The following is a 108,729-nucleotide window of genomic DNA, read 5'->3' as shown; positions in this document are numbered from 1 at the left end:
ATGTGATAGCTGCTCCAATCTTCGCGACCCCGATAGTCAACGAAGGATGCTGAGTGCTGAGTGTCCACTACACAATAGTTGATGCTCTGTTTCTGTCTTCAGATTATCATTGTCTTAGATATCATTCCCATAGGCCTATAATGGATCGAAGAATGTCTAGGCTATTATATGGAGCATCATCTGTTCAAACCTTATCTTGGAACCCTCTAAACTCAGGTTTAGGGCCGGTTTCCGAGCTGAGGATTTAGGTAAGTTCTAGACTTTGAACAGCTGGAGTCAGAAAATTGGCTTTCCAAAACGTAGCGTAGTCGCAGCTAAATAAATATTTTTTTTTCTTATTTCTATAATTGGAAACGTTTTTCCTTGACGAAATGGAACATTCCTAAATAATTCAAAATAGCTGAAACTTCACACTATTATTTATCTTTATTTTATTTCGTGTTTAATTTTCTAGTTTTTCGGAATTAAATTTAAACGTGGACTGCGACTACGTCGACGGGACGACCACGGTATATTTCTCATCTGAATACAGTGGGGACGACTACGTCCCGATTCGGAAAGACAATTTTCTGACTCCAGCTGTTTAGAGTCTAGAGCTTAGCTAAATTCCGAGCTCGGAAACCGGCACTTAGAGTCTGAACCAACACTACCAATGATTAGTTTGGTGTACAGTAACTATATCCTATAGACTACTATTAAACGATCGAGCAACTTCTGTTTATATGTTCAGATGTTTAGATGTTGGAAGTTTAGATGTTTATATTTCTGTATTTCACCGGATATCGAAAACGGCTCTAACGATTCTCACGAAATTCAGAACATAGTAGGTTTATAATATAAAGATTAGATTATACTAGGTCTCATCCCTGGTAAAACTCGCTCAAGGACATTGAAAGGATAATTATTATTCATCTTTGGAAAAACAGCTGATAATAATTATTTCGTCGTCTGTTGGTGATGGAAGTGAGTGAGCGAGTTCATGTGTGTGGGACTGTGTCAAAATTATGACTCAGCTGTTGAACTTTTGTAATCATTCAATCAGGTACTTAGAGCCGGTTGCAAAAAAGCCGGGTTATTTTCAATCCTGATTAATTCCAGTAGATCCATCTTTTTGAAATGGTCTTCTCTTATTTGGTTCACGAGAAGTTAATCAAAATTGAAATTTAACAGGCTTTTGTGCAACTGGGCCTTTGTGGGGGAAATTTTAGCATTCCTCTAGGAATTAATCTCAATTTACTGTGATTGAATAGAACATTTCTGTATGAATGTTATTACAATTTCTTCTTTCATAATAATTTTTTTTATGCTTTTGTACTCCAGAGCGAAGCTCAGTCCCCGATATTTACCCAATATATGGGTAATATACTTACTGTATAGTTTGGTGGTGTAGAGTGTTTTTTTGAAATGACTTTTATAACCTATATACTGTGTCTTGTTAATATATTTAACCTATAAAGGGAAAGTAGTTTTGGGCTTTAGCCTGTTGATTCTTTCCACTGTAGTCATCTGCACGAAAATAGTCCGATGGAAATTGAATCAGATGAGTGTAACGTTGCCAAATAAGAGTTGATCAACTTTGTTTACAGCTCATTATAAATGACAATAGATTAATATTTCTATAATATACCTAAAGAATTAGCAACTTGGCAACGACTATAGGGTGCGGGAGGTGTGGGGGGACTCTGTTCCAACCCTCCCTTCATACCTGGTTTCCAGATGTAAAATTTCAATATTTTAGGAAGCTGCAATACATGCAAGAATGAATTATTATCCATCGAATTTTATTTATGTTCATGGTTTTAAACCACTTCGACGAGCTAACATGAATTACAGTAACTACAGTAACTATAGTTACTGTATCATGAATGAGCTATGGTACGAGAGGATCTATTATTTTGAAAGCTATGAGTGTTTTAGGAACCTTAAACTTGTGCGAAATCATATCCCAAGGACAAGTAAGTTGATGATTTGGGTGTTTTCGAAAGTAAGAAAATTTATCATCGAGTGTAACTTGACCAGAGAAATTATTATTATCATCTCAAAATCTATTTGAGAGAAAAAAGTCTAAATAATTGATCTCAGGTTGTAGAGGAAACAATCACGATCAGACGGATTTTGAATTATATTTTCATGGTGACAATCCGAAGCTATTATTGTTTGAAAACAACAAAATTCAATTTATTCTAAAATTTGACTCATTTTCGAAAATGTATAACTAATAATTACAAAATTATTTTGAAGAGATTGGTCAGCTATCATCCAGAGGCCAATGGAAGATAATAAATGAAGTATCTGGACTGCCCTCAGTTAGGAAAGCTATAGAGCGTATATTAGGAAGAGTGAAACTGTTATTGAAGATATAGAATCCATAGAAGATCATAGTAATAGTATATTAATTTCGCACCTAGATTAGAAAATTAGATTTTTCCGGCTCGGAATCGGTTTTCAAGTCCGAGGCCGTAGGCCGAGGACTAGAAAAGATTGAGAGCCGGAAAAACATTTTTGCCCGTGATGCGAACGCTATTTTTCGCCACGCACAAAAATAAGCAATATATACAGGTATATATATGAGAATAGTTGTTTACTAAGCACTTCCGAAAGCAGAAGTGGAAGGTGATAGCTCTAGCAAATCTGAGGTAATCTGAATATCAGGAAATGTCCAAGTATTTTTATTTTTTATTCTGATTTGTCTAAATAACCTAAAAGATAATGTTTAATTATGTGGGAGGTTGAGTTTATACTTTTTTATTCTTTCAAATGACAATAAGATGATATTATTATTAATGTTTTAATTATTGAATAATGAACACAAATAATGAAAAGTTTTGTGATCAGCTGTTTTTTGATCACCTTTCTTAGTTCCATGTTAGCGGCTGGAAAGAAACCTGTTCTGACGTCAGACGAGAGTCGTCTGCAAACAATGCCTTTCAGATCTACGTAGGGACTGGAAAACAGCTGCTTTCTGTGCAGTGTGGCGAAAATATATTTAATGAATATTTCTTCAATGTTCTGAAAGAAGTAATAAATTCTATTAGTGTGCCCAATAATGAGTCAAAACAGTCCTATACTAGACATTTCAAAAATGTTACTTCCCGCTCTACAGCTTTTTTGAACCCATTTATTACCATGAAGTCTATTCTTTAGTAAATTCTTTAGAAAATGACAAGTCTCCTGGAATGGATGGAATATCGTCACGCCTAATAAAAGAAATTGCAATGCCTATTGTTCCGGTTCTGGTAGATATATTCAATACTAGTATTTTCAATGGTGAGTTTTCCTCTCTGTTGAAATTTGCCAATGTGGTTCCTATTATCAAAGGAGGAGATGAGAGTGAGGTGGGGAGTTATAGACCGGTCTCTCTCTTTTCAATATTTTCTAAACTGTTTTAAAAATTAATAAAAAAGCGTCTTCTAAAATTTTTGCACAGGAATAAATTCATTAATTCTTGTCAGTTTGGATTTCAGGAGGGGTTGAGTACTGGAATGGCACTATAGTGAGGTCCATGTTATAATGGCAGTGGATAAAGATAGAAGAAAAGCGATGCCGATTCTCTTCATTAATTAATTATATTTCTACACTGTCAAAAACATAATTGGCATCGCTGCGGACCTAGAAAAAGGATAGTACCACCGGCTTTGTCAAATGATAAACAAGGATAGCAAAACCAAAGTTGATCAAATAATGTCATTATAACGTGGACCTCACTATAGACCACTTCATGTCTCAATTCTATTCAGGACTGAAAACTCTGAAGGATTGAGAGTGTCAGGGCTTTTTCTGGAGATAAGAAAGGCTTTCGACACTGTTGATCATTCAATTTTATTGGATAAGTTGAACAAGGCCAGCATCAGGGGAAATCTTCTTCAGTGGTTTGGGTCATATCTGAGTGACAGGAGGCAGTGCGTTTTGCTGAAGGGTGTGCTAGGCAAAACTTTGCTTCTGCTATGCTGTGGTGTCCCACAGGGTCTGTCTTGGGTCCAGTTTTATTTTTAATATATATTAATGATCTTTTCACTCATAAATTTCACAACTCAATCACTTCATTCGCTGATGACACAGCCTTGGCGTATGTTGCTAAGGACGCTGAACAGTTACATTCTATGATGCAGAGCGATTTGAATGACTTAAGTTTGTGGTTTGGAGTAAATAGGCTGGCATTGAACTCTAACAAAACAAAGTTTATCTGTTTCTCATTGTCTTCTTCATTTGATCTTCCTGACCTTCTTAGATATCATAGTTTAAATTGTTTATTCCAAGAGAGTGAGGACTGTAACTGTGATATAGTCTCCAAAACCATCTCTATAAAGTATTTGGGATTGACTGTAGATGAGCTTCTAACTTGGAATTTGCATATCAGGAAACTAAAAAGATCTTGCTCCCTTCTCCCAAGAGAGTTTTATTACATCAGGAATGTTTCTCCAAATAGAATTATCCGGACATGTATTTTGCATTTGTACAGTCTAGGCTGAGTTATGGTATTTCTTGTTGGGCATCCACTTATTTAGCACATTTTATGCCAATTATCATATTGCAGAAGGCTTTTATTCGGGTTATCTGTGGTGAAAGTATACATGCTCACTCTTACCCCCTTTCCAGAGAATCATCTACATTGCCTCTGCATCATTTTTTGTATTCAAAAGTTCTTTCCATGTTCTTTAGGCTAAGTGGCAATCAAGGTGCGGATGTTGCTTATAATACAAGAGTTAACACTAGAGGGTTAATAATTCCACCCAGATCATATCGCAGTCTCTTTCAAAAGGGCTTAATTTTCTTGGGTCCTGAATTTTTCAATAGTCTGCCCGTCGAGATTAGATATTCAAATAATCTTAAATCTTACAAATCTAAATTACACCTATGGTCGATGGATCATTCTCCGGTTGAGATAAATGAGCTTTTTATCATTCTTAGATGAATCAGACTAGATATTATCTAACCTTCTTCTAAGTGCGTGCAGCCATGAAGCTGAATTCTTTCTCACACATCAGTATCAGAGAACAAGTCATGTATAGTCCGGTATCAGTGAATGTGCTTGCAATCCAGAGAAGCTCAGAGAAGAAAAATATGAAACAGGAAGATTTATTGGAATTTATAGATATTTTCAATGATCTTTCTCTGTGTTCGTTGTAGAATAATAGAATACACTGCATGTATCACTGTCATAGTGAGGTCCACGTTATAATGGCAATGGAGAAAGATAGGAGAACAATGTTGCCGAACCTCAGCCTTGTCAATGCCTTCTATAGAAAGTAGCTGATACAGGTTTATTGATGTACTATAAACTTTTAATTCTCCTTTAAAATAATCAATTATATTTTATTGAAATTATATCTTTCAATAATTTCATAATGAATTTTTATAATTAAGATGAAATATTTTGCTAACTGATTATCAATTCTACATTGTTGAGAGACGATCTGGCAACAAAGCGAGAAAGAGATAGCGCTATCCGCTTTGTTGAATGATAGACAAGGATAGCATTACCATTGCTAATCAACCACTGCCATTATAACGTGGACCTCACTAAAGTAGTCAGTTATTCTCACTGAACGGAACTGCCCGCACTGTCCAGTAGCAGTTATCACTCAGAACGTAACTGCTTTAATGAAAACGTTACTGACACTTGCGTATTATGATGCAGTTTTCTCTAGAGAGATATAAGGATTTGTTTTGGATATTGATAATATTTCCTCGTTCCTCCACAAGATGGATGTTGATTCTTTACTCTTTACTGCATCAACTCCTAGATGTTTACTTCTTTCCAAATATTGTCTTTTCAAATTCATGTACCTTTTAAATAATTTGATTGTATGGTAAGATATGTTGTGGTATTTCTCCATAATTTGAAGAATAAAAAGGGTGGCTACCAACAGATTGCAAAAAATTTAGGCCTACCTTTTTTTACCTTTGAACGTAAAAACGTAAGGATAAATTAATAATACACCTCACATTTTTATACATTGGTCGCGTTTAACGCCACTGATCGGTGAGTGAACGTGGCACTGAACGAAGCCATGGGGTTTGGTCTAACTGATAAGAGAAAAAAAATTATATATGTCGGGTTCATTCACTGATCAGCTCATTGTAATTGTCTACCAAAAATACTTTCTGAACTTAAACAGACGGCTGAATACGAGGTGGTTTACAAAATTAATGGACGCCATTATGATGTGTCCGTTCTGGACTTGGTAGGCCTACCCTCCATAATAATTTATTTTAATTTGAGAGCAGAGAAATGCATGATTTCATAAATTGTTCGCGGAGACATAATATGAAAATGACTTAAAATCGTCAAAATTGTATAAAGGAATTTTTCGTTTTTAGGAGGTCTGTCTCTTCTAATATTGAAATACAGATTTGGCTGTTATAAAGACACAGCCAGGTCCAATACAGCGGGACTAACATTTGAAATAAGAGAATCCAAACCTATTATTAACATTATCTTCCAAAGCATCTAAAACAACTCCAATCACTCGATGATTTTCCATTTTTAATTTATTATGAGCTTACAAATGAAGAAGGTTAGATTCTAGTTTTGTTTACTAATATCAGCAGCAGAGGAAATATTAGCTGTCAGTCATGAGTAACCGTTCTGCACCACATTTCTGTTCTGTGATCACTGATGACTGATCTGTGATCAGGTTTTTTACTGAGCATAAAAAAGCACAATGAAATTGATCAGTGGCAAATGCACCCATTTATATTTTTCCCAAACTATTATTCACTAATAAAAAATGAAATATGAGTTTTACTAGCAAACGACAATATCATGGTAGTTATAATATTGGGAGCTTCCTTGAATCAGAAAGAACAGAAGTAGTATGCCTATCTACTGACGAGAGAGGAGACATTTCAGGCTGTCATAATATAGTTCTACCTTTTGCTAACAGTCTATCTTGAATCCCTTTCCACTACCAACAGATGAATAATACATGCACTTGATGCATACCCTATAGCTATATGATTTTACAGTGTTGTCATATTGACTCACAGTCAAAGCATGAACGGCTGACCGTTCCAGCTCTTCACTTGGACAGTCACTCTCCCACAGGTCTCACATGCTCAGAAAAAAGTATTGACTTCTTCATTATTATAATGATATCAGATATATAAAAAAGTTGAGTAACATTAAGTTTCTCCAAAGGAAACTCTTAGAACTTTGCTCCAACTTGGTAAGTCTTTTGAAGCTCAAATTTATAAAATTTACTCTTGTATATTGAAATGCTAGGCTAGGTACCATACATTTGAGATGAGCAAAATATGGAAAATCAAAATGAAGCTTCTAAATTTATCATTTTGAAGAAACAGCTGTGATGGGGGAGAATAGTAATTATAACTTTCATTTTCAATTGCATACAATCAAACATTTTAATGATTGGAGTGTCTAATTGTTTAGCCTATTGTAAGATAGATTATTGTACCAGAATGTTTTATTGTAGCCTAGCCTATACAATCTTTGTAGATAATGCTCATAACAAAAGTAGGGTCTAACTGCCCCACCAAGGAGGAATGTAAAGTCTATTCTTGCAAATGCTTTGATATACAAAAACAACATTATCTGAAAAATATGGATAGAGCAGGTTATCTAGCATAGATTTTGATACACAAATATATCTCCACCAACATTCTTGTGTCAGCAATATGTTGCTTTCAAAACATTGAAAAACATAAATAGGCTATTAATATATCAAATATTCAATTTTTTTCCAATCACTACCGTTGAACCAATCTAACCAAACCTGCCAATTATGAGGTAGGCTACTGCAGGTTTGTCAAACATGTTTGTACAAGCATTTTGTGCCTTCCCAGTGATGTTTATTTCCCAATGATGTCTACCAGTATATGATGTTTTTATTCTCTTTGCTTTTCCATTTCAGGTTAAATTCATCATTACAATTTGTAACTTTCCAGTGATTTTCATTTTTTTGTACTTGTGGTTTATTTTATGTTGGAAACTGCTGTCAAACAGCTGTTTTTCACTTGAAGCCTTTCATGTAAGCTTACCTTCAGTATCATTGGTGGCTGGCCCAACCAAACCAAGCCTAACACCAAGTCTATCCTACCAAACCAAGCCTCACCTTACCTAATCATGCCTGACTGAGTCCAACCAAGCCTAACCTGATAAACCTGAACGATTCTTATTCAAATAGGACCTAATCAAACCAACCTCAATCCAAACTAATTTAACATTATCCAATAGATCAAATCGAATCAGAGACCCAATTCACACAGAAGTGGCTTGTGCAACACACATTTTTTCACCTGTTTATATAAACATATGGTCCAATGCTCTAAGGTCTATCTATGGATTCTCCTATCTACATGAATTAGTCACTCAGTCAGCATCAAAGAGTTTTATTTGCTAAAGCTAAACAAATATAAAATTATTGTGGCTTCAAGTTTTTGTGGGTCGATAGAACTGGCAACATCAAGATGAGTAAAGTTGAGGGCTCTGTGATTCATACTATCAAATCTGATAGCGACCTTGCTAAACTGTCAGTGTCGGTTGCGAACATTGAACCAGGTAATTCCGTCAAGTAGATATGATTACAAATCGACAAACTGTTATTACTATTATTCCATTTTATCTACACTACCATTGCTGCTGTGTTTGATTATTGCTAGTTACTTTTATTGCATCAATAATGGATTGTACTCCTATTGTCTTGTAAAATGTCCTTATTGTATCATTCGTATTTTTGTCTCTCACTCTCTATTGTGCCCTTGTCTGGTCTGAGTTATTAATGAATGGTGGATGATTGTAGTGTTTCAAATTTAATATATCAGAATATGGGAGGGTTGCGTACAAAGTCTCAATCACTTTATCAGTCCGTCTCAGCTGAGTGCTTCAATTTTATCACCTTATCAGAGACATGGCTTAATGATGAGATAAATGATGGGGAGCTGTTTGATGCTCGTTATCAGGTTTTTAGAAGCGATAGAGATAGCTCCGTGTCAGGTAAACATTGGGGGGGAGGGGACTTTTTGCTGCTAATGTTAGATGGCCTACACAGCTTATCTTTAGCAAAGCCGCAGTCAAGTACGAAGCCTTACTGATTAAAACTACTATCACTATCCTTTTTTGTGTTGTTTACTTCTCACCTAATGCTGGAGTGACCGATTATGATAAGTTTTTTGATGATGTGGAAGGGTTTCATAATGTTTGTTCATCTCTTTTAGTTGTTGGTGATTTCAATATCAGCGAAATTTCTGGTACCTAGTACATATGATTTTATAAATGGTTCGATTAAATGTAGAAAATAAGATAATTTCATGTCTTTCTTTGATGTGAAATCGTTTAATAATATTTCAAATTCCAGTTTTAGAACATTAGACCTAGTTCTTGGTAATTTTCCCATCACAGTTTTGCACAATGATGATCCTTTGCTTCCTGAAGACGTTCATCATCCTTGTCTTTCTATAAATTTCATCATGAGAAGTTGTACATCACCTGAGCCTGTTTATAATCCTTACTATAATTTCAAAAAAACCAATTTCCTTCAGCTGTACCAAACACTTTTTAATTCAGATTGGGACAGATTATATAAATTTCAAGACATTGATAATACTGTTGATTATTTCTATGAGATAATATACAATGCTTTCTCTATGCATGTTCCCAAGTGTAAAAGAATTATTAAATCCAAGTACCTACCCTGTCTGGTTTACTAGGGATATCATTCAAATGATCAAACAGAAAAAGAAATGTGCACGAATAATGGCATACTCTAGGTATTATCGTTATCAATCTGAGATCAATTATAAAGTTAAAAATTGCAGAATGTTACAAAGATTATATAGCTGATCTGCAGAATAATTTGAATTCGAACATAAAGCATTTTTGGAATTATATTTCTAGTAAACGAGAATCTAGAGTGATGAATGATTGTTTTGAATTAAATGGTTGTAAATACACTGGCTCAGACGTATCTCAGGCATTTGCAGATTACTTTTCATCGATCTATGCTAGTATAAAAAGGGACAGTGATTTTTCCGGGAATGATCTACCTCACCTTGATACCAATAGACCCACTTATAACATTTATACGCTGATTATCCCTTCCATTTCAGATGATTGGGTCAGCTCTGTGGTTGATAAGCTAAAAGCAACTCCCTCAGCTGGTCCTGACGGTGTCCCTGCCTATATTATTAAGGGTTGTAAGGATATTCTATTGAAACCTTTACAATATATTTTCAATCTCTCTTTAAAAACCAATAAATATCCTACTAGATGGAAAAATGCCTGTATAACGCCCATTCATTAATCTGGCAAACCCAATTTAATATCTAATTTTCGGCCTATTTCTATATTGGATGCTCCTGACAAAGTATTTGAATCTATTTTATATAATATAGTATTCAATCATGTAAAACACGTCATATCACCTTTCCAACATGGTTTCATGCCCCAAAGGTCTACTGTAAGTAATCTGTTAACATTTACTCAATTTGTCTCTTCTAAATTAGATAGTCAGGATCGGGTAGACGTGATTTATCTCGATCTCAGTAAAGCTTTCTATTCAGTTAATTTTGAAGTTTTATTGGAAAAGTTAGTTACATATGGGTTTTCAACTGATTTGATCAAATTTTTCCGCAGCTACCTATTTGATAGATTTTCACACATACATTTCAATAGCTACAAATCTGCTGACTATGCAAATACATCAGGGGTCCCTCAGGGATCGAATCTTGGGCCTCTTTTATTTTTACTCTTAATAAACGATCTTCCCAATTGCATTATTGCATCTAAGATCCTAGTGTTTGCAGATGATGTAAAATTGTATAAATTAATAAGGAGTGTTGAAGATTGTGCTCAGTTACAACAGGATCTTGATAGAGTCCATCTATGGTGTCATAGAAATAAACTCAAATTAAATATCTCAAAAACCAAGTTTATGGTTTACACGAGACAGAGGAATTATGATCGTTACGCTTACTCATTAGCAGGCATCAATCTAGAGTATGTCAATAGCATTCGAGATCTTGGAGTGTTGATGGACTCGACTCTTGATTTTAAAGACCAATTTAATCACGTTTTTAGCAGTGCTAATAGGCTACTTGGTTTTATAATTCATAATTCAAAACCTTTTACTAGTTGTGATGTAAGTATAAAACTGTTTAATGTACTGGTACGGAGTAAACTTGAGTATGCATCTATGGTGTGGGGTCCTGCTAATGTAACTGATAGCTACGAAATTGAGAAGATTCAAAATAGATTTCTAAGACACCTTTTCATCAAGAAATTCCGTATCTTCTGTCCATTCAATTTCCCAACTAGTGAATTGAGATCCTTATTCAATATCCAGTCATTGCAGGTGCAGAGATCATTATTGTTATTATATAGCCCTATTGTTGTTATAGAGCCCTATTGTTGTTATATAATATTTTAAATCATAATTCCATTAACATATTTTATCAGCCTAATTAATTTCAGTGTACCATATGCAAGACCTAGAAGGAAAATATTGTTCAAGATTCCCTTTGCTAGAACAAACCATCATTACAACTCATTTCTTTATAAAACCTTATGTCTGTTTAATAGCTTGAATGAACACATTGATCCGTTTTCAAACTCATTCAATGAATATAAGAAACATTGTGAACTGAATCTATCATAAGACACTCGTTTTTGAGATGAATTGTTTTGTAAACTCTGGCTGGAACTCTCCTAGTTTAAGACTTTTCTTTTTCTGTTTACTTAGCTTTTTTTCTTTTATTAGTTATTATATTCTTCCCTGTAATCTTTAAATTGTTTTTTTTTTTTAATTGTATTTTCCTCTAGAATCTTTGGAAAGGATTGTTTTACCTTCTTTCTTTTCACATTTTTCTTTATAATAATGAAATTATTCGATTTTTCTGAGTAAATGCTTTTTGCTTTCTTTTCACATTTTTCTTTATATGAATGTAATTAATTTGATTATTTCAACTGTGTAAATGCTGTTGCTTTCTTTTCTTTATTTACTATATTTCAAAATGTATATAAGTTAAATTGTGTAAATAAGGCTCTTTATGGATCTTTGTGAGCCTTTGTATGTAAAGAAAATGAATGAATAAAATAAAATAGAATAAAAAATATGCAAACAGAAGTGGCTTGTAATTCTGTGTTCTTATCCAATCGACCCCAACCCAAACTAGCATGTAATAGAATTGGACTCAACACGAGCTTTATTCGACATTAAATATGTGTCTTAGTAACAGAGATAACAGATTATAAATATTACAGCTGTTTTATCATCACAATCTTCCCTTCTTAATATCAATCGGCACTCGTGGGGTATGGGGCTAGCTGGCAAAGTGAGACTGTCGATTCTCTGCCGTCGTTGTGGCGAACAAACGCATATTCAGGGTTACTCTCGATTAATTCAACTTTTTCAACTTGCGATTCTTGTTTTGAGTTTTTTGTCATCTTCTTCAACCATACTGGTCCAGGTGTCAATAGCCAGGTTGGTAATGGTTTTCCATTACTTGAGTTTCTTGCATGTAAAAACATCCGCTCATGTGGTGTGCAGTTGGTGCTTGTGCATAATAGGGAACGAATAGAGTTAAGGGCATCGGGGAGAACTTGTTCCCAGTGACTGTTGTTCAAACCTCTCGATTTTAGGGCTAGCATCACACTTTTCCATATAACTCCATTGTACCGTTCGACTTGCCCATTACCGGCTGGATTATAGGGCGATGTTCTGCTGCTGGCAATTCCTTTTGATAGTAGGAAATTTTTCAAAGCTGATGACATAAACGATGTTCCTCTATCGGAATGTATGTAAGACGGTACACCAAAAAGAGAGAATAGTGATGTAAGGTGTTTTATTACTGTATTAGTAGTCATGTCAGGACAGGGGAAGGCAAATGGGAATCTGGAATATTCGTCTATAAGAACTAAAATATACTAACTTGTTCCTTGAACTTGATTGTAGTGGGCCTTTGAAATCCATATTAAGACGTTCAAATGGTCGAGTTGCTTTGATAAGGCGGCCAATTCCTTTGGCATAGCGTGGTTTCATTTCAGAACATGTAATACATTTGGAACATACTTCTTTTACATCATCTATTGAATATGGTAAGTTCTTTGTTTTGGTCCAATGATGGAGTTGAGTAACTCCTGGATGACACAGGTCCTCATGAATTTTTATCAGTTTCTTTATATCTGTATGGCATCCAACAGTGGCACAGACTCTTGATAGTGTATCTGCTGGTATATTCTCTTTTCCAACTCTATAAATTATATTGAACTTATATTCTGACAATTCAAGGCGCCATCGTTGGATTTTGTCATTCTTAATCTTGCTGGTTTGTTTATTACTAAACATGAATGAAACTGATTTCTGGTCTGTGATAAGTGTAAATTCTCGTCCAAGTAAGTAATGTCGCCATTTCCTGATTGATTCCACAATGGCATAAGCTTCTTTTTCCACTGCAGAGTGCCTAGTTTCAGATGTGGAAAGAGTTCTTGAGAAAAACGCCACTGGTCTCTCATTCTGTGTTAATACTGCTCCAATAGCGTAATCTGAGGCATCAGTTTCCAAAGTGAACGGGACTTTTTCATCAATGTGCACTAGAACTGCAGATCCTATTTCTTTCTTTAATGATTCAAATATATTTCTGCATTCTTCATTCAACGGGAAGTGAGTATTATGCACAAGTGGATGGATCTTTTTTGAAAATTCTTTTATCCATTTGGAGTAGTGTGCAAGCATTCCAAGGACACGCTTCAATTCTTTCTGATTTTTTGGAGCTGGTAAGTCAAGGAGTGGTTTCAATCGATCTGGATTGGGCTTAATCATACCCTGACCAATTTCGAATCCCAGAAAGGTTAAATTCTCCATAGATATTTTACACTTTTCTTCCTTCATTAATCGTGAGGCCATATTTTTCTGTTGCTCTCCAGAAATTTTCTAAATTTTCATCATGTTCTTCTTGGGTCCTTCCGCATACAATAATATCATCTAAATAGGCATAACATGATGTCAAATTTTCTTGTTCTATGATTTGATCAATCACTTTCTGGAAAGCAGCTACTCCATTCGTGACTCCGAATGGAATTCTTTTGAATTGATACAGTTTGTGTCCAACTTCAAATGCGGTGAAATGCCTTTCCTCAGGCAAGATTGGTATCTGGTGATAGGTAGATTTCAGGTCAATAGATGAGAATATTTTATATTGCGCTACCTTATTGACTAATTCTTCCATTAGTGGTAGTGGATAGGCATCCAAATTCGTGAATTTGTTGATGGTCTGTGAATAGTCAATCACCATACGTTTCTTTTGGTTCTCTCTTGAAGTAACAAATGCTTGAGCTCTCCAAGAAGAATGACTATTTTCTATAATATCAGCATCTTTAAGCCGTTTGACTTCATTCATCATAAACAAGTAATCCTCTTCTGAATGTCGTCTCGATTTAGTTATTATAGGCCGACAGTCCGGTTGAAGATCACGAAACAATGAGACAGGTTCTACTGTAGCTTGGGCTAGAGCACACTTATTAATTTCATAAGTAGGCCTTCTTGCGTCATTGTCTTCATTCAGTTGTAGTGCTGCTTTAGATCCACCGAAATCAAAAGTGATGGATGAAAAGTTCTTTAGAAAATCGTGTCCCAAAATTACACTAGCGCAACATTTGTTCAATACGATCAAAGGAAAATCATTATATTCTTTGTTCTGGAAATATATTTCACTCAAAGCGCACTCAGTTGTTTTAGTGTTGCAGGCACTTGAAGCAAATGTAATCAAATTGGAATATGGCATAGTTTTCATCTTCGATTGTACTACTAGTTTCTTATCTATAAAACTTGCTGTGCTCCCAGTGTCTAATAGTGCCAATGTATCAATCCCATTAACACGTATAGGAACAAGACATTTTGAGAGGTCAGTGCTGGTATTTGCTGCTGAAATTACTGTGGCAGATACCATTTGGTTTTTTTTATCGTTTCGTGCTCTGCATACTTTTTAAAAATGGCATATTCGATTACAAGTTAGGCATGGTTGTCCTTTTGCTGGGCATTGGCTATTATCAGTATGATTATTATAGCCACAAAATCTGCATTGAATCTTCTTTTGGTAAGAATTACGGACTAAAGTCGTTTTCTCGGTATTTTTATTCTCGTTTGCTAGGACTGTGTTAACATATTCTGAACTGGTTTCGTATTCTTTAGCAATGTTTTCAGCATTCTCTAACATTCGTGCTTGTGAGATAGCGTCTTGCAATGTTAGCGATTTCATTTCGAAAAGATGTTGTCTGATTTTCGATGATTCTAATCCAGAGATGAACGCGTCTTGGATATATTCACTTTTGTTATCATCAGCCGTGACTGCTTGAAAGTTACATGGTAAACTTAGCCGTTTTAGTTTATTATAGAATTGATCAATTGATTCTCCATGGGTTTGTTTTGCTTTAGATAAGCAGTAACGTGCATGTACTACATTTTGAGGTTTTATAAAGCTTTCTTCAAGAGTTGTTATAGCTTCTTCAAATGATATACAATTGCAAATACTTTCAAAAATACTTGGTGACACATAATTGATCAAAACATTCAATTCATCCTTTTTCGGGATTGAACTGTTTTTTAAGAAGTTTAAAAATGTTACCTTCCAATGTCTCCACGTTTTCGGTGCTTCATCTGAATCTTGGTCAATCGATAAAACTGTTGGTTTCAGTATTTTTCCAAGCATTTGGTTTTGCGAATCGTTTTCTCCTTCACTGACTAAATCTTGACATTTACTCGTTTTTCTTTCCGGACCCATTTATTTTATTTTTAATGTCGAATAAATTGTAATAGAATTGGACTCAACACGAGCTTTATTCGACATTAAATATGTGTCTTAGTAACAGAGATAACAGATTATAAATATTACAGCTGTTTTATCATCACATAGCATAACCAATCTTGAACTAATCTAACATTATCCAATAGATCAAATCGAATTAGAGACCCAATTCACACAGAAGTGGCTTGTGCAACACACATTTTTTTACCCTTGTATATAAACATATGGTCTAATGCAAACAGAACTGGCTTGGTGCCTTTACACTTCTGTTTGCAGTGGCATAGAAGTGATAGAAGTCCACCCCACATCCTTGCCATATACTACTTTTGCGAACTTCACCTTACCTGAGGCTGGCCACCAACAATACGGCAGTCATGTTAAGTGGGCATAACTTTGTATGGGCCTAAGTTTTATGTGTCTCTAGCAAAGGCTGCAAGGAATGAACAGCTATCTTTGAATTGACTAAACAGTTTCTAACATGAATTGAACAGAGTCACCAATAACAACAAATAATTCACTAGAAAAAAAATGATATTATAACAGCAATAATTCAACCCCAGAGCAGTGAAGAAATAAAGTAGTTCACAGACAAAAAACTTGACTTCGAAATCAAGCAGCTATTAATTACCTGTAGCCTTTTCTCAAAGACTCAAGAAACTTGTATGCACATAAGTGTACTTAACATGCCTACTGTATCCTTAGTGGGTAGCCTAACCAGGAACATTAGAAGCAGAAAATAAATTTAAAAAAAACAAGATAATCTAAGCTTGTTCTATTTTCTTTCTAATCCAAGCTTACCAAGCCTAACTCACCCAAACAAACCTAAATTTACCCAATAAAGCTTAACCTCACCTAACAAAGCTTGAGTTTTATTTTCTTGATAGTTGGGAATAACTTCTACAAAGAAGTACCTATTCAGAGTGTGGGGACTCTGCCTGATAGAGTGGTATTGTTTTCTGCACTAAAAACTCCACCTCCAACCTGTCATATTCCAGTGTTGAACTCTCATGCTTGTTTATACACACCATGTGAGAGTCAAAATAAGACTGATTAACTCATGGAAATTATATTTTGACTGCTCCCTGTCACTGTTGTATGCAAATCAAGCTGTATTTTATATCACTCCACACTGGGCAGCACTTATTGACATTTATGCCTAAATCTCATGCCTAACCCATTCCAATGAAGCCTAACCCAATCAATCCAGACCAAACAACATTTGTTCACACCCAATTAAGCCTAACCTAACACCTAACCTAACCTAACTGATAAGATTGGTCCAACCAAGCCTCACCTTACCTGACCAAGCCTAACTTTACCTTACCAAGATTAATTCTACTTAGGGGTGAGATAGTGAACTATTAGATTACTGTAGTCTAAATGATTTGATCTTATGAGAGATTTTGTATTAGATTTGATCTTATCCAACTGAATAATATTGTCAGTATAAGACATTCAGGACATGATGGTATGACTCAAACTTATAAATCCACTATTTTGACACTGATAAACACCGGGGTTCCGCAGGGGTCGAACCTGGGGCCAGTCTTGTTTCCACCATATGTAAATGATTCACCTGAGAATGTCACTACAGGAAATATATGGCTTTTTGTAGACGATATCAGCCACTTTATACAGGACCAAAATAAACACAGTCTCCAATTTAAAGCACAATCCAGTTTAAATGAAGTGAGTAAATGGTGTTATGTATATAAATTATTGCTAGACAAAAGGAAAACCAAAATTCTGCAGTTTTACAATAAGAAAACATATGAAAGTACTCCTTTCCCCAGATTGGAGGGATCTAGTGTGAGTGTAGTGGAGAGTACAAAATACTTGGGCATATCTATATCAGACAACCTGGACTGGTGACTGCACATTGAGAACTTATCAACAGGACTGACAGCTATTCGCTATATGATGCACCATCTTCAACCACTCCTAGATAGAGAAGTACTCATGAATGTTTACTACAGCTGTTTTCACAGTAGGCTATAATAATAAATTACGGTGTACTATTCTGGGGAAACAGTCAACAAAGGGAAAGAATTTTACTTTTACAGAAACGAATTATAAGGACTATCTTCAGGCAACCATACCTTGCCCACTGTACACCCTTGTTTGTGGAGGCTGGCATTCTAACACTATTTGCACTATTTGTTTTGGATGCATGTTTGACAACTAGAAGGAAGCCAGATTTTTCTTTGAGCAATCAGCAATATCACCACTACAACACCAGATGAAGGAACGACACTCATGTGTCAGTGGCACAATTTAGATTGACCCAATATGGACACAAATATAATCTACTTAGGATATACAACTGCTTGCCAAATGAATTGGAAACCTTGGAAAACTTTAGTCAATTTAAAAATAAACTTAAAAAAATTCCTCACAACAAGACCATATTATGGTTTACAAGAATACTGTGAGGAAATAATCTCATCACACCGATACCAGGAACCATAAGGAAATTGAGCTCTACATTATTATGATGAATAATCTGACAACCTTGGCACGAATGCGCTTCCAGTGGAAGAATATCAAGTATCAAGTACAGTAATCAAATCAAGCCCAAACCAAGCTCACTCAACCCAAACAAGTTGAACATGTGCAAGCCCAACCTAAGCCAACTAAACAAACCAATTCCAATATGTCCTAGCCCAAACAAACTAATAAGCTTGATGTAAGAAGTAAGTAAGATAACCTGATCATGACCTGACCTGAATAAACATAACCTAACCCATATGAGCTAAACTCAATTCCAAACAAGCTATTAAGTGCTTTTTTCTTCCAAAAAATTGACTTTTGAATAATTATAATATTCTATACTGTATTCTTTATGTTATTTTTAGTTTTGTACATTTTTAATTTAATACCAATATAGTGTCTGAAAGAGTAAAATGTTATTTTTTGTGTGCCTCTGTTCTATGTACTGCATAGCTAAATCAAGCATTTCTAGGTCTTATAAATTTAAAATTTTCTGGGAGAGGACCCCCGGTTTAGAATCCCCTCCCCCCCTCAATAATCTTGACAAGTCAGCGCCTATGTGCTGACCTTGACACTTGGATGTGTGAAGACCATTAGGGGAAAAGTAGGAGACTTGAGATAGGCTTGTTAGCAGGACTAACATAAAAAATAAGAGAAACCTATTATTAACATTATCTTCCAAAGCATCTAAAACAATTCAATCACTCAATGATTTTCCATTTTAATTTATTATAAGCTTACAAATGAAAAAGGTTAGATTCTAGTTTTGTTTACTTATATCAGCAGCAAAGGAAACATCAGCTGTCAGTCATGAGCAACCGTTCTGCACCACATTTCTGTTCTGTGATCACTGATGACTGATCTGTGATCAGGTTTTTTACTGAGCATAAAAAAGCACAATGAAATTGGTCAGTGGCAAATGCACCCATTTATATTTTTTCCAAACTATTATTCACTAATAAAAAATGAAATATGAGTTTTACTAGCAAACGACAATAATATCATGGTAGTTATAATATTGGGAGCTTCCTTGAATCAGAGAGAAGTAGGTGTTTTGTGCAAATTGTAGGTGTTTTTTGACCAAGGTCAAGGTCAAGGTTGAGAGATGTTATCTCAACCACCACCCCGCCCCGACTGAATTTTCTGTTGGAATGAGCCCTGTATTTATAGACCAGGGAGGAGATGTTTACAGCAAGAATTTCTATGAAACACTGAGGAAAATATTTTTTTTTGAGGGTGGCATGGTTTAATTCAATTCCCTCCCCCACACCCCTAAAAGGTGTGGCCTAATTCAATTTCCCCCTTCCTAAGAGGTGTGGCTTAATACCATTATTATTTCCCACTAGGTATACAACCAAAAGTCAAATTCAAATTCAAGTCAAATTCAAGGTCAAGGTCAAGGTCAAATTCAATGATGATCCCCACTTGGATAAAATATCTACTGCAGTGGTCCCCAAACAGTCGATCGCGAGCTACCGGTAGCTTGTGGGGAAGTTTTTGGTAGCTCACAGAAATGCTTGTGCGAAAGAATGTCGTCCAGTTTGAATATAAACACTTTCCCAGTCTGAAGAAAATCAATGACGAGAAAAATCCTCGACAGCACTGCAGCAATAACCAAGAATATGTTCTTTCAGACTTGAGACAACAGTTCGATCAACGATTTCAAGATTTTAAAAGCATATCAAATATGGTACAACTCATCAACTCTTTTTTGTAGAGATAGATCTATGCAGAAGATTTTGCAGCTTGTGTTGCACAACATTTGGGTAGAGATCAGGCTTCAGTTTAAATGGAATCTATGGATTTTCAAAATGATTTGTCTGTCATATCACTTCCTACAACTGGAAATATTTGGCCTCAAGTCCCCAAAGAAAAATATCAAAATATTATTCAAGTTGCATTGAGGTTGAAAACTATGTTCAGCTCTACTTACTCGTGTGAAGCATCTTTGTCAAGTATGAAATTCATAAAAAATCTATATAGGAACAGACTGACTGATGAACATTTGGACAACCATATCAGAATGGCGGCTACAACGTACAAACAACTCCAAACATCAAGAAAATACTTGATGACCAAAAAGAGTTCCACTGCTCTCATTGAAATGTACATTTCAACTTTTGTTACACTTTTTGCTATGAGATAAGTAGATTTCAACACTAGAAATGTATCTTTAAAGGCAATAAAAGATACTTTCTTCAGTCTAATATTCCTTGGTAGCTCACTAGAAGTTTTATAAATGCTATTCTAGCTCACAAACTCATAAGTTTGGTGACCATTGATCTACTGCAAGTAAAACTAAGGGAGAGAGTAAACGACCGCAGGATATTCTCCAGCAAGAGAAGTTCACATTCTTCCCAATGAAATAAGAGATCTCATACCTACTGGATATTCTCCAGTCAAGAGGAATTAAATCCATCTATTGCAATCAAATCTAGTCTAATGTGAAACCAATCTAAAACTAATAAATTGAGTCTACCTAGTGCAAAGGTAGTGGGAGAATAAACAACTACTGGATATTCTCCAGTCAAGATATGCTATTTCAATCACTACCCCACCCCGACTGAATTCTCTGTTGGAATGAGCCCGGTATTTATAGTAATTTTATCAGCATCAAAATCCAGTTCCTACAGTTTTTTGTATACCGTCTTCCAAACATGTTTGAATAGGTCTAATAATTAAATAATAATAAAAAATAATTGAATAATTATAATACATAAATAATTAAATAATAATTCAATTTATTATTAAATAATTTCAAACAAAAAATAATTATTTAATAATTGAATAATTATAATAGATAAATAATTAAATAATAATTATAATAGATGAATAATATTAAACAATAATTTAATTTATTATTTAATTATATATTTATTATAATTATTCAATTATTTAATAATAATTTCTATTATTATTACTTAATTATTAGACCTGTTCAAACATGTTTGGAAGACGGTATACAAAAAACCGTGGGAACTGGATTTTGATGCTGATAAAATTACTATAAATACCGGGCTCATTCCAACACAAGTTTCAGTCAGGGTGGGGTAGTGGTGGAGATAACATCTCATATCACAAGATTTTCCTACACTAGACTGAATTCTACAATTTATTTCTCATTGTGAGGTGTGACCTAGTTCAATGTAAGTATGAATGACCTTCAGATAATTGATTTACAAAGTTACAAAAAAGTTCTCAACTCAGCGGGATTCGAACCTGAGACTCCAGATTGGTAAGCCACAATGCTATCATCTAAGCCACTAAACAAGATTTGAAATTAATAGATCAAAACGAACTCATAAGTTTGTTATCACAAGAATACAATGAATGATATTATTCACAACTTCACTATTAGTAATAATTATTATTATGTGGTAGATTACCAAGAGCTACTTTGAGTAATGTAGATATTTTTCATGAATCTCCTAAAATACATTGTGAATTTGATATTGTTTTCATAATTTTAAAAACTTTATTCTTGACTTAACTAATTGCTTGTTATTGCATAGCTTGTTATTAAATAATATGTCTATTGTAAGTTCAATCTAATTAATAAATAAAATGATTTAAATTGATGGATTTAGTGATAGCAAACTAATGAGATTGTTTATTACCAAGCAAGTTTCCGCGGTCTGATACATCTGGGGCCCCAGGTTTGAGTCCCCACAGTATGAAAAGATTTTGACTCCTTGAAACAACTTCTGAATTTTGTTGAACAAAACTACTCATCAAAATCCAAACTGAACTCGATTTTCTTGGTAGGAAAGATCTTTATAACGTTAGATTTAATCAGGAAAAATTATTGTTTTATAATTTTCTAAATTAAGCTCGGTACCTTTTAACAGGTTTTTTAATAGTTTGAAAATGAATTTCAACAAATAAATTGTATTCTTGATTGAATTACAAATCTGAGCATTTTTCAGTTCCAGTTTATAATTTATTTTAGAAGGAATGTTGGACATTATATTCGTACCAAAATTTGAATTAATTTTTTTAAGTGGGAGGGAAATCATGAAGTAAATTTGGATCAGTTAAATACATCCATTGTTTCATATTATTAAGATCAACATTCTTTGGTAGATAATAAGAACCGAATTTTTTTGCTAAACTAACAATATTTTGTAATATATTAATTAATTCTTCAGCCTCTTGATTTCTACTTGATTTCTCTTGTTTTCTACTCAAATGACATCCAAATTTATCAATACTCATGTTTTTTATTATACTTCATGTTTGTATATGAATTTTTCATCAAACCATGCTCTAAAGAACCAGGGTTGTGCTGTTTCAGCAGCATACTTTTCATACTTTGATAATAATTGTGGATCTGACATTGCTTTGAATTGTTCATTATCATTAAGATCAATTTCTGGGATATTATGAGCAACTAATGGGATGAATTGTATAATCTTTATAAAATTCTGAATCAAATTTCTAATTTTAACATTAATATTATTATTCTTCTTATTATTATGTAAATATCGACCAAATTTATCAATAGACATTATACTAGAGTATATTTTTCTATAATACTAAATTACCACCAATAATTATTCCAATTTCACGCAACTCTTCTATGATACTCATAATCTCTGCATCATGTCCAGTGTGCCCAGCTATTTTTGAATTTACCAATAGATTCAATCTTTCACATAACTCGTTTGGGTTATCCCAATAAACATATTGCTTTTTCATTTTCTTTTTTGGTACTACAATTTGCATATCTTCTTGCTCTAAACTACTATCACCAGCACCTCTACCTCAAGAAACTCCTTTTTTAGGTGGGAATAATTTCTTAATAATATTAACATTATTTGTAACTGGCATTTCTCTTAACTCGACCCAAACTATCAAGATGAACTGATGTTATTTGAAGTACCTATATTTTTATAGGTTTGCAAATCAGTTCTCTTGTAAATGTTTATCAGGTACTGCTTTGAATAATAATTCCAATAACCCATGTGTAAGCATGAATGATTTGCTGTTATCAATGAGGACTTCTTTATCATAAAATCTTACAACTTTATTACCAATTTGCCACTCATTAATATCAGGATTATAGTGAACTCCATACAGATTTCCTCTTTTTGTTGCTCGCATGAAATTATCTATGTAACTAGAAATGCTAGCTCTATGGGCATTCAATGTTAATCTTTGAATTGTTGAATTGATTATTCCTCTGATTCCACTTTTATCATCATCAGCACCAGTAGTTGTAGATCCTTCTTCTGCTTCATCATCATCATCTTCTTCTTCTTCTTCTGCTTCTTCTTCTTCTTCTTCTTCTTCTTCTTCTTCTTTTTCTTCTTCTTCTTCTTTTTCTTCTTGTTCTTGTTCTTGTTTTTCCCCTCCTTCTTGCTCTTGTTGTTCCTTCTTTTCTATTTTAATTTTTCTTTCATTGGGTTGATGTTGTAATTGCTTCAATGATTCTGTAATTGGTTTGAATTGTTTTTGAAAGTGTTCTTCTTCACTGACTACATTATGTGATAATTCACAATGTTTTCTAAGAATTGAGTCACATAGTTCTTTAATATTTTTTTGTAGCACACTCCACTCTTCCAAATCTTTTTCATGCAATTTGTAATATTACATTTTTTCTCGATTAAAATCGAATCTTCAATTCGAGATCTATAAAACTTGATAGTAAATATCAGAGTAATTGATATGCGGACAACTTTTAACTGAGAATTTATCATAAATAATTGTGTTGCACATTCCATGGTATCACCAAAACAGAGTTAACAGAATTAACAGATAAATAGATCATTATAAATATAGAGGATATATAAATTTAAAATAACAGTTTCGAAATAAAGTTTTATTGAGAACAAATGTAAAATGTAAATTCTAAACTTGTAATTTATAATTTTTTGGAATTTAGTATCGGTGACGTGTTCATAAAGTCGTCACTGGTTTGAGGTGTGGCTTTGCTCTGTACTTTGTGGTTCTTCTCTCTAAAAAATGGTGACTGGCTATGTGTTCTAATTTTGTGTTCTCTGAATATTTTTTTGTTTAAGTAAAATTTTTAATGTTTTAATTTGAGATTTGAACAGTTTTATGGTGTTCTAAGTTTGTATAATTTGATTTGTGTGTCTACAAGCCTATAGCCATTGTTTTCAACTATATAACTGGATAAGTATTTTAGCTTGTAATGATGCTAGATGTTTAAATGTGTAAGGTATTGTTTTGTGGATTTGTGTTGAATATTGCCAAAATTCTTATGAAGATTATAAGTTGATTTGCTCTGAAAACTGGATTTCTCATTCATAAGAAATAGATCCATTCATAATTTATCAAGAATCTACCATTTTGGAGCCGATAACTTTTTTTAGGTTAATAGGTGAGAAATGCTATTCAACCTATTTAGGAGAAATTGGTAGTACGGCAATTTTTATATTATAACAAATCTATCAAAACCAAGCCTGTACCGACCATTTTGTGTGTCACATTCTTTATTAATAACTAGAAATTCATTATTATTATCATTATTTCTCCATGCTTGAGCACATAATGCACTGAATTCACCCTTACTCATATCAGGGTATACATGATCATGATATATATGCTGTAGGTTACGATTATCCAGTTTGAAAGCAACAACTAGATTACAATCATCCCTAATCAATTGTTTGGGAATACTAGAGTAAGTTTGACAAATGTAAAAACAATCAATTTTATTGTGTCTTCCCATACTAAAATAGTTACGAATATTTTGTTGATTCTCCATACAAATATCATCAAATATCATGACTGAATTTTGAGGCATATCATTTGGTTGTTGAATTTCATCATTATCTTTGTACAAGCTAAATTTAATTTCAGGTATCTGTTGCATAATCTTTTTCAAGAGTTGGTACTTATCTAGCTGATGTGATTTAGTGAATATATTCAAGTGTAAGAATTTAATCCCATTCTCTGCAAATAATAAATTGAAAACTGTATTTGTTTTCCCAAATTACTTGAGCCACACACAATACATCTTATAGAGTTTGGTAAGAGTTCACTGTGTCTTTTTGAAATCTTAAGATTCCTGTTATCATTTAAATACTTGATGAAGTTTATTAATGGTAGTTTTGATTTATGCTGTTTGAATTTGAACATATTTTTTATTATATTACATCATATCATGCCCTTCAACCCATGAATTATATTTTGAATCAAAACCAAGCCATTTAACATACATCTTACCATCTTTCTCCTTCAGTACTTTCTCAATTAGATAGACATCAGGATATTTTGTTTTTTGCATTTCATATTCATAGAGTGTACCTTTAATGATTTCATATTACTAATGTCTCTCAGATGATATGTGAAAGGAATGGTAGGGAGTATATTGTGTACAGTGAATATCTCATTTGTCCAGTTTGCTAGATAGCCTTTATCAAATATTCTTTTGTTGTGAATAATTCGTACTTTGGTTTCATCTGTTTGAATGTTTCATGCATGCTAGCTTTCTCTATATTCATCAGCACATATTTCTCATTTTTCCTATTCACCTCAACAGGTTTCATTCTAATTGTTCTGTGGACACTGTTATTGTAATTAGTTATTAGTTTAGGTAGTAGTTCCAGCCATTTATGATTACCCTGTATTGTGAATTCACAGAACATATTCTCTTTGAGAGTTTGATTGAAGTTGTGAAGTTGTGAATTGTAAATCCTTCACAGATAATACGATGTTTCTGATATTTATAAGAGCAGTCTCTAAATTCCCTCTTTTGCGAATAAATTCACAAAAAATTAAGGCCGTCCGGCTCGCAAAATTACTGGGTTCAAACCTCAGCTCTAGCTCAGTGGTAGAAACATGAATTTTATAAATACAAATAATCACCATAAGGTTCAAGGACCGGTGATTGATAATTCTTACCGCTGCTTCTGTGAAGTTCTTGAAGAATACCAGTGAGGAAATTAAAAGAATATTTGATGACTGATTATCAGTAACCATGTACCACTAGAGAATGATAAGGACCAACTATAGTAGTTTCTAGTTGATTCTTAAAACGCTCGTCGTGAATACAAGTATTCACCAATATACCCTTCCAAAATTCCTTAGAACTTACAACGCCAGTTCTTGAAGCTCTCTGGATCCTTATATGATATAACTGGAACCTTATTAATATAATTTCTTAATATACTTGTTCTGGTAGATGAGATGAATATCATCAAAGGATGATAAATATTGAGTGTTCTGAATAAGATTAATATTACTTGATTCAATAATTTTAAGTGCTGCTAAATATTTGTTGGTATTAAAACAGCTCAAACTGTATATCACGAGATGAGTTAGGATATAATAAAAAATTCTATGAGTTTGTATGCTGACATAAAACATAAAATATATTCCCATAAAAAAAAATATGTGCATAAAATATTCGATATATCTATAATCCACTTAAATAATCTATTTCTAAAATCTGAATAATTATCACAGGCTTTGCTAATATTCACAATAGTGAGTTTCAAATTCATAAATATATTATATTTAATACTGATACTTATACTTCCAATCAATACAAAATTCTGCAAACAAAAACCTGTTCGGTCTATAAGTTTGATATGATATACTTTGTTCAATTAACAAAATTATAATTAATAAATTAATATTCAAACATGAGATCTCAGGGATTTATATGAATTCGGGCTGTGCATGGAAGTAAGCTTCCTTCATATATTAAATAAATTTATAAAATGTTCTTATGAACTATGTGATATTATTCAACACGTGGTGACTTTTTATTTAATTCAAGTTAATTTGAATAGCGCTTTTTTATTAATTCCCCCACTGTACGTAGGCCTAAAACGAGCTCGTTTGACTTATCACTCACTGAACTGAAGTTCTTGACGGTCTCGTGGATTGAATTAATTATTTCCAATAATTAATTAGGTAGGCTCCTTTTCGTCACTGCTGGGCTAACGCGTGGTCCAGATTCTTATAAGTTCCTTTCCGAATTAAAGATATATTTACGGGGAATAGTTACAAATTACGAACTCTTTGACAGCACTGAGTTCACAGATAATTGAACATTTAATACAAATACTTTACATTAAAAAAGGGTTTGGCTTAATAGTTTTAAAATTTTAAAAAGAGGAAGAAAGAACCCTAGACTCTATGTGCATCCTCTCAGGTCAAGATCTTAAGCCAGAAGAAGGAGGTTTTCAGAAAAATTTGTCTCTTCCACGAATAATTCTGTAAGCTACTCTCTGATTGGCCTTCAATTTAATAAACTCAATACAATTGGTTGCCTTGGGAATCAGGGCTTCCTCGGCTTTATAATAGAAAAAATTAAATAAAAAAGAGTTTTTATACAAATGTATGGAGTGTTCATCTTAAATTGATTTCATAAATAAATCATAACATGCGATTTTAATACATTTAGTTTTTATATGAGTTTTGTATACTCTTGATTTATCATGCTTTTTTAGATTATAATAAATATTTATACAGAAATAATGGGTGTTCGTATTTCTACACATCGACTTCCTTTAGTATACATAATATATCCTTTATGAGTAAATTTTATATAATTCAACCTGTTATATGGGTTGATCGAATAATCAGCTGATTCGTTCAGTATTGATTCTAATAATTATCGATTTATCCAAGATCGACTAATTCTTTTCAAAATGTAAACAAATAATTCTAACCTCAATGTGCATGCACTTTTATTTTTTATAATCCGCCAATAATAAGTAAGCCGCTTTATAATTTTTTGATCTTACCAATGGGTTCTCATAGTTATTGAATCACAATTATACATGTTTTCTTATCGTTTTTGATAATGCTATTACTCCTAATCGCTAATAATACTTGATTTAAGTTGATTTATCCTTTGAGTAGGTCTAACCTTCTTTCCAATTTTATAGTTCTATTACATTTCATTGGTTCATTTTAAAATATTTGGTGGTTTTAAATTACCACGTGACACAATACGCCCTCTGATTTCTGATTTAAAATGACAATTCGAGAATATAATATAATTTTATGATCCAGTTGGTTTTGGATCAGAAATCATACATGTTACAAAGTCTGTTAATAAATCTACTGAGAATTCTACCTCCTAACAATTCAACAACATATACAACAATAAATAAATTCGATTCAAATACATATGCCTTACGTCGGCCAGTCTCCTTCTACACACAATACACAAATAAAATTTATCTCCTCCTCCATACACAATATAAACCTTTTTTCTAATCCACGCTCCGCCCTCAGGCCAGAAGCACATTTGAACATTAGTGCAAAATCATTGCCAACCTAACAAACTGGTAATTCTCTGACTTGCAGAATATAATATTTTTTCTCTCTCGACATAGAACAGTGACTTGTACATTTTTATTTCATTCTCTTGCAGAATTTGGGCTTTGCTTTCATATAACGAATATTTTTAAAGGATAATCTTTGGTAAGTTTTATTAACAAGAACTTCTTATTCATCTGGTACATTGAAATTTTGGCTTAATGCTTTTGGTGGTAACTATGCGGTTTGATCATTTGGCGGATAATTTTAGTGATTTTCTCAATTAGTTTACACATAAATAATAATAATCTAATATTTTTATAATATCTCTACATACAATTCACATTTATATGACACTTGAGTTTTTTATTCGGGGTATCAACTTAGGCGATTTATCAGGCATTGAATACTCGGGTTCTCGCAGTGAACAGCTGATCCTCAGATGCTTGGGTGGCTTTTATTTATTCAACTGTCGCCATTTTGATGCCTCTTCAAGATACACAACAGTAAGCTGGCTTTTAAATTGGAAGTTATTCATTCACTTGTTTCATTAGTAAGAATGGTGTTAAAGATGGTTTCTAAATTTGTTCTTTCTTTATTTTCAGGTATGCTGGTTGAAATGAATACTCGTCTGCGAAATAAGTGTGTTGCCTGCTGTTCGTTTGGTACGTATTTGTTGACAGGTAGGGTCAGTGAATCCAAATATTATTGTTTACTTTCTTATCGCTTATTGTCTTGATAATACGGCTTGAGATTAGAAATATTTTCCCACCAAGTTAAATTTGGTTTGCTTTCTTCATACAACTGAACTGTATTACGTTCAGTTACGGCTGCAATTTTGTATGGTCCAGTATAAATATGAAAGAATTTTCTGGTAGTTTTTTCCAATGCATTGGATAATCTATGGCTTTTTAGAAGTATTTCATCTCCGACACTGTATTCAAACTGTTTGGATTTATTATCATAATAATGTTTTCGTGAGGTCGCTGACCTTTCTAATCTCTGTTGCACAATGTGACAGATGTCTAGGTTAGGATGAGTTAAAGCAATCTATTAGGTAACTTTTCAATAAAAATTTTATTTCTCTCTCTGAATATAACCTCTACTGGTGTATATCCAGTATTTTCGTTGATACAATTGTTGAAGCATTCTTCAAGGAATGGTGAATATTTAACCCAACTTTGATGTTTTTCAGAGCAGTACACCCTCATTAATCGTGAGATTTCTGCCATACGTCGCTCCACGGGGTTCGAGCTAGGAGAGTATGTGGAAGTTCGAGATACTTATATCAGCCAGGTCAAGTATTCTTTTCCATGGTTTGCTACAAAAGTATGATGCATTATCTGATAGAATGCGCTTAGGTTTTCCTACTTGTGGAGTCCACTTGTTCACTATGCAATTTGCTAGGATTTCTCCTGTTAGCTTACTGATGGGAAAGAACATGGTGTATTTGGAGAATGTGCATGTTAACACGAATATATATTTTTTCCATGTTGTGCTAGGGGTAGAGGACCATAAATGTCTGCTGATACTAATTCCAGTGGGGCGGTCGGCAATATAGGTATCATTGCTCCCCTGACTTGATATTTTAGATGTTTTGTTTTCTGACATAGGTTGCATGCTCTTAACACTTTGACTACCTTTTTGTGCATACCTTTCAGATAACAGGCTTCTTTTAGTGTACATATCGTTTTTCTTACTCCAAAGTGGCCAATTCTCTCGTGTGTTTCCTTAATCACTTCTTCCACTATTTCCTTAGGTATTATGATTCTCCAGTTATAACCTTGTGGTGTGGTGCGGTGAAATAGGAATCCACGGTATTGTGTGTACTGTTGCAGGTAGTTGGGCGGTTCAGACGGTCCTTCCTCCAATATTTCTAAAATTTGTGATAGCTTGGGGTCTTCTCTTTGCGCGTTCTGAATCCTTCTGGGTGTTATGTATTCTTGTAGACTTGAGGTTTGATATTTTCGGGATATGGTATGCTTTCGTCCATTTCCATTGCATAGCATTTCAGGTTTGTGTCGTTACAGTATGTGGCATCTAATTCTCGGGATAGAAAATCGGCTGTTTGATTTTGCTTTCCTGGTAAGTGGGTGAGATCGAGATCAAATTCTTGAAGAGCGAGAAACCATCTTGACAGTCTGTTGTGGTTTAATTTAGCTGTTTTAAAAAATGTAAGAGCTTTATGGTCGGTATTGATATAAATTTTATTTCCCAACAGTAGCATGCAGTATTTTTTACAGACTTCTACTATACTTAATAACTCCTTTTCTGTAATCGAATAGCGTCTTTGTGCTGGATTTAGGGTTTTACTGAAAAAAGCTAGTACTGCTTTGTCTCCTTCGGCACTTTTCTGAAATATTTCTGCTCCTATGGCGTAATCTGAGGCATCTACGTTTATGTAAAATGGCTGGCTCATGTCGGGATGACTTAGTACAACTATTTCAAGGAAAGCTTCTTTTAATTCTCGAAATATCTTCTCTTCTGCTTCTGTCCACTTCCATGCTTTGTTGGTAGATAGTACGCGACTTAATTGGGCAGTGTAGTGTGACATACGGCTGTTGAAGCGTCTATAGAATTGAAGAAATCCAATGAATTTCTGTAGTTGCTTTCGGTTACCAGGTGAAGGGAATTTTCTGATGGCTTCTAATTTACTGCTATCTTGGGAGATGCCGTCCGGGGTGATGATATGTCCCAAATATTTGACTTGTTGTGCAAAAAATTCACATTTTGATAATTTCAATTTGAGTCCACATCTGATGAGGCGACGAAATACTATATCTAGGTGTTGACAATGGTCCTGAATATCTGTTGAAGAAATAATTCCATCATCCACGTAGAGTGTACAGAAATCCGTGACATCTTCTCCTAAGGCTTGACGAAGGCAACGAATAAATATGGCCATGGCGTTCCTCAGTCCAAAAGCTAGACGAGTGAAGCAGTAATTTCTTCCATTGAATAAGAATGATAGATAATCTCTTGATTCTGCTGCTATCTGGATCTGCCAATAACCTGCGCTTAGGTCAACTGTAGAATATACATTCTTCCCACTAAAGGTTTGAAGTACTTGTTCTATCTGGTCTGGGCTCTCACAGTCATCTTCCAGAATGCTGTTAAGTGCTCGCGCATCTAGACATAATCTCACGGTGCCGTCTTTCTTAGCAACACAAACAATTGGTAAGCTATATTGGGAGCTTGATGGTTCAATAATCCCCAATTGTACCATTCTGTCTATCTCTGCTATAGCTGCCAAGTGGTATGTAAATGGTATTGGATAAGATTTTCGGTAATAGGCTTCATGAGGTTTGACTTTGAGTCGACATTCAAAATCTTTAGCTAGTCCTGGCTGTTCTGAGAAGACATCTCTATTTTCAATGAAAACCTTCGCGACACTGTTTTTTGTATCTAAATCCCATTCGGCATAACAGTTTATCTTATCCAATAATTTTTCAAACATTTCTTCAGAGGAAACCTCTTTATCAATCACGCCGTCATTTGTTGTCGTTAAACTCAACACTTCATAATGCTCCATGGTTTCTTCCATTTCATGAATACCCCAAGTCCTAGGAACGCCTTCCATGTGATATGCAAATTGTACTATCCGATTTTCTCCAGGATGCCTTTTTAAACTGAGAGGTGTAATAATTTCGGTGGTGGTGGTTTCAGGGTTTGCATGGAATTTCAGTGTACGGAAATTCAAACAGGTTCGAAAATATTGTAGGAAGTCAGCGCCTATTATCATTGCTGGACCTTTGACTGGTAACACCAGGAAAGTATATTCAAATATAACTCCTTCTATTTCCACTTCTAAGAGACATTGAGTGGTTACTCTTATTCTTCTGCCAGGATTAATACCGGAAATGTATACATTAGTGAGGGGTAGCGTAGCTATTACATGTTTATCTTTGATGTTCGAAAACATATCCTCTTGTAATAAACAGCATTGTGAACCACTGTCAATCAGCGCTTGTAGTCCTGTCTCATATAACTTGCATTCGATATAAGTTTGTAGCTGGCCGTCTGATGTCACATCGGTATCGTCAGGGTTTTCTAAGAGTGTTTCACGCTGATCGTCCCGGAAAGTGGTGTCTATGTGGAGAGGTTTGGCTTGTTCCTCTAATTTGGTAGATGAATAATTACGGTATCCTTTGCTTTGGGGGTATCATATAGTCATGTAGTTTTAGAAGTGCTTATTTCTTGATTTGGTGGTGGGTTATTTGCATGTTGATTTTGGGTTGCTTTTGTTGTATGTGCTACTGTGTAAGATGTATTTGTCCGGTTATGATTTTGATGTGTTTCACCTTGATTCTTGCGATCTCCATCTCGTTTGTAATTATTCCCATTTAAGCGATCTCTGCCATCTTAATATGCTCCTCTATCTTGTTGTTTACTATTGTAATATTGAGATCTATTTCTAGAATTATTTTCAAACGATTGACCTCTGCTAATATTTTTGGGGTATTTTTGGTATCGGGTGTTTGCTCCGGCATTTGACATTTGATTCTCACCATTATAATTTTTTCTGAAGCTATTGTTGTTATGCTGAAGAGAATGATTGGAGTCTCCTGTGCGATCGTTTACCTGACTGGATTCAGAAGTAACGGATTGGATACAGTGTAAATGTTCCATTAATTCTTTACAACTGGCAATCAAGGATACTGCTAGTGTCATGCGAACATTGAAAGGAAGCTTTTTTGATAATATATTTGCTAGTGATTGTCACGTGGTAATTTAAAACCACCAAATATTTTTAAATGAGCCAATGAAATGTAATAGAACTATAAAATTGGAAAGAAGGTTAGACCTACCCAAAGAGTAAATCAACTCAAATCAAGTATTATTAGCGATTAGGAGTAATAGCATTATCAACAACGATAAGAAAACATGTATTATTGTGATTTAATAATTATGAGAACCCATTGGTAAGATCAAAAAATTATAAAGCAGCATACTTATTATTGGCGGATTATAAAAAAAAAAATAAAATGCATGAACATTGAGGTTAGAGTTACTTGTTTGCATTTTGAAAAGAATTAGTCGATCTTGGATAAATCGATAATTATCAGAATCAATACTGAACGAATCAGCTGATTATTCGATCAACCCATATGACCGGTTGAATCATATAAAATTCACTCATAAAGGATATATTATGTATACTAAAGGAAGTCGATGTGTAGACTTACAAACAACTATTATTTCTGTATAAATATTTATTATAATCCAAAAAAGCATGATAAATCAAGAGTATACAAAACTCATATAAAAACTAAATGTATTATCTATTAAAATCGTATGTTACGATTTATTTATGAATTCAATTTAAGATAAACACTCCATATATTTGTATAAAAACTTCTTTTATTTAATTTTTTCTATTATAAAGCCGAGGAAGCCCTGATTCCCAAGGCAACCAATTGTATTGAGTCTATTAAATTGAAGGCCAATCAGAGAGTAGCTTACAGAATTATTCTTGGAAGAGGCAAATTTTTCTAAAAACCTCCTTCTTCTGGCTTAAGATCCTGACCGGAGAGGATGCACATGGAGTCTTATTCCTTTTAAAAATTTTTAATGAACTATTAAGCCAAACCCTTTTTTAAATGTAATGTATTTGTACTGAATGTCAATTATCTGTGAACTCAGTGCTGTCAAGGAGTTCGTAATTTGTAAAGATTCCCATAAAAATAGCTTTAATTCGAAAGAAATTTATAAAAATCTGGATCACGCGTTAGCCCAGCAGTGACGAAAAGGAGCCTACCTAATTAATTATTGGAAATAATTAATTCAATCCACGAGAACGTCTAGAACTTCAATTCAGTGAGTGATAATTCAACGAGCTCGCTTTTTCTACATCCAGTGGGGGTAATTAATTAACTAAAAAGCGATATTCCAATTAATTTGAGTTAAAATAAAAAGTCACCACGTGTTGAACAATATCACATAGTTCATAAGAACCTTTTATAAATTTATTTATTATATGTAGGAAGCTTACTTCCATGCACAGCCCGAACTCATATAAATCCCTGAGATCTCATGTTTGAATATTAATTTATTAAATATTAATTTTGTTAATTGACCAAAGTATATCATATCAAACTTATAGACCGAACAGGTTTTTATTGGTAGAATTTTGTATTGATTGGAAGTCTAAGTACCACTATTAAATATAATATATTTATGAATTTGAAACTCATTATTGTGAATATTAGCAAAGCCTGTGATAATTATTCAGATTTTAAAAGTAGATTATTTAAGTGAATTATAGATTTATCGAATATCTTATGCACATCTTTTTTGTGGAATATATTTTGTGTTTTATGTCAGCATACAAATCGTAGAAATTTATTTTATCCTAGTTCATCTCGTGATATACAGTTTGAGCTGTTTTAATATCAACAAATATTTTGCAGCACTTAAAATTATTGAATCAAGTGATATTAATCTTATTCAGAGCACTCAATATTTATCATCCTTCGATGATATTCATTTTATCAGCCAGAACAAGTATATTAAGAAATTATATTAATAAGGTTCCAGTTATATCATATAAGGATCCAGAGAGCTTCCAGAACTGGCGTTGTAAGTTCTAAGGAATTTTGGAAGGGTATATTGGTGAATACTTGTATTCACGACGAGCGTTTTAAGAATCAACTAGAAACAACTATAGTTGGTCCTTATTATTCTCTAGTGATGCATGGTTACTGATAATCAGTCATCAAATATTCTTTTATTTTCCGTATTGGTATTCTTCAAGAACTTCATAGAAGCAGCGGTAAGAATTACCAATCACCGGTCACTGAACCTTATGGTGATTATTTGTATTTATAAAATTCATGTTTCTACCACTGAGCTAGAGCTGAGGTTTGAACCCAGTAATTTTGCGAGCCGGACGGCCTTAATTTTTTGTGAATTTATTCGCAAAAGAGGGAATTTAGAGACTGCTCTTATAAATATCAGAAACATCGTATCATCTGTGAAGGATTTACAATTAACAACTTCACATAATATGGCTTCACAACGTGGGACTCTATCATAGGAGATAAGCCCTCCAAGGAGCACAACTTCACATGATGCATCCGCCAAAGATTCGTCTAGTTGCGAATTTTTGCACATCATCTTAGCCACAAATTCAGTATATGACTGTCTGCCTCTATTATCATATGTGCATGATATAATCTCTGATAGTGCGTCCATCTGCTTACGTTTACTCCAATACTGCTGCAGGAATTGGGAGATTAAGTCCTCCAGGCTATTGATATCTCGCATCCGACTCTGGAAGAACATCAGCGGCTCGCCGAGTAGTAGACTGGACAGTTGGAAACGCCATACTAACCAAGAGGTGGGTATCAATTCCTGAATAGCTTTTATTTGATCTATGAATGGTCTGGGTTGCATATGATGATGGGAATTGTCAAATTTTCCAAGACTTTGAAAAAGTTGAGTGCCGTCTACTACTTCACTCGGTGTATACTGCATTCGACTGACTGGGATATTTTCCATACGTGTCTCTATTCTGGAGACTCGTTCTTCATTTGCGATCCATTTATCGTTCATAATTTTCTTATTTGCATTCATTTCATCATACAATCCGGTTAGCTTCAATTGCTGTCCGCCTATAGCATTCTCCAACATGCCGTATCTCTCTCATGATTTTGCCCCCTCTTCCGCCAAATTCGCTATGCCTGGCTGCACGTTACTTTGCACCTTGACTATTTTCGCTATTTTATTATTATTTTCCTCCACTTTTGACTCTATCTCGCCCTTATTTTCTAACACCTTTTCCATAACAGTTCCCATGATAGTGGTGCCTAGCTCCTTACCCAATATGTCCACCTGTTTTTCGACTTCCTTTGGTACGTCATCCAACCACTCATTTATTTGACAGGTGACGTCATCTATACGAGTTTCTAACTTTTTGATAACTGCAGATTGAGTATCTATTTTTGTATCTATTATATTTCTCACTTCCTCCCTGAAGCTAGAAAATTTTGCATCCATGGTTTTAATACCTTCTTGTACAGTCTTGGTAATATTTTCATTGATAGTTTCACTATTTTTCTGCATAGCTTCCCGGTTTGCCTTCGCTTCATTGTCCTGTCTTGCTAAGATTTGACTGAGCATGAGTTTGAGTTCGTTTGTAGAATCATTTGCCATAAGATTGGTAATGTAACCGACTGAAGAGTCTAATGTTGTATTGCGTTTTTCCAGGTTGGTGGCGGATGGTGGTTGACTAGTCACGTTGGATGGTGATTGGGTGGCGGCACTCTCCGTTCCCTCGGCGACGCTTGGAGCGATCTGCGAAGACGCCGGTACCGGGTTGGACGCCCTCACTCCCTCATCTCCCTCAGCCGGACTCCTATCGGAATTAATCGCATCGATGACGTTATCGATCTTCGTAGAAGACAATTGGGCCAAGTTTTGCGGGTCGAAATTGATGGAGCATATGCTGCCTCCCTCTCTCTCTCTCATGGGGTCTCCGCTGCATTGTCCTGGGGTTGTTGATTGGCCGGTGTCGTAGCTGCATAGTTTTGGGGGTGGTTGCTGAAGTAGGAAATTTGCGAGTTAGCTGGCGACTGGTTCATGGTGACATTACTATGGATTACTTCGAGTAAATAGCCAAGTGTGTTGCCCAATCCCAGGAATATTAAAATGGGTTCAGTGATAGTGCCTGTTCTGGATAAAATTGTGTGGTGTTAAAAGTTTCAAGTGTCATGTACATATATTACGAAAAGACCTTCAAGTGATACAGGTATGCTTATCAACATAGATAGATTACGCTAATATAGTTCTTAAAATTTTAGGTAGGGTTTTATCTTCCTTACTAATAGCTATGCGATTATATTTCAAATAATCTATACCCCTGGTCAGCATACATTATCTAGATTCAAAAATCAAAATCAAATTTTTACTATAACTTTTATGGAAATTTCCATCCAATTTTTCCTCTATTATGAGAATTATGTTATCAAACTCGTGTGATACAGTTTGTCTGTATTTATGCAGCTTGAAAAATTTCAATTTGTAGAGCAACTCAATTATTTTAGCCAGAAACTTACAATAGATCATCAGATATATCTTGTTGAATCAACTTCAGATTATTCTTCTTGCAGCTTTCAGTTTTATCAATAATTTTATGAATCATTGATAGTGAGATTGAGTAGGTAAGCTTTTCATCACGCTCCACTGGTTGGGTGCCATTATGTGAAGTTGTGAATTGTAAATCCTTCACAGATAATACGATGTTTCTGATATTTATAAGAGCAGTCTCTAAATTCCCTTTTTTGTGAATAAATTCACAAAAAATTAAGGCCGTCCGGCTCGCAAAATTACTGGGTTCAAACCTCAGCTCTAGCTCAGTGGTAGAAACATGAATTTTATAAATACAAATGATCACCATAAGGTTCAAGGACCGGTGATTGATAATTCTTACCGCTGCTTCTGTGAAGTTCTTGAAGAATACCAGTGAGGAAATTAAAAGAATATTTGATGACTGATTATCAGTAACCATGTACCACTAGAGAATGATAAGGACCAACTATAGTAGTTTCTAGTTGATTCTTAAAACGCTCGTCGTGAATACAAGTATTCACCAATATACCCTTCCAAAATTCCTTAGAACTTACAACGCCAGTTCTTGAAGCTCTCTGGATCCTTATATGATATAACTGGAACCTTATTAATATAATTTCTTAATATACTTGTTCTGGTAGATGAGATGAATATCATCAAAGGATGATAAATATTGAGTGTTCTGAATAAGATTAATATTACTTGATTCAATAATTTTAAGTGCTGCTAAATATTTGTTGGTATTAAAACAGCTCAAACTGTTTATCACGAGATGAGTTAGGATATAATAAAAAATTCTATGAGTTTGTATGCTGTCATAAAACATAAAATGTATTCCCATAAAAAAAAGATGTGCATAAAATATTTGATATATCTATAATCCACTTAAATAATCTATTTCTAAAATCTGAATAATTATCACAGGCTTTGCTAATATTCACAATAGTGAGTTTCAAATTCATAAATATATTATATTTAATACTGATACTTATACTTCCTATCAATACAAAATTCTGCAAACAAAAACCTGTTCGGTCTATGAGTTTGATATGATATACTTTGTTCAATTAACAAAATTATAATTAATAAATTAATATTCAAACATGAGATCTCAGGGATTTATATGAATTCGGGCTGTGCATGGAAGTAAGCTTCCTTCATATATTAAATAAATTTATAAAATGTTCTTATGAACTATGTGATATTATTCAACACGTGGTGACTTTTTATTTAATTCAAGTTAATTTGAATAGCGCTTTTTTTATTAATTCCCCCACTGTACGTAGGCCTAAAACGAGCTCGTTTGACTTATCACTCACTGAACTGAAGTTCTTGACGGTCTCGTGGATTGAATTAATTATTTCCAATAATTAATTAGGTAGGCTCCTTTTCGTCACTGCTGGGCTAACGCGTGGTCCAGATTCTTATAAGTTCCTTTCCGAATTAAAGATATATTTACGGGGAATAGTTACAAATTACAAACTCTTTGACAGCACTGAGTTCACAGATAATTGAACATTTAATACAAATACTTTACATTAAAAAAGGGTTTGGCTTAATAGTTTTAAAATTTTAAAAAGAGGAAGAAAGAACCCTAGACTCTATGTGCATCCTCTCAGGTCAAGATCTTAAGCCAGAAGAAGGAGGTTTTCAGAAAAATTTGTCTCTTCCACAAATAATTCTGTAAGCTACTCTCTGATTGGACTTCAATTTAATAAACTCAATACAATTGGTAGCCTTGGGAATCAGGGCTTCCTCGGCTTTATAATAGAAAAAATTAAATAAAAAAGAGTTTTTATACAAATGTATGGAGTGTTCATCTTAAATTGATTTCATAAATAAATCATAACATGCGATTTTAATACATTTAGTTTTTATATGAGTTTTGTATACTCTTGATTTATCATGCTTTTTTAGATTATAATAAATATTTATACAGAAATAATGGGTGTTCGTATTTCTACACATCGACTTCCTTTAGTATACATAATATATCCTTTGTGAGTAAATTTTATATAATTCAACCTGTTATATGGGTTGGTCGAATAATCAGCTGATTCGTTCAGTATTGATTCTAATAATTATCGATTTATCCAAGATCGACTAATTCTTTTTAAAATGTAAACAAATAATTCTAACCTCAATGTGCATGCACTTTTATTTTTTATAATCCGCCAATAATAAGTAAGACGCTTTATAATTTTTTGATCTTACCAATGGGTTCTCATAGTTATTGAATCACAATTATACATGTTTTCTTATCGTTTTTGATAATGCTATTACTCCTAATCGCTAATAATACTTGATTTAAGTTGATTTATCCTTTGAGTAGGTCTAACCTTCTTTCCAATTTTATAGTTCTATTACATTTCATTGGTTCATTTTAAAATATTTGGTGGTTTTAAATTACCACGTGACAAAGTGCTCACAAATTGCTGCTTTTTTATCACTATATGTACTGTAATGATTGATTTTATGAGTTTTGAATAGATTCTGAGCAGCTGTGTTGTAGAATTCTTTACCTTCATCAGTTTGGAAATTAACAATTTTGTGTTTCTCAAGTATTGGCTTCATAGCAATGCTGCTGCCACCTCATTTCCAGTTTTAGTTTTCATTGGTATTGCAAATGCAAATTTACTGAAACAGTTAATTACAGTTAGTATGTACCTAAAGTTTTTATTAAATGTGCTGTAGTTGGACATGTCAACAATATCAGCTTGATATAAATCTGTTAGACCTTTTATTTCAGTGCAACGTGTAAGGAAATTATGTCTGACTCTACCATGCAGCTCATGTGCAAGTTTCTTTCTTGTTGACATTACTTTTTAATTGATTATACATTTTTGTTCGATGGCTTTCTGTTAGTATACTTTCTACAATTCTACCAATTCTATCAATTCTATCTTGAAAACGTAATCAATCCATGCAAGATTGTTGCCAGATTGTCCCATCCCTGGATTGTTTCATTGCATAGTTATATATAGGTGTGTAAAATATTCATTGAAACCAATCTATTTTCAGGAGTAAATCTAACTTTTTTCATGTTTTTTTTTATCTCACAATGAAATAGGTTCAAAAACAATTAGGAAATTATTTTGTAGGTTTGAGAGTTAATCAATCAGGAATAAGTTCAATTTGTTATATTCCTCAAACATTGTTTTAGATTGCAATTCTACCTATATAAATATATGTATAACAACTTTATTCTCATACCAGTACCAGATTTACAATGGACCACAAGCCACAAGCCAGATTGCTTTCCTCTCTATATAAAAAAATGGTGCCGAGTATTAATGGTAATGTTATCTTATATAAATGGACAGAATTCTTGACTACTGATATTAAGATACTATTTGAACAATTAAGACCAACTATTCTGGAAATAATGCTTCCAAAATCGAACAAATTTAATGGAAATGTTAAATGGTTTGTTAGTTTACAAGTGAAATTAAGAAAAATTGTAACTGATGTTGATCAATTGGAAATCACACCTACATTTCATGGAAAATCGAGATCAATTATAAATATTCATAATAATATCAATGAATTTCATAAGCAATGGGAGGAGGCTGAAAATATAATAAATGAAAAGTTTGATAAATCCATTCAAAATGGTAGTGGGTGGGTAATATTGATGAGCTTCAAAGATTTGATTTGAATATAGTGAAATATTCACCCATACATGGAACAGGTTGTCTTGACACCCAAAAAATAGCAGTTAAAAGAGTCATTTCAAATATCAGGAATGAAGATGATTTATGTTTTGTCTGGTCTGTTATAGCTTATTTTCATAATAATAGAACACATAATAGAGTTAGCGACTTGAAAAAATTATTAAATCTAATCAATATCAATGATCTAAATCTCCCAAGTTTGGAAGATATTTCAAAATTCGAAAAACAAAACCCAACTATATCTATAAATGTTGTTGGATATGAAAATGAAATTGTCTATCCACTACTTACATCAGAAAATCAACAGAGAGAGCATAAAATTATGCTTTTACTTTTAGAATCAAATGGTAAGAAACACTATACTCTGGTGAGGAATTTGTTTAGACTTTGTTCCTTAAATTCAAGTGAATTATCATTCATTCCTATACCGAAGTTCATAACAGATAAGAAAGCTATAGTGAATGTGAAAAGTGATGATAGTCTTTCATTTATTTGGTCTGTCTTAGCTCTCTTCCATAATAAGAGGATTAATAGAGTTGGAGATTTGAAAAAATTATTGAATCTAATCAATATCAATGATCTAAATTTCCCACTTAGTCTGGAAAATATTTCAAAATTCGAAAAACAAAACCCAATCATATGTATAAATGTTATTGCTCATGAAAATCATACGTTCTATCCATTACTTATATCAAAAAATAGAGATCGGCAGCACAAGATTACACTATTATTATTATCAAGTAAAGATAAAAAACATTATACACTTGTAAAAAATCTATCAAGATTATTGTCCAATTACACTAAACATGGACATAAAGTAGAAATATGTCCACACTGTTTTCATCGATTTACTAGAAAAAATGCCCTACAAAAATTGAACAATCATATTGAATCATGCTCTCTGGGGAAAACTCAGAGAGTAGAAATGCTACAAAAAGGACATGAAATTTTAAAATTCAAAAATTTCTCCTATACACTTAGAGTTCCCTATATCATTTATGCAGACCTTGAGTGTCTAATCATCAATGGAGAACACATTCCTTGTGGATATGAATATTTTATTGTAAATGAAAGTGGAAATATTCACTATGGTCCTAAAATTGTAAGAGCAAATTCCCTTACAGAATCTGAAACCTTGATTGAGAAATTTATAGGTGAATTAGATGAATATGGTATTATTCTGAAAGATAAATTAAAACAAAATATCCTCATGACCATTAATTCTGAAGAGAATGAAAAATTATTAGAGGAAACATTGTGTTGCTTATGTAATAAACGTTTACTGTTTGATAGGGTTAGGCACCACTCACATTCAAATGGGATGTACCTGGGTGCAGCCCACAACAATTGTAATTTAAATGCAGAAAAAGTTGAAAAGATACCAGTAGTGTTTCATAATTTTCACATTTTATAATACAAGCATTGACTAATTATAAGAAAAAAGTGAGCTGTATTGCAAAGACTAGTGAGAAAATTATCTCTATAACATTGAATGATACACTAAGATTTATTGATTCTCTCAATTTCTTGAATTCATCTCTTGAGAAATTGGCTGAGATCAATTCAAAATTTGATCTTCTATCAAAACATTTCTCCTCAAATAAAGCAGACCTATTGAAAACAAAACAATTTTACCCATACAAATATATGAATAGTTTTGAGTGATTCCAAGAAACAAAATTACCTACTATTGATAAATTCTACAGTAGACTAACCGACAGTCAAATCACTGAAACAGAATATCAGCATGCACAGAACATTTGGAAGCATTTCAACTTAAAAATATCTTGCTGAATTCCATGACCTTTACTTAAAAACAGACATTCTTCTATTAGCAGACATTTTTCAGAATTTTCGAACAAGTTTCATGCGTACCTATAATCTAGACCAAACTCACTTCTTCTCTCTTCCACATTATTCTTGGTTTGCTATGTTGAAAATTACAGGAGTAGAGCTCGAACTCTTGACTAATATTGATATGCACCTATTCTTTGAAAAAGGAATAAGAGGGGGGATAAGTGTCATTCCTAAGAGATATGCAAAAGCAAACAATAGATATATGAGTAATTTCAACATAAATGAGCCAGAAACATACATAATCTATTGGGATTGTAATAATTTGTAGGCCGTGGGTATGTCTGGAAATCTTCCACATTCAAAATTTGAATGGATGAGTGAAAGAGAAATAGAAGAATTTGATCCTCAAAAAATAACTGATTCAAGTTTAGGGTACATGTTGGAAGTGGACCTGGAATACCCCTCTCACCTTCAAAGCACACACAATTGTTTCCCTCTAGCACCCTTGAAAGAAACACCACCTACTGGTAGATAAACTAATAACAACATTCACAAACAAAGAAAAATATGTAATATATTCTGATAATCTAAAACTCTACTTAGAATTGGGTATGGTGTTGAAAAAAGTATACAGAGGTATACAATTAAAAACAACATAGATGGATGAAACCTTTCATTGATATGAATACACAGTTAAGGGCAGTAGCAGATAATGAATTTGATTAATAATACAAGTTGATTAATAATAGTTGTTATGGCCGCACTCTCATGAATGTTAAAAACCATACAGACTTTGAAATTATAATAGATAAAGAGAAACTAGACAGAATCATCTCTAAAGAGTAAAAAATTTGTTTCCATATAATGAGAATGTTACTGGTGTATGCTTGAATAAAATTAAAGTTGTATTGAATAAACCAATTTTTGTTGGTGCTGTAATATTGGAACACAGCAAAAATGTTATGTACGATTTCCATTACAATCAAATCAAGAATATATTCTAATACAAATGTGAAGTTTTGATGTCTGATACTGATAGTTTTATGTATGTGATAGAGACTGAAGATATTTATGAAGTGCCGTGCTACCAATTTTTCCTTAATCGGCTGGATAGCATTTAACACCTATTAACCTAAGGATAGTTGTCGGCTCCAATGTAATAGATTCTTGATAAACTATGAATGGATCTATCGCCTATGAATGAGAAATCCAGTTTTCAGAGCAAATGAACTTATAATCTTCAGATGAACTTTTGCAAAATATTATACAAATAGACAAAGAATTATATCTTATAAGCCTAAGTTCTAGAGTTACTACGGACTAAAATACTTATCTAGTTTACAGTTGAAAAAACAGTGGCTATTGGCTTGTATACACACAAAACAAATTATATGGACAAAATAGAATACTATAAACTGTTTAAAACTCAATTTAAAACATTAATAAATTCACTTAAACAGACAATTATTTAGAGAGCACCAAATTGCAACACACACCAGCCAGCCATGTTTTAGAGAGAAAGAACAGGAAAAGCCTAAGTTACAAGTCACAGAGCAAAGCCTTGTTCAGTGTCAATGTTACAGACACGTCACCAAAAAAATTATAAATTACAAGTTTAGAATTCACATTTTATATTTGTTCTCAATAAAACTTTATTTTGAAACTATTATTTTAAATTTTATATATCCTCTATATTATCTATTAATTCTGTTCTGTCAACCCAGCCTCGGTGACACCATGGAACAATGCAACAATCATTTACGATAAAAAATTCTCATTCGAAAAGTTTGTCTGTCTATCGATGACTCTGATATTTACTATAAAGTTTCATAGATCTTGAATTGAAGATTCGATTCCAATGTGAGAAAAAATGTAATATTACAAATACCCCCCTCTTGACATAAAAAAATTTTACTGTTTGAAAATTTAAAGAAAAAAAATTTACATTGACCCTAATGAAAATTTTGAATTGTAAATTCGAGAACAGTAACAATTTTTTTCTATAAAAACATTACATGTTGTCCTATAATATTGAAAATTATTATAAAATTTCATCAATAGCATTATTTGTTATATGTTTCCAAACAATATTTCAAAGTATAGAGTATCAAAATTACTTTTGATTTAGCTTTATAATTTAAAGGAAAATATCTCAACAGAAAGTTTAATATGTAAAGAATAGTTTTTTTTTGAAATTGCACATAAATTTAATAGATAGAAAATTTAATTTTTATTGCATAAAAAAAAATTTAGTATGTTGAATGAAAAATTTATTATTATTATTATTATTTATTTATTTTTTTTTAAATGAATTGATGAATTGTTACATTTAATTTTCACATAAAATTTCAATAAATCAAAAAATGTTCATTTCTTTCACTATTGACGCGGTTGATTTTATCAATGCACATTTTGGAAAACAGTCCGTTAAGGCACTCAGTATGATTTTCAGTTAAGTGTGACTCCAATGTGATGACGTTAGTGTTGGGCTGATCTGGATGCACATAGTGTTGGGCTGATCTGGATGCACGTAGTGTTGGGCTGATACTTGTAGTCGACTGATGCATATCAAACTCGATACAGGTGACATCTTAGTTAGCATTGCCTCATGCTTGTAGTAGATGGCTGCATTCCAAATTCGATACAGAGTCACGTAAATTTTGTAATGTACATTTCAGGCTTGAAATGACAATGTAATTCATTTTTTGGAAAAGAGATAGACGCTGCATACAGGATTAATTTAGGTGAGGATTAATTTAGGTAAGGTTTGGTTTTTTGATACTTTCAGTGTTCAAGGTTTAGAGTTCTGCATACAGGAATAATTTGGGAGAGGATTTTTTTTTTGAATCAATTCTTTCATGATACTGTGACTGTTATTTTGATTTCAAAGTTGCAAATGTGAACATGGATGGCAATTACCTCCAGGTAATGTAGTAGTGTTGAAGTTTGAGATACAAAGTCAGCAATAAGCGTTGGCATTGCTATTGGCATATGCTTTTGTGTCGGCATTGGCATCGGCGTTGATATTGGCATTGGCATTAGCATTGGCGCAGGCATTGGCATTGGCGCAGGCATCGGCGTAGATTTTGGCATTGGCATCAGCATTGGCGCAGGCATAGGCATTGGCGCAGGCATCGGCGTAGATTTTGGCATTGGTATCAGCATTGGCGCAGGAATAGGCATTGGCGCAGGCATCAGCGTAGATTTTGGCATTGGTATCAGCATTGGCGCAGGCATAGGCATTGGCGCAGGCATCGGCGTAGATTTTGACATTGGTATCAGCATTGGCGCAGGCATAGGCATTGGCGCAGGCATCAGCGTAGATTTTGGCATTGGTATCAGCATTGGCGCAGGCATTGGCATCGGTGCAGGCATAGACGTAGATTTTGGCGTAGTTATTGGTGTTGATATTGGTGTAGATATTAGTGTAGGCCTCAGCGTAGATTTTGGCGTAGTTATTGGCGTAGATATTAGTGTAGATATTGGCGTAGTTATTGGCGTAGTTATTAGTGTAGGCATCAGCGTAGATTTAGGCGTAGTTGAGTCACACTAGTTCGAAAATCACCCAAATGTTCTTAACACTCTTCATGGCGTTCACTTGTTTTCGATTTTGAGATTCACATGATAATTATTTCAATGTTAATGTCTGTGCTGTACCTGTTATCTTAAAATGCTTATAAACTAAGAAGAAAATCTTGATTAGGCTATCAATACAATCTAATACACATGATAATTATTTTTAAGTATATATAAAATTGAAATTTGTTAACATCCTATTATACAGTCAGCAATACATAAATTGTGAAATATGGAGATATCAATTACAAATTTTCACTAAAAAAAATTTCATTTCCATCTATTCACTGTTCAAATATCAAAATTTAATCCATTCTTCAAAACAGAAATAGAATTTCATAACACCCTGTATCATTATCAAAATTGTAAAAAACATCAGATCATCACAACAAAAATTAATTTCAATATATATTTCAATAATTTCAGACAATTGGTCTTCTATTCACAATCATTTCATAATATATCTGCATTTCATTATCATTTAGTATAACATTTCATTTATAGCATTTATAGCAAGTTCATTTCACATTTATGCTTTATCATTCAGGGTTTCAAAATTATTTAGTTTTAATTTTGTGTTCAAAAATTGTATAAAAAGCAAATTATTTAATATTATTAATCATCGTTTGTCGGATACTATAGTTTATTTCGACTTTTCAATGTTCTGAACACAAGCTACATTTCATGACAAAACTTTACTATCAATCATTAAACAAGAAATCATTCAAAACATCAATAATATTTTGCTTCAAAGGCAATCAATATTCATACGTAATCATCATTTTGCATCTATGGCAATCAACATTATTAATCATTATTTTGCATCTATGGCAATCAACATAAGTAATCAACACAAAAAATATTATCTCATTACTGCCTCTCTAAAACATAACCACTGTTATTCCTTCTTTAGGCAATAATGGGTTTCCATCTCAAAAAACAATCACATACCAGCAAAATTCTAATCAACAAACCCCACTAAAAATTCTACATACACTCCAGCATCCATTTCAAACGATAATCAATCATATCAAAATTTATAGAACAAACAATTTTTTTTTTAATTTAGAAAAAGACATCAATCACAAAAACTTATTTCAATTAATAATATAACAAAACGTTTTTATTCAATGAAAACATTATTATTCAAGTTAACTTTCATTAATACATCACATATATATGGCTACACAATTCATTAATACTTTCAAATTTTGAAGTTTATTTATTATAACAAAAGAATTTATACATAAGAATAGATTTCAGCATGTTCTAAATTGAACCATTTATTTTTGAAAATAATTTAAAATTTAAAGACTGTATAATAAGTACAAACATTTCAAGATTATAATACAAAGACGATCAAGATGAATAATGGGTAAATAAGTTCCCTAAAAAATACAAACAAGAGAAAAAGAAAACTGGGTAAATAAATTCCCTAAAACAACACACACAAAATTGATACACTCCACATAAGTGATACATGATGAAAAATATATCACAAGCACACAATTCTTTACACTACAATGGATAGATTTTAGAAAAGTTAAGTTTTATCAACAATTTAAAGATTAGGAAAATAAGCTACTATTTCAACTTCTAATATTATTTCAGAAAAAAAATACAAATTTAAATGACTATGGACAAGATTGGTTAAGATATGCATCATAGAAGAATTTTACTGAACATTACACAAAGACAGGAGAGAATCGAAATTTGAAAAGATTAAGGGCCAAGAAAAATAGGCTACAGGAAAGAAAAAAGATACAATTATGGACTCTTACCATACGTAGTATTTACGGTCATTGCTATTCTGAATCCCGGCATGACACAGGATTCCTAATCATTGTGTGTTGGGGAATACCCTTTCATCATGTGATTCATTGTCATCATCTTGTAAGTAAGCAACTTGAAACAACCTTTGAATACTAACACATCAATGGAGACTTTGCGTTTTGTTTTCTTCAAGAACATGATTTTATTCATGGGTTTATTTGTTTCAACAAAGCCGTTTTGCTTACAAAAGTTAGTCATGTAAGTTGAACTCATCAACTTGACTCAAAGCAACATTCATTTTGTTTACATTATTCCTAACCTCCACAGAAACCTGTCTCATGTAATCATTCACTTTGTTCATAGTTTTCCTAACCTTCAATGTAGCAATATTACTTTCATGATAGTTGACTTTCAGTGAAGACAACTCCCTACCTACTTCTTTACTCAATTCTACTATCTCATTAAGGTTGACTTTTTCAACAACAGTAACTAGGCCTACATTGTCAGAAACTTGAATGATTTGATCTTGTATCTTAACACTACTATTATCATGCTTCAATTTGTTTTCATCTTCATGATTATCACTCAATGTTTCATGTACATCTTTCAATAGAAGGTTTATACTAACCTGCTCTAGTCTAATGCTAGCAAATTCTTGCTTCATATCATCAAACCTAGCATCCAACTTATCATTTTGCTCATCAAACCTAGCATTTTGCTCTTGTTTAAAATTATCAAATATTTGTGTTAAGGCAGCTATTAACTCATCATCATTTTTAATATTTTTCATATTGTATGCCATTTTGCTAGTCTGCACAGATAATATATTCATTAGGACTTGATCTCTCTTGAACCGATTTCCCACTCAGCAGTATACCATTCATAACCTATCAAGATATCTATCCTACTAATAATTTTTCATAACCAGGGATTTCATGGTGTACCATTTGGGACATATTTATTTTGTAATTCGGTCCCACCACAGGGGTAACATTTGCCATGGTATCAATTTTTCCCTTAATCGGCTGGATAGCATTCAACACCTATTAACCTAAGGATAGTTGTCGGCTCCAATGTAATAGATTCTTGATAAACTATGAATGGATCTATCGCCTATGAATGAGAAATCCAGTTTTCAGAGCAAATGAACTTATAATCTTCAGATGAATTTTTGCAAAATATTATACAAATAGACAAAGAATTATATCTTATAAGCCTAAGTTCTAGAGTTACTACGGACTAAAATACTTATCTAGTTTACAGTTGAAAAAACAGTGGCTATTGGCTTGTATACACACAAAACAAATTATATGGACAAAATAGAACACTATAAACTGTTTAAAACTCAATTTAAAACATTAATAAATTCACTTAAACAGACAATTATTTAGAGAGCACCAAATTGCAACACACACCAGCCAGCCATGTTTTAGAGAGAAAGAACAGGAAAAGCCTAAGTTACAAGTCACAGAGCAAAGCCTTGTTCAGTGTCGATGTTACAGACACGTCACCAAAAAAATTATAAATTACAAGTTTAGAATTCACATTTTATATTTGTTCTCAATAAAACTTTATTTTGAAACTATTATTTTAAATTTTATATATCCTCTATATTATCTATTAATTCTGTTCTGTCAACCCAGCCTCGGTGACACCATGGAACAATGCAACAATCATTTACGATAAAAAATTCTCAGTCAAAAAGTTTGTCCATCTATCGATGACTCTGATATTTACTATAAAGTTTCATAGATCTCGAATTGAAGATTCGATTCCAATGTGAGAAAAAATGTAATATTACAGAAGATATTAGAAAATATAAACATTTATTTGACACATCAAACTTTTCTAAAAATCACCCATGTTATAATGAGGAGAATAAAAAAGTAATTGGTAAATTTAAAGATGAGAATGGTGGCAGAATTATAACTGAATTTATAGGATTACAAGCAAAAATGTACTCATTTATATTCTCTAACTGTGAAGAAAAGAAGGTGGCCAAGGGTGTTTCAAAGAGTGCTCAAAGAAACCAATTACAATTGAAGTTGTACAAAAAATGTTTGTTTGAAGGTGTTGAGCATACAATAAAATCTGTACATATTGTAAGTAAACTACATATTGGCATGACTGAAAACCAGGAGAAGGTTGCTCTTAGGCCCTATGATGATAAAAGATTCATAAGAAATGATTGGATAAATACATTGGCCTGGGGGCATAAAGATATTCAGAACAGTTAAAGGTGGTGTGATGATGAGCATGCTGCTACCAAAAGGGTGAGATCACTATCTAGCTAGGTAGGTAGGTAGGTAGGTAGGTAGGTAGGTAGGTAGGTAGGTAGGTAGGTAGGTTAGTGGGTAGGTAGGTGTGTATTTGTAAGAAAAATATTTAGAATTATCAGTTATTCATGTATTTCTTCAGTTATAATATTAAAACCTTGTAGAGGCTTAAAATTAATTATTCTCTCTATTATTTTTTATGAAAAATTTTCCACTTTGATGCTGTAATTAATTCTCTATTATAAGGTTTTATAATTATTGTAATCTTCTACATTACTTTCCTAACTCAATGGTGTGTATTCATACACATTATCATAAAGAATTAGACAGTAGGCAGAGGTTTTATCAGGTATATTTTCATTAGTTTCAAATGTAAGTTTAACATCTAGTGCACCAGATTTCAACAATTCATTTTGATGACTGCAATCTATTACTATTAGTGCAGCCTTTTCTATGAATATATTATATGATATTGAAGTAAGATTGTTACAAAGTAAGATTGAAGCAAAGCAAGTGTTTGCTTCCCATTATATTGTCATAGGGGAAGTATTGTGCATTCAAATAGAGAGGAACATTGTGAAGTTTACATAGATCAAAATATGACTTGTTTGCACTCAGTTTATTTTTCTTATCAGTTCGAAAGCCTAGAATAATAAATCTAGGCTTCTCCATTTGTGAAGCTGTTTTAACTGTCCATTGATGAGTAGTAGTTTGAGGAAGTGTTGGATACTCATATATCTGCCATGATCTAAAAGGTATATTAATTGGTTTATCTGTGTGTGATAGGTTCAACAAATCAAGCTGAATGGGATCAGAAACATGTATATAGGGTACTTTTCATTGTATTTTTGTAATATTCATTTTAACTGTAGCTCCATCAGTGGTAGTCACTGCATCTGTATTTGTTGAAGATCTTAATAGAATAATTTCCTGACAAACATTCAATATAACTTTCTTGTAGTCTTCCATTACACCCAACCACATCTCCAAAGGTATACAGAAACTGAATTTGTCAATTTTATTCCATCCATCCAATTCCCATCCTGCATTCTCCCACACTTTTTTATTGAGTGCTGTTTCACTGAGAAGATTTTTCATTGTAGTTGTAATACCAAGATTACCTGTATGATCAACTTCCACACCACCAAGTTCATATCTGATTTCATCAAATAAATGAGCTACTCCATTATTGATTAGTGAATAATTTTCAGTTTTAGTATCATCTGCTTTCTTAACCTCAACTTGTCCTTCAATTAGAAGGAAACTTTTACTGGGTAGTGTATAGACATCTTGTTGATTCAAATTTATACGTATTTCATCATTGTGGTTGAATGTTTGAGATGCATAAGGAGTGTGTGTATGATATTCAAACTTTGTTATACTTTCATCAAAGTTTGGTTTTTCTGAGACATTGAATATTGTATTAATAGTATTCATATATTTTGGATGAGACATTATAATTATTTCTACTCTTATTTTTATTATATACAATAAATCCTAATCTTTGTAATAGTTTAACGTTTTTGGGTGTGAGTTTATGTTGATTTATCATTGTATTATTATTATTTCCACTACTTGAGAATATCAACATTATTTTTATATAGTTGGTGATTTTCTTATATATAAACGAACAGTTATAGTTTCTCCTCAGAAATTGATCAATTCATTATTTTGATCTATTAGTTTCACACGAATGTGATCTATTCGGTTTGTATTGATTGGTAGGTACACTACAGTTTTTGGAGATACAATTATTTTGAAACCTGGTGGTACAGTTGTATAGAACTCATACAGTATGTGACCTTCACTACCATTATCATAAGATCCTTTTGTAATATTACATTCTACTCTGATGCTATTCACACGCATAATATGAACTGATTTTGTAGATATGTGCCATTTATTAGCTTCTAGCTTCATGTGTTGAAATCCAAGAATTTGAGCAACACTATCTTTCATACTGATATCAATTTCTCTATCTGCATATAACTCACACTATAGTGTATTATTATTAGCTTTGATTTTCAGTTGACCACTTATAAGAGATGATTTATTTCATATATAATCTACTATATCATCCAATTCATATGACCCTACTGGTATTTTCACTTGTTTTCCATTATAGCTAAACTTATCATTGATATTGTTTTCAATATTTGGAATTGTATTGTATGTATATAGATCTATTAGGGCTACTTCATATTTGCTAGATGTTTCCAGTTGTACTGGTGGGATTTGATTTGCTGTTAATGAGAACATATTTTCTATACAACGATAATAAACATAAATGACCACATACTATTGAATTGTCATTGATTTCTTGATACTTCTTATAAATGTAATGTATTTTTATATCTTTCATATAAGCCATAAATTCAAGTGGAGGACTCAAATTTCCAAAACTAAAGAAATAGTCATATGTATTGTTACATTTAATACCGTATAACATGTCCAATGACTTCCTGTACTGCTTTCATCATCCAAATTGATTACACCAATTTCTTTTTTTTTTTTTTTTTTTTTAAGATTACGTCCTAAAGACTCCAGTCATGGAGTATAAGACAAGTCATGTTATTACATAATAATTCTAACACTAAGTAGTTCAACCTAGTTTAGGTTTGAAAGGAATTCTTGTACACTATAAAAAGCTCTATCAACTAAATATTTTTTAATTTGTTTTTTGAAAATCTTCAAATCATCATTACTTTTCAAGATTTGAGGTAGCTTGTTATAAAATTTCCTACCAATATAATCTGGTTTTTGTTCAAATAACCTACTATTGTGACCCATTATATGATAATCTGCTCTGTTTCGCGTATTATACTCATGAACATCTGAATTCTGGATCACACCACTCGTTTTCACATGCATTACAACTTCATATACATACAAAGATGGCACAGTTAATAGACCAAGCTTTTTAAATAAAGGCCTACAAGAGTCTAACCTATTCACTTTCTCTATACATCTGAGTGCCTTCTTTTGAATCTTAAACACCCTGTCCATATTTTGTTGAGATGAATTACCCCATACTAAAATAGCATACCTAATATGAGATAGTATAAGTCCATGGTAAGCAGTTAACAGTAGTTTTTTATCATTCAGCCTAGCAAGCTGCCGCAGGACAAATACCCCAGATGATATCTTATTACATATCCTCTCAATGTAAGGATGCCATGTTAATTTCCTGTCCAATAAAATTCCCAAGAATGCTACTTTCTCTTCTTGGTCTAATTCATTTTCCTCTACAAACACATTTATTTTTCTATCCTCTACTGAATTATATTTACTTTTGAATTGTAGGAATTGACATTTCTTACTATTTATTGTTAATTGCCTTTGCTTCAAGAATTGGACAATTGACTGTACTCCAGTAAAAGCATTTATTTCTAGACTATCTAATAAATAATTGTTAAAGATAAGCGATGTGTCATCAGCAAACAACAGAGCTCTGTGATCTTTTAACTCTTTTGGTAATTGGTTCACATACAACAGAAACAGTAAGGGACCCAGAATTGAGCCTTGAGGTACTCCAGCCTGGACCTCCAGTTTTTGAGATTTAATTTTTACTATTTCATTCCCATCCACCTTGGTAAGCTCAACACACTGGTTTCTACCTATGAGATATGATTCAAACCATTTTAGTTCTATACCATTCACACCTACAATTTTTAGTATTTCCAAAAATATTCTATGGTTCACACAATCAAAAGCTTTGGATAAATCAAGAAATATTGCGGCTGCCTTCTCACCTGAATCTATTATATCTATTAGTCTTTCAACAAGGGATACTATTGCAGTCTTAGTAGATTTCCCTTTCTGGAACCCATGCTGTTCATCACATATGAAATTAATTTCTTCCAGGTGCATCAATAGCCTATTTAAAACTACTCTTTCAAAAATTTTACTTATTACATTTAGAATACTAATGGGTCTATAATTTTCAACTCTTTCAGAATCACCGCTCTTGAAAATTGGCAAAATCTTTCCTTGTTTCAGATCATCAGGGAAAATACCCTGCTCTAATGAAGTATTAAGGAGATGCAATAAAGGGTCCAGTAATTCATTTTCACATTCTTTTAAAATTTTGCTTGAGACCCCATCCAATCCTACTGTTTTTTTGTTATTCAAATTTTTTATTATTCTTGACAACTCATCTCTTGATAATGGATGAAATTTAAATACCTTTTCAGTTGGCTCAGCATTTAATGTAGTTGTATTACAAGTATTAGTGTTCAGTGACTTTTGGAGATTATATGCAACCTGTTGATAATACTTATTGAAAAAGTTACAAATGTCTATACTATCATCCATATAATTTCCATGTTCATCGATTATCCTAGGGACATTAGTAACTGTATCTTTTTGAGCTGCTCTCCTATTTCTATTAATTACCTCCCAAACAGCAGAGTTAAAATTGGTACTAGTTGTTAATATTTCAGCTGTTTTCTTACACTTAGCTTTCCTCACTTCTTTTGCATAGTTTTTCTTTAGACATTTGTATTTGACTTCACTCGGAACATCCCTCACTAATTTAAATTCCTCATAGGCTTCCCTAAAAATATTTCTTTGAGTAAGAATATCTTCAGTTATCCATTCATCTACTTTGTCCAATTTATTTTTTACTTTGACTTTTTTTATTGGACAGCATACACTAATGTGAAATCTTAGAGTATCAATGAATTGCTTATATTTGTAATTTAGGTTACAACTGTTATAAACACTACTCCAATTTTCTTGAAGCAGTTCCTGCTTCAAACAATTTATATTTCCTAGCTCATATTGCTGAATTTCTTTCACAAAAGTTTTTTTTCTGCTTGGATTCTGGCCCTGCAACTTAACATCTAAAATTTGATAGTTATGATCTGATAGATCTGAGCTACCTAACCTGACATTACAACCTTCTATATTTGTGAGGATATTATCAATAATTGTCTGTGAAGTTCGAGTTACTCTTGTATATTCGTGGACCTTAATTTCTAAATTATTCATATTAATAATATCTCTAATATCCTCTGTCATTTTATCCTGCCTGGCAAAATCGGTATTGAAATCTCCTACTACTATAACATTTGTGAAACGAGCGGTTGTAATTTCCAAAAGTGTGTGGAGCAGCTCACAAAATTTTTGCCAGTCTCCATTTGGTGACCTATAGATACCTAACACTGCTACCTCAAATCGATCATCAATTTTTAACCTTAGTCCCGTCACCTCTAAATCCATCTCAACAGAAAATCTCTTAACAAAATCCAGTTCATAAGTTTGGGTATGTTTAGCATTGCTAGTGAATATACATACACCACCACTTCTATGAGCTATTCTACAAAATTCTGATCTCAGTGAATAGCCTGGAATCCTAACTTGATTTATTTCCTTTATTTTTAAGCCATGCTCTGTGAAAATAACAATGTCAGGATCCTCCTGTTTAAGAAATACTTCTAATCTGTCAATTTTGTTGCGAAGATACTGAATATTTTGATGATAAATACTAAAAACCTTACCATCTTGTGCTACTCTATCTCTAGCATTTGTAGCTATTTCCCTTTCCCTGTTTTGAGCCAATTTACTAAAAAATCGTTATTTGTTTTTTTGACTGTTTTTAAACCAGAGGATTGCAAACGGCTTTCAATCAGCTCTGCCAATCTATTACAAAATATTACTTTGCCAGATCGATTTAGATGCAACCCATGATTAGTGAAGTTATGTCTTTTCAGCCTTTCATTTAGAAAACAAATCCCCAGTTGTTTAGAATTCTTATTTTTTAGGCTGTTGATTGTATTATGGATTGATTTGTTTGTCGAATTGATTGCTTCATTTAACTCTGGCCTATCAAACCTATTAGGAATAGTACTTATTATTAAGTTTGTTTTTTTGCTGAGTGGCACAATTTCCTTGATTTTTTCTGTTACTTGAGGAAGATGATTCAAGTTAGGTTCATTTATATTATTTGAGCCACCCAGTACAATTAGATAGTCATTTTCATCAAAGTCTTTAGTTTGTTCCCTAGCTGACTCTACAACTGCATTAATTGATGCACTTGGCTTGAAAAAACATTGGACATCAAATTTATTTTTCAATCTTTTATCAAGGAGATCACTGCAATCACGTCCATGACTGGACGTCAGTAGCAGAACTCTCCCTTTCCTATCTTTATTTCCCTCAGCTATATTTTTGGTTGCTGTCTTCAAAACCTCACTGTACGTTTTATTTCGACCATTTTCAGAGCATTTCCCATCATTTAGGTTAGATTCTATTTTTTTGCATTTGGATGGAGGTTCTATCATACATTTAGTATTATCAAATTTAGATTTTAGTTTCTTTATTTCCTCCGACATTAGACTACATTGATTTTCTAGATTTAGTATTTCTTTTTTATGGTCTTCATCTTGTAATTTTATAATCAGTTCCAAAGATTTAATTTCTTCTACCATCCCTAACCTTTCTTCCTCAGACGTTTTTAGAGTTACTTCTAATTGGTTTTTTAAATTAGTGTGGCTACTTTGTAGTTGAGCAACTTTTTCGGCTAAAGTAGTTTGAGGAACTGGGGTTTTTGGTTCTAGATCTTTGAGTGGTATTTCTGGTAGACAATCTCTCATGTAGACACCTCATAGTGGTAATTCAAGCTTTCTTGCATAATCTATTATTTCAATGTTTGTGAATGGTGTTTTTTTTAGAATTTTCCTCAATGTCTCTTGTATCCTCTTCTGATTCACCTTCTTCTTTATTGTTTTATTCTTATTCTTTTGCAACCCACACCCTTTGTAGGGTTTCAGAAACAACCCACACCCTTTTTAGGGTCTCAGAAACAACCCACCACCAAATTTAGTCTTGGCATTCAATAAGTTTGTTACCAAGTATGCTGATGAGCACTCTTCAACACTAGCATCGGGTGATTTAACTCTTTCCCAAGCCAGGGCAGCTAGTTTCTTATCAGCTTCTGTTCTATTCTGATTAGGATTGCTATAAGCTATATCATGTTCCTGGCATGCATCATCAAGTTTATTTATTCCTTTATCACCTCTCTTCAATCTTTTTTCAAGTTTTGTGCCAGGGCCACAAAAATTGTAGCCAGGGATATGAAGTTCAACAGGTAGTAAGTCAATTGCTTTGTTCAATATAGATCCGATTATTCCAGATCCAGACACAACCTCCTTTCTTTTTATTTTCTTCAACAATGGTATTTTCTTCTTGATCATTTTTATAGAGTACATTTTTTGACATGTATATATTTATTTATTCATCTATATATTGATTGATTCATACAGTATCAAATATTTGTTAATCTCCAATCTCTGATCTCTGCTTGAAGAAATCTGAGATCTCCAATCACTAAAGATGTCATATCTCACTTAATATTCATTATATCTTGATAAATGATATGTTTATTGATTTGTTATTAAATTTACTAAAAAAGTTATTCCTGTATTTTTTATAACATCAACAGGTTCTTCATTATTTTTGTAATAAAAAAAACTAGGTTCACATTTTCATATAAGTGGGGATCATCATTGACCTTGACCTTGACCTTGAATTTGACCTTAAATTTGACCTTGACCTTGAATTTGACTTGAATTTGAATTTGGTTGTATACCTAGTGGGAATAATAATGGTATTAGGCCACACCTCTTAGGAAGGGGGAGATTGAATTAGGCCACACCTTTAAGGGATGTGGGGGAGGGAATTGAATTAGGCTATGCCACCCTTAAAAAAAAATATTTTCCTCAGTGTTTAATAGAAATTCTTGCTGTAAACATCTCCTCCCTGGTCTATAAATACAGGGCTCATTCCAACAGAGAATTCAATTGGGGCAGGGTGGTGGTTCAGATAACATATCTCAGCCTTGACCTTGACCTAAACCTTGGTGTTAAATTGATGCTCAATTGGCACAAAACACCTACTGAGAGAACACAAGTAGTAGGCCTACATACTGATGAGAGAGGAGGCATTTCAGGCTGTCATAATATAGTTCTACCTTCTGCTAACAGTCTCTCTTGAATCCCTTTCCAATACCAACAGATGAATAATACATGCACTTGATGCATACCCTATAGCTATATGATTTTACAGTGTTGTCATATTGACCCACAGTCAAAGCATGAACGGCTGACCGTTCACCGTTCCAGCTCTTCACTTGGACAGTCATTCTCTCACAGGTCTCACATGCTCAGAAAAAAGTATTGACTTCTTCATTATTATAATGATATCAGATATATAAAAAAGTTTAGTAACATTAAGTTTCTCCAAAGGAAACTCTTAGAACTTTGCTCAAACTTGGTAAGTCTTTTGAAGCTCAAATTTTCAAAATTTACTCTTGTATATTGAAATGCTAGGCTAGGTACCATACATTTGAGATGAGCAAAATATGGCAAATCAAAATGAAGCTTGTAAATTATCATTTTGAAGAACCAGCTGTGATGAGGGAGAATAATAATTATAACTTAATCATTTTCAATTGCATACAATCAAACATTGCAATAATTGGAATGTCCAATTGTATACCATAGCCTAATGTACAATAGATTATTGTAATGCTTTATTGTAGCCTAGCCTATACAATCTTTGTAGATGATGCTCATGACAAGAGTAGGGTCCAACTGCCTCACCAAAAGTGGCTAGCCTAAAGTCAGGCTTGGTTAGATGGTTCAACTTAAAAATAGGTATGGTAGTGATTGAAAAAAATTGAATATGATATATTAATAGCCTATATATTTGTTTTTCAATGTATTGAAAGGAACATATTGCTGGCACAAAAATGTTGGTGGAGATATATTGGTGTATCAAAATCTATAAAAGACACATACAACTTATACAAGTTTATGCCCACTTGTCATGCCTACCATATTGTTAGTGGACAGCTATTGTAAGGTGAAGTTCAGAAAAGTGGTATATGGCACAGATGTGGGGTGGACTTCTATCACTTCCATGCCACTGCAAACAGAAGTGTAAAGGCACCAAGCCACTTCTGTTTACATTGGACCATATGTTTATTATAAACAGGTGAAAAAATGTGTGTTGCACAAGCCACTTCTGTGTGAATTGGGTCTCTGATTCGATTTGATCTTTTGGATAATGTTATATCAGTTTGGGTTGAGGTTGGTTTGATTAGGTCCTATTTGGATAAGAATCGTTCAGGTTTATCAGGTTAGGCTTGGTTGGACTCAGTCAGGCATGATTAGGTAGGTAAGGTGAGGCTTGGTTTGGTAAGGATAGACTTGGTGTTAGGCTTGGTTTGGTTAGGCCAGCCACCAATGATACTGAAGGTAAGCTTACGGAAAGGCTTCAAGTGAGAAACATCTGCTTGACAGCAGCTTCTAACATAAAATAAACCACAAGTACAAACAAATGAAAATCACTGTGGAAAGTTACAAATTATTGCAATGTAGTGATGAATTTAACCTGGAATGGAAAAGCAAAGAGACTACTTTGTGACATCACTGAGAAGTCACAAAATGCTTGTACAAACATGTTTTTTGACAAACCTGCAGTACCTCATAAGTGGCAGGCTTGGTTAGATTGGTTCAACTTGAATGGGTATGGTAGTGATTGAAAAAAAAATTGAATAATATGATATATTAATAGCCTATTTTTGTTTTTCAGTGTATTAGAAGCAACATATTGCTGGCACAAAAATGTTGGTGGAGATATATTGGTTTATCAAAATCTATGCTAAATAGCCTGCTCTATCCATATTTTACAGATAATGTTGTTTGTATATCAATGCATTTGTAAGAATAGGCTATAGGTTACATGCTGGCTTATATGAGGTAGGTACTGCTGGTTTGTCAAACATGGTTGTACAAGCACTTTGTGCCTTCCCAGTGATTTTTATTTCCCAATGAAGGACTACTGTACCAGTATTTATGTTTTTATTCTCTTTGCTTTACCATTTCAGGTTAAATTCATCATTATTACAATTTTTAACTTTCCAGTGATTTTCATTTATTTGTATTTGTGATTTATTTTATGTTAGAAACTGCTGTCAAACAGCTGTTTCTCACTTGAAGCCTTTCATGTAAGCTTACCTTCAGTATCATTGGTGGCTGGCCCAACCAAACCAAGCCTAATACCAAGTCTATTCTTACCAAACCAAGCCTCACCTTACCTAACCATGCCTGACTGAGTCCAACCAAGCCTAACCTGATAAACCTGAACGATTCTTATCCAAATAGGACCCATTCAAACCAACCTCAACCCAAACTAGCATAATCAATCTTGAACTAACCTAACATTACTCATTAAATCATATCAAATGAGACGCTATTGACACTGAAGTGGCTTGTGCAACACACATTTTTTCACCTGTTTATATAAACATATGGTCTAATGCAAACAGAAGTGGCTTGGTGCCTTTACACTTCTGTTTGCAGTGGCATGGAAGTGATAGAAGTCTACCCCACATCTGTGCCATATACTACTTTTGCAAACTTCAGCTTACCTGAGGCTGTCCACCAACTATATATGGTAGGCATGTCAAGTGGGCATTACCTTATAAAGGCCCAGGTTCTATGTGTCTTCAGCAAAGACTGCAAGGAATAAACAGCTATTTTTTAATTGACTGAACAGTTTCTAACATGAATTGAACTAAGTCACCAATAACAAATAATCCACTAGAAAAAAATGATATTATAACAGCAATAATTCAACCCCAGAGCAGTGAAGAAAAAAAGTAGTTCACAGACAAAAAATTTGACTTCGAAATCAAGCAGCTGTAATTTACCTGTAGCCTTTCCTCAAAGACTCAAGAAACTTGCATGCACATAAGTGTACTTAACATGCCTACTGTATCCTTAGTGGGTTGCCTAACCAGGAACATTAGAAGCAGAGAAATAGAAAAAAAAAACAATATAATCCAAGTTTGTTTTATTTTCTTTCTAATCTAAGCTTACCTTTCATTTATCAAGACTAACCTCACCCAAACAAACCTAAATTTACCCAATAAAGCTCAACCTTACCTAACAAAGCTTGAGTTTTATTTTCTTGATAGTTGGGAAAAACTTCTACAAAGAAGTACCTATTCAGAGTGTGGGGACTCTGCCTGATAGAGTGGAATTGTTTTCTGCACTAAAAACTTCACCTCCAACCTGTCATATTCCAGTGTTGAACTCTCATGCTGGATTATACTGCCAGACTTAGTGAGAGACGGTCGCTTGTTTTTGGCTTGTTATCATCTACCGTTTGTTGCCTGCAATGAACTGAAATCTACTCGTAGTCTAGCCGCGCCGTGTCATGAAATTTTGCATTTTTTCCGAAAAATTGGAATTTTTAGCTAAGTGAAACAATAATTACCAAAAGTTACAGTTTATATTTCGGGTTTTATTTTTTGGTTGTGTACAGTATAGTCATGAGTTTGTGCAACGTATGTAACCTATCAGTTATCAGAAACAACAAAGATAAAATTGTTTGTAAACAGTGCAAATCGTACTTTCATGGGAAATGTGTCGGGTTGGGTCAAACTGAGATAGATCAGTTGGTTAGTGGTTCCAGTTGGTCCTGTGAAAGTTGTGAAAAACTGTTTAGAATTCAGCGTAGCAACAGTGATATGACACCAGTGCGAGTGGACACTGTGTCAGCCGCAAATAATTTGGTAATTACACTTGCATCCTTAAATGCTTCATTAGAAGATCTAAAGGCGTTGATTGTGAGCAGTAATAGTCAGTTGCGGGAAGACTTATCAGCTTCCATCTGTACGTGTATGGAGAAGATTGATAAAACTGGTGAAATGTTGGCTAAGCAAGCTGAAGTAATTGAAGCTCAAAAAGTGGTCATCAAAAATCTTTCCGACGAAAATGTGACTCTTCGCACGAGACTGGACGCAGTCTCATGTCAGATGGACGATCTCAAACAGTATTTGCAAAGAAACACCCTGGAAATCAACGGTGTTCCATCCTTGGCTAATGAGGATGTGACAGAAACTGTTATCAAAGTTTGCAAGTCTGTGGGAATGAACATTGCAAAGGATTCCATTGATGCTTGCCATAGGTTGAAAAATAGGAACAACCGTCCCGCACCTGGTATCATCGTCAAGTTTGTGCGCCGTGGAGACGCTCATGATCTGATGCATAAGAGAAAGATGAAGGGCGATCTGAATACTGGACATGTTGGCTTGACTGGTGAGTCTCGATCAATCTACATCAACAGGTCGCTGACGCCTAAGTGTAGAGTACTGTTTGCCAGGGCGAAACAGCTTCAGCATGATAGGAAGATCAAATATGTATGGACTGATCATGCCGGTAATATCAAAATAAGAATAGATGATGCCGGAAAGGCTTTCAGCATTAATACCGAGAACGATTTTTCGGATTTTTCTGAGTCATCTCATGCATCTGATTCCCATAATTAAAATTTGTTTCAATACAGTATTATTAAATTCTATCTACAATAGTTTTACAGACTTAATTTTGCTAGCTAGGACTGAGATTATTTTATTTTATTCTATATTATTATTTATTTATTTATTTGTACTAAGATTATTGCATAATTTGTTGTTCATTCTTGCTTTGTACTTGAATCAGTCAGATTTTGAGCACTTCTGGGTTTTGGTGTTAGAGTCACCCATCACCTTGTTGTATTTTCAGAGCAGAACTGTAATTAATTACCTTCCATGACTCTGTTGTAGACAGATGAAATTATATGAGTATATAATGCATAGCTTCTGAGAGTAGAACTGATTTCATTATTATCATTACATTCTTGCTTACACATGGAATTGAATTGAATATACATTGATTGATTTGAATGAATTGCCCAGAATAGATATAATAAGTGCTGTCTGAGTGCTGGCTACGAGGCGATGAGGAGGTGCAGCCGATTGAGGGTTATGAAGTTGTTTTTACCGATAAACAGCGCAATAGAGCCGATGGGGTCATTGTTTTTTACAGTAATCGTTTATCAGTTATCTCTAACCAGGTTTCTCTTGGTGATGTTCATGGGCTCAAGCTGGATTTTACTTTTTACAATAAAACCTTCAATTTATTAGCATTCTATCGCACGTTTGATAGCGATATCCAATTATTTCTCCATTCTCTAGAGCAACTTGTGAATAGCATTAATAGAGACGTAGGCGTAATATGGACTGGTGACCTTAACTTGGATCTAATAGGCAATTATTCTCAAGATACTGACATATACATGAATACTCTCCTAGGAGCGGGTCTCACCCAATGCATAGACAAACCGACCAGAGTAGCAAATGACTCGAGTACTTGTTTAGATCACTTTTTTCTTTGGTACCAGAACATATATGATGTAAAGTCGGCTACACTACAGTTGAATATAACGGATCATTACAGCATTGGTTTAACAATATCCTTTACAACTGACAGGCCAATAACTACATTGAACCATCCCGCAGGAGAATTCATCGACCGTGCTTTGCTGTACCAAAATCTGTGTCAGGCTGACTGGGACAGCATTATAAATAATAATCAGGATGTTGAAACTTGTTCAGCCAATTTTTGTCAAAATTTTTCAGAGGCGTTGAATAATTCAAAAAAACCCTTTAGGCAGTCGTTGACGAGAATGAAAAAACTCAAGCCATGGATCACCCTGGACCTCATTAAATTGATCCGTGAAAGAGATAAAATCTGCAAGAGAATCAAAAAGCATCCCTTGAATGAGGAGCTAAAGATATATTATCGTAATTTCAGACAACATGTAACAGGCATTCTAAAAGCAACAAAACGATCATATTTTAGAAGAAGGCTGGATCAATATCAGAGAAATCCAAAAATGTTTTGGCGAACTATTAACGAACTGGCAGGCAGGAATAATGTTAAACAAAATTTTCCCATTAATAAATTTTTACCATCTGTAACTACTGTAACTCCTACTGTTTGCAGAGATGTAGCAGACAATTTCAATTATTTTTTTTCATTTGTCGGACAGAATTTGGCCGGCTCAATTGACTCGGGTGGTGCTTTGTTGGTTGATGACTGGGACTTTGGGTTGGACACTAGGTTCACCCTCCACACGGTGTCAGAACTTGAAGTTATTGGGCACGTCAATGCCTTGCGAGGCGGGTCTGCCCCGGGTATTGATGGTTTTTCGGCCTCCTTATTGAAAGAAAACCTATTTATTTTTATTAAACCATTTCTTCATCTTATTAATCTTAGCTTGGGGACTGGAGTTTTTCCTGATATTTTTAAAATTGCCAAAGTGTTTCCCTTGCATAAGTCTGGTATTTTTACTGACAAAAACAACTTTCGGCCTATTTCTCTTTTAAGTGTTTTTTCGAAGGTTCTTGAAAGAATAGTAAAAGAACAACTTGTTAGTTATCTTGCAACTAACGGCATTCTGGCAGAATGCCAATACAGTTTTAGACGTGACAAAAATGTTTCAGATATATTGTTTGATGTAAACAAGCAGCTTCATTTTTCTCTATCTAATAATATGCATCCAATCTTAATCTTCCTTGACCTCAAAAAAGCTTTTGATAGTATTGATCGGAGGAACCTTATCAGAAAATTGTCAGCTTTGGGTATCACTGGGAATGCGCTTGCATGGTTTACTAGTTATTTATCTGGAAGGAGGCAGTGTGTTTCAATTAATGGAGTAAGTGGTAATGAGCTTTCTGTCGACTTTGGGGTGGTACAGGGAAGCACTCTCGGGCCATTACTATTTCTCATATATATTAATAACATTTCCAGATTAAATTTACATGGGAGGCTATTTCTTTTTGCAGATGACACCTTAATTTTTGTTGAAGGGAGAACTTGGGAGGAGGCTCGTGATAGAGCTGAGTCTGACCTAAGATCTATCAAGAAATGGTTGGATCAGAATACCCTCTCTCTTAATATTGCAAAAACAAAGTTTATGCCCATTAGTCTAAGTAATAACTCAGATTCCAATTTACATCCATTGAAAATTCACGAATGTGGAGTTGATGAGAGGAATGCTTGTTCTTGTGAAGTGATACAGAGAGTTTCTTCTTATAAGTATCTGGGGGTGGTGTTTGATTCGAGAGTGAGATGGGCAGAACATACCAACTTCTTATTGTCTAAATTGAGAAAATATATATATATGCTTTCAGGTGTCTCAGTGATGTTTTAAATGCTAGGGAAATTAGACAGATGTATCATGCCTTCGTCCAGTCATTGCTATCATATGGTATACTGGCCTGGGGTGGTGCCTACCAGGTGCACATTAGCAGATTGGAGACTGTTCAGAAATCAATTCTTAAGGCAGGTTTAAAAAAGAATAGAAGATATTCCTCTGCGTTACTTTTTAGTGAGTCCAGAGTTTTGTCACTGAGAAAACTTTTCATAAAAGATCTGTTGATCTACATCTATAATAATTCCCATTCAATATTTACTCCTACAGAACATTCATATAATACAAGATATGCATCAGCAGTAGGTATAAACACAATACAACAAACAAGATCCTTTTCAATGACAAATTGTTTTTACATTTCTCATATTTTATTCCGAAATTTCCTTCTCCGTTCCAACCAGAATAGATTGTTGGATGTAGTTTCTAACTCTGCGTTCAAGTGGCACTTGAAGAACTGGCTGTTTGATATCAGTGAGGATAATGCCGTCTCACTCATTGTTACTGGGGGTGCGCGTGTTTGATTCATTTTGGGCGCCTTCAGTGACATTTATTTCTGTTATGTCATGCTTGTCTGTTCTGATTTTCCTGACTTGAATTTGTTATTTAAATTGTAGCCTTCCTCGCTATTCCTTGGTTTTCATTATCTTTTATTTATAAATTTAAAGTTATTTATAATTTAGTTTTCCTCTTTTTTTTATCCCTTCTTAATGCATGGGGATTATAGATTCATCATTGAAAATTATTTTAATGTAGTTCAGATCTCTTATAAAAATTGAGATCTCTCTTTATAATTATAGATATAATGCATATTGTTATGATAACTCGAGCTTACGCACAGGCCTTTGTTGCCTATGTAAGCTCTTTCCTATCTGATACAAGAATTTTATACAAGAATAAAATTGTGATAGCTCAAGAGTTTTATTGTTTAGTATAGTTCTATATTTTGTTGTTTGTTTTTAGTAAGTATATTATATCGTTTCTTGAATTGTATAAACTTTATTGCTCAAGATTCTATGTAACTGCTTTGAATTGTATTCAGAAGGAAAAAATAAATTGAATTGAATTGAATTGAATTATACACACCATGTGTGCTTGATTTGCACACAATATGTGAGAGTCAAAATAAGACTGATTAACTCATGGAAATTATATTTTGACTGCTTGCTGTCACTGTTGTATGCAAATCCAGCTGTATTTTATATCACTCCACACTGGGCAGCACTTATTGACATTTATGCCTAAATCTCAACCCAGACCAAACAACATTTGTTCACACCTGATTAAGCCTAACCCAACACAACTGATAAGATTGGTACAACCAAGCCTCACCTTACCTGACCAAGCCTAACTTTACCTTACCAAGATTAATTCTACTTAGGGGTGAGATAGTGAACTATTAGATTACTGTAGTCCAAATGATTTGATCTTATGAAAGATTTTGTATTAGATTTGATCTTACCCAACTCAATAATTGTCAGTATAAGACATTCAGGACATGATGGTATGACTCAAACTTATAAATCCACTATTTTGACACTGATAAACACCGGGGTTCCGCAGGGGACGAACTTGGGGCCAGTCTTGTTTCCACCATATGTAAATGATTCACCTGAGAACGTCACTTCAGTAAATATATGGCTTTTTGCAGACGATATCTGTCACTTTATGCAGGACCAAAATAAACACAGTCTCCAATTTAAAGCACAATCCAGTTTGAATGAAGTGAGTGAATGTTGTCATGTATATACATTATTGCTAGACAAAAGCAAAACCAAGATTCTGCAGTTTTACAATAAGAAAACATATAAAAGTACTCCTTTCCTCAGATTGGAGGGATCTAGTGTGAGTGTAGTGGAGAGTACAAAATACTTGGGCAAATCTATATCAGACAACCTGGACTGGTGACTGCACATTGAGAACTTATCAACAGGACTGACAGCTATTCGCTATATGATGCACCATCTTCAACCACTCCTAGATAGAGAAGTACTCATGAATGTTTACTACAGCTGTTTTCACAGTAGGCTATAATAATAAATTATGGTGTACTATTCTGGGGAAACAGTCCACACATGGAAAGAATTTTACTTTTACAAAAACGAATTGTAAGGACTATCTTCAGGCAACCATACCTCGCCAACTGTACACCCTTGTTTGTGGAGGCTGGCATTCTAACACTACCTGCACTATTTGTTTTGGAGGCATGTTTGACAACTAGAAGGAAGCCAGATTTTTTTTGAGCAATCAGCAATATCACCACTACAACACCAGACGAAGGAACGACACTCATGTGTCAGTGGTACGATCCAGACTGACCCAATATGGACGCAAATATAATCTACTTAGGTTATACAACTGCTTGCCAAATGAATTGAAAACCTTGGAAAACTTTAGTCAATTTAAAAATAAACTTAAAAAATTCCTCACAACAAGACCATATTATAGTTTACAAGAATACTGTGAGGAAAGAATCTCATCACACCGACACCAGGTACTATGAGGAAATTGAGCTCTACATTATTATGATGAATAATCTGACGACCATGGCACGAATGCGCTTCCAGTGGGAGAATATCAAGTATCAAGTATGGTAATCAAATCAAGCCTGAACCAAGCTCACTCAACCTAAACAAGTTGAACATGTGCAAGCCCAACCCAAGCCAACTAAACGAATTAATTTTAATATGGCCCAGCCCAAACAAACTAATAAGCTTGATGTAACAAGTAAGTAAGATAACCTGATCATGACCTGACCTGAATAAACATAACCTAACCCATATAAGCTAAACTCAATTCCAACCAAGCTTTTAATTGCTTTTTTCTTCCAAAAAAATCAACTTTTGAATAATTATAATATTCTATACTGTATTCTTTATGTTATTTTTAGTTTTGTACATTTTTAATTCAATACCGATATAGTGTCTGAAAGAGTAAAATGTTATTTCTTGTGTGCCTCTGTTCTATGTACTGCATAGCTAAATCAAGCATTTCTTGGTCTTATAAATTGAAAATTCTCTGGGAGAGGACCTCCTGTTTAGAATCTCCTCCCCCCCTCAATAATCTTGACAAGTCAGCGCCTATGTGCTGACCTTGACACTTGGATGTGTGAAGACCATCAGGGGAAAAGTGGGAGTCTTGAGATAGTGCTGTAACTCTAGATTTTCAATATTCAAATGTGAGTTCTCGACTCATTGTTGGCTACTAAGATATAATCAAAGTTATTTATTTTGTTTTGAACTATTTTTGATGACATTACACTCTATTTATTTGTTCAATTATGATGGAATTGATGCATGTTTACTTCAAGATGGCAATTAATGTTTACTAACAAATCAATGCAATATCTAGAAGTGTATTGTAAGGTCCTGATTTTTATAGATTGATCATTTTCTATTTTTTGTATTGGTCTTCCACCTACGATTCACAGGAGCATATAGAGTGCTGTCAGTGATCCAGTTCATCTGTAATTTCAGGATGAACATATATAATCAATGCAATTGAGAAATTATATAGGCACACTGCAGGGAGAGTAGCAGCTTTTGCTACCTTATGTCAAGTTTTATCCACACATATTAAACACATGATTTCAATTCTAGTTCCACCTAGGCTTAATTTGATGCTAGCTAATTTCATTGCTAAATTAGAAATATTATTGATAGCTTTTATTTCATAACTGATTATGTTTTGGTTCATTTTAAACACTGGCATTGGAATCAATCAATCATTATATAACATCTCAGTATTGAGTATTGAGTTTCAAGGATTGCCACCGTCTTGGATGATTCCATGATGAGGAATAATTTTCTGGTGGTTCCATCATCATTATTGACCTAACAAAGAGATGAATATGACATTATTTGACCATTTACAAACTTCATCATGAAGAGTCACAAAAAATCGATCTCACTGTTGCTTATTAATAGGTAGGCCCGGATCATTGGTGTCAAGTATGGACAAACTAACCAGGCAAATCATGCAAAGTAATCTTTTTAGTTGATGCTTGTGGAATCTGGGAAACACATTTTTATTTATTTAATGCTTGTGGAGGCATTTTATAATTTTTTAAATAAGAGTAGACCGATCATATTCTAGAACATTTTCCTGTAGGCTATCTCTTGTGCGGAAATAAGTATAATAAGGAATTTGAGAGAAGTGGAAAAATTTGGTGATCATCTCTTTTTTGGGCTGTCTGCCTTCTATTTCGAACTAATATAATGTTTCTCATCAGTAGTAGCCTACTTGAGAAGAAACTGTGACCTCGATCTCTATCAAAAAGTATCATGGAGTGACTTTTTTTAGTAAATTATTAGCTCCCGGACTTGAAAAACATTGTTTTGAAACTTGAAGCTCATTGACTTTGAAAAATAAATTGTAGGTCAACTGTGAAACTATGTTGATACTACTTTGAGTTGTACTGGTTACTCATGATTTACTGTGCTTTAGTGAATTTCCTGGTTATGCTTTGAGCTTATATGCTGCATGAAACTTTATGTGCGATATGCCTGCCACCTTGGCATCTATTTAGGATAAAATAGCTCACATGCAATACGGTACAGGAAATGGAAAGGCTAATAGCTTGAGGATGAAATATCTACAGCGGTTACTATAACTATAGTGGGTCCACGTTATAATGGCAGTGAAGAAAGATAGAAGAAAAACGTTGCCAAGTCTCTCCATTTTGCCACTGATTGTACACGGCTGTTACTCAATTCATCCCATTAAATTTGATCTAATAATAATTATCATTTCCTTGATAAAATAATCAATTTAATTTCAAATTAATCAAGAAAATATATTTTTTCATAATTTGATTCAAAAATTTGCTTCCATAACTAAAATCAGATTTTCATTTTTATACAAACCTGAAATGGCGGCTAATTTAAAACACTGTCATACACCAATCTGAATTTCAAAACAACAGAAATTAAGTTATTTGGTAGGTATTCTATTCCAATTTCTTTTAAAAATGATAGAAAAATAGAAATCGTTTTTTAAAAAATAAGTAATTTCAATGGAAATAATATTCTAAAATAACCTTTCAATATTATTTATACCGGTACAAGTAGGTCTAACCTATATGTGTAGGCTAACTGAAGCATGGATGAAGTCTAGGATGGTTAGTTATTAACTTTTAAAATGTCATTTCAGTTATTTTAATTTGTGTTTCTCATACGGTAATGTCTGAAAATTATTTCATTGTTTCTAAAATACATTTTAAATGAATTATATGACTTGTGTACCAAAGTATTTTGATAGAATGAAGAAAAAAAATGGCGGCTGAGTTACTTTTGTACAGTCACTGTCAAAAGTAAAAATAAAATATTCTGGCAAACAGACATTGCAAAGCTAGAGAGAGATAGCGCTATCTGTTTTGTTGTATGATAGAAAAGGACAGCAACAGTATTGTCAATCGTACACTGCCATTATAACGTGAACCTCACAATATAACGGCTACTGCAACAGTTACTGTGACAGCAGCTACAGTGGTTAACGCGCATGCGCATATCTGTCTCTCAAGAGACATGGTCTATAATACTCTGTTCACCAATCAGAACGTCAGAATCAGGAATAGAGGTGACGAGTGACGCTGTGGAACAGAACAGAGCTAGGTTTGCCAGTTGGAAAGAAAGACCTAGATTTAAAGTGGGCTGTCTATTTCTTCATACTAGATACTGGAGATAATTGAAGCAAAGGACGGATTTAAATCCTTATAACTTAGTATTTTTGTAGTTTCAAGCAATTCATCGGTTATCTAACATGTTTTAAAGAAAGGTAGGTTGTACTATGATCTGCCTGTTCTAAAAGTTCAGTTTTGTCATGTAGGTAAGGTTAGGTGAAGTAAAGTTGCATTTTAATTTTAAAATTCTACAGTTAATTTTGATCGTTTTTTAAAATCCTATCATCAATATTATCGTCTGATCTCTTTGTGCTCTGCATAATTCAACCTATAAAATAATATTTGAGCGGGAAAATTAAATCAGGGGTGTAATTCTAGGTTAATGCCATTATACCTGTCATCGAATTTTTGGTTGGGATCGATTTAGTATGTTATTTTGATCACAAAATAACAAATATCAATGGCCTTCACTACTGTTTTCAATTAAACTATATTCAGAGTAGCACAATTTTGCATGAATTTAACCTATACAGTGTCAGCCATGTTGTTTTTTGAAAGTATTGATAGGTCGATACAGTACATATCGATGTAATGCATATTCCATTGTTAATGTATCGATACATCAGCTGAAAAGGCTACAGTTCTGTCATACTAGAATCAAATTAATCTATCTATACTTTTCATTTCCAAGCTCAGTTCTAAGCTCATTGACACACCAGAAATAAAAAATCGAAATTGTTCAAATTGATAGCAGACATTTAGCTCATAGAAAAGAAAGGTATATGTGACTAATTATGGCGCAATTGTATCTCAGCTATTTTTGAAGATATCGACTCAATTTTTTTTTAATGAAAGAGAAAGAAAAAATAGATGTCACTAGCCTATTTTCAACTAAAAAAAAAAGATTATAAATAATATTAATGCCACTTCAAAAATCTCAGATGAACTAACCTTATTTTTAGTAGACGATGCTTATAGTATTGAATTAATTGATATTTATGCACTCGAAAATAATATAGCATATACTATGATCATGCTTTATGCAATATTAAAGGATTCTACCAAATAAAAATTCATTTTTATTTATTTTCTTCATAAATTTTAATGTTTCAAAAGGCTGGATGGGTAATGGCCATTTTTTCATAGACACTTGATGACTCTACAGATGACAGTTCATCTACAGATGGCTACATTACATTGAGACAATATAATTTTAGTGATATTTCTTCAAACTATTGCTGTTGTTTCTAATAATAAGCAATATTGTAATCCCACTGAAGTTTATAATGCAGTATTTCTTAGAGTTATTATTATTATTTTTCCAAAATAAGATTATTTTTTATAGAAATCCTAAAAAAACAATTCTTCACACACACCAACTAGCCCAAAATTAGTTGAAAAGGTAAGCTTGAGTAGGCCTAAAGCTGCGTACACATATTCGTGCTTCCAACCCGCACCGAGCACGCTCCTCCCTTGTACCGCCCTCGTACCCCCCTCGTATCACCATCGAACCACAGTCGGACCGCCCACGCACTCATCATGAACGTTACGGAAGATGTTAGATCTTCTCGCGTTCCCCGGTCAAACCCCGGTTGCTCCCCGGTCGATCATCAATCGCTCTGCTGGAGTGACGTTCGGTTGCAGAGCGAGAGTCTGTACGCACCTTAATATGGACCAATTAAGAATAGGCTAATGAATTGTATTTTCATATAGACCTATTTTACCTTGCTAATTTATTTTATACTTGATTTTTTATATTGAAGAGGAAGAAAAAATAGGTGTCCATAGCCTACTATAAATTTTATCCTAAAAGACTAATTTAAACATTAAAACACACGTTTGAATTTCTGGAGTGGGACTCAACAATGAAGAATGAGGTTATGTTAACAATGAAGAAAGAAGCTAATGTCACAGCTGACTCTCAAATACGGCCTAGTTAACCCTGGAATGGTATCTATTCATATTTTTTCTGCACCAAATAAGTATTTTTGTTCTACAATAATGAATATTGCCCCAGCTGCATCCAGCAGTCATGCCATCCATCTATCACAACCAGTTTTCAAAGTTATTGCACTAGTCACAGTAGCTAGTTGACAATTTCTCATCTACTTATGATCATTGTTGCAGATATTTTACAAATAGATACCAGTAGTGTTATTTTTTGTGCAGTAAATTTTTTTTAGTTTTTAATTTTTTATGAGATGTACACTATTGTTTAGAGTATAATTTGATTTGGAAAATAGCACTCAGTAGCTCCAAAATTGACAGAATTTTGAATGAAAGTAGAAGTGACACATCTGAAGCAGACAATAATATTGTAAGTGGATCAGAAGATATACTTGAAATCTCTGCAAGTATGAGAACTATGAACATTTTATATTTTTTTCTCATAAATACATTTATTTCTACAGGGTGATTCTTAATTATGGTAAAATAGTTCAATACGTGATAGTAGAGGTAAAAATAAGATAAAAAGTTCTCATAAACATATATCCATAAACGCTCATTAGTGAGCTATACAGAGTGAAAGTTTTCACCCGGAATTCAGTTCCTCTGGTGAAATACACCGATACTGAATTTTTTGGGGACTAGTTTTTGAGAAACTTATGCTGGATTCATATGGAAAAATATCTGAAACATTGAATAAAACTAGTCTGGAAGCTGTAGTGTGAGTAGTTTTTGAGAAAAAAGTTGAAATATGCAAAAAATCTAAGTACAAAAACGCAGACTTCTACATTTGATGTCCAATAACTTTTTTAAAGACAAGTAAAAAAATAGTTTTTTGCAATAAAAATTGTAGAGAATTTAATTCTGAAAAGAATTATGTAAGATGTGTAAACAAAATTAATATAAAAGTTAAATAAAATGTATTCTTATGTAGTACATTACACCACAAAAATTTGCTGTTTTATGAGAGAACTAATAACTCATAGTTGTAGCTGATTGCAAATAAAATATTCAGTTTTTTATAAAAAGTTCTATTTTTATATGAAAGTAACATATCTAAATGACATTAAAACTATACTAAAAGACTAAAGATGATTTTCAAAGTGACCTTCATTGTTCTTAATGCATATGTTCAGACCCATTCAAATATTCCAGGAGTCTGCTTTATCATTTCTATTCCATTCAAAATCTTTAATCAGAGTACATCAATGGTATCAATTGGAGTATTGTATACTAAGGTTTTCAAGTGTCCCCAAAGATAAAAATCCAAAGGATTTAAGTCTGGTGACTTAGCTGGCTATAGTACTGGCCCACCTCAGCCTATCCATTGATTTGGAAAGCTGTGATTCAGGTGTTCACAAACAGCAACACTGAAGTGTGCTGGAGCTCCATCATGCATAAACCAAAAGTTTTGGCGCAACTGAAGAGGTACATCTTCAAGTAAGATAAATAGCTCCTCTCTCAAAAAGTTTAACTACATTAAGCCTGGGAGGAAGCTCGAACAGAAGTAGATGATCTCTTACGATTCCTGCCCAAATGTTTACTTAAAACTGATGTTGTGGACGATTAGGATTGATGGCATGAGGATTCTCATCTGCCAAAATATGTTGGTAGACATATAATCTATAATGTATATAAAATATTATAATCTATAATTTTGTATTATAGATTGATTGACATTAAACTGCACTGACAATTCTCTCGTGCTCTTCTCTGGATGTTCATAAATTCCATTAAAAACTTTTTCTTTTAACTCGACAGTCATAGTAGATCGGGGTCTGCCTGCATAAATGTGCTCTTCAGACATAAAAGAACCTGTTTCAGACAGACGTTGATGAATAGTGGCAAAAACCTTTGAACTTGGACATACTCGGTTAGGAAAGTTCTCTTGATATGTCTTGCTTCAGTACTATTACAGTGTCCCATCCCATACATTAAATGCATATCAACTAATTCGGAGTATGAATAATGTCTAAATTTACCTGCCATCTTTTAAAAAGTCAACACTTGACACAAAAGCAAAGTGAAATGATTACAAATAACTGGTTAATAGATTAAACAAAAAACACAGTGAGGTTACAGTAGGCCTAACTTACAGATTTGTTGTTTTGTTCAAAAGTGAGCTAAAATATTTCTGAAAATAATTTTTAGCTGATAATTTCTTCCAAAAATTTTCTTATTTAAAACAAAATAAATCAGCTGTTTTGGAACAGCTGTTATTTAAATCCATGTTTTATTTGCAATCAGCTTCAACCTATGAGTTATTAGTTCTCTCCTCATAAAACAGCAAATTTTTGTGGTGTAATGTACTACATAAGAATACATTTTATTTAAATTTAGAACACACAGCTTATATAATTCATTTTAGAATTAAATTCTCTACAATTTTTATTGCAAAAAATTATTTGTTTACTGGTCATTGAATAAAGTTATTGGACATCAAATGTAGAAGTCTGTGTTTTTCTACTTGGATTTTTTGCATATTTCAACTTTTTTCTCAGAAACTACTCACACTACAGCTTCCAGACTAGTTTTATTCAATTTTTAAGATATTTTTCCATTTGAATCCAGCATAAGTTTTTCAAAAACTAGTCCCCAAACAATTCAGCATTGGTGTATTTCACCAGAGGAACTGAATTCCAGGCGAAAACTTTCACCCTGTATAGCTCACTAATGAAGCGTTTATGGATAGCCTATATATTTATAAGAACTTTTTTTCTTACTTTTACCTCTACTATCACATATTAAATTATTTTACTATAATTAAGAATCACTCTGTATATCAATTGGACATATAATCTGCAATGAAAAACTTTTTATTGTACTATATTCAATTTTTTTCAATTTTCAGTGTTTTTCACTCTGTATATCAATTGGACATATAATCTGCAATGAAAAACTTTTTATTGTACTATATTCAAATTTTTTCAATTTTCAGTGTTTTTTAAATTAAATGACATGAGATTTGATTTTTTCCATTGCTTAAAAACGCTTTTCAATATTATCATTCTCTTAATTATAGCTTGTCAACATGTATCTGACATGATATCATGGGTGAATAGATTTTTTTGATGCAAACAATAACTCAGCAAACTTTCACTCTGTATAGCTCGCTAATGAAGCATTTATGGATATATATTTATAAGAACTTTTTTTCTTACTTTTACCTCTACTATCACGTATTAAATTATTTTACTATTATTAAGAATCACTCTGTATATCAATTGGACAGATTTGTATTATCATTTTACTATTGTATTTAATTATAATTATTATTACAACTTTATTGTATTTATCATTTTACTATTTTACTCAATTGTATCATCATTGTACTATATTTAAATTTTTTTCAATTTTCAGTGTTTTTTTAATTACATGACATGAGATTTGATTTTTTCCATTGCTTAAAAACGCTTTTCAATTGTCATTCTCTTAATTATAGCTTGTCAACATGTATCTGACATGATATCATGGGTGAATAGATTTTTTTGACTGCATAAACATTGTTTTTTTCAATGAATAAACCAACAATTGTGAAAAATATGAATAGATACCATTAACGTTTCTCCAAGATAGTATACCATTCCAGGATTAAAGATTTCAAAATAGGCAATCTCTCGAATGAATGTAGGCATCAATTCAACTTTTTTGAATGTGATTGAAGAGTAACTGCAGGCAAACATGGACTTTGAAATACCATATAATTTATTACTACTTGATGGAATAGATATCAGATATTATTCTAGGAAGTTTTCATTAATATAACAGAAAGAGTTGTAGTAGCTAACTCTGAAACACTACAGGAATTAATATTTTTTTTTGTAATGAAAGAATTGAATGTTCATCATTAGTTGTATTTTTAGTAATTCTTGGTGACTTCAAATGTGCCAAATCGTATTTTTTTATCAAGGACAAATCCAATTAAACCAGTCTCAAGTCATTTACATTTATAGGAATTAAGATGATTGAATAGAATCGAACATTGAGAAAGGATTCAAGAGTTGAGATTAAAGAGGTTTTTCAAAAGGTAGAGATAAGAAGTCTTGGGGTATAGAATGAACTTTGAAGCTCAGAACTAGGAGATGGAAAGAGTTGAACTAGGTAAAAACCTTGACTTTTGAGCACATTTTCTTATGACAGCAATAAATTTAAATTGAATGAACTTTTGAACCAAGTCAAATAATTGCTAACCTAATCAAGTCTGACCAAAACTTACTGAGCCTGAGCCAAGACCAAATCTCTCCCAACCTAAGCTATCCCCAATCCAAGCTTTTCCTAACCCAAGCTTTTTCCAACCAAAGCTTCTAACCAAAGTTTTTTCTAATCTTAGCTTCTAACCTAAGCTTCTCCTAACCTGAACTTTCCTTATCCTAAGCTTTTCCTATCCTAAACTTTTACCAATCTAAGCTTTTCCTAACGTAAGTCTCTCATAACCTAAGCTTCTCCTAACCTAAGTTTTTCTCAACCTTAAGCTTTTCCTAACCCAAGCTTTTCCTAACCCAAGCTTTTCCCAACTCAAGCTTCCCCCAACCTAAGATTTTCCTAACCTTAGCTTCTCCTAACCCAATCTTCTCCCAACCTCAATTCTTTCTAATCTTAGCTTCTCCCAATCTAAGCCTCTCTCAACCAAAACTTTTCCTAATATTAGCTTCTCCAAACCAAAGCTTTTCCTAACCTAAGATTCTCCTAACCTTAGCTCTTCCTAATGTTAGTTTTTCTAATACTTTTCTAACCTCAGTTTTTCCAATCAAAACTTTTTCTAAGCCAAAGTTTCCTAACCTAATCTCATCTAACCATAGTTCTCCTAATACATCTTTTTTTCAACCCAACCTTTCCTGGCCTTAATTTTTCTAACATTAGTTTCTCCAAACCAAAGCTTTTCCTAACCCAAGCTTCTTCTAACCTTAGCTTTTCCTTACTCAAGTTTTTTCCTAATATAAACTTTTCCAACCTCAGCTTTTCAATCAAAACTTTTTCTAAGGCAAAGTATCCTAACCCAATCTCATCTAACCATAGTTCTCCTAATCTATCTTTTTTAACCCAACCTTTCCTGGTCTTAATTTTCCTTAAGTTTCATTATCCCCAATCTAACAAAGCCCAACTCAAACTAAAAAAATGCAGCTCAGTCCAACCCAATGAAACCCAACTTTTCCCAAAGCAAGCATAGCCCAACCTAATCTAACAAAGCCTAACCAAGCCTTACCAGATAAAGACTCATCATCAGGTAAAGTTTGGTAGTCACATCAAACTTTGGTAGGTAAGGTTTCATCAATTGCATCAGATACTGGAGAAAATGTGGTCAGCAGTAATATTATCTCCATACAAAAATATTCTGAACATTTCTCAGGCAAAAATTGGCACTTTTTTATATTTCCTATCAACTTCAATCATCAATACCTAAATGAGACTTCACAATTTTAGTATCCACCGGAGTTACCAATTTTTTCAGAAAAATAATCCCAATTATGGAAAAATTGTAGATTGAATTAGAATTCAAATATATCAAATTAAAGTATGTAAAAAAATAATAAAAAAAACATTAAGATGAATATTGAACTCTTGAATCAGTGATCGAACAAGTGGAAACTGGAATCTTTCTCATTGAGCAATTACAAAAACCAATGACACTGTTCAGCATGCTTCAAACTTATGACCTTTTGGATGGAACAAATCCATAAATCTACAACTCTATGGTGCTTGTAGAAACATTATAGGTTATGTGAAATTCAATATTGGTTATTGATATAAATAATATCAAATTTCATCAATTATTATAATTGTTATTCAGTTACCGACACCTATTTTTTCTTCCTCTTTCAAAGATAAAAACTACAAATAAAAGTTTAAAAATAATTTTTCATATTTTAAATTGTTTTTATATAAAATTATTGTAGAGCAATAGTAAACTTATATCAAAAGCTGAAATCAATACTTGAAATCGATGCAGGAGTTTTGTAGGAAAAATTATTGATATCAATAAATCAATAATCCCATGCACCATCGATAAACATTGATTCATCCTGCACCAATGAACGAGGTCACTTGCTATCACAGTTGATACTACTGTAATAATTGTTTAAAGTACTGTAATTTAAATTGTTTACTAAAAAAAAATTCTGAGATGAAGTTCATTTGGATTAATGTTAGAAATTAGCAAAAAATACAAGATACAAGTATTTCAACAGTAAATGAAGAGTAAAAATACTGACTAAGTACTGATAATAAGGTTAGTTCATGTGAGATTTTCGAAGTGCCTTTAATATTATTTAGAATTACTTTTTGGAGTTCAAAATAGGCTAGTGACACCTATTTTCCTTCCTCTTTCATTTAAGAAAAAATTGAGTCAATATCTTCAAGAATAGTTGAGATACAAATGTGCCATAATTAGTAACGTTAGCCAAAAGAAACTATGGAGTGGAAATTAAAAAAAGTTTGTTCAATTTGTTTTTGATATCTATAAGTTAATATAATAAATAAAGAACTGGCTTGTACATGGTCGGGATAGGAAAATGGTGTTTGATGCATCATCATGTTTATACTACTCTACTGATTGATTTGAAATTTTGCATAAAGATTCTGAATATACCAAGAATGGTCATAGGCCTATTTTTACTGTTATTAATCAATGAATATTGATTCAGTAATTAAAACAAATTTATTTAATTGGTGATTCAAAGTTTAAAAATGTGATAAAGCTCTAACCTAAGAAGCTTAATCTGTATGAGGCGCTTTAGTGTAATGGATAGCAAGCATGACTTAATTGAAAGATTGCAAGTTCAATACCAAATTGAATTCATTTATTTGCAGGATTGGGGGGAGGCATCACTGTTTATATCCAGATGCCAGACTATGAACCTACTTACTGAACAAACAACAAAGTATTGCATCACTGAAAATCATAATATCATGGCACTGAGCTTCACTCTGGAATACAAAACATTAAAAGCATAGTTTATGCTTTATACCTTCCAGCAGTTGCGCTGTTGCAAAAAGTACAACAGTGTCAGGTTTTTTGCTGCACAAAGCTATTAAATGGGGTGGTGTCATTGAATGAGTCACCTATGCATTCCAAAACTTTCTCACCATCACCCCACTGAGTTGCAGTATCAACCGAGCAATGGTTCAGTCTTTAGGTGCCATTTAGTTGATGATGATTTATTTTCTTCTAATTCACTTTCCAAAGATGATCTTTTTTCTTCTAATTATTTTCCAATGATGATTTATTTTCCTCTATTCACTTTCCAATGATTCAAATTTACTTACCATCAGGGTTCTGGAATCTATTTCGAATAAGTAGGTTTCTGAGTCCTCACCCTGAGTCAGTAATACTTCCCGAAGACGATTTTGTAGAAGAGATTTTTGGCCATTTGTATCCAAATCATGCTCTTAGAGTTTGGCTTTCAATTGTCTCACTTTCAACCATCCCAACCCTGAGTCAGTAATACTCCCCAAAGACAATTTTGTAGAAGAGATTTTGGGCCATTTGTATCCAAATCATGCTCTTTGAGTTTGGCTTTCAACTGCCTCACTATCAACCTTCCCCAACCATTTTAGATTAAGTTCCAAAAAAATATTGCAAAGCTCACAGATATTCACAGATCAATATCAATTTTAATAAAACTAAGATAAAAGTTCACTCACTTCAAGATTAAAATTTACACTTGAAGATAAAAGTTCAATCAATCAGAGATAAACGTTCACACTCAGATATTATACTTGAGAATAAACATTCAGACACAAAGATAACATTTTATAAGATTGCCTCAAACAATAATATTCCACTTTTGACACCAATGTTGTGGGTTTCTACACTAATAAAACACTTGAGGCAATTTATAATGATTAGATTTATTACTTACAACACTGTAACACATGGAGTTAAACTAGGAACAGCTATAAACTAATAACTACACAGACTTATCACAAGCATATGTTAACTAGTATAAATAACTGTATAAGAATAACTGTCACCAAGAATAATAACCATATAAACAACTACGAAAGTCTGGAAAAGTCTATTATCACTTTATCACTTGTCTGTCACAATTATTAGAAGAAGCAAACAATACAACTTTAGTCTATCAACTGACTTGCAAACTGCAACACACACCATTTTTATAGGCTCAGCAGAACAATCTAAAAAGGTGGAGAACACTTCAGAACTCTTCAGAAGGTTCTGGAGATGTGGCAAAATGTCCGATCAATCCAAATGCATGGAAACCGCTACAAGGTTTGAGAACATGCTTGTCATTGGTCAATGGTTCCCTGCTCCAAAACCAGAACACACTGGAATGATCCAGAAGCCCCCCTTGCCTTCTATGTGCTGTTTACCAGAAGATCCCGGCATCGCCTCTACCATCCCTCTAAAGGCCTCATCCATAACACTACATACATATCATGTCTGAATCTTATTTCTTCACGTGGCACAATTTTATATTTATTCATCTCATTCCTGCATATACTCAAATGACTTTCTTCTTCTGGATGAGCAAGTGCTGTCTGCTGTTCTCACCATAATATTATGTCTGGATTTGATCCTACACTTCAGCTGAACATAATCATACAGGGAATGCTGAGGGTTCACACTCTTGCTTAGTCCTCTCAACATCTGCCAGAACCTCTCTCCTCACTTTAGTTGGAGCTATTCCTGTAATAGGATACAGTTTTTCAACTGGAGTAGGTTCCAAACATCTAATTACTATTCTCACTGTGTCATTCACTGAATAATGGTGATCATGCATCCTGTCTTGCTTCTTGTAATTGGATGTTGGACATGATGAATGACAATGCAGATCATGTAAACAGTCTTTGGATGAGTGATGAAGTGCACTTCCATCTTTCAGGTTTCGTCAACAAACAGAATTTTCGGTATTGGGCACAAGAAAATCCACAGAGAATACATGAAAAGCCACTTCACAGTCTTAAAGTGACAGTGTGGTGTGCAATCTCATCAAGGGCTATTTTAGGACCATATTTTTTTTTTTAAGGACGAAAATGAATGTTCAGTTACAGTGAATACTCTGCGCTATGTTAACATGTTAGAAAACTTTCTTTAACCTCAATTAGTTTGTAATCCTGTTTACCAAAACATGTTTTTCCAAGATGGAGCTACCTGCCACACATCCAGAGATTCAATTATGTGATTACTTTGTCTGAGGATACTTGAAATCACATGTTTTTCAATCACAGCTGCCTTGAAATCTCTGGGAACTTAAAGAACGGATTTGCAAAGAAATGATATGAATTGATGCAGCCACACTTAAAAATGTGATGAATAACCTTTGCACAAGATTGATAGAATGTGTCGAGCAAATTGGAGGACATCTTCGGAATGTTATTTTTGAATAATTGTAATTGTTTAAGTACCATTTGGTATATTTTAAATTAATAAATCCCTTTTTTAAAAATTACTTTCAGTGTTTTCATAATCGCCCAATTCACTTCCGCACCCATTATTTATATGTTTTGAATTGGTCAAGCCTATTATCCTTCCATGTTACATTTCATTCAACCCCTGCATCATGGGTTTGCAGGTGAAATGCACAAATTGTGTTTTGCTATGGTTTTGGTTGAGATGGTTCTTATCAAATGGGGCAGACAACTCCTCCAAAGCAGTGGAAAGCTTTTGAGTGACTTCACAAAAATTGGTCTCCTGAACTGCAGCTGATATTTCAGCTGCAAAACTGTTCAAATCAATCTGAAAAAACCAATAGGTCACTAGGGATGAGAACATTATCTGCCATTGTACAGTATTAGTGACAATAAGCTTTCTCAAAGCAAATAACTTTTCTTTATAGGCCTATTCCACATATTCTTTCAATCATTCAACTGTACATAGAATCTTCTGTTTTGAAGAAAGAGGCCCACCATCATGGTACATTCATATTCCCTGGTAAGACAATAGATCTTCTTTAGCAGAATTCTATGATTAATGGTATCATAGGCAGCAGTCCTGTCAATGAAAGCCAATGAGTTAGTTTTGTGATATTTAAAACTTGCTCACAGCATGATCTTCTTGGTCGAAAGCCAGCTTGCTCCTTCATTAACTGGGTGTTCAGCTTGAGGTGCATTTTCGTTTGTGTAAACTTCCAAAGTCGATGACAACAAGCATTGTTGACATTCATATTGTCTAAATTTTAAGTGTGCTAAACATCTGATCAGATACCTTTTCATTATTTGTGTTTATTATTAAAGAATCAAAAAATTTCTAATAATATCAACAAATTGCCATTAAAAATTATAAACTCAACCTTCCCCATCAAAACATAATAATTGGACATAATCGTTTAGGTTATTTAGACAAATTGAAATCTACCCAATCTGAGCTCCTCACTCTGTTGTGGTTGATGGTGGCATTTATGCACAAACAAAAACATAACTCTACTTACAACATAATTTAGGATCATTTGTTCAAGGATCTTATAAATGCAACAAAGCAACATAATTGAATGGTAGCTTTTGGCATCATTAGGATCTTTCTCGGACTTCAACATAGCCATCACTCCAATCTGTCTCAACATCCCCACATTTTTGGGATTTTCAGTGACAGTGACAGGCATTTATCATTTGGACAATCCTTTCCAAAGTGGTGGGCTGAAATTGTTTTATTTTTCTGTTCTAATATGACCTGTGCCTGCAACCCTGTTTTCCTCCATGCCTTTGATAGTCAGTTTGAGTTTCTCTACATGGCTTCCCCTCAATTATGCAGTATTTTTTTTTTTTATCTAAAATTTTCATCTTTCTTAAAGTTTGGTTGCCACTTGATCTACTGTGACAATAAAGCAGCTTTGTTGTTCTTATGTAGGTTGGATTTGTTTGGTTTCCACTTGAGTTTTTCAGTAGCTTCCAGGCTTGTCTGTAATCTTTCTTCATATCCAGGCTTCCAACCAGATTACACCATCAACTTTTCTTTTCCCCACCAGTGCTTGCATCAGTTGATCTCCAGCATTCATGGTTTCTTAATCAAAGTGACAGAGTTCAAATAGCTCCTGATATTTGTGTATGAGAGGCTTGTTATCTTCAGTTTGATCTTGATTATAGTCAGTTCCACATCTGCTGGCAATGTTCTTTCTTGTAATTTGTTTTACCAATCAAACAAATTCAACATAATTCTCTGTAGATGACACTTCTTTGATCCAACTGTACAATCAGATATTACTTTGATATACAGTGGGACCCCGATTTAACGTATTTGAAGGGACCAAGAAATTCGTACGTTATGTGGGGGTTTACTTAAAAACGAGGTTCGTTAAATCGAGGTTGAAGTCTGGCAAAATACGTTATATAGGGGTTAGTATAACCTCCATATATAACCTCCATATAAAGTATATTGAACACGTTCAACCTCTATTTGAAGTAGATTTTTAGATATACAGTTTACAGTACTGTACTGTATGTTTCATATTACAGTACAGTACTGTACTGCTACAGAAGGTGGAAGAAAATAGGATATTGAAATTATTCAATTGCTATTATATAATAGAAATACTGTATTGAAAATAGCAATTAAATAAATGCTATTATTTAATAGCAGTTTAATAATTGTAATACAGTACCCATTTTCCTTCCACCTTTGTAACTAGCCAACTTGGCTTCTTAAAAATGAATGCAGATTTGTTAACTACTCTATAAAGGTGGAAGGAAATAGGATATTGCAATTATTCAATTGCCATTAAATAATAGAAAAACCGTATTAAAAATAGCAATTGAGTAAAAAATGCTATAATTCAATAGTAGTTGAATAATAGCAATACTGTACTGTATCCTATTTCTTTTCATCTATATTGTATAGCTCAATCAATTAGGAAATTTGTTCAGTAAATTAAAAGAACTACCTACTGTTCACATATATATTTTCAGAATAAAATATGCATACAGTATTATTTTCAATAGTTTTTAATTAGCAAGTTCAATCAATCAAATTAGCAAGCAAACAAAAACTCACATACGGCTGCTGCCTGGCCCAAAATAATCAATAATTTCTGATTGTGTATTCGCTGTATAGAGTTTCACTTGGTCCAATGCACAGTCTAGCTTGGTGATGGATTCCATAGTATTTTCGGATACAGCACTCTTCTTTAAAAAGAAACACTTCAACACGTTCAGAGCTTCACGAGCATCTTGTGAAGTCGGGTCCGGTCGATCGGCAACAGCTGCATCAGCTTGGACATCTTCTTCTTCCTCGCCTTCACCGTCATCATCTGCCTCCGGATCTGCGGTTACTTTGGAGATGATTTCATAATCAGTAAGCTCCCCACATACTGCAACATCTTCATCAAAGTTTGCAAATTCCTCAAACTCGATGTTGATATCCAATGCTTCTTGAATTCTTGGCCAGGAGGCTTCGACATTCAAACCAGGCTGTGCGGGTAACGGGTTATCCAACTCCTCTTCATCCGTGGCTTCCTCTTGCACACTGAGTTTGAAACCACTTTTTTGAAACAATTTGCAATTGTTTGTTGAGAAACATTATTCCATGCTTTCATCACCATCCACATGGCGTCGAGGAGGTTGATGTTAGTTGAAGTTTGGTGATCCATGTCGTTCAGGTATTGTCTAACCACTTCCCGTCTGTAGAGTGTTTTGAAATTCTGTATTATCCCTTGATCCATGGGCTGAAGTTTTGATGTTGTATTACACGGCAAGAACTGGAGATTAATATGGGTCAACTTCAGGATGTCCTTGTGGGCCGAACAGTTGTCTATAAATAACAAGATTTTCTTCTTTCTCAGTTTCATTTGCATGTTTGTTTCTTTTAGCCAGTTGCTGAAAATTTCTCCTGTCATCCAAGCTTTTTTATTAGCAACGTACTTTGTTGGCAGAGACGTAACGTGTTTAAAGCAGCGTGGCTTTTTTGATTTTCCGATTATTAAGGGCTTCAGCTTATGTGTACCTGATGCATTAGCCCCAAGCATCACCGTAAGCCGTTCCTTGCTGTTTTTCCCTCCACTGCAGGGATCACCCTTGAAAGTCAAAGTTTTGTCTGGTAGGCATTTGAAGAATAAGCCTGTTTCGTCTACATTGTAAATATCATCTTCATTGAACCCTTGTGTCAAGTCTATCAGTTTTTTCTTCCATTCCGCGCACACTGCATCATCAACACTACCGCTTTCACCACACACTTTTTTAAAAGTTACTTCATTCCTCTTCTTGAAGCAGTCCAACCAGCCATTGCTTGCTCGAAAAGAATTATGGCCCAACTGCTCGGCAAATTGTTGAGCTTTTTCCTGAAGTATAGGTCCCGAAATGGATACGTTTTTGTCACGACACTGTTTAAGCCATAACATGACAGCAGTTTCAACGTCCTGTAGTTCGGCTGGTTTAGCCCTTTTACACTGACCAGAAAGTCCACCTTCGTCTTCATATCTGTTTTTATTTCTAAGAATTGTTGAAAGAGTTGTTGGTGGAATGTTGAATTCCTTTGCAATGTCCACTTTCTTCTTATGAGGGTTTTCTTCTATGAATTTTAAAACTTTACGTTTGAAGTCAACACTCAAAGACTTTCTTTTCTCGGCCATGACGCACTCAAAAACAAACTTGCAAAAAAACCACACTTTCAGTCACACAAAAACTTTTCATTCAAAATCTGCAACCTTACACTTCACTGTCTGAGAATACACAAGAATGCATAGAACATAACAGACAGTACTGTACTCTATTATGGGTGGCGAGCGGAAGGGGGGTAAATGAAAACTTTCATGTCCAAACATGCTCAAGTGATGGCCTAGATAAAAATAATATACTTTATACAGGGGTCTGAACCGTGCGAATACGTTATATAGAGGTCTACGTTATGTAGGGGTTCCTTAATTTTTATATACGTTATACAGGGGTCAAAATATTACTAAAACACACCAAAAATGATATAGTTATATATTCGTTATATAGAGGTTCGAATACGTATTTTGTATGCTACATAGGGGTTAATTTTCTATTATGATTTATGGGGTTTTCAAGGGACCGGAAAAAAAGAACTTTATACCGGGTTATTTGTTATATCGGGGTCCGTTATATCGAGGTTGTACTGTAACAAGAATGAATAATTTTCAATTTTATTATTTAGTATTGACATTTCTAAAAATGTCAACCTTTCATCTTATTATATTAAACATTGAGGGTAATTGTATATGAAAGTTATGCATTGAGAGATGAGCATCTCTCTTTTGATGGAATCTATTAAACTGGCCTCAGTTTTTAGTACTTGATTCTTTTTTAGATGAATGATGTAACTTATGTTTTTTTCTCAGGTGTGATTGTGGCTCATCAGCATCAATAACAATCTGCAGTTTGGAATGAGGTAAGTAAGCCTACATTGGAATGATCCTTACCTGACTATTATTGTCTTTTGTACAGTAAACAAATAGTAATTAATCCCTACATTTCAAAAGTGAATTAACTAATTGCCCTTCATGAAGGACAGAGTTAGGACAGGTTGTCTCTGTCACACAACCCTTTAAATTTTATACAAGAAAAAGTAGAAAATATTAAAAATTTATATCACTAAATTTGGATTAACATTTAACAAATCAAAATGAGAATCAACTTTCAAAAGATAATAGTTGCAAATGTGGAATTTGCTCCTACGATTATTCTTAAAAACAAAAATTCACTCACTCATGCACAGATTGCATATCAAGCTCAAAAAATAATTTTGTTCATTCTGAACAAAGATGATCTTGTTAAGAATATAAAATATTGAAAAAAATAATATACAAAATATAGAAATAGGTGGAATTCTAAGTTGAAGAAAGCTTGCTATATTTGACTCAACCCACGCCTAAATCAGTGTGTGACATGAAATTTAGTAATCATTGGATTTTTTGGATTTGAAGGGTTGTGCTATTTTCTAATTTATAAAAAATTGGAAGTTTGTAGCTTGAGCAATACTTCACTACAATACTTTGAGAAATATACTAATTTATGTTGAATTCAACATCAAATTGTTGAATTCCACAATTAATTTCAAATAATGAAATATAGGCTAAAGTTTGTTGTTTTAGCTATGAAAAACTTGTTTATTTGATAATGAATAGGTCTCATGGTTTAATGGTAATGAATTTGATTTCATGTGGATCAATTGTCAAAGGTAACATAACCCAAAAGTTTATGTTTATGCTATTATTATGCTTGGAAGTAAAAGAGTAGGTTGGAGTGTTAGATTTTTACTTTGAATGGCTATATCCTGGTATCATTTAAACTGTTTGGATAGTTTCAATTGATAAACACAAAGAATAAAAACATTAACTGTGACTGAGCATCATGATTAAATTTTGGGAGTAGATTTGTTTGTCATTTGGATTAATTCATCTTATAGAGATTTTTATTTTGAGGATTAACTTATTTTCTAGTCATTCAATTTGAGAATTTGCTCTTTTTGTTGTTACTATTGTTGGTTCACCATGAGAAGATCTCTAGGCCAATTTGAGAAGCTACTATGCATGCACATATTATGTGTTGCATGTATTGCAGGAATACACTTCAAGTTCAAAGGAGCATTAGATTTGAAGGCTAATCAATAATTGAATGAGTTTTCTAGGAATTGGGCATATGTGTCGTAACAGAAATGTATTTGAAGTGCACTTCAAGGAGTTAAATAGTCTTTTCTTCTTTGGCTAAGCCTTATACCAATCATATGGGGTCGGAATTTCTCTCCTTTAGCCGTCTTCTCTATAAAATCCTGTCATCTTCTCTCTGTAGCTTCAACCCTGCTCCTGCTAATCAGCCTCCACTCTGTTTTTCCACCTCATCCTTGGCCTTCCTCTCCCTCTCGTCCCACCAAGATACAAATCCTGCACCTTCTATCCCACATAATTCTCCTCACATCTCTGCACATCATGTTCAAGCCCCCTGCATCTTCCTACTCAAATGTACCACCCCCAACTGTACCTCTAATCACCTCATTACAAATCCTATCCCTTATTGTGACCCCACACATCCATCTTAACATTATCATCCCAGCAACTTCCATTTTCTTCCCTTGCCTCTTTGAAACAGGCCAGTTTTCTGTGCCATGCAACATAGCTGGTCTCACCACCAATCTGCACACTTTTCCCTTCATCTTGAGTTCACTCTCTTATCACAGAGCACACCACTCATCCAGTTGAACCATCCAAAATTCAGTCTATGCTGTATTTCTGCGTCCAGCCCATCATCCCTTTGAAAACTTGAACCAGATAATTGATCCTCATGAATGATTTGAGTGAGCTTTCATCCAGTTCCTCTGCACCAATGCCATGTACTCTGTCTTTGTCTGGCTTATTCTCATGCCTCTTTCCTCAAGTGCTTTCCTCCAGTTTTCCAATCTCCCTTCCAACTGGTTTCTGAAGTCCGTGTGGTACTACTTTTAACATGAAGAGGAGAAACCCATTTCTCCTTCACAGTTTGTATCATAGACACAGACACATCCTGCTCACAATTGGATGTGTCATGTCATTTTGCATCATGTTATGTTATGAACACAACTCCATAAAGTTCATACAAACCAATATACCTGCTGACCAGTAAACCACTATGGAACAAAGTCATGCAATAGCTGGAAGGGAGTGTTGGCTCTCTCTCACACTTGACTCACTTGACTTAGTTCCTTTGACTCCTTGAGGAGCATAGTGCATCCGAAAATGTTCTCCACTCATCTCTATTGGCTGCGAGCCTCTTGACCTCTGTCCTAGTCTTTCCCTGTTGCCTGTACTCTGCCTCGACCGTTCTTCTGCATGTCATCTGTGGGCATCCTTGTCTGCGTGATCCCTGGGGGTTCCAGCTCAATGCAGCCTTCTCAATCGCACCATCTTCTTTTCTCAATGTGTGCCCATTCCATCTCCATTTTCTCCTTTTCAGTTCCTCTTGGATTGGACATTGATTTGTTAACTGCCAGACATTGTCATTGGTGATTACCTCTGGCCAGTAGATGCACATGATGCAACATAAACATCGATTTATGAAGGTCTGCAGCTGCCCTACAATTCGCCCAGTGATCTTCCATGTTTCACATCCATATAAAAGCACTGATTTCATGTTGGTATTGAAAATCCGAATTTTTGTTGCCCTAGATATGTTTCTGTTTTTCCATAACTTGTTCAATTGAATGAAGGCACCATTCACTTTTCTAATTCGGCTTCCAACATCTTCATCAGTGCCCCCAGTGATGGTCACTGCACTCCCCAAATAAACAAAGGAGTCTACAGTCTGGATGCGAGTACCACCCACTTCAAACTGCCTATCTGTTGCTGCATTTGATCTCATTTCCTTTGTCTTTTTCTTATTAATACAGAGACCTGCTTCTGCAGCTTCTTTTTCTTGCCTAAAAAGTTTCTCTTCCATGTCTCTGGAGCACTGGGCTAATAGGCATATATCGTCAGCAAAGTCCAGGTCTTCCAGCCTCTGTCTTAACCCCCACTGCAGTCCTCTCCTTCTCCCCGCCTGTACATTCCTTATGACCCGATCCAATACCAGCAGGAACAATGTTGGTGACAGCATGCAACCTTGACAAACACCTGATCTTATTAGGAATGGCTGGGTAATCTTCCCTTCATGCAGTACCTGGCATTCATAGCCCTCATACATTTTCTCCAGTATTCTAATTATTTTAACTGGGATTCCATACTCTATTAAAGTTTTCCACAGCACACACCTATTGACTGAATCGAATGCCTTTTTGAAGTCAATAAAGGCCAAGTATAGTGTGACATGCCACTCATTACTTTGCTCCAAGATGATTCTCAAGATGAGTAAATCAACACAGCTGTGGTGTTTTCGGAATCCTGCTTGCTCTTTCCACAGTTTTCTTTCTATGGAGTCCTTTGTTTGATTTAAAATGACCCTTGACAGGACTTTTCCAGGCACTGATAATAATGTGATTCCTCTCCAGTTGTCACAGTTGGAGGTGTCACCTTTCTTTGGAATCTTCACTATCAGTCCTTTTTTCCAATCCTGTGGGACACTTTCTTTTGTCCATATCCTGTGAAAGAGCGGCTGGAGTATATCTGCTGTCAGGTCTACATCCACCCTCATTACATCTGGTGATATATTATCCAGTCCCGGTGCCTTGCCTCTCTTCAATCCATTCAGAGCCATATTGATCTCATCTTTTGTAGGGCTATGGACAAGAATTTCAGGGTTCTCCTCAAACGGTTGCTCATCTTCCTCTCCACCTTCCAGGTTTCCACTACCCAACAATTCCAAGAGATGCTCCCACCATATCTGCAGTTGATCTTCAATATTTGTGAGAAGCTCGCCTGTTTTACTTCTGACAGGTCTATTCTTTCTGGCCTTGTTCTTTGAGAGGATCCTTGTAATGCTATATAGCTTCTTGCTACCCCTTTTCTAGCTGCTTCCTCTGCTTTTGTAGCCATCCCATCTACAAACCTGCGGTGGTCATTTCTGACACTTTTCTTTATTTCCTTTTCAATTGCATTGTATTCTATTTGGGCTTGTCTCCTCTGGAGGCTAGTTTTACTTGCATTTAGAAGGCCCTTCTTTGCTTTTCTGTCTTCTATAAGATTCCAAGTAAGCTCAGACATCCATTCTTTTTTCCTATAATTTTTGCATCCTAGAACATTTATACAGGTCTCTTCAAGCAATCTTCATAGCACTCTTCCATGCAGGCTCTACATCCTCTCCATATGAATGCTGAGTTAGGGCTTCATACTTGTTTCTAAGTTCAATTTTAAAGGCATCCTCCACCTGTCTGCTTCATAACTTTGCCACATCAAAGCCTTTACTTGTGTTCGGAATTTTTTTCTGTGCTGACATAATTTTCAATTTAAATTCAGCAAGCATCAAGTGGTGATCACTCCCAACATCAGCTCCTCTTTTGTTTCTTACATCTTTCAGAGACTGTCGAAATTTCCTGCTCACTGCAATATGATCAATTTGGTTCTCTGTTATATGATCAGGAGATACCCATTAGATCTTATGGCATTTCTTGTGTGGGAATAAAGTACCTCCAATCACTAGATCCCTACTGGCACAGAAGTTTGTGAACATCTCACCATTTTTATTTTTTCACCAAGGCCATGCACTCCCATACGTGTCTCTCTCTCTCACACACACACACACACACACACACACAAACACACAGTACTGACAAGAGTAGGAGAATGCTGATAGGTAGTGGGAGTGATTAGTGGAGGATAGAGCATCAGACCTCTCCAACTTCGAGAAAGAGCCGTGTTAAAAGTAATATCTCGCAGACTTTAGTCTTTTTGCAGAGCACAATGTTATCAGCAAACAGCATGCACCATGGTGCTGGCCTCTTAATCTCATATTCTATGCCATCAATAATTAGGTCAAACAAGTATGGACTGAGTACTGAGCCTTGGTTAACACCAACTTGTACTTGGAATTCATTAGTTCTTCCCACACTGGTTCTCACATGTGTGATGGTTCATCTGTACACTTCCCTCACCAGATGAATATAATTCTCAGGTGCCCTACCATATGCCTTCTCCAAGGAGTTAGAGTAATTTTGAAAAATTAGCGGTGACACTGTAACAAAAAGGCTGAAGGCCAAGTTTTCAAATTTGGCTAATTTCAAGAAAGTAAATTATTGTAACAAAAGGGAGAAAGCTTCAAGTTCAGTTACCTGATGATCAATTTATTCTCAGAATAGAATACTCTAAAAGATTGAGTCTTTGAAATGACCTGTTCATCACAAAATTAGCAAGTTCTTCAGAAATGAAATGAAAATTTGCTTGATAGAAACTTTGAATGATTTGAATAGTTGGAGAAGGGGATTGATCATCTAGAATTCAGAATTCTAGATTTCATCAAGCATTGCTCCAGTCAGAATGTGAAAACCATGGCAGTCACGACCAAAATCAACCAAGCTGCTTAAGAAACAACCACAATGAACAGGGTTGATCAAAATATTGAAGGAATGATTGAGGTTGATTGAAGCTATCAATCAACTTTATTGTTTGATCAAGCCAATATATTGTTCAGGGTCTCCTTCACACTAGTCCTCAGCCAGCCAGGTTACTCAGGGTTAGTTCACAAGCTCTCGTTTCACTACAACTTCAGTCTAAAGCAAGTTCAAGACTAAGATAGACTAGAATTAAAGATTTGGTTCATGAGACACAGCTGAATCACATTCAAATTCAAATTGAATTTGAAAAATTTCTATAGGAATAATAAAATACTCCAGCTTTCTTGAACTGGAGCTCATGAACCTAATTATTGAACTGTGATGCAAAAAACTGGCTATTAGACTCATGCTTAGTTGCAGAGCTACTACATAAAATCAAACATAGCTATGTGAGACATAGTTTACAATCACTGACATAAATGGTTGGTCATTTGCCAAAGCCCATTCAGCTTTATCTCGAATTAGCATCACTCAGAAGTCACACTGCAGCTATATTCACTTTTTTACATCTACATTTCTGTACATGCTTCTATCCGACCAATGTCTTGACATTAAAAAAAGTCTCAATTGACATCACTGTGAACAGACCTAAAAGACCTCACAAATGATAAACAATATGGCGACTCTTGGCTTTTGGAGAGATTTCTCACCATATTTAGTGATTTGGAGGTTATAAGTTTAACAATGAAAATTCTAACTTACTGCTTTGACATTAAATTATTCTAGAATTTGACAGAAATTTCATCCAACCTAAGTTGATAATTATTATAATCATTGGTTTTCAATTACCTTGAAAAACCTACTTGATATTCAAACTTGGAAAGAGGTCTATTATGCACTACTCCATTCACATATGGCATTGCATTTTGGGGTAATTCTAGATGTCAGCCATATCTCCAAGTTGCAGAAATGGGCAATTCGTGTTATGGTAGGGGACTAAATTAGAACTAGTAGCAGACCCTTTATTAAGCAATTAAAAATTCCCCCACTCCCTAGTTTATATATGTTGGAAGCAATTTGACTAAAAAAAATGAGTCAATGTTTAAGAAGGGTTTCATGATACATTCCTATGAAACAAGACACAGACATGTACTCAGGGATGAAACACATTGCACAGCTTTATATAAGAAAAGGGGTAACCAGTGTAGGTATTCATCTATTCAATGCATTGCCAACACATTTAACCTGTCAAACGCTTGAAAAACTGAGAGTTCAGTTGAATACAGAACTGGAAGGATAGTGTTTCTGTTCGATTCATGAGTTTTTCAGCTGCTTCAGTTCATGGTGATTTTTGTAGACCTTCAAGAGTATATTTAACAATAGGTTTTATATATGAAAAATTTAAGTTATATAATTCAAATGATTGACAAGTCCATATACCCCTTTGAGAGGGGGTCAGTGGCTGCTAAATTATCTATCCATCTATCATGTAGGACAATTATTATAATTTAATAAGAATTATATAACAATTCTATTATATCGGTTGAGCACCTACAAGTAATGAGGCTATAATAATATGAGTTGTGGGTAGCCAAAATACGTGTTAAAAAATAAATACTTATGAATATTTACTTGTTAGAATGTTTCTACTTGAAAATGAAATTTTAATTCAAATTAAAAGTTAAATTATTCAATTTTATTTTATTTTTTAAATCTAGAATTTTCAACGTTGTTTTCCATCATGAACTGCTTATTATTGAATCACTTTTTGCTATTAAAAAGAATGACTAGCAGTCAGATTTTTTACAGTAAATGAATTAATCACTCACTTTATTTTATTTATTGTTAAAAATCTGACTACTAGTCGTTCTTTTTAAAAACAAAAAGTTATTTAAATTTTGTTTAAATTTGCTGTAATTTTTGAATTATAAAAAGTAGAAAGCAATCACTCTGAAAAACAAATTTTCCTTTCCTATGACAGTTAGAGACCATGCAATCCTGTCCATAAAGGTGCCAATACATCAAAAGATCAAAGTAACAAGCCAACTGCTGCCATGCATTCTTTAATTGGAGCTTGTGAACCGGTTCCTAGTATAATTGAGCAAGCTTGGATATACCAATCATTGTAATCATTGATGAATTTTTCATAATTTATATTCATATTGATTTTATATTTTTCACATGTTCCTGATATTGTATCTATTTTTGCAGGAAAGATATTAATTGTAATAATACTTAGAATCAATCATCACATGAAAAAAGGAAAACAATCCTATGAAACAAGATAGGAGTGAGGATTTTTCATACATGATTACTGTACCTTCAAGCTTGTTCAAACAGAGAATCAAAGTAAAAAATTGTGTTTTATTGAAACAAAGTAAATATTTTATTAGTTATGTATGTATATCAATCATCTTATTAATGTTGTGTTCCATTATTTTTCCAACAGGTGATGCCCATGAGAATCTAATGGCTGGCTCCATGAACAAATTTGAGGATGACTGCATCCTTATAGAGGATGATGATGAAGATGATAGAGAAAATATTCATGAATTCAATCACAAACAAGATGATGATGACATTGAAATTGTATTTGACAGTGCAAGCTCCATTGTGCTCAATAAGAACAATAATCACAACTACAGGAAAAGACCCTACTCTGCCTTGAATGAAACAAAAAATAATGAAAATAGAATGGCTGTCATAGATTTGACAGATGATGACGATGAATATAATGAAAACATGAGATTCAGGTCTCGAATATTGAAAGATTTTCCTGGTCTCTGTATTGATTTGATCAATGGTCTCAATTTCTACAATCGACTCCAGGAAAATGAGAAAACTGAGAGATTGAAACAATTAGAAAAAGAAGTAAGAAAGATAACCTCATTATCTATTGGAATGCTTGAAGCTTGGTTGATCAAAAAAACCTTGATACTTCAGAATCATCACTGTGAAAGGCATAGAAATTCTGATGGGACTAGGGTTAAAATGACTCTAATACAATGCAATGTATCAGGTGGTAGTATTTTCAAATGGAGTAGACCTTGTTGTAGTGGTGAACGAGCCATCTCAACCATGTATTTCAGGGGGTTTTTTGATGGTCAACTTTCTCCAAAATCCATATTACACCTCTTGTATGATTGGATAACCCTTACCAAACCTCTACAAGTTGCCAAAGATCTACAAAATGTGCCCTTAAGCTCAATACATAAACTGTATTGCTATTTTAGAGCTGTCTGCACATCTGCTATCCATGAACATTTTGAAAAACTTGGTGGGCAACGGAGAGCTGTAGAAGTCTGTTTAATGTATGTTGGCGTAAAGGACAATGCAATGAAGAGATTGAAAATTGTAATAGTTGGTGCTTATGATGTGACAACCAAAAAGAGAATCATTTTGTCATTACCTCCTATATCCCTGAGATCTAATAGTACATCATTAGATATTCTCTCGTGTTTCATTGATCAACAAAGTGTCATTGTGATAGACAGGACAGTAAGTAAGAGTTTATTCACAAATGTTGGGTTTCAGAATGTGTATTATCCATTCATCGATGGAGGTATTCCAGTGAACAATTCGAAGGTTATACAATTAACACGATCCTCTCTCCACATCTTTGATGCCTCTTTGAGCTCTCTCTCAACAGCACAAATTCAATTGTGCCTCAATGAATTGATGTGGCGTGAAGAATGGGGAACACATAGTTTGAGTGCCTACAACAAATTCCTGGCCCATGTAAGTGAACTCACCAGAACTGTTGAAAATTTCAAAACTCTAAGTGCAGTGCATTCAGTGCTTGATGCAATTGTTGCCAATCCTCATGAGCATTGGAGGTACTCACGATTGGAATGCTGCTCCACAAACTGCTCTACTACAACCAATCATCCAGCTGTTTCTACAGTGCAATCAACTACACTCAACAAATCTGCAATCAACAGGTCATTAACAGAATCAACTACACTCAACAAATCTGCAATCAACAGGTCATTAACAGAATCAACTACACTCAACAAATCTGCAATCAACAGGTCATTAACAGAATCAACTACACTTAACAAATCTGCAATCAACAGGTCATTAACAGAATCAACTGCAGAAGAACCCTCATCAGTATCAGTTATAGAACCTTACTACTATGGAACCTATTCAGGAGATGAGGTAATTTCTAGTGAAGCTGATTTTTCTGTTAGCTGTCATCTCTGTGCTGAAACATTCTACAAAAATGATTTATTCATTGAACATTTGATACAACATTCTCTGAACAAGACTGGTTTCAATAGAATAAGAGTTTGTACAGTTTGCCTGAAAAGCTTCAGCAATGAAATAAAATTAAGAAATCATATCACTAATTTTCATAAAAATAAACCTAGTGAAACTTCATGTTTGATTTGTGATGAAGATTTTTCATATCGGCTTAGACTTCTGGAACATATGAAAGATACTCATTCAGAACTTGAATTACCTTTTCGATGTGGTCTATGCAATTTCATGTGTTCTGAACAAAAACATCTAAGCAAACATTATTCTTCATTCCACAATCAAAATAGAAGTATTTGGTGTCCGGTCTGTTTCAAAATATTTGTTATAGAACCTGAGCAAGATAAGCTCTTATATGATCTCAACAATTTCACTCAACACATATTGCGACATCTTCAAAAGCCATTTGTTGAAAAATGTCCTAAGTGCTCACTCAATTTTATACATGCTGTTGCTATGAAAGACCACTTGGAAAATGATCATGGCAGTTGCAAAAACAAGATGGGAATTGTCAGACATAGTAGTATTGTGACTGAAAGAGACTCTAGAATTGTTAGAGATAGGAATCAGAAGTCAGGGTCAGCTCGTCACAATAGTAAAGTACTAACAACAATTGTGAAAATGTACAACACAATTCCCATTCAGAGACTCGATGTTTTTGGTCTTTCACCAAGTTCAATGTGTATTGAATGTGAAGGACCACTTACTCATCACAAGTTCAATTCCAGGTTCAACTGCAAGAAATGTACTTATTCAACATTTTGTGAACAAGCTGTCCGATATCATGTGATGGATATCCATATCAAGGAGTACTCCAGACACTCCTTATTAAAATTCAGAGATAATTCATTATCATGTTCTTGTGGTTACCTTAGTAAGTACAACAATAAAATGGCTAAACATTTTAGCTCTTGTAAAGTAAAACTACTTTATGGATACAATGAAAATGTAGTAAACAACTTCATTGTTTCATCTGTAATACTCAAAAAGTCTGTAACTAATAGTCAAATGCAGTCCACACCCAGTGTCCTGTTATCTGTTGGACTTATTAAAAGATGATGTTAGCTTTCATCAGCAGTAATCAAGCTGATGTGGCTCAATCAATAATTATGTTTGTATAATAGATGAATAAATGATTTTATCAAGTGTTCTGATTGTTTCAAAGATTAGAGGCCTACAGTAAGACTTCTTATTTCTATTAATTATTCATTGATCTTGAACAAACAAGAGACCACTTTTAAATAGTCAGTCAAGGTGGAGTTTATGATTAATAGCAACTCATTATTAATAAGTTTTAATGCTTGGATTAGAGAATAGTGGTTTATCTCTAACAGTACAAATATAGTGCCAAATTTCTTCTAACCTTCTCTCAATTTGAGGATAAATCAGCAAATTAACTATTTGTGTTCACCCAACTTTTGTCATATAGGCCTGATATCTTCAATCAACAATTTTCTTTGTCCTCTAGACAATGACATAACACTCTTTTTTTTCAAATAACTGAGCTTGTATTTTATTTGGTGCCTCATAGAGAAAGACCTCAAGTGCTGTTGATTGAATGTTATAATGTTTAATCTAAGAATTTTTCTGTCTCATACATTACCATTGTAAATATTTTTGATGGTGAAATTGTGTTCAAGCCTTTTGGTAATTCAATATGGTATTTGTTTCTTTCATCATTCAGGAATATTGGACATTAATGTCACATATATATTTGTAAATGTTATGGATTGTGAAATTGTGTTCAAATCTGTTGATAATTTGATATTATTGTTTCAGTTATGAAGGAATATTTTATTTTTTGTTACATATATAAAATATATACATACATATTTTATCTATCAGTATTTTTATTTTTTGTTTTAGCTGGGTTACATAACATTTACAATCAAAATGAAAAAAAAATTCTCAGATCTAACAATTGATGTTAAACATTTGCATGACCAGTATTTATAGAAAATTCACATAATCATCCCAAGTGGAATCAATCATTCTGTACACATGAAATTGCAACATTCAAATCACTAATCCCTTACAGATTAATAAATATATGGATGCATAATATAAATTATTGAATTGAAAATTATGTGTGGAACATATAACAACAACAACAAATAGCTATGATACAAAAATGATTGATGAATTAGGTAAATGGTAAAAGATTATCCAGATAAATTTGTGTAATAAAGACTATCTGGAAGTCCAATCTCTCTAGGCATCAATTCTGCATCACTGTAGAAATCAATCTAAATACAAACTATTCTTGCCAATAGATTGTATTTCTTTCATGAAGCAATCTCTGAAAAATTAAATACGTTGTTGCCAATCTTGAACACTCTCAAAGTGTTTGAACGTATTAAAAATTAATATGTGAATATTAGTTGTGAACAGTAGGTCAACAGTCTCCAATTTATCATATTTTTTAATTATAAAGTTTTTTGATTTGTTTCTATTTTAGTATATACTAAGATTATATAATCTGTTTATAGAAAGAAGAGACAACAAAACATGAAATTTGTAATTTTGTATGTATAAAAATGTTTTCTCATAAGATCTTAATTGCTTGACTTGTAAATACCAGCTTACAATCCTATCATATTATTATTTATTTATTTGAACAAAAAACAAGTGAGTTACAAAGTCAAAATAACAATATTTTTTATTTCTAGTTCATGATTTCAAAATGGATCAGAAAATATTTCTCATCCCCCCATAAGGGAACATGTAGGATATAAGAAATTGAAACCAGAAAAAAATGATGTCACACAAAATGAAATTGACCATGAAAAGCTCTATATGACAAGCACTCATAGCTGATGTACTGTGACTATTAAGTTCCTTATTTATTTCCTATTTTCTGAGTGCTAAGCATTACTGCTCCAATGGAGTCTTACTGCTCCAATAACCACTTACACAATGTTTGTTTACATTGTCTTTCAGCTCCATGAATAGACCAGGTTTTGTAACAGTTAATTTAGTTTATCATAATGTTTCACAGGTGAAATTGACTCACAAATAATTCTTAAGCAAAAAAAGCCATGCACATTCAATTTAAATCAATAGCAACAGAGGAAAAATGAACAAAATTGATATTTGTGAAAAAATAAAAGAAATGAACAAAAAATGATAATAGTGAATAGATAAAATGATGTATAATAATGTATATAGATGTATACAAGTGTACAGATATAGGTCACTTTAGTGAATAAAATATTGATATCTGATCATATAATTCTATTTTTGAGAATTTGGTGATAAATAAAAATGTTTTACTGATCGGAGTCGTTGAATAAATATCCTTGTGGGTTTTCATAGAAATTTAGGTACTTATATTTCATGATATATAATTCTCCACTATGTCTACCCAGATCACTTTTCCTAACACTGTACACAATTGTGTGCCACAAACAGCATGCTGTAATATTATTGATAGGACACCTATGACCTTTAACAACTGTGCCATTAGTTAAGCTGGAATTGACTAAACAAGTACCGGTAGCATTGAACTACAATTTGATCTACAATCATGTTATAACTTGAACATTAAAACATAAAATTCCATCCATGATAGCTGTCTTTTCACAATAGATGTTTTAAAACTTATATCATAATTTGGAAATTATGCAATAGGTTTGAATTTTTGGAAAGGTTCTCCACCAATCACAACGCAGGATTATTCAGGATTATCATACCCTCAAAGTAACAGTGTAAAAAATTGATTGCTGAACTGAAATCAGCTAATCCGATCAATCAAATAACCTGTTCTAACTTATAAATCAGTTACACCAGCATCTATTTCAAATATTATATTCCACTAGCTGGCAGGCATGTGGCACTCCAGGTTGAATCAACCAACATGCTTTGCTTATTAGATGCATTATTCCAAAGTTATTAGTCAGGAATTCTCTTTTCGCCACACTGCACAGAAAGCACTGTTTTCCAGTCCCTACTTAGATCTGAAAGACCTTGTTTGCAGATGACTCTTGTCTGACATAAGAAACAGGTTTCTTTTCCAGTCTAGGCCAGAAAGTGTACTCTTTCCAGCCACAGTAAGTAAGTCCGTAGTTAATGTCATCCACTAGATCAGGCGAGTGTCTACTTTCTTCATCAAAGTCGCCATGACTTCAGTTCGAATTTCGAATCAAAACAATTCAGCATTTGCTTCACAACCATTTTTATTCAATTACTAATTGTTGATTAGCGCATTCCGAATTTTCAAAAATGTTTGAAGATGACAACACCTGTGATATTCCAAGTGAAATTTTAAAAGAATCTGAAATCCTGACTGCAAATCTTCTACCACTAAAATCAAGAGATAGGTATGATAACAAGTATTCTTTATTTTGTATTCCTTATTTATTTTGTCAGCAATACCTGTAGTGTGGCAAAAAATATCATTTGCACCACAGGCAAAAATGCTTTCCGGCTCTCAATCTCTTCTAGTCCTTGGACTTGAAAACTGATTTCGAGCCAGAAAAATCTCATTTTCTGCTCTAGGTGCGAAATATACTATTTTTGCCAAGCTGCTTCATTTGACTGTAATTTCTGCCCAATCTAGTTAATTTCCCATAATTTTGCTCTGTGTGTGTGTTAGTAACTGGCTTCTATAATAATGAAAGCATTGTTTTCCATGTTCATGAGCTTATGACAATATTAGGTTAGGTATGTGGCCGAAATACTCTCAAATGGAAAGGAAAAGTTCATTTTTGTGTGGTTGTCAGATTTTGCACTACGTGCTGTGTTTCTGTCCCAACTTATCGCGTTAGTCACTTTGTCATTGGCTCACTTCCACTGTGTCTTTTGTAGTTCACAGATTCCATCAGCTTTGGTCATATTATATTCGTACATTAGTTTTATTGTATATTTTGTCATTATTTAATATTATTTTGGAGTATTCCTATTGTGTCTAGATGTTTTTTACTCATACTTTTGGATCAATGTGTTCACTTGGGAGCATGAAGATAGTCGATAGACAAAGGCGAAGATATGATGTATTGAAACTTAGTGAGTATATTGAATCAAAAGTGTTGTCGTTCAACATGGGTTCTTGCAAACCTCTTTCCTTTCTCCATCTTCTACCAAAATGGCATAATGTATCAGACCAGCATTTTTCTTCTCCTCATCTTTTGTTGCATTCAATTAAATATTTTCTAATTCTCAGTATCAAATTCATACCTATTTGACGTAGAATGTTTTTACCAGTGCTTCGATACAAGTTTCATCAATTTTGGTTTGTTAGTTCATGAAATATCTTCAATCATCATTATTGGTATGTTGCACCATGCTGCTTTCGTCACTTGTGTTTGAACTGTTTATTCTCAATCTAAATGCATTCACTGCTCAGTGTGAGAACTCAAATCAATTTCATATTACTGACTATGAAAATCAAGTTTCCAGAACATTCAACATATTTAGCATCAAGTTTATGATTGCGAACTGAACATTCATTTAGCAGTAAACATTTTGGCAGGGTTTGAGGCCCATTTCGTATTCATCATTTCATGGAAGTAATTCTGGTCTTGCGGGACATTTTTACTAGTGTGTTGCTTGCATTTCAAGATCACACTTTCATCATTCACGGTGCAGTCAGACATTCTGTTCTGTATCCGTCTTGCTAGGTTAGTCAGCTTGCTACCTAAGCGTTCATTGCTAGATCACAGTATCAGCAATTTTCATGTCTACCTCATAGATGGTGTATCAGTTTCAACCATTTAATAGTGATCTACAAACATTTGTTACACCATGCCATGCCAATTGGATGGTTTTCTATTCAGACATTCACTCATAGCTTCAGTGCAGTGAATTTTGGCCGTCACCAACTCAATTAACTTTATATGTCATTCACCATGCCTAGCCTTTGGACAGTTTATTCAGTTCAGTAAATTATCAGCTATGTTACATTCAAGTTATGTGTTGCATATCTCAACTGTGTCACACGGTTATTGTGTCTGTCTTATGCCCGTATCATACTGACAAAGATAACCTGACATCACCCACACATCGCTGTGTTGCTGCCGTTCCTGTGTCATCACCACTGAGCCATCACTGTTGGCTATCCAGATCGCCATCATTCCAGTCCGGAGTCTGTTGCTCAGTCTGATCTTTTCCTGCTTGCGGGTCATTCAAGTCACCGCTCTTCGTGTCTCGCCATCCAGTCCAGAGCTGGCAACTCACTGTGGTTCACTCCACTTTGTGGGTCCATCCAAGTTGTCACCATCGCCCAGTATTGTCGAGGGGGTCTCGATTTACTGTCCATCCAATTTGAGATTGGATCTCACGCTCTACATGTATTAGATAAGTATTTTGTATCAATTCGAATCATTATCAACCTTTATCATTACTTGCTCATTTTGTCTTGTTTATTAATCATTACTTGACCTTTTCAGGGGTTATTTTGAATTATTTATTATTTAGTCTAAGGTCGCGATCCCCATTTGTAGATACAGTTATTACCAACATTATGTGTGTTATTACAGGTATTTGTATATTACACTTTTGTATAAAATGAGTACTCTAAACCATCGTCAGCTACTTTCTTGAATGTAGCGTATTTATTAATTTCCAGGATTACATATTTAACATAGTTAACAAAATTATTATCTACATTTGAACATATTTTCATTATCAATTCGTAATTATTAATTTATCTAATAAAAGTTATCAAGAATTACAAAAAGGGTTTAGCATATCTTTAAATCTGTTTTTGCTGCATCATTTATTAATATCAATAATTAATATTTCATTCAAAATTTTCTGTATAATAGACTATATTATTTTTTTGTATTTTTCAGGTTGCCCATTGACCTGATTTTATCTCATTCACTTATTCTGTTTCTTGAATCACTCATCCAGTTTTTCTTGAATGACTGCCCTTCTTGGAGCAGTGGTAAGGTTTGGCCTCTCCACCCACAAACTGTTTGGTTGATCAATTTCATCCTCAGACATTCATGCAGATTCTTACTTTTCTGGACTTTTGAACAGCTCATCCTCTCCCTCCAGTTGGGATGGTGTGATTGAGCTTACTTCATCCATGTCATTATCAGTAGAAGCCTTCACAATGTTGATAGCCTCCACATAAGAGGGCAATGTAATTTCCTGTGTCCCTGAAGCACCCATTTCAGATTGAGGAACCTGCCCTGATGGGGCAGATCCCAATGGGTTTAAAAGCGAGGCAACTTCTGGAGCTTCCTCTTGGGGTTTGGTTTGTTTGTTTAGTACCCAAAAACAGCTAGGGAAGTGGAGTCAACCACATGTCCAAGTAAGGGTAAATACTACAGAAGGGTGCCTGGTATCCTGCAGGCACTGTTGGAGACATCATATAAAAGCACCACCCTTCAGCATGGTCTATATCACACCTTGAGTTGGCCTAAGAAGAAGTAAGAATATGGCCAAGGAAGTCCTTCAGATAGAAAAAGAAAGAATGGCACGATGCCAAGTCAATGGAAGTGTCATTTGAGAAATGGACAGTTCCAAAGTATATTAAGAAGGAGAAGTAGGGCTTTGGAAATGGGGTCCCTTCTAGTCGCCTCCTCCCTGATAGCACATTAAGATTTTTAAAACCTTTTCATGAAAATCATGTAACCTTTTCATAAAGGTTCTCGGTGACAAGGGAGTAAGCTTGTGAAAAGGTTGTTGCAAGGTTTACACAAAGCTCCTACTTGATGCTTTCTGAGTTTTTTTTTCACCTTTTTGCTCAACCTTTTGTAAACCTGCTTATGTAAAGGTTGCTTCTGTGTTAAGGTTGTAAAATCCTTTTTGTCATAGTCATTCGATTTCAGCTGTTTTACATCCATGAAATCAAGACGGTAAACAGCTGATTGTAGAACAAATAAACATTATGATTCTCATTTCAGCATACTATACTGTAATAAAATCATATGTTTTATTTACAGTCAAGTATGTTTCCTAGTTCCGAATTTGGAACAGCAAAACTGCCGCCTTTTAGCGCTCCAGGTGGATGTTTTGTCAACTACAATCAAGAAATTCCTGATCTGAAACTTGTAAACTAGGTTATGTTTATAGAATGCATGTAGTAATTTCAGCACAAGCAGGTAATGTTTTCTGTTTCTCATCATTCTTTACCAGATTATTATAACAAGAAATAGTGTAAGTTACTAAGACGTGAATGTCATTTGCAGTGCTTGAATGAAATTCTAGTCAAGGCGTTAGCCAAGACATCATTCTCGCCTGCAAAACGGCCCTTCATGTCCTTGTGACTTGAGATACTATTTTGTGTGAAGGTTGTAAAAACCTTTTTGTGTAAAGGTTGTAAGAACCTTTTTGTGTGAAGGTTGTAAGAACCTTTTCACATAAATACTATGAAAACCTTTCTTTGTGAAGCTTACAAAAACCTTTTCATGTGAATTCTATGACAACCTTTCCATGTCAAGTCCATGAAACCCTTGTTAAAATCATTTTTGGTAAGAAGGGAGTAAACTTGTGAAAAGGTTGTCTCAAGGTTTACATGAGGCTCCTACTTGATGCTTTCTGAGGTTTTTGTAACCTTTTTGCTTAACCTTTTGTAAGGCTTAACCTTTGCTTAACCTTTTTGCTTTACCTTCTAATGTAAAGGTTGTGAAAACCTTTTACTGTGAAGGTTGTAACAACCTTTTCACATAGATTCTATGGAAAAATTTCCATGTGAAGTCTATGAAAACTGTGTCATATGATGGTTGTGAAAACCTTGTCATATGATGGTTGCGGAAACCTTGTCATACAGTGGTTTAAATAACCTTATGTAGTCATGTAATCAGCTGACTAGTTATCCCACCAGTTGACCGCCTAGTTGTCACACTCATTGGCCAGCTAGTTGACCCACTAATCGAACAACTAGTTGATCACACTAATATGCCGACAAGTTGTCTCACTAATCCAGCCACTAGTTGCCCCACTGGCTAGTTGTCCCACTAATTGACTGACTATTTGTCTGACCAGTCATTCCAATAATCTGCCGACTAGTTGTCCCACTAATTGAATGGCTAGTTGTCCAACCAGCCATCTCACTAAACGGCCAACTAGTCGTCCCACTAATTGACCAACTTGTAGTATGACCATACAGCTCACTAATCGGCCAACTACTTGTTTCTCTATTCTAGCCACTAGTTGTCCCACTAATTGGTCTACTAGTTGTCCCACTAATCGGCCAACTAATTGTATCACTTAACAGCCTACTAGTTACCCAACTAGTTTCCCCACTTATTGGCTGGCTAGTTGTCCCACTAATCTACTGACAAGTCACCACTAATTGGCCAACAAGTTGTCCAACTAATCAGCCGACTAGTTGTCCAATAAGTGGGATGACTAGTTATAAAACTAGTCGATCGTTTATTCAGACAACCGGCTGATCAGTGGGACAAATAGTTGATCAATTAGTGGGACAATGATTAGTGTGATGAATAGTTGGACAACTAGTCGTCCGATTAGTGGGGCAACTAGTGGGTGGAATAGTGGGACAACTAGTCGGCCGTTCAGTGGGATGGCTGGTCAGAAAACTAGCCAGTCAATAGTGGGACAACCAGTTGGCCGATTAGTGGGATGACTAGTTGGCCAATTAATGCAACAACCAGTCGGCCAATTAATGGAATGACTTGTTGGACAACTAGTCAGCCAGTTGGTGGGACAAATAGTCGGCCAACAAGTAGTCAACCAATCAGTGGGATTACTGGTCAGACAACTAGTCGTTCGATTTGTGAGACAGTTAGCTGACCAATTAGTTGGGCAACTAGTCGTGAAACTAGTCAACTGCTTAGCCAGACAACTGGCTGATTGGTGGGACAAATAGTCGCTTGATTTGCAGGACAACTAGCTAGATGATTTATTGGACAACTAGTTGACCAATTAATGGAATGACTCGTTGGACAACTGGTCGGCCGATTGGTGGGACAACTAGTCAGTGGAACAACTTGTCAAACAACTATTTGGTCGATTAGTGAGACAACTTGTTGACCAATTAGTGGGACAAATAGTCGGCCAACAACTAGTCAACTGATTAGTGGGATTACTAGTCAGACAACTAGTCGTCCGATTTGTGGGATAGCTAGCTGACCAATAAGTTGGGCGACTAGTCATAAAACTAGCCAATCACTCAGTCAGACAGCCGGCCAATTAGTGGGACAAATAGCCAATTGATTAGCGTGACAACCAGTTAGACAATTTATGGGACAACTAGTTGGCCAATTTGTGGAATGACTCGTTGGACAACAAGTCGTCTGATTTGTGGGACAACTAGTCAGTGGAACAACTTGTCAGACAACTATTCGGCTGATAGTTTGGAAACCAGTCGACCTATTAGTGAGACAACTGGTTACTGGATGAGTGGGGTAATTAGTTTACCGATTAGTGGGTTGACTAGCCAGACTGGTTGTCCCACCAATCAGCCGAATTGTTGTCCCACTAATTGACTGACTGTTTGTACAACCGACCTACAGTTGTCGATTAGATTTTGTTGTGAGCAGACGCAAGTTCAGGTGCCCTCTTATCTCTGAATGAAATAGTTTGTTTGTTCTTGTGCCATGCCTCTTGTTTAATATTAACTGTTTTCCGTTTTTCTAACTGTTCAATTGAGGATTTATTTCATTTTCCCTTTACTTTCGAGTTCTTATTAAAGTCAAAAATGAGTGTCTGTGAAACTTGCAGTCTTTCAGTTAATCGACAGGCGAAGGACAAGTTGGTTTGTTCTATTTGTAAGTCCATGTTCCATGGACAGTGTATTGTTGGGAAAAAAATGACTGATGCGGAATTGGAGCTCCTAGTGTCGAATTCCTGGTCATGCAAAAAATGTGAGGCTAAGCTACGAAGTCAACAAAATGATAATACAGTTGCAACGCCGGTGAAATCATCATTAGCTAACGTTAGTGCGCTGTCTGACATATCAGTGGATTGTTTCAAGTCAACTATGTCTGACCTTGAAAACAAATTTAGGGAAGGTCAGGTAAGATTGGAACATTCGCTTGACGCTTGTTTGACTAAACTCAACGCTAATTCTAACACCTTGATTAGGCTGGAAGACATAATAAAGACCCAGCAGGAAATTATATTAAAGTTACAAACTGAAAACACAAAACTAAAAGGTTGTGTAGAGGTGCTAAACGACAGGGTTGATTCGCTCGAACAGTACTGCCATAGAAATATGATCAAAATACACGGGATTCCTACTGTGCAGGGAGAAAAAACCAATGACGTTGTGCTGGCTACTGTAAAGCAGTCGGTGTCGACCTGGGTCCGGAGGCAATAGACAGCTGCCACCGCCTGCCCAAGGGGGCAAACCAACACTCTCCCGGGATCATCGTGAAATTCGTTCAATGCGGTGACGCGCATAAGGTACTTGATAAGAAGAAACAGGTGAGGAGACTTTCCACTCGCGATGTCGGATTTCAAACGGAGGAGCGCCAGTGTTCA

General features: G+C 34.0%; 2 protein-coding genes across 5 annotated transcripts; one reads left to right on the top strand and one right to left on the bottom strand.

Annotated features, from left to right (window-relative positions):
• The first annotated feature begins 7,105 nt into the window (after positions 1-7,105).
• Positions 7,106-100,609, top strand: LOC111051317. Of its 4 annotated transcripts, none has more exons than XM_039429489.1 (4): positions 71,273-71,479; positions 87,518-87,567; positions 95,522-96,998; positions 97,044-100,609. In XM_039429489.1, exons 3-4 carry the CDS (start codon positions 95,542-95,544, stop codon positions 98,389-98,391), a joined length of 2,805 nt encoding a protein of 934 aa, XP_039285423.1. In that variant the 5' UTR covers positions 71,273-71,479; positions 87,518-87,567; positions 95,522-95,541; the 3' UTR covers positions 98,392-100,609. The 4 variants fall into 4 exon arrangements, with proteins under 4 accessions (XP_039285413.1, XP_039285423.1, XP_039285417.1 ...); XM_039429483.1 differs by having other exon boundaries at positions 95,522-97,103; positions 97,149-100,609; XM_039429479.1 differs by lacking the exon at positions 71,273-71,479 and adding an exon at positions 7,106-7,169 and having other exon boundaries at positions 95,522-100,609.
• Positions 85,212-86,788, bottom strand: LOC120349511 (tigger transposable element-derived protein 6-like). The gene is made up of 2 exons (XM_039419872.1): positions 86,082-86,788; positions 85,212-85,686 (listed from the first exon to the last, which is right to left on the bottom strand). Exons 1-2 carry the CDS (start codon positions 86,786-86,788, stop codon positions 85,212-85,214), a joined length of 1,182 nt encoding a protein of 393 aa, XP_039275806.1.
• Positions 100,610-108,729: the final 8,120 nt, after the last annotated feature.

This window comes from Nilaparvata lugens, chromosome 1 (assembly GCF_014356525.2).
Source record: "Nilaparvata lugens isolate BPH chromosome 1, ASM1435652v1, whole genome shotgun sequence".
In the NCBI taxonomy this organism is placed as follows: Eukaryota; Metazoa; Arthropoda; class Insecta; order Hemiptera; family Delphacidae; genus Nilaparvata; species Nilaparvata lugens.
This window is presented reverse-complemented; position numbering and strand designations above follow the sequence as displayed.

Coding starts and splice junctions, on each gene's coding strand:
- LOC120349511 (XM_039419872.1), bottom strand. CDS start 86,788: ATGGCCGAGAAAAGAAAGTCTTTGAGTGTTGACTTCAAACGTAAAGTT. Junction 85,687..86,081: donor GTTACGTCTCTGCCAACAAA/GTACGTTGCTAA, acceptor TTTCAAACTCAG/TGTGCAAGAGGAAGCCACGG.
- LOC111051317 (XM_039429479.1), top strand. CDS start 95,542: ATGGCTGGCTCCATGAACAAATTTGAGGATGACTGCATCCTTATAGAG.